The sequence below is a fragment of the Hevea brasiliensis genome, chromosome 15 (genome assembly GCF_030052815.1).
Source record: "Hevea brasiliensis isolate MT/VB/25A 57/8 chromosome 15, ASM3005281v1, whole genome shotgun sequence".
In the NCBI taxonomy this organism is placed as follows: Eukaryota; Viridiplantae; Streptophyta; class Magnoliopsida; order Malpighiales; family Euphorbiaceae; genus Hevea; species Hevea brasiliensis.
This window is the reverse complement of record NC_079507.1, coordinates 75,460,207-75,602,742: the sequence shown is the minus strand read 5'-3', so window position 1 is coordinate 75,602,742 and position 142,536 is coordinate 75,460,207. Positions and strand designations below refer to the sequence as shown.

At 35.6% G+C, this 142,536-nt stretch overlaps 14 protein-coding genes, 3 non-coding genes and 4 pseudogenes across 17 annotated transcripts; 14 read left to right on the top strand and 7 right to left on the bottom strand.

Annotated features, from left to right (window-relative positions):
• Positions 1-32,818: 32,818 nt before the first annotated feature.
• On the top strand, positions 32,819-33,397 carry LOC131173920 (major allergen Pru ar 1-like; annotated as a pseudogene).
• Positions 33,398-34,845: 1,448 nt separating this feature from the next.
• Positions 34,846-35,433, top strand: LOC131173921 (major allergen Pru ar 1-like; annotated as a pseudogene).
• A 1,187-nt stretch (positions 35,434-36,620) lies between these two features.
• On the bottom strand, positions 36,621-37,542 carry LOC131173835 (major allergen Pru ar 1-like). Its single transcript, XM_058136384.1, has 2 exons — positions 37,217-37,542; positions 36,621-37,098 (listed from the first exon to the last, which is right to left on the bottom strand). Exons 1-2 carry the CDS (start codon positions 37,398-37,400, stop codon positions 36,800-36,802), a joined length of 483 nt encoding a protein of 160 aa, XP_057992367.1. The 5' UTR covers positions 37,401-37,542; the 3' UTR covers positions 36,621-36,799.
• Positions 37,543-42,951: 5,409 nt separating this feature from the next.
• On the bottom strand, positions 42,952-43,059 carry LOC131174196 (small nucleolar RNA R71). The gene has a single exon (XR_009144444.1). It is a non-coding gene; the product is annotated as a small nucleolar RNA R71 (small nucleolar RNA).
• Positions 43,060-52,381: 9,322 nt separating this feature from the next.
• On the top strand, positions 52,382-53,793 carry LOC131174131 (proline-rich receptor-like protein kinase PERK10). The gene is made up of 4 exons (XM_058137210.1): positions 52,382-52,664; positions 52,758-52,873; positions 53,219-53,296; positions 53,689-53,793. Exons 1-4 carry the CDS (start codon positions 52,382-52,384, stop codon positions 53,791-53,793), a joined length of 582 nt encoding a protein of 193 aa, XP_057993193.1.
• Positions 53,794-59,357: 5,564 nt separating this feature from the next.
• LOC131173902 (major allergen Pru ar 1-like) lies at positions 59,358-59,945 on the top strand. The gene is made up of 2 exons (XM_058136596.1): positions 59,358-59,541; positions 59,650-59,945. The coding sequence occupies exons 1-2, from the start codon at positions 59,358-59,360 to the stop codon at positions 59,943-59,945; spliced, it is 480 nt and encodes a 159-aa protein (XP_057992579.1).
• Positions 59,946-61,028: 1,083 nt separating this feature from the next.
• LOC110660258 (major allergen Pru ar 1-like) lies at positions 61,029-62,003 on the bottom strand. Its single transcript, XM_021818491.2, has 2 exons — positions 61,704-62,003; positions 61,029-61,585 (listed from the first exon to the last, which is right to left on the bottom strand). Exons 1-2 carry the CDS (start codon positions 61,885-61,887, stop codon positions 61,287-61,289), a joined length of 483 nt encoding a protein of 160 aa, XP_021674183.2. The 5' UTR covers positions 61,888-62,003; the 3' UTR covers positions 61,029-61,286.
• Positions 62,004-75,126: 13,123 nt separating this feature from the next.
• LOC110660289 (major allergen Pru av 1-like) lies at positions 75,127-75,786 on the top strand (annotated as a pseudogene).
• Positions 75,787-89,641: 13,855 nt separating this feature from the next.
• On the top strand, positions 89,642-89,748 carry LOC131174320 (small nucleolar RNA R71). The gene has a single exon (XR_009144568.1). It is a non-coding gene; the product is annotated as a small nucleolar RNA R71 (small nucleolar RNA).
• Positions 89,749-94,399: 4,651 nt separating this feature from the next.
• Positions 94,400-94,987, top strand: LOC110660259 (major allergen Pru ar 1). The gene is made up of 2 exons (XM_021818493.2): positions 94,400-94,583; positions 94,692-94,987. Exons 1-2 carry the CDS (start codon positions 94,400-94,402, stop codon positions 94,985-94,987), a joined length of 480 nt encoding a protein of 159 aa, XP_021674185.2.
• A 1,012-nt stretch (positions 94,988-95,999) lies between these two features.
• On the bottom strand, positions 96,000-97,018 carry LOC110660262 (major allergen Pru ar 1). The gene is made up of 2 exons (XM_021818497.2): positions 96,726-97,018; positions 96,000-96,607 (listed from the first exon to the last, which is right to left on the bottom strand). The coding sequence occupies exons 1-2, from the start codon at positions 96,907-96,909 to the stop codon at positions 96,309-96,311; spliced, it is 483 nt and encodes a 160-aa protein (XP_021674189.1). The 5' UTR covers positions 96,910-97,018; the 3' UTR covers positions 96,000-96,308.
• A 4,311-nt stretch (positions 97,019-101,329) lies between these two features.
• Positions 101,330-102,314, bottom strand: LOC131173890 (major allergen Pru ar 1-like). The gene is made up of 2 exons (XM_058136549.1): positions 102,048-102,314; positions 101,330-101,790 (listed from the first exon to the last, which is right to left on the bottom strand). The coding sequence occupies exons 1-2, from the start codon at positions 102,229-102,231 to the stop codon at positions 101,492-101,494; spliced, it is 483 nt and encodes a 160-aa protein (XP_057992532.1). The 5' UTR covers positions 102,232-102,314; the 3' UTR covers positions 101,330-101,491.
• A 2,033-nt stretch (positions 102,315-104,347) lies between these two features.
• On the bottom strand, positions 104,348-105,229 carry LOC131173961 (major allergen Pru ar 1-like). Its single transcript, XM_058136881.1, has 2 exons — positions 104,966-105,229; positions 104,348-104,865 (listed from the first exon to the last, which is right to left on the bottom strand). Exons 1-2 carry the CDS (start codon positions 105,147-105,149, stop codon positions 104,567-104,569), a joined length of 483 nt encoding a protein of 160 aa, XP_057992864.1. The 5' UTR covers positions 105,150-105,229; the 3' UTR covers positions 104,348-104,566.
• A 2,023-nt stretch (positions 105,230-107,252) lies between these two features.
• Positions 107,253-108,809, top strand: LOC131173849 (probable E3 ubiquitin-protein ligase LOG2; annotated as a pseudogene).
• A 928-nt stretch (positions 108,810-109,737) lies between these two features.
• On the bottom strand, positions 109,738-110,792 carry LOC110660261 (major allergen Pru ar 1). The gene is made up of 2 exons (XM_021818495.2): positions 110,450-110,792; positions 109,738-110,330 (listed from the first exon to the last, which is right to left on the bottom strand). The coding sequence occupies exons 1-2, from the start codon at positions 110,631-110,633 to the stop codon at positions 110,032-110,034; spliced, it is 483 nt and encodes a 160-aa protein (XP_021674187.1). The 5' UTR covers positions 110,634-110,792; the 3' UTR covers positions 109,738-110,031.
• Positions 110,793-124,878: 14,086 nt separating this feature from the next.
• On the top strand, positions 124,879-124,985 carry LOC131174191 (small nucleolar RNA R71). Its single transcript, XR_009144439.1, has one exon. It is a non-coding gene; the product is annotated as a small nucleolar RNA R71 (small nucleolar RNA).
• A 3,040-nt stretch (positions 124,986-128,025) lies between these two features.
• LOC131173903 (major allergen Pru av 1-like) lies at positions 128,026-129,252 on the top strand. The gene is made up of 2 exons (XM_058136597.1): positions 128,026-128,858; positions 128,944-129,252. Exons 1-2 carry the CDS (start codon positions 128,702-128,704, stop codon positions 129,234-129,236), a joined length of 450 nt encoding a protein of 149 aa, XP_057992580.1. The 5' UTR covers positions 128,026-128,701; the 3' UTR covers positions 129,237-129,252.
• Positions 129,253-131,738: 2,486 nt separating this feature from the next.
• LOC131174007 (major allergen Pru ar 1-like) lies at positions 131,739-132,541 on the top strand. Its single transcript, XM_058137020.1, has 2 exons — positions 131,739-132,030; positions 132,114-132,541. Exons 1-2 carry the CDS (start codon positions 131,847-131,849, stop codon positions 132,416-132,418), a joined length of 489 nt encoding a protein of 162 aa, XP_057993003.1. The 5' UTR covers positions 131,739-131,846; the 3' UTR covers positions 132,419-132,541.
• Positions 132,542-133,156: 615 nt separating this feature from the next.
• LOC110660263 (major allergen Pru ar 1-like) lies at positions 133,157-134,326 on the top strand. Its single transcript, XM_021818498.2, has 2 exons — positions 133,157-133,783; positions 133,875-134,326. The coding sequence occupies exons 1-2, from the start codon at positions 133,600-133,602 to the stop codon at positions 134,171-134,173; spliced, it is 483 nt and encodes a 160-aa protein (XP_021674190.2). The 5' UTR covers positions 133,157-133,599; the 3' UTR covers positions 134,174-134,326.
• A 677-nt stretch (positions 134,327-135,003) lies between these two features.
• On the top strand, positions 135,004-135,792 carry LOC110660237 (major allergen Pru ar 1). Its single transcript, XM_021818469.2, has 2 exons — positions 135,004-135,276; positions 135,354-135,792. Exons 1-2 carry the CDS (start codon positions 135,093-135,095, stop codon positions 135,650-135,652), a joined length of 483 nt encoding a protein of 160 aa, XP_021674161.1. The 5' UTR covers positions 135,004-135,092; the 3' UTR covers positions 135,653-135,792.
• A 4,315-nt stretch (positions 135,793-140,107) lies between these two features.
• Positions 140,108-141,936, top strand: LOC110660266 (uncharacterized). The gene is made up of 3 exons (XM_021818501.2): positions 140,108-140,502; positions 140,615-140,699; positions 140,801-141,936. The coding sequence occupies exons 1-3, from the start codon at positions 140,485-140,487 to the stop codon at positions 141,706-141,708; spliced, it is 1,011 nt and encodes a 336-aa protein (XP_021674193.1). The 5' UTR covers positions 140,108-140,484; the 3' UTR covers positions 141,709-141,936.
• The last annotated feature ends 600 nt before the right edge of the window (positions 141,937-142,536 follow it).

Sequence of the window (142,536 nt, the reverse complement as noted above, 5' to 3'; positions counted from 1 at the left end):
GATCTTACAGAAGTAAGAGGTGAAAAGGATGAACCTTCCCTAGTGCCTTGTGGAAACAAAACACGCACCATAAACTTAGGCACTGAAGAAGTAAAAAGAGAGCTTAAGATAGTGGAGAGTGAAGAATCGGGAGACATGATCAGTTTGCTTAGAGAATTCCTGGACGTATTTTCCTGGAGCTATGATGATATGGTTGGTTTAGACCCCCAGATAGTGACGCACAAAATCCCCCTTATTCCGGGGACAATCCCTGTGAAGCAGAAACTAAGAAGAATGAATCCTGACACACTACTCAAAGTTTGGGATGAAGTCAAGAAACAGTATGATGCTGGGTTCCTGGAAGTAGTCAAATATCCCCAATGGATAGCTAACGTTGTCCCGTTAATGAAGAAGGACGGGAGAGTTAGGGTGTGCATTAATTACAGGGATCTTAATAGAGCAAGCTTGAAGGATGATTTCCCTCTCCCCCACATTGATGTGTTAGTAGACAATGCTGTGGGATTGGGCAGGTGTTCATGCATTGATGGGGCATCTGGGTACAGTCAAATCCCAATGGATGAGGAAGACAAAGAGAAAACTGCTTTTATCACTCAATGGGGAGTATTTTGCTATCGGGTCATGCCTTTCGGGTTGAAGAATGCCGGTGCTACCTATCAATGCGCTATGGTCACATTATTCCACGATATGATGCATAAAGAAGTAGAGGTGTACGTGGATGATATAATCATCAAATCTAGGGGAGAAGAGAGCCACGTGCAGGTGATGAGGAAAGTATTTGAGAGACTCAGGAAATATCAGTTGAAACTGAACCCTGCCAAATGCATATTCAGAGCTAGGTCAGGGAAATTGTTGGGATTCATAGTGAGCGAGAAGGGAATAGAGGTAGATCCAGACAAGGTTCGAGCTATTCCAGAAATGCCATCCCCAAGAACAGAAAGGGAGGTGCGCAGTTTCCTGGGAAAATTGAACTACATATCAAGGTTTATTTCCAATCTCACTGCTAAGGCCGAGCCTATTTTTAGACTGCTCCGAAAGAACGACACCACTCAATGGGATTCAGTTTGTCAAGAGGCTTTTGAGACAATCAAGCGATTCATCAAGCCCACCGTATTGGTTCCACAGTGGCGGGAGGCCTCCGATCTCGTATATGTGATCCAACAGAACTCGATGGGATGTGTTTTGGGACAAAATGATGATACTGGCCGAAAAGAGAGGGTTATTTATTATCTGAGCAAAAAGTTCAATGATTGCGAGTCGAGGTACTCTTTCCTAGAGAAAACTTGCTGCGCGTTAACCTGGACGGCAAATCGCCTCAAACACTACATGTTGAATCACAAGACATGGCTCATCTCCAGGATGGATCCTATCAAATATGTATTCGAAAGCTCATTCGTGCCAGGCAGGATAGCCAAGTGGCAGGTCATACTCTCCCAAATATGACATAGTTTATATGACCCGAAAGGCGGTGAAAGGTAGCGTGATCGCCGACCTCCTAGCAGAAAATCCTATCCAGGATTATGAAGCTCTGGATTTTGAGTTCCCTAATGAGCATATTAATGAAGTAGACTGCGAAGAAAAGGGGCCAGCCGATGTATGGGAAATGTATTTCGACGGAGTTGTCAATTTGTCCGGCAATGGAGTTGGGGCCGTATTGATATCCCCGGATGGAAAACACTTTCCGATAGCTGTCAAGTTGAGATTTGACTGCACCAACAACGTCACAAAATACGAAGCTTGTGTGATGGGTCTACAGGCTGCCATCGAAATGAAAATCAGGAAGTTAGAAGTATACGGAGACTCAGCCCTGATTATTTATCAGGTCAAGGGAGAATGGCAAACTAAGGATCCGAAGCTGATCCCTTATCAGAAATACTTACTGGAGCTGATTAAGAAATTCGAAGAAATCTCTTTCACTCATCTCAGCAGAGACAAGAATCAATTTACTGATGCCTTAGCTACTCTAGCTGTTATGGCTCAAATCGAAGAAGGGCAGATGACTCAGATATTAAAGATTAAGACAAGGAATGAGCCAGCTTATTGCTTCATGATTGAAGAAGAACCTGATGGTAAACCTTGGTATCATGACATCCTGTTTTACTGCAAAACCAGAGGATTCCCTTCGGGGGCGAGCAAAAACGAAAGGAGGATGATTCGGAGATTAGCATTGGAATACTTCCCCAGTGGAGAAACCCTATACAAGAGGAGCCCCAACGGCGAATTGTTGAGATGTGTGGATGCAAAAGAGGCGAAGAAGATCCTTTTTGAGACTCATGAGGGAAATTGTGCAACCCATGCCAATGGGCACATGATGGCTAAGCAAATCATGCGACGTGGGTATTTTTGGACTACAATGGAAAAGGATTGCATCGAGTATTTCCGAAAGTGCCATAAGTGTCAGATTTATGCAGATCCGATAAATGTGCCACCTCACAAGTTGTTCAACCTTATCTCACCATGGCCCTTCGCAATGTGGGGCATCGATGTGATTGGTCCCATCAACCCTAAGGCATCCAATGGGCACAGGTTTATCCTGGTAGCAATTGACTATTTTTCTAAATGGGTCGAAGCCACGTCATACGCCCATATTACACAGAACACGTTTCTTAAATTCCTCAGAAACAATATCATCTGCCGGCATGGTCTCCCCAATGAAATCGTCACTGACAACGCCAAGAATCTCAATGGTCCAAAGATTCAGAGATTGTGTGATCAATACAAAATCCGACATCTCAATTCCTCCCCATACCGTCCCCAGATGAATGGAGCGGTGGAAGCCGCAAACAAAAATCTCAAGAGGATAATCCGGAAAATGATGGTCACATATAGGGATTGGCATGATATGCTTCCCTACGCTCTTCACGCATACCGGACTTCTATAAGAACCTCAACCGGGGCAACTCCATACTCACTGGTTTACGGGATGGAAGCAGTATTACCTATTGAAGTTGAAATTCCTTCCCTAAGGATTCTGAAGGAATCCGGGATTGATGAGTCAGAATGGATCCAGTCAAGGTTGGATCAGTTAAACTTGCTGGATGAGAAAAGGTTAACAGCAGCATGTCATGGGCAATTATACCAGAGGAGAATGGCTAGGGCATTTGACAAAAGCGTTCGCCCACGCGAATTCCAACCCGGGGACCTGATTCTGAAGAAAGTGCTGTCGAATCAAAACGATCCCCGGGGCAAATGGTCACCAACCTACGAGGGACCCTATGTGGTTAAAAAGGCATTTTCTGGAGTAGCCTTGATCTTGACCCACATGGATGGTGAAGAATTGCCAAGACCTGTGAATGCTGACACCGTCAAGAGATACTATGCCCAAAAAAAAAAAGGGGGTAGAAGTGAAAACCCGAAAGGACGCTCCCAGCAAAATGTGTGAAAGAAGGCGAAAACCCCGAAGAGGCGCTTTCTGTAAAATGAGTGAAGGATGAAAACCCGAAAGGGCGTCCTCAAAGAGCGAGCCTAAAAAAAAAAAAAAAAAAAAAAAAAAGGGGGGGGGGCTAGGGGTGAAAACCCGAAAGGGAGTCCCAAGAACCAAAATGGAGAAATAAGGAATGGGGCATGAAACCGAGGATGGAGAAGAAACCGTCATGACATAAGGCTTCAGAGAACTTGAAATAATGGCAGTTAAGGGATTTCAAAGCCAGCCACAAGGAATATGTGAGATCTATCCTTGTACCCTTTTCCTTTGAAACTCTATCTTTGTTTTTATTAAAGCTATAATAAAGTCATACTTCGTTCCCTATGTTTTTATCTTCCCTTTATACTCACTCTTTAACATTATCTTTCTGCAATCTCGTTATTTAATGCGCTATTAATCTGTTAAAATTTTTTGCCATAAGATTAAGATTTGACAATTGATAACCTCACATACTTTACTATGAGATTTGCAGGAAATGACCTGGAAGAAAAAGGGGGGGTAGGAGTGAAAACCCGAAAGGGCGCTCCTAGCAAAATGTGTGAAAGAAGGCGAAAACCCCAAAGGGGCGCTTTCTGTAAAATGAGTGAAGGATGAAAACCCGGAAGGGCGTCCTGAAAAGAGCGAGCAAAAAAAAAAAAAAAAAAAAAAGAAGGAGAAAACTAGAGGTGAAAACCTGGAAGGGCGCTTCTAGTCATATAGACGAAGGGGAAGTGAAAACCCGCAAGGGCGCTTTTCGGGAGAAAGTCAAAAAAACAGAAATGGGGCATTTGAAGAAATGAGGCCATAGGTCAAGTCTTACAACTCGTCCTCCATTCATCATTGGCCTTCGGGATTCTGTTAAGTACACTTCATTGGGGAAGAACTTCTTGTGTCCGGATTAGGCTTGCTTTGTAAGTGCAATTTACATTTCCTGTTATCAACCTCTGGTTCCTTGATCTAAGTTGATTTTAATTTCCTGCAATTTACATTTCCTGTTATCAACCTCTGGTTCCTTGATCTAAGTTGATTTTAATTTCCTGCAATTTACATTTTCTGTTATCAACCTCTGGTTCCTTGATCTAAGTTGATTTTAATTTCCTGCAATTTACATTTCCTGTTATCAACCTCTGGTTCCTTGATCTAAGTTGATTTTAATTTCCTGCAATTTACATTTCCTGTTATCAACCTCTGGTTCCTTGATCTAAGTTGATTTTAATTTCCTGCATTTACATTTCCTGTTATCAACCTCTGGTTCCTTGATCTAAGTTGATTTTAATTTCATGCATTTACATTTCCCGTTATCAACCTCTGGTTCCTTGATCCAAGTTGATTTTAATTTAACTTATGTTGCCGATCTCTAGGTCACTAACTTAGGTATGCTTTAGTTCCCTAACTTCGAACACCTAATCGTCCAAAATATGGGTCTAAATCTTTACATAATTTCTACACGGGAAAATTTTTCCCTTTAATAGAAATTATGTGAAGAAGGGCAGCTGTCGACACCATATTTTGGCCGATCCCCAGAATTAATAAACTTTGAAACCGATCCCCAGTACTAAGTCTCCCTTTGACAGCTAACCACATTTCCGATCTCTCTTTGCTAGATAACCATATTTCCGATCTCTCCTCACAAGGAATTGAATCAATACTAAGTCCTCACATCAGTCAAAGCCTTACCGGTCTATTAAATCACTCACCGATCTCTCAAACCCATTGTCGAATCTCCTGACCAGTCAAGTATATTCCTGATCTCTGTTGACAAACGAAATTGAACTGACACTAGATCTTTGTTACCATTTTTGTTGCCGATCTCCCTTTCAAAAGTTTAAGAATAATCAAAGGTTCCGTTCCGGTTTAATGATGATCCCGATTTTAAATGTTCAAGCCAAAATTTTAATTTTAATCAAGTCTCGTTTAGCGTTGGTTCCCTACCGATCTCATGCTCATTGTGTTTTTCGATCTCTCACACTTAGGTTAATAATCATTTTCAGTTATTTCAACATACTCAAACAATCAAGTGTTTAAATAATTTAGAAATTTTCCGATCACAACCATTCATCGAATAAAAGAGGTATTCCATTTCATTTCATTTCAAAAATTTGTACAAGTTATTCAGCTGGAGGATCACCCCCAGCCTGATCTACATTTTGTCCGTCTCCCCCCTCACCCTCAGCCTCCTCACTCTCCTCGCCTTCATCCTCGGGAGCCAGGTTGGCCATCCAGGAGAAGTCCTCCTCAGGGTAACGCTTCTTGAGCTCAGCCAGGAGATCTCTGTGGGCATTTACATAAGCGCCGGCCACTCTAGTCACCATCTCTTCCTCTTTTGCCTTGAGCTCCTCAGTAAGGTGAGCAAGTTGAGCAGCTTCATCGGCCCGAAGCGCTTGCACTTCCTCAAGAGCATGATCCCGCTCAGCCAGAACATGAGCTTGCTCGGCCAGCTTGTCCTCGTAATACTTCGATCGCCCCTCAAGTTGAGATATGTAGTCCCGAGCGGATGATAGTTGGGATTGGAGGGAAGCTGCTTCATGACCTATCCTCTCGACCTCTTTACCCAGCCGATGCGCCTTCTCCCGGATCATATGCTGATTCACCAAACACTCAACGTTCAAGCTCATAGATCTGGTCAAGATATCATCAAGGCAATCTGGAGACAGCCTATCCCGATCTTCTCGAAGGCAGATAGAGGACGCCAGCACCTTGGCGAAACCAGGATTCTCCCGAACCGTGCGATTTTTCTCCAGTGAATGGACCAAGACCTGGGCACCGCGAGAAAGGGGCCTCACCTGTTGTTGGGAAGGACCCCCTTCCTCGCCCGGAATAACTGGAGGAGGTGGAGGCGGCTCTTCCCTCCGAAGAGGAGATCGGATCACTTCCACCTCGGAGATCGGTGGTCCTGAAGGTTGAAACGAGCCTTCTCGTATTTCCCCGGGCTTGTGATGAGGTGTCTGCATCTCCTCGGCCCGCTTCATCTCCCGTACCTTCAGGGAGATCTCCCTCTTTCGCTTCCGGCTCTCCTTGGAGGCTTCGTCGCTTGCCATACCTGCACAAAGAATAGGTCAGTGAGATCGCTAAGGTCTTGAGATTTGAGATGTAGAAAATACCGATGCCGAGGTCAGAGAGCTGAAGCCCGCGATCTTTGCCGGTGATTAATTCCATAGTCCAATGGTGCAGCTCGGCAGTCACCGCATCCAGGCAAGAGAACTTCTCTCTGCTCGCCTGCTCTTTCAAATCCATCACCATTGCGCCCTCTTCCCTATTCAGGGCAAGGTGCCTCGGAATTAATGGACCCTGGTGCAGGCAACTGCGTGGGAAACCCTCAAAACCGTTTGGGATTTTGCTTCTCAGGATAGAAAAGCGGTTCTTCCAATTCTTAAGGGAAGACGGCAGATCGGTAAAAAGCCCGCAGTGGGGTTTCGCATGGAAAAACCAATACTCGTCGTCCTTTCGACGAGTTAACCTATGAAGGTCGGCGAATACCTTGGCAGTAGGACTAATTCTCTTAGCTCGGCATAGGCCACGGAAGGCCACAAGGATCCGCCACGAGTTCGGGTGAACTTGGGCGATGCATACTTGGTGAAATTTCAGAACTTCTTTGAAGAAGTCGTCTAAAGGGAACCGCAGCTCGGCTTTTAACTGCTCTTCGTACACCATGATCATGTCATTCCCTTCAAAGAAGTGATCGGCTCGAAGATCGCCGTGACACTTAATGAGTTCGAATAAGTCAGGGTGAATGTTGTATTCTTGGTGAGCAGTGTAGTCGGTTTCTTTAAGAATGGACGGTAGCTCGTCCATGGGGAGGTTTTCTCTCCCTGAAGAATGTGTTCGTTTCGAAGATGTCGCTTGCCCCTGGTGGGCGAGGCCTGCGAGTTCAGTCCGAACGCTCGGTCCGACCACCTCTACCTCATCGGATGACCACGAGACCTGAACGGAAGGGGAGCTTGCCGCTCTCTGACCCTCGACACCGCTCATTTTCAAAGGAAATAAAGAAATTAAACTAAAAGAAAGATCAAAGCCCTTACCGGAGTCTGATCGGCGTCGGAAGAACTTGAGAAAACGAGAGAATTTTGAAGTTGTGAGCGAGAGACTGAAAATGACATATGGGAGCAATTGGCTAACCCCACCCCTATTTATACTCGTCCGAGCATTTAATGCTCACGATGTTCCAGGCACTGCATTGGTTAGCGGGACTCGCCAGCTATTCTGACACATCTCACGAATATTCTAAAATTCCATAAGGAGGGACCGGATAGTTAGGGATCGGCTAATTAAAAACGATGTTTGGAAGTATGGATCGGATAAAGACTGTTAAGTTGGGAACCAGATCGGACAAACACTTCAGAGATCAGAAGCAACAATAATAAAATGATAACTGTCAAAATAAAATTTTATTTCCAAAAGCCAGATTACATCATTTGGGCGATCCCAAGAGATCGGATTACATTTCCAAAAGTCAGATTACATCATTTGGGCGATTTCAAGAGATCGGATTACATTTAAGGACCTGACTACATCAAAAGCCGATCTCTAGCGATCAGCGGAACATCCCATCTAAAGGGCCTATGTCAAAGCCAGCCGTGGATCGATCCAAAGGATGTGTTCGACCAGAAGACCGGCCGACGACATCGGATATATGTACAGCTTAGATGGTGGTGACAACGACTCTCATGAGAATGAGAGAGATCGTCACCGGTATTACCGCTCGGAACCAAGCCACTGTCGGAACACCCAGTGTGGAGGAAAGTCGCTGTCGGAACACCCAATGCGGTGAGAAGCCGAATAAACTTGGAAGGGCAACCGCCAAGGGTCGGCGGAACATTAGCAGTTTTCTCGGCCAAAATCGGTTCGCCGGTTATACCGATTGAACAGCTCGAGATCGACACGATCAAGGTCCTCGACCCGGATCGGTTAGTTAGTCCAGTTCTCTCACCATCATCAGATAAGGTCATCATAATTCCTCGATCATCGGGATCGTAAATTTTCAGTCGGGGAATAAAGAGGTCCATCGAAAAAGGATCAAAAACCACAATCGTGGGTTTAACTTCACTGGAGCAATAGAATCGAAAGTAAGAAGGAAGAGAGGAAAATCGAATGAGGAAAGTCTCTTCCGTCAGGGGTATATATAGGGGAAAATCGAGCATTTATTGCTAAGCAGAAAATGAAGCGGACGCTTCAAGAATCGAGGGGAATTAATACTTTGACCGGATCGGGCTTGATTAAGGGAAATATTGAAATAATAGAGATCGGAAGAGGGGAGACCGGTATGAAAGATCGGAGAATCATCATGTTAAGAAGATCGGAAAGGAAGAGAGAGCAGAAAACAAAAAGAATAAGGCGCCTACCGCCGTCGCCATGATCAGAGACGAGGTAGTTAAAGCGTTGCAGGTAAAATCTTAACCGCACGCCCCAGAATCGCCCGCATTACTGACAGGTGCCAGAATATGTCATGACAGCGCTGTACCTTCCAATCTCCACCGTTGATCCAACTTGTAAGGACGAGCCCAGGGCCCTTGGATCAAAGAAGAATACGACAAAACCAGCGCCTTTCACTCCTAGCCCTTGGATCGCCCAAGACAAGAGAATTTGGGACCGTCAGATTAGAGGAGGAAAAAGACAAATATTCTGAAGTGGATCTCGGCCGTCTATTCTGATTCTCTTTAATTCTTGAGCTTAGGATTATGTCCTTTGAAATCTTGACCCTCCATCTCCCTCAAGATAGATCCTGACCCTTCAAGGGGAATACCCGATCCCTATAAATACCTGTATGAAAAACTGTTTAAAGGACGGACAAAAAAGGAGGAAGTTACTATAGCAGAAGAACTCTGAAATTTAATTCAGATCGTTACTCTGCTTTCATAAGAAGAACTTTTGGAACCAGTTTTCTGAAGTGTTTCCTTAAAAGATTTTGAACACTGAAACTCTCCATTTTCAGCTCGTTCATTATCCTGTAGCGTTCACATTTTTCAGTTCCTTGTTATCTTTATTTTCACTTCCATCGCCCATGCTCAATCTCATTTAAACTCGGGTATAATTCTGACTCGATTGCATTTAGTGAAGCACTCTTTTTTCCAAGGCGAACCTTAGTCTCCCGGCTATCAACTTGCAATCTTATTGCGTTTTGTGATTCTCGGTTAGTTCACTAGAATCGACTCCTTACAGGTTAGTATTCATGTTGCCATTTTATTAAGTTTAGTTCTTGTTTTACGCATTTCCATTCTTCTTTCTTTACGTATGTTATTTTCTTTAAGTTCATATCACACTAGAAAGATACAGGGAAAGGTTGTGCTCTAGTTTATTTCCGTGTCGATACCTTTGTTAATCTTTATTATTTCTGAGCGTAAGTCATTTAGTTCCAAGCGATACATAAGTGGTTGGATGAGATGTGGGTAACGGCAACTTAAGAGTCCTTTTGAAATAATGAAAGGTCTGAATAATAAGCCTGGAAAATGGTAAAGCTGAGTCACTAGAATGACTCAGTAGGTCATAGGGCAAGACGTCATAAGACAGAGTAAAACCAAACCCTAGATAACTAAATGGAATAGATCGGCTACCAAAAAATGCTGGTGAGGCGACCATATAGGAAGGTCGGAGGATTCGGTTTGGCATCCCCTACCCAGTCCTAAGGTACCAATAAGTTAAAGAAGTCTTACGCAGACCCCCTGACACCTTTGAACGTCAGAACCCTTAGCCTTAGGCCCTCTCGATAGGTAAAATTTAGAGAGATCGAAAAAATCCTTATCCGACTACCATTTAATTAAAAGAGGTCGGAGGAGGGTTCTTATCTGATTCTCAATCTAAAATTTTAACAAATATTTTAAAGGAGATCGGAGGAGAGTTCTTATCCGGTTCTCAAGCTTAAAAATTTTAATAAATATTAAAAGAGATCGGAGGAGGGTTCTTATCCGGTTCTCAAGCTAAAAAATTTTAATAAATATTAAAAGAGATCGGAGGAGCGTTCTTATCCGGTTCTCAAGCTTAAAAATTTTAATAAATATTAAAAGAGATCGGAGGAGGGTTCTTATCCGGTTCTCAAGCTTAAAAATTTTAATAAATATTAAAAGAGATCGGAGGAGGGTTCTTATCCGGTTCTCAAGCTTAAAAATTTTAATAAATATTAAAAGAGATTGGAGGAGAGTTCTTATTCGGTTCTCAAGCTTAAAAAATTTTAATAAATATTAAAAGAGATTGGAGGAGAGTTCTCATTCGATTCTCAATCCAAAAATTTTAATAAATATTAAAAGAGTTCGGAGGAGAGTTCTTATCCGGTTTTCAACCTAAAATTTAAATGAATATTAAAAGAGATCGGAGGAGAGTTCTTATCCGGTTCTCAACCTAAAATTAAAATGAATATTAAAAGAGATCAGAGGAGAGTTCTTATCCGGTTCTCAATCTAAAATTTAAATAAATATTTAAAAGAGATCGGAGGAGAGTTCTCATCCAATTTCAAAAATTGGATTCTAATAAAATAGCCCTTCAAACAAAACTAACATACAACAGTAACTCACTAAGGTTGTCTCATTTACTTATGTATCTGGGTAATCCGAATTAGTGAAAAATCAAATATTCCTTTTGTCAAAAGGATTAACATTTCCATTCAAGTCCTCTTAACTAATTTATAAAGAGTGCGAAGTTAAATCTACTTACCCTAATTAAGGGACGAGGTGGGGTGCCTAACACCTTCCCCACCCGTTTACGGACCCCGAACTTAGAATCTCTGTTTTGAAGTGGTTTTATTTCAATTTATCTTCACAAATGGTTTTCTTTAGTTTCCCTCAAAACTAAAGTGGCGACTCCTCCTCCTTTTCCACTTCGGTGAGGGTTCGTTCAGGTGACCGCAAAACACCTTGCGACAATGTTGTAAATTAAAATCAACTTAGATTAAGGAACCAGAGATTGATATCAAGAAATTAAAATGTTGAAAATTAAAATCAGCTTAGATCAAGGAACCAGAGGTTGATGACAGGAAATTAAGATGCTGAAAATTAAAATCAACTTAGATCAAGGAACTAGAGGTTGATAACAGGAAATTAAAATTCTAAAAATTAAAATCAACTTAGATTTTAGAACCAGAGGTTGATGATAGGAAATTAAAATGCTGAAAATTAAAATCAACTTAGATCAAAGAACCAGAGGTTGATGACAGGAAATTAAAATGCTGAAACTTAAAATCAACTTGGATCAAGGAACCAGAGATTGATGACAGGAAATTAAAATGCTGAAAATTAAAATCAACTTAGATCAAGGAACCAGAGGTTGATAGTAAGAAATTAAAATGCTGAAAATTAAAATCAACTTGGATCAAGGAACCAGAGGTTGATAGCAAAAAATTAAAATACTGAAAATTAAAATCAACTTAGATCAAGGAACCAGAGGTTGATGACAGAAAATTAAAATGCTGAAACTTAAGATAAACTTAGATCAAGGAACCAGAGGTTGATGATAGGAAATTAAAATGCTGAAAATTAAAATCAACTTGGATCAAGGAACCAGAGGTTGATAGCAAGAAATTAAAATCAACTTGGATCAAGGAACCAGAGGTTGGTAGCAAGAAATTAAAATGCTGAAAATTAAAATCAACTTGGATTAAGGAACCAGAGGTTGATGACAGGAAATTAAAATGCTGAAAAATAATGCTGACAAAGCAAGGCCAACCTGTCACAAGAAGTTCTTCGGCATCGAAGTGTACTTAACAAGATTTCGAAGATAAATGATTAATGGAGGACGAGTCCCAAGACTTGACCTATACTTTTGTTTCTCTTACTCACTTCCAGGATGCCCTTTCTATTCTCGACTCTTTTCTTATTTTGCGAAAAGCGCTCTTGTGGATTCCCACTTTCTCATCTGCATATTTTACTAGGAGCGCCCTTTCAGGTTTTCATCCCTAGTTTTTTTTTTGTTTTTTTGTTTTTTTTAGGCTCGCTTTTTTAGGATGCCTTTTCGGATTTTTATCCTTCACTCATTTTGCAGAAAGCGCCCTTGCGGGTTTTCGCCCTCTTTCGCACATTTGCTAGAAGCGCCATTTCGGGTTTTCACTCCTATTATTATTATTATTATTATTATTATTATTATTATTATTATTATTATTATTATTATTATTATTATTAGGCATAATATCTTTTGACAGCATCTCCATTCACGGGTCTTGGGAATTCTTCGCCGTCCATGCGAGTCAAGATTAGTGCACCACCAGAAAATGCCTTTTTAACTATATAGGGTTCCTCATAAGTTGACGACCATTTGCCCCGGGCATCATTTGATTTGGAAGAATCTTTTTCAAGACTAGATCTCCCGGTTGGAATTCGCGCGGGTGAACGCCTTTGTTAAATGCCTTAGCCATTCTCCTTTGGTATAATTGCCCATGACACGCTATTGCTAGCCTTTTTTCGTCCAGCAAGTTCAATTGGTCCAACATTGATTGGATCCATTCTGACTCATTGATTTCTGATTCTTTCAGAATTCTTAGGGAGGGAATTTCTACCTCGATAGGCAGAACAGCCTCCATTCTATAAACCAATGAATATAGAGTTGCCCCAGTTGATGTTCTTACGGAGGTCTAATACGCATGAAGAGCATAGGGAAGCATATCATACCAATCTCTATAGATGACAGTCATTTTCCGGATTATCCTCTTAAAGTTTTTGTTAGCGGCTTCTACTGCTCCATTCATCTGGGGACGTTATGGTGAAGGATTGAGATGCCGGATTTTGTACTGGTCACATAAGCTTCGGATCTTTGGACCATTCAAATTTTTGGTGTTGTCAGTGACGATTTCTCTGGGGAGGCTGTGTTGACAGATGACATTATTTCGGAGAAATTTGAGGAACGTATTCTACGTGATGTGGGCATATGACGTCGCTTCGACCCATTTGAAAAAGTAATCAATAGCTACCAAAATGAACCTATGCCCATTGGATGCCTTGGGATTAATGGGACCGATCACATCGATTCCCCACATTGCAAAAGGCCAAGGTGAGATAAGATTGAACAATTGATGAGGTGGGACATTTATCGAATCTGCATAGATTTGACATTCATGAAACTTTCGAAAGTACTCGATGCAGTCTTTTTCCATAGTAGTCCAGAAGTATACTCGTCTCATGATTTGCTTGGCCATCATATGCCCATTGGTGTGGGTTGAGCAATTTCCCTCATGAGTCTCAAAAAGGATTCTCCTTACTTCTTTTGCATCTACACACCTTAACAATTTGCCATTGGAGCTCCTTTTGTCTAGAATTTCACCGCTGGGGAAGTATCCCAAAGCTAATATTCTGATCATTCTCCTTTCGTTTCTGCTTGCCCCCGGAGGGTATTCCTTGGTTTTGATGTAGATCTGGATATCATGATACCAGGGTTTGCCATCGATTTCTTCCTTGACCATGAAACAATAAGCTGGCTCACCCCTTGCTTGGTTTTGCAATACCTGAGTCGTTCCATTTGAGCCATGATAGCCAGAGTGGCTAAGGCATCTGCGAATTGATTCTTGTCCCTGTTGAGGTGAGTGAAAGAAATCTCTTCAAATTTCTTAATCAATTCCAGTAGGTACTTCTGATATGGGATCAACTTCGGGTCCTTGGTTTGCCATTCTCCCTTGACTTGATAAATGATCAAGGCTGAATCTCCATATCAAATATTAACTTGACAGCTATCGGAAAGTGTTTTCCGTCAGGGGATACTAACATAGCTCCGATCCCATTACCAGACAAATTGACTACTCCGTCAAAATACATTTCTCATGCATCAGTCGATTCCTTATGCTCGCTGTTGACTTCATTAACATGCTCATCAGGGAATTTGAAATCCAAGGCTTCATAATCTTGGATCGGATCTTCTGCTAGGAGATCAATAATTACGCTCCCTTTTACTGCTTTTCTGGTCATATAGATAATGTCATATTGAGAAAGTATGACTTTCCATTTTGCTATCCTCCCTGGCACGAATAGGCTTTCAAATACATACTTGATGGGATCCATCCGGGAGATGAGCCATGTCTTATGATTCAACATGTAGTGTTTAAGCCGATTTGCCATCCAGGCCAATGTGCAACAAGTCTTCTCTAGGAATGAGTACCTTGACTCGCAATCATTGAATTTCTTGCTCAAGTAATAAATGGCCCTCTCCTTTCCTGTGTCATCATGCTGCCCCAGAACACACCCCATCGAGCTCTATTGAACTACCATGTACAGAATCAACGGCCTTCCTACCACTGAAGGGACCAATATTGGCGGATTTGACAGATACTGCTTAATTTTCTCGAAAGCCTCTTGACAAACTGGATCCCATTGAGTGGTGTTGTTCTTTCTGAGTAGCTTAAAGATGGGTTCAGCTTTAGCAGAGAGGTTGGAAAAGAATCTTGAGATATAGTTTAGTTTTCCCAGGAAACTGCGTACCTCCCTTTCTGTTTTTGGGGATGACATTTCTTGAATGGCTCGAACTTTGTCTGGTTCCACTTCTATTCCCTTCTCACTCACTATGAATCCCAATAGCTTTCCAGATATAGCCCCAAACACACACTTGGAAGGGTTCAATTTCAACTGATACTTCCTGAGCCTTTCGAATACTTTTCTCAACACTTGCACATGACTTTCACCCTTTCTGGACTTGATGATCATATCATCCACATACACCTTTACTTCTTTATGCATCATGTCATAGAATAATGTGATCATAGTGCGTTGATAAGTAGCCCCAGCATTCTTTAACCCAAATGGCATGACCCGATAACAGAATACCCCCCATTGAGTGATAAAAGCGGTCTTATCTTTGTCTTCTTCATCCATGGGGATTTGGTTGTACTCGAACGCTCCGTCAATGCACGAACATCTACCCAATCCTGTAGCGTTATCGACTAGCACGTCTATATGTGAGAGAGGGAAATCATCCTTCAAGTTCGCTTTATTAAGATCTCTGTAATCAACGCATACCCTGACTCTCCCTTCCTTCTTCATTACCGGGACAACATTAGCTATCCACTGAGGGTACTTGACTACTTCTAAAAATCCAGCATCGTACTGCTTTTTGACTTCATCCCTAACTTTGAGCAGGGTGTCGGGATTCATTCTTCTTAACTTCTGCTTTACTGGAATTGTCCTGGGAACTAGGGGAATCTTGTGTGTCACTATCTGAGGATCCAATCCAGGCATATCATCATATCTCCGTGAGAATACATCGATGAATTCCTTGAGCAAGCTGACCATACTCTCCAACTCTCTGCTTTCCACAACCCTAAGTTCCCTCTTTATTTCTTCAGTGCCTAGATTTATGGTGTGCGTTTCATCCCCATAGGGCACCAGGGAAGGTTCATCTCTTTCACCCCTTTCTTCTATAAGTTCTTCTTCAGAATCACTTAAAGTAATGGCAGTTATAGGAATTTCAAAATTAAGATGAGGAATTTTTGAGTCAATTGAATTATTAGGCATGAATTGGTGAATGGTCCTGAAGAAATGAAAGTGGAGTATATTATAAGAATGGATTTTTAAGGAAAAAATAAGTGGATGCAAAATGCGCTATTAATTCATTAATTAATTTATCATAAAAAAGGGTCCATTTACAGCACTACACTTGTCACCATGGACAAAATGATCAAGTGTAGATAACAAAATATACTTTACTCGAGATTGAGCACAGGAATGTCTTCTACTACCCAATTTTCCAGCTCTTGCCCCTCAGCAATTGGTAAGATCAGGGCCTTGGACAGGGAGTCCAGTTGTATGACATCAATAGAGGGTTCTAAAGGATACTCTTTGCTTTCATCCCCAGGCTCTATCATATTCACGCCAATGCCTGTACCATGATTGAGCAATGGGTTTGAAGTGACATTGGGGAGAGAACTGTTTCCTTCAATTTTTAACCAGCCGTTTCTGATAAGGGCCTGTACTCTTCCCCTAAGAGCTCCGCAGTTATTAGTCGAGTGCCCCAGTGCCCCTCCATGATATTCACATCGGGCATCGGCGTCATACCACCTGGGATATGGTGGCTGAATTGGGTCCAGAGGAATAGGCACTATCTTATTTATACCAAGGAAGTATCAGTATATTTCACTAAGTGGAAGGGGGAGAGGTGGATCAGGGTTTCTCTGTGGTCTAGGATTATTTTGGGGAGGAGGTGGTTTTGATGGAACTGGCTGGGCAAGCGGTCTGGGGTTGTAAGCTGTTTGAGGTGGATATTGTGGGCGAGGGTGAGGATAATTTGAAAAAGGAGATGGAACATTAGCTATTGTCGGACCTTGAGCAGGAGGGTATGACCGAAAATTATTCTGAGAGAATGGAGGTTGGTTTTGTCGGGTGATGGAGTGCACATCACCTTCTTTCTTCTTACCAAAACTGGCGGTCTTCTTTGCAGGATTCTCAGTCAACTCCAATAACCGTCCTAACCTTAATTTAGCTTCAATTCTTTCACCAGCTTAGATGATATCTGAAAAGTTGTTGGAGGTGTTTCCAATCATCAAATTGAAATACGGGGCTTTTAACATTTCAATAAACAGGGAGCAGAGTTCATTATCAGTAATTGGAGGATACACCTCCGCTGCTTTCTCTTTCCATCTCTGGGCATACTCCTTAAAGCTTTCCCTTTCTCTCTGTACCTGATTTTGGAGGTCTCTCCTAAGGAAGGCGTTGGCCAAATCTTTCCAGGAGCGCAGTTTTCTCCTATCTAATTGAATGCACCATTGTAAGGCTACCCCGGAGAGACTCTCGTGGAAGAAGTGGACCAGGAGTCTATCATCTTCTGTAAGGGTGGACATCTTGGCGATGTAAGTAGCCAGGTGAATACGAGGGTCTGAAGTTCTGGTGTATTTGTTAAAGTCCGAAACTTTGAATTTAGGTGGCACCACCACATCTGGCACAAATCTTAGTGATGACACATCTACCAAACCGTACATATTCAGGCCCTCTATTGCCCTTAATCTTTCTTCAAGAGCAGAAAGCTTCTCATTCTCTCTTGCTCTGCTCTCTCCTACTGCATGAGCTATTCCCCCTGTTGGGAGATAAGGGCCAGGGTGAACTAGAGGGATCGAGATAGAAGGGTGTAGCTCGACATTTGAGACAGCCGGGTAATAGGGGAAAGGTAAGTCATTATTTAGGAGGGTCGGATTGACAGTGATTATCTGATCCGTAATTGGTTGTTGAAAAGTAAAAAAGGCTGAAGCTTGGTGAGAATCAATCATTGTAGGAAGTGGGGGAGGTAATGGCAAATTTGGTTCTGATGCAGGCTTTTTTTGGGGTATCTCCTTCATCAGTTTCATGAGCTCTGAGACTTTATCTCTCAATTCGGAGACTTGTCCCTGTAGGTTCTGGACTTGCTCCTGATCTTCTATTATCTTCTTCGTTTATGATCTTGTTAAGTACACTCGTCTCTGTTGAACTGCTTGTTTGGTCAGGCTTGCTTTGCTTGGAGTAATGTTGTTGATTTCCTGTGGGAGAAATCATTAAATGAATTTCAAATTTTCTTAAAAAAAAAATCAAAGGTCCTAACTTGGACAAATGATACGGTGGCGTATGAAAGCCAAGAATGGAATCTATAAAAGGATAATTGCGTCAATTTTATCATGGCATCGCTCGATAGTCTAACGGTGAATGACTGGATTGAATGCATGTCTATGATACTTGTCCATATGGCACATTCGTCTTTTCATATAACCCTAACGAGGATAGTTCCTACGGGAGTCATACTATTCATTCACAATTTTGCTAAACAATGGCCCAAAGTGATTTTATTAATCGAATAGTTTATATATATGTTTTTTCACATTTGCCTTGGCTCAGGGAGACTTTTTAGAATGCAATGGCATCTTTTGAGGTATTCGTAAAGTTATTCTTCTTGTCAGGCGGAGTTGAATGTTTTCAAAGCGTATTCAGATTCTGGCAGGAGCTCTTATTTTCCTTGCGTAATCATTCTTTCTAGCTGGTCAACATTTTCTCTCAGCTCTTGATGGAGGGTAGCTTGTCTTTCTTTTTCTTTTCTTTCTTTAGCACACTCCTTCAAAATGTCATTGATAAGCTGTGCTTGCTCCTTTAGTTCAAGCTTCTTCTTTTTGCCCTCTTGTTTATACTCTTCCATGAGTATCTCCTGGTATTCCATTTTCTCTTGCAACTCATCATTCCGAACTCTTGCCTTCCTTATTGCGCCTTGGAGGGAGATCTTTTCCTTTTCCAACCGCTTTTCTTATTTTTCAAATTGCGCCTTTTCTGTCATTGCTTCTTTCCTGAGCCTTTTTACCTCCCTTTTGAGGATTGCTATTGGTCCTCCAACTGCCTTATTTGTTTTAGTAATTGCTGGTTCTCAGTATCCGATCTTTGTAGAGAGTTGACCAAATGAGCATTATCTTCTTCTGAAAGAATTTTTTGATGAGGGGAGCTACCTTCAGGTTCTGTTGGCTAGGTAGTTGGGTATCCTTGATCTCTGCTGGCCCTCCATCTAAGGTAATCTTCGGTGGCGCCCGGCCCTTTAGGTGATCTTTCAATCATACTGATGCTCTCCCAGGATTTGTGGAATACTTTCAATTCTTCCTCGTGGCCGAGCTCATGATAGAAATGAACTTGATGGTATTTTTCAACACCGAGCGAGGATTGGGTTGAACCGAACTGCCTCATTACCAAAGCTGGGGCATAACTCATGTATCCGGTCACTCCGATCAAAGATATCGAATGATTACTCCCTGTACTGAAAAAAATAGGCTGATCCAACGTCCACAATTTCCTCCAGCTGTAGTTGTAACTGTTGAAGCTTAGAATCTGCTCTTGCCACTGCAGCTCGTCCTTTGGACTAATTGCTAATTTAGCCATTTTCTCAATAAGCGGCTGATCAGGATACCACATTAACCCCATAGTCTCCAGAGGACACATGTGACTGAGGATCCAAAGATGTAGCAATTGAGAACAACACTTAATAGTTCCCCTGCCTTGTCATCGACAATAAGTAAGAGTCAATAGGGTCTCTGCAAGGATTGCCGGTATTGGGTTGACCTTTTGCTTTTCTACTGCCCAGAACATCTCCGTGACACTGTAGGTTATAATTCCCAAAGGCCCGGGGAATAAGATCAGGCCGTAGATCCCCAAAGCCAGCACCAACGAAGCTTGCTCCCATTGTTTGTTCTGGATTTACAGATCCAACTGCTTTTTGAGGTAGGTCCAATACCAACCATGTGTGTTCCCTTTGACAGTTTCTCTTGCCTTTGCTTCCTCTGCGGGGACCCTTAACACATGCGCAAACCGTTTCCAAGTCTGTCTATGCTCAAGGTATAGGTAGATCCGATTCTGTGCCACATAAGGAATCTCTAGCAGCGCCTAATATTCTTCCATAGTGGGGGTCATGTTGATGTTGTTGAAGGAGAACACCCCATATTTGGGATTTCAAATTGACAGCATGGCTTTTAGTGCCGGAACTTGGACTCTGACCCATATCAAGGTTGCAATCTTTCCATATTTTTCCTCGAACTTTGCCTTGATATGATCGGGAAGTGATTTCCAAATGCTAGATAGCTCCGCAAGACCGGTCATTTTGACTTCGACCCTACTCGGATCTAATAGAGGTAATAGGCCAGTGTCTGCCCCGGTGGCATTACTCTAAGGGGACTCTAAACTATAAAGCGGTTTGGACCATGGTCTAGCGTTCTGTTCTTGTCTAGGAACTTCTTCCGTCGACTGACTCGAGGATGCCATGTTAAAGTTTCTGTTTTACCCTTTTCAGACTCCAATTCACAACTCCTGTGGAGAAAATTGTTAACGGAATAAATTCAGGTAATTTTGAATTATACTGCTGATGTGGTAATATCTATACACCTATCAAAGTAGGAAGGTGTTTATATCATTCTGACAGTATGATTCAAAATTACCCCCTTTTTTTTTTTTAAAAAAAATACAAACAGAGTAAGGTAAAAGTATGTCCCTTTTTATCCTAAAATAAGGAGAGTCCTAGTACCGGGTAAATACTATCTAATTGGATAGTTCTATCTTACGAGGTAGTTTGCTATGGCTTTCAGCTAATGTGATAGTTTAGCTCAAGGTCTAATTTTCTAAAAGCCACAGGTCCCCAAATCGTCCCTACTGTAAACAGTAGAGCCCCATTCCACCACCATGATACTAACAGGAGAATTCCATTGGTATCACAGTAGATGGAACAAGTTCCAATCTAAGCAGAAGCCTTCACGGATACTAACGGGGTAAAAACCACGGGTACCACTACATGACTCCCTCCTATTTCCTAAGAGGGTGAGAAAGCCCGGGTATAGGGCTGAAGTGTGTGAGGTCATTGTGCGAGTGTTCAGTGTGTGAAGGGACACATTTACCTCTTCCCTGTACAGGGGAATTTTTTTCGACGAAAGTTACTGTGGGAAATAAGACAATCGAAATAAGCAAAAATGGTTAGAAAGAATAATAACAAATCAATATATCAAGATTTTTAATTTTTGCAAAATTAAACCCTCCCCTAATTACGATTTCAATTTATATGAGCATAAAACTAAATTTGTTCTTGGACCTCTAAACTAGGGTATTAAAAAAGATTTCCCAGTGGAGTCGCCAAGCTGTCGCAAAGGTTTTTGCGGTCGCCTGGACGAGTTCTCATAGAAGTGGGAAAAGTGAGGAGTCACCACTTTAATTTTGAGGGAAATTAAAGAAAACCATTTGTGAAGGTAAATTAAAAAGCAACCACTTCGAAAACAGAGATTCTAGATTTAGGGTCCGTATACGGGTGGGGAAGGTGTTAGGCACCCCACCTCGTCCCTCAACGAGGGTAAACAGATTTAATGTTATGCTCTTCGTAAGTTAAAAAGATAATTAAAGGGTCGGGATGACAATGTTAATCCTTTGTATGGATAAAAGGAATGTTTGATATTTCACTATTCAGGGCTGCCCAAGAACATGAGTGCATGAGATGACCCTTAGTGAGTAGGCATCAGGTAGCAGATATTTGTTTGGGGGTTACTTTGTATATTATGATATCTTAATTCGGGCTTTAGTTAAGAGAATTCGGGTAAGGACTTTCTCCCGATCTCTTAACATATTTCATTTAGAGTTTTTAAGCGAAGGATTTCGGATAAGAACTCTCTTCCGATCTCCACATATTTTATTAAAACTTTGGTTGAGAATCAGGTAAGAACTCTCCTCCGATCTCTTAAAGTATGTTCGTTAAAAATTTAAGCGAAGGATCTCGAATAAGAACTCTCCTCCGATCTCCACATATTTTGTTAAAAATTTTGGTTGAGAATCAGGTAAGAACTCTCCCCCGATCTCTTAAAGTATGTTCGTTAAAAATTTAAGCGAAGGATCTCGATTAAGAACTCTCCTCCGATCTTCACATATTTTGTTAAAAATTTTGGTTGAGAATCAGGCAAGAACTCTCCCCCGATCTCTTAAAGTATGTTCGTTAAAAATTTAAGTGAAGGATCTCGGATAAGAACTCTCCTCCGATCTCCACAAATTTTGTTAAAAATTTTGGTTGAGAATTAGATAAGAATTCTCCCCTCGATCTCTTAAAATATTTCATATCGTAAGGACTTTGAACTAAAGATTCTAGCCGAGCAGTGGCACAAGAAACCGGTGCAGAGCTTCTCCTAACCCACAGAGCCTTATAACTAGAGGGTGAATACAAGACCGAACTTCTCAATGATCTCCTATGTGATCGCTTTATCAGAACTCTTTGGTTGACAATATCTGATCTCTTTTAGGTACTAGACCGGGGCCCAATCCTATCTCGATTCCTGCTCTATTATGTTATCTCCTGGGCTCGTTTCATAGCCTGACCTCATAACTTATTCCTCTGATCTACTATTCAGCCTTTTGTTATTTTTATTTGTTTGAAAACTTTCACGTTAAGATACTTCTACCAATATATTTTTTAAGTTACCTAAAAGTTGCCTATAACCAGAACACCTATTTTCGAAGGAAATGAAAACTAAGAAGAAAAAAAATAAATAAAGCTTATGAATGAATAGAAGAAATAGACTTGGGAAATAACTATCGACCTGAATAATCTACATTGGGATTTTAGTGCGACTGAACATAATAGAATTTTCAAGAACAAGAACAGGTAAAATAAAACACTAACATTCGGTAAAATAACAGTCTAAACACTTACCTGTGGGAGGTTGAGGCTATTGAATTAACTCTGGAACCACAAATATTATAGAGTTGAAAGCTGATGGTCGAAGAACTAACGCTTACTTCGAAGTAGCGAGAAACAGGTCGGAATGTTGAGCCGAAGCGACTGTAACTGGGTCGGAATAGAGTCAAGCTTGGAGAATAATATGCTGACGTTAGGGCGATGAAGACGAAAATGAACAAAAAAAAAATGGTCTCTCAGAGTAATGAACCGACACTAAAAATGAAGAATTTTAGGGTCCAAAACTCCTTCAATGGAGATACTTAAGAAAACTAGTTTCTGAAGTTTCTCGATTCTATGAAAGCTTAGAATGGCAAAGTAGCAAGACTGAATCAAATTTCAGAGCCTTTCCACTATAATCACCGCCACCTTTTTTATCCGTCCCTTCTACAGTATTGCATGCAGGTATTTATAGGGAGCGGGTGCTCTTAATGAAGGGTCAGGATCTCCGCAGGGGAGACGAAGGGTTTAGATTCAAAGGGACATGATCCGATATCTGAGAATTAAAGAGAATCAAAATGGACGGCTAGGATACTATTCAGAATATCTGTCCTTTCTCTTCTTAATCTAATGGCTTAGGGTCTTGCCTTACAAGATGGATGCGAGGGCTGGGAATAAAAAGCGTCGTACCTGTTGTCTGCTTTTTAATCCAAGGGCTCTGGGTTCGTCCTTACAAGTATGATCAATGGTGGAGATCAAGGTACAGGACTGTCGTAACTTTTTTGGCGTCTGTCAGCTAGGTGGGCTTTTCTGCAGATAAGGTGTGCGGTGAAGATTTGATCCTCCTGCAACGCATTAACTAACTCGGCACTGATTATGAAGAGAGTTGATTGGAAGTCATTTTATCCTCTTCGTGCTTTCGGATCTCTATTCCTTCCGATCTCTCTATTATGACCCTCTCCCTTTCCGATCTTTCTCATATCGGGTCCCTCATCGCTTCCCGTTCTCTCCCATTCTAGATTTTTCCTCTTTATTCGACCTGCCTTAGTCAAAGCAATTAATTCTTTGGTTACCGATACATCCGCTTTGGTTTCTGTATGCAATAATTGCTTAGGCCCTATATATATGCACCAGCGAGAAAGCTCCTTCACACTTCACTTCTCCTCCTTCTGTTTCTCCATTTCTCCTATTCTAGCTTCTCCGGTAACAATTCTGACTATGGTGACTGCTTTTGATCTTTTTTCCATTGTTTTCTTTGCCTTTCGCCTGAAAATTTACGATCCCAGCGATCGGAGAACCATGAGGACAACATCTGATGACAGTGAGGGAACTAGACTAATTTATTGATCAAGATCAAAAGTGACGATAGTGCCGATCTCGAATCGGTCTACCAATATAATCGATGAACCGACCTCGGGCACGAGGACTGCTAATTTTAATCTTAATGTCGGTGACCACCTCTTGAAGTTTATTTGGCCCCTTACCACATCGGGCATCCCGACTGCAGCTCGGTTCTCGTCGATGACATCGACGATGACTTCGCTCACCATCATGAGAGTCATAGTCACCCTATCTGAAGTGCATATCTATCCAATACTTGTGGCTAGCTTTCTGATCAAACACATCTTTTGATTCAGCCATAAGACTAGGCTTTGACATAGGCCATTATTAGGCAAGATGTAGTGCTAATCTTTAGAGATAGCCCAAATGATGTAATCCGATATTTAAAGATTTCCCAAATGATGTAATCCGATCTCTTGAGATCGCCCAAATGATTTAATCCGATCTCTTGAGATCGCCCAAATGATGTAATCCGATCTTTTGAAAATGAAATGATATTTTATTTGAAGATTTTTGTTTTATTATTGTGTTAGTTACTTTTCCAATCTCTAATATACATATCCGATCTGATCCCTAAACGAATCGCCATTAACCAATCCGTGGTTTTGAAAGTTTGCTCAATCTGACAACCCTAGCTAACCGATCTCTTTAATTTGATTTTATTATTGCATTTCTGGAATCTTCCCTCGACGTGTCAGGAAAGCGAGCTGATTCAGCTAACCGATGCGTTGCTTGGGACTTCGTGAGCATTAAATGCTCAAACGGGTATAAATAGGGGGAGGGTAAGTCAATTGCGTCCTTATGTCATTTTTAGAACCTCTCTTAGCAATCCCAGCGTTTTCTCTCGTTTCTTCAAGTTTTTTGGTACCGATCAGATTCTGGTAAGGGTTTTGATTCTCTTATTGGTTAATTTCTTTTGTTTTCCCTGAAAATGAGCAGTGTTGAGGGTCAGAGAGCTGCTAGCCTTCCTTTCATTCACATCTCGTGGACATCAGACAAAGTTGAGGTAATTAGGCCAAGTGGATGACTTGAACCTTCTGCAACCTCAGTCCCAGCTCGTGGTCGGGTGGCTCAATCCAAATGGGCCTCTAGTTTGGGGAAAGAAAATCTTCCCATGGATGAGTTACCATCGGTCCTCAAAGAAATCGACCTGCAGTCCATTAGTTAAGAGTATAAACTCTGAACCAACTCTTTTGAGCTTATACGATGCAAAGGCGATCTCCGAACCGATCATTTCTTTGAAGAAAATGACGTGATCATGGTGTATGAGTAGCAATTGAAGGTCATACTTCGGTTTTGCTTGGACGATTTCTTTAAGGCAGTTCTGAAGCTTCATCATGCAAGCATAGCCCAAATGCACCCTAATTCATGGCAGATCCTGGTGGCTTTCAGAGGGTTATCCCGAGCAAAAAAACTCGAGCCTACAGCGAAGGTTTTTGCTGAGTTGCATAGGCTTACTCGCCAGAAGGACGACGAGTACTGGCTCTTCCAAGCCAAGCCGCACTATAGGCTTTTTACAGACCTTTGCTCTTCGCTGAAGAATTGGAAGAACTGGTTCTTTATATTGAGGAACAAGATCCCGAATGGCTTTGAAGGTTTCCCATGGAGTTGGCAGTACCTGGTCCCCTCGGCTCCAAAAAAGGTCACTTTGAATAGAGACGAGGACGCCATGGTAAAGGAATTGAAGGAGCAGGCGGCCCCCCAAAAGTATTCTTGCCCATATGCCGTAATGGTCGAACTGAAGTGGTGGCTTATGAGGGTGATCGTCAATGAAGATTATGAACTGCAGCTCTCTGACCTCGGACCCGGGATCGGTATACCCTAAACCTTTAGCCTCTTGACTCAGGTGATCTCACTAACTTGTTTTTCGTGTAGGAATGGCTGGAGGTGAAGGCGCAAAGGAGAGCCACAAGCGAAAAGAAAGGTCTCCCGGAAGGTGTGAGAAATGAAGATCATCGCGGCATCCCAGACGCCAGGTGAGATTCGGGTGAAGTGCCGGGCTCTTCATCCCGTGTAACACCCTCCCTGTAGCAACTTCGTATATTCTACTGTTTCGGTGACCAGTGTCGGTCTGGACAGCTAGAACATTCGAAAAAATATTTAAACTAAAGTGAGTAACCATAATTAACTCAAATATTAATAAGAAAAATTTAGAAAAAATTTTAGAAATAAAATACAACTAAGTTAAATGAGCCGGTGCCTTAGCGATGGGTAACCCAGTGGGAAGTTGCGGTTCTCGCAACTAGGAGACCTAGACCTAGGGGAAAATTCATAAAATAATTTTTGGGACTCCAGAGAAGAGTCATTGAGGTTTTTATAGCATTAGAATGCCAAGAAAAGGTTTAGAAAAATTTTTCAATCGGTATAGACAATTTTAGTCTGTTAAGCCAAACGGAGGGCATTTTGGTCATTTCGTCTTCAGAGATGATTTTTGGCCAACTTTTCCAGTTAAGTAAATAATTATTATGACATAAAATGTGAATAAATATTGCTAAAAATTAAATTGAAATTTAGTAGACAAGAAAAGGAAAGAAAATTAAAGAATTGGAATTATGACATCATTATGATGTCATTAAAAATCCTCCCACCCATTCAAACTTTGACACATGGCATTAACTTATTTAAAATGACTTAATGGGTAGAAAAAAAGAAAGAAAAATCAGTTGCTTCTTCAACCTTTGGGTCAGCAAAAAACGTGGAGAGAGAGAGAGAGGAAAGAAAACCTCCATGAAAGCTATCCCAAGCTCTCAACCTCACCAAATCTCACCCCAAAACCCTAGCCTTCTTCACAAAAAATTAACCTAGCAACTTGAACATCCTCAAGGCAGCCAAAAGAGGAAGAAAAAAAGAAGTTTGGGTAGCTTGAAATTCTTCTCCATTCAAGGTTAGTGTCCAATCCTTGTTCCTTTTGCTTTAATTCATGTTTAAGGGCATGAATTGTGTAGGAAATATAAGAAAATAAAACAAACAAGTGTGTGTGTGCACCCTACAATTTTGGCAGCTAGGGTTAGCTAGGGTTTGATGATTTTGCTTAGTAGAAAAAATGGTTATGAGCAGCCTTTGATAGTGGATGAGGGATTGAACATAATTGAGTAAATGAAATGCAAGAATTGTGCATGTGTGAAATGAAAAAAATTGGACACTTGAACAATTCTAGGGTTTGCTCATGTGATGGTTTATTAACCTTGTAATGGTTAATTAGTGACCATTTGAATGTGTGTGAGGAGGAAATGAAGTGAGTTGTAGCTTGGGATTTGAGTTTGGTGGGCTGCCTTGTGTGACCTGCAGGTCTGGATGTGAGTCCAGCCTGTTTGGGCAGCCATAACTTGGTTTGTGTAGGTTCAATTGGTGCAAGGCTAATTGGACATGAAAATAGACACATAATGGCACAACTTTAGTGAAGAAACCATGCCCAGAAAACCAAACCAAGTTGACTAAAAGTTTGCCCAAATCCGAGTGACCTGCAGTCTGCCTGGGCAAAATGACCAAATGAACAGTGTTTGGTCATTTGGCCATAACTTAGTGTAGAAAGGTCCAATTTACCTGAAATTTTACCAGAAACAAGCTGAGATATAGACCAACAACTTTTATGAAGAAACCTAACCCAAATTATGATCAGAACATATTCAAAAAGTGAGTTGCAGTCACTGTTCCTAACACTATAGATTTGGTCAGTCTAGAAATTCTGGAAAAATTTCAATCCGGCCAATTATGGTTTTTGGGCCATAACTTGAGCTAAAAAACTCCAAATGGAGTGATTCAAAAAAGGAAATTCAACTAGACAAAATAAGGAACAACTTTCATGTTAATCATTTTATCAAATTTTCACTGCAAAAATGACCAATAGAACAGTAAATACAAAGCATAAAAACTGAAAATTCTACCCAATTAACATTAAGCTTAGAAATGGTATTGGCAACCAATACCAACAAATTTTGAATGCAAAATATGGTATGTTGGGAGTATTAGAACCAATGTACCTATTGCCTAAGCAAAAGTCAACATTTTTGTTGACTAATGAATGGAATAGTAACACTAAAATTTAAATTTCAAAAATTGTGAAACTTAAAAATGTTAAATGCCCTAGTAGGCTTAATGTGATTGGTTTGGATAGGTTGGCATGCCAATAGGGTTCAATTAGCAGTACTGCACATGGCATTATGCCATTCTGTGATTTCATGGCTTTTAGCCATTCTGACATTGTGTTGATACTTGACCTTGTGCCTAATGTTATTACAGCTTATTAGCTGTTCTGTTGCACACCGGGAGATGTATATGTGACCGATGGTGTGACGGCCCGAGGTACTAGATACCCAGTGCCAGTTTACCCATTTATCCAGTCCAGTCATCCAGTACAGGTTACTTGGGCACCCAAAAATGAAAGTGAACAAATTTAATGAAATAATGAATAGAACAAGTACATAATAAATAAGATTACCAATAATGATAAAAAAAAAATTGTCTACATAAGACATCAAAACATGCACTGCATATTTACTTCCTGTTATTTCTTTTTATTTTATTATTGGCACCATTAAGCATTATTGCTTAGCGCATTGCTTTTGCCACGCGTGAGTTACGGAGATCTTGTGAGAGCCCAGTAGACCACGGTGGGTGAGACCTCCTGCAGCTCTGCATAGTGTCCGTGTCACCTCACCATCTTCAGTGCATTGGTAGGACACTAGGTTTCATTTTGGTATTTTATAACTAACTTTTATTTTCTCTTGTGTAATTGAGACTTATGTAATGTATTTTGATATTAATGTAAATAGTGAAAATTGTGTTTATGAATGGAAAATTGAGTATTTATTTATTGCTTATATATGAATACCATGAGAAATGAATGATTGAGAAATGGAAATGTTGTTGAAAAATATTGAGATTTTGATGATTATTGGAGTTTGAGAATGATTGGAAATGATTATTGGAAGTGTTTTTCACAAGTTCCGAAGAACTGTTTTCTCCATTTTTAGCCGGTACTCTGCCGAATTTTCTATAAAATTTTCAGAACCTCAAATAAATTATAATTTCAATAAATGACTTAAATGAATTATATTTCACAAATTATATTCAAAACTATGATAAAAATAAATTAAGGAAGAATAAAAATGATTGAGATAAAATAGAGTGTTTCGGTGCACTGTGTGACATATCTTACTCGGATATACTGTAGACGGGTAAGGGGTGTCACATCCCGTCCTTTGAAGCAACCAATCCCAGAGGTGGAGATTGCTCCTTCCCCTCCTCAATAGGAAGAACCGTCACCTCCGCCTGTTTCCTCAAGTGCCGAGGGAGGATCTTCTCAACCTGCTGTAAGGACCCTTTCTCGTAGTGCCTAGGTCCTCATTCACTCTCTCGAGAAGAACCGCTCAGTTCGGGGGAATCCGGGCTTGGCCAAAGTTCTGGGTGCCACCATATGCCTTCAGGATGATAGGAATAGGCTGGCCCCGAATAACCTTGATAATCTCTTGGCTTAGACGATGAGCTTGAGCGTAGAGAGCTTAGTGAACCAACACATAATCAGGGAAAAGGCTCATCTCCTGAGGCAAGAGATTCTGAAGGCAGTCCAGGACGCCGCTTCTGCCCGAGCCCAACTTTTGTCCGCTCAAGACTATATCACCGAGATTGAGGGTTGGACAAAATCTTATGAGGACAAGATAGCCGAACTGGAGCATGAACTAGAAGAAGCTCGGGCCTGCCAAACTGCCGATGTCGCTCGCCTCACTGAGGAGATCAGAGCGAAATAAGAGGAGGCCGTGACAAGGGAAGCTGTCACTTATGTGAATGCACATGGCGATCTTCTGGCCGAGCTTAAAAGGTGTTATCCTAGGGAAGACTTCTCCTGGATGGTTGATGTTGTTTAAAGAGATGAAGAGGGGAGCGAGGAGGAGCCCGAGAGAGAGAGAGAGAAAATGGGAGAATTGATAATGTATCAGGGGAGCAGGCTGGGGGGAGACCCTCCAGCCGAATGACTTATAAATTTTTATTTTGAAATGAAGTGAAGTCCTCTCTTTTTTTTCAATTTCTTGATGAGATCGGAAAGCGTCCCAATTGTATGAGTACTTGATTGTTTAAATGTATTAGAACATCAAACTTAAAAGCAACTATTAAGCTAAGTATAAGAGGTCAAAAAAACATTGTAAGCATGAGATCGGACTAAGCCATGACTAAACACCAGGTAAAACTTTAGAACATTAGAATTGGAAAGACTTGATTCGAATTCTTAAGATCGGAATCATCATTATACCGGACAGAAACCTTAACTTTATTTTAAGGAATATCTGGGACATACAAGTGAGGAACCCGATTCTATCATTAGCTAAATGACTTTCCACAATATTCGTAAAGAGAGATCGGGAGGCAAGACTTGATGGTCCAGAGACCTGACATTGGTTCGAACCCCTCTGATAAGAGATCGAAAAACAATTAACTAAGTGTGGGATCGGTTTATTTCATGATCGAGCAATCGATGTGTTCGAAAAAATCATTTGTGATCGAAGGACGTCGGCTGGGAGTCGATTTTAAAGTCCCTTGACTTCGATGATTGGCCAAAATATGGTGTCGATAGGCATGATTATTCTTGATGATTGATTGGTTTGGGCTTGATGATATGGATAATTTGACCCAAGGCTAAGTGGGTATAACTTTAGTAAGGATTGAATTCTTTGTATATTGAAAGTAGATATATGGTTTGTTGGTGGCTAAAGGTAAGCTTGAGAGCTTGGATAAGTAATTTTCATGAATTTAAGGAAAGGTACCCCAATTACATTAATTGTTTTTTATTTACTTGAGGACAAGCAAAGGTTTGAGATTGGGGGAATTTATTGCACTCATTTTATATAGGCATTTTATGATAGTTTTGCATTCATTTTGCCCTTATATTTTAGTATACTTTATGCTTTAAGCTTTATTTTAGCTTATTTGTTAACTTTAGTTACTTTATATTTGATTTTTGTAATTTTGTTATTTTTAATAGTTTTTTGTGGCAAATTGAAGGTCAATGAATGCATTAGGAAGTGATTTGAAGATATTTGGAGCCCTTTAAGTATGGAGGAAAGTTAAAGAAATCAAGCCTTGGAAGATTAAGTTGGCCTAATTTTGCTTGAGACTTTGCTTATGATATTGCTTAAGGTATGTCATATTGCTTAACCTTAAGCCTGGGTAAGCCGCAAGTCAAGCACAGCTTAAATCCAACACATTCAAGCTTTCGTCCCAAAGATTTTGCTTAGGGTCCTACTTGAGATCCTGCTTAGGATAAGCAGCAGTGCTTAAGGTGCAACTCAGGCCAAGCTGGAAGTTAAGCATAAGTAGAAAAACTCATTTTATTCTAAACCTGCCGAGATTTGCTGAGAGTCTGCTTAACCTTAAGCAGACAGTGCATGCAGAGGTTGAAAATTACTGAAGATGTTGCTTAGGATAAGCAGTACTCTAAGCAGATTACCCAGAACATGAATAACTTTGCTGACCTGGATATTTTTATACCTCATTTCCTATTCACTCCTTAGCTCTTATCTATTTTTAGGGCAACTTTTGTGAACCATATAAAAGCATCATTTTCTAGTTTTTGCCACAAGAGGTAACAATAAGAAACAAAAGAAAGAAAAAAAAAATACAAATATAGAAGGGAGGAGGACGCCATCAATTTTGAAGAAGAGGAGCTGCTAAAGCCATTTCTGGAGGCCCCAGAAATCAAAGTTTTTGGTTCTTCTACCTACGTTTTTCTATTCTTAGTCCTCTTATCATGTTTTTCTTTACTTTTTCATCCATCTCTTTTGTAAATACCAACATGAGTGAGTAAACTCTTTGGATTTCAGAGTTGAAAAATATATTTTAGATTAATTTGTGGATTTGGATTGGTTATTTCCATATTTTATGCAAATATAAGTTTTGATTCTTTCCTTGTGTGCCTAATTTACTTGCCTAATGTTGGTACCCATTGGGTATTGTGTTAATCTTTAATTGAATGATCCAAAGGTGAAGATTATTGATAGATAATTAAGGATTAGAAACTAAAATCACCTAGATTTAGAAATAAACTAGGGTTTTAAGAGGATTTAATGATTGGTTACAAAATTTAATGGGTTTTAAATTAATCAAATATTGTATGAAAGTAGGTTTGGCTATTTTAAAACACACTTTGGTTTGCTTGAAAAAGATATCAAAGGAATTTAAAATCAATCACCTTCAAACTCTATTTTCCTTTAAAATTGGAATAACTAAGACAAATCCCAATTAATTTATACATGAATCCCTAACTCTGGAATCATTTTTATCATAATTAGACTTTGATTTAAATTACGCGTTATTAATTTAGTTAAATTGCATCTAGATTTAGAATTTATTTACTTACTCTTTACTCATTCTAATTAGATTTATCAATTTACTTTGCTCATTTACATTCACCGTTTATCATCAATCATTAGCCCAAATAATCTCTTCATTCATAGTTTGGTACTTAAACGGTAAATCCTCGTAGAAACGATACTTAACTTATCACTTTATTACATGACACGACCCGTATACTTGCGGACACACGCATCAATATGTTTATAACTTATATTAATCAAAAAATTGTTAGTTGTTACTAAAAAGAAAGCTAAGCCCCCAAGTTGACAATTGTTTGAAATTTTAATTAGTTTTTAAACCACATTATTGTTTCCTAGCAAATTAGTTTTTAATCCATAAAATTGTTTCTTAGTAAATTAAAGAAAAGGACAGCATTTGGAGTCAGCTATGCATTAAGCATCTGTCTCAAAAGTTGCTTTCTTCTTCTGTTTCCAAGCCTTCATACGAACACCAATGAATTTTAAATCAGTGATATGAGAGTCATTTTCAAATATGTGACGTTTCATGTTTAAATCACAAATGAAACCAAATAAAAATAGAAAACAACAGACTCAATATCCCCAACAAACATCAATCTATAAATACATCTAATTACACACATTTTCTCACATCAGAACCGACTATTAATCAATCAATCCTCCTCCTCCCCCACCGGCCTGCTCCTTTCTGTGCTTCCTTTTCTTGCTATTTTCTAGGATCATGGGAGTGGTCACTTATGAACTGAAGGTTGCCTCACATGTCCCTCCAGCCAAGCTGTTCAAGGCTTTTGTCCTTGACACTGAAAATCTCATCCAAAAGGTTATTCCCCAGGCCATCAGCAACGTTGAAATCCTGGAAGGAGATGGAAGGCCTGGAACCGTCAGAAAGTCACTTTCGGGGAAGGCAAGTATATTACAAAAAGAATTAGAAGATATATATTTGACCCTCCAATTTGTGTAACAATAGTCAATATATGCATCTGAAGAATCCATCCTTTGCAGATAGCCAGTTCAAGTATGTGAAGCACAGGATTGAAGAAATTGACAAAGAAAATCTTATATACAAATATAGTGTGATTGAAGGCGATGCCTTGATGAATGTGCTTGAGAAAATCTCTAACGAGATCAAGTTTGAGGCATCTGCAGATGGAGGATCGATTTCAAGAACAACAGCACCTACTTTACTGTTGGAGACTTGGAGCTCGAGCAAGAGCAGATTAAGGCTGGCAAAGAAAAGTCCTTGGAAATTTTCAAGGCTGTTGAAGCCTACCTCTTGGAAAATCCCGATACCTATAACTAGATATTCTACTGTGCCTGTTGGAGCTGTAGCTTTGATGTTTTTGTTTTTGTCATCCTGCAGGAAACTACCTTTTCACTAGCTCCTAATAAATTTCTGTTGTAAGCGTCAGTTCAATTTTGGCTTCTTAGTTTCATTGGAAAGGAGTCAATTGGACCAGACTTTCAATAAATATACCTGAATTATCAGTTCCTGGCCAAATATGACTATATGATAATATTATTAGTATTATAGTAATACTTTTAGAATCATGGTTTCATTGTGTTGAAGTTGATAACAAGGACAATTTCTTTATAAAATAATTAAAAGGAAAAAAAAAAAAACACAAGGTTGAACTTTACATCTGGAAGTAATAAATGTCCAAAGTATTTCCATATGAAATTTCATTTTCCTGAATTTCCACTATGCAATCCCTGCTCCAGTTTGGGTGGGAATAAAATGTTGAACTTCTATTAAATATTTCATGGTCCTTACCATTGAAAACCATTTCACAATTTACAGGTAAATTTCACTTATTATTAATGCAAATCATCATTTGAAATTTAATTTATAACTTAAAACTAATTCACTATAGTCTTCTTTTTTTTTTTTTTCAAGTTACCACCACACATCTATATTTTTAAGCGGACCATTATTAGCATCTTTCTCATTATTTTTTTTATTATAAGTTAGAACCTATTAGCCACATCATCTGTCTGCAGCCATGTCTGCACCTGACTGCCACATCAGCCCCTCTCTCATAAGACCATCACCTGAAAATCATTAGCATAGCATCCTCTTCATTCCCCTGTTTATAGACGACCTTGAAATCTGGAGAATGACAGAGAGTTGAAGTCCTTGTGGAAACTAACGTATATAATGTGAAGATTTTCACAAAAAGGGTGAATTTTTTAAATTTCCTGGCACGTTAAAGCTCTTAGGACATCAAAACTTTGATGCTCCAACCTTATGAAGTGTGAGACTCTGACAATAAATGTGTGATTAAAAAAAGAAAAATTAATCAATGATATTTAATTGAATAATATTAGAGTTGTTTTCAGGACTATAAAGTTTTGAGTTCAAGTACTAAATAAATTAAAAAGAAGAATTAAGATAAATAAAATATTGATCCTAATTTTAGCCATGTAACACTAGAAGTTGCCATGAAGTTTTAATCATGAAAATACTGTTCAGTTTTTTTTTAATTACTTGGTAAGAATAGATGGAACCTTGATCCCAAAATTTGTTTCTTCAGGAAAAATATGGACTTCATAAAGAATCTATTGGGCAGCAAACAGCTGGAAATCCTGCAAAAGAAAACAAAGATAGTATGATACCACAGGATAGACAGTTGCACCAGTGTATATATATCACCCTTTAGTCACCCATACTTCTTCACTCAAGGGACAACTACAAAGCAACCAAATCCTAATCCTTTCTCCTATTGGATCATTTTCAACTCCTAAGGTAACATGGGTGTTGTTTCCTCCGAATTGATTGTCACCTCCCCCATCCGCCGGCTAAGCTGTACAAAGCCTTGGTCCTTGATTCCGATGTTCTCCTACCCATAGATTGTGCCACAGGCCATTAAGAGCGTTGAAATCCTTGAAGGAGATGGAGGCCCTGGAACCATAAAAAAAGTTACTTTTGGGGAAAGCATGATCATCGATTTATTAAACTTGCTTTCCTTTAGATATTATCATAGCCAATTCAAGTACTGAATGTTGAAACTAATTGTACTGAATGTTAAATATTTATGTGCAGGTAGCCAATTCAAGTACTCGAAGCATAAGATTGAAGCGATTGATAAAGAGAACTTAAAATTCAGCCATAGTGTGATTGAAGGCGACATGTTAATGAATGTGATTGAAAAAATAACTTACTATATCAAGTTCCAGCAATCCCCTGATGGAGGATGCATCTGCAAGGAGAGCAGCAATTACCATACCATTGGTGACTTTAAGCTCAACAAAGACCAACTTAAGGCTGGCAAAGAGAAGGCCTTAGGAATGTTCAAGGCTGTTGAAGCTTACCTTTTGGCTAATCCTGATGCCTGCTAAAACTGCTGCTGCTTTTCTGCTGCAATAGTCTCTTATATATGCTTGTGAGCAAAAAAATGCCATTGGTTTGCAAATAAAAGTTTGCAGTTGTACGGGTCAAGAGTTAAGAAACTTGTTATTTTCTACGTCGCAAAGAAAATGAATGATATGAATCCCTTGTTTCTTTCAATAAATGCACAAGAATTATCATATGATCAAGTTATATTAGTTGCTTTTTTTATGTAATTTGATCATTCTTTGTGTTGATGATATATATAATTGATCTCAAGACCCATACATATTTTTTTTAAAATTTCTAAATCCCACCTTTTAATATGTTCAAAAAATATTTTTCCCCACAAGAAGGGGGAAAAAAAACTTATCAATCAATTGATTATTTTTCCCTTTCATATTTTCTTTTTGATAATGTACTAATAGATTTTTCGGGTCTTTGTGTCCGATTATACTCGTCAAGCTACTCGCATATTAGGTTCTTTCTTTTGTCTTTCCTTTGTCAATACAAACATAAATAGGAATATTATAAGTATAATGTAAAATTACAAAATTAATATAAATTATATTTAAAATAGTTTCTACGTCAAAATCAGTTTTTCAATAATGAAAAAAAAATCAGTTTTTGAAATTGAAAAAGCAATATTTCAAGAGAAAAACTTTTAGATTTTGTATTAAAATTTTGTAAATGTATTATAAATCTAATAATGCAATATAAAATTTTTTTTATTAAATATAAAAATATATAATTACAATATATATAAAATATAAAATTTCCCGGCGGCCTTCCTCGCTTGACTCACCTCTCATGCGTTACGGCCATGAATATATTTTTTATGAATTCTGCCTTGAATTTTCCTCCTTCATTTTTAGTCAAATAAAATTGACATTAACAATGACTAATTATAGCCTCAATCAAAGCTATTGACGTTTGAATAATATTTTGAAAAGTCTGATTTGATGCTGTCAAAAAAGCAAGGCATCACTGTATTTGTCCAATGAAAAAAACTGAACAGGACAAAAGAATAACATAAGATAATTGTGCTAATGGTGATTACATAATATTGAATTTGAATGATGAACATTCAGAGCATTGCATTAAAAAGCGCGAGGGCCATCAGCATACATAACAGCCTTAAGTTCTGAAGGAATGCCTGTAAGCCAACAATGAAAATATGAAGAAGTACATTCCAACATTTCTGAAAGAAAATTCTTGTTTATTTATTATGAGCTTAATTAGGGATTAATTATAATCCTTAATCCACTGGTAGAGAAACCAAAGAACGCGATTACAATCTTTTATTATCGACCCGAAAGTGGCTTCGCCTGCCATCCAAATAATAACAAAGTGTAAACTAAACACAATTTTAATTAATTAGTTATAAGCATCAGGATTTGCCAAGAGATAAGCTTCAACAGCCTTGAACAATGCCAGGGCCTTCTCTGCTCCAATCTTGATCTGGTCTTCATTGATCTCACCGTTTGCCTTTGGGTAGTATTTAGTGGTGGTCTTGATAATGGATCCTCCATCAGAAGAAGACACCATTTTGATCTCATAGGAAACTTTCTCCAGTGCGTCCATCCATGGATCGCCTCCAATAGCGCTGTAGCAGTGCGTGAAATTGTCTTTGTCTGTTGCATCAATCTGGGTCTGAACATACTTCACTTCCCTACCTAAAAACATGCATAAAAACACAACATATTTTAGTTGATAATCATAATTTTATTATAATTTGAAACACTGATTAACCTTTTTATTGCAAAGGGTGTAATTCAACTAATTAATTGTTACCTTCTGCAAAGGAAGTCTTCTTAATGGTTCCAGGCCCTCCATTTCCTTCAATAATCTCCACATTCTTAACGACCTGAGGCAGAATCTTGGGGATAGCAGTGTCAGATTCAAGGACGAACACCTTGAACATCTTGGTTGGAGGGATAGTGGCAGCCATTTCCCTCTCAAAAGTCAAAACACCCATGATGGCCTTTGAAAAGATTAAATGGAAGGTAAATATATGAACAAGGAAGATGCTATATAGAGACTAGTAGGATAAATATGTATCTATTGGGTGGGGAAATGCAGGAGCAGAAGGAGGTATTTATCGAATAAGCTTCAAGGTTTTGCGTCAAAATATTCCTTGTAAAGACCAAGACGATTTTGCATTTAGGTCAGAAAGAGCATGTAATGAAAAAGGGCGTGCTGCTACATGTTGATGACTCCTAATCTATACTTCTATTAGATATTGTTCCTTTTGAAAATTTAATTGATCAAGTACGCACATATTGCTCTTTCTTTTTTTTTCCTCTAAAAAAAAATTAAGATTTTAAAGGGAATTTGGACTTAATTAACAAGGATTATCTTTTCTATAGTACTACGGAGAATTGTTTGATTTATCTTGAAATTCTTTTAGCTTCTGAGCTATTTTAATTTTCCATTCATATACCTTAAATATATAGTCAATATTCTACATGGCATTAATTGTCCTAATATGAAATATGATAGTTTTTTCCGTGGTCAATCTAGTGCAACAAAAATGCCTGCCTGCTTGGACGGGGTAGAAGACTTTTCATATTTTTAGTTCATCGAAAACAATATATATATATATATATATATATATATATATATATATATATATATATTACGAAAATTGAAAATAATACTGATAGAAACGACAAAGTCTTCAATGAGAAGGATACTTCAACTTTTGACTTGTGTGCCATTATTCTTCATCGTCTTTCTCTTTGGATGAAGGCACTCGACGCAAATTTTCTGTTCACAGCAACAGACTATTGATTACATCTGAATCCATAAGGTCTTGAACTAATCCTCCCAAGAACAGGCTTGTGTCTCCATCGGTTTCCCCTCCCCTATCTAGCTTCAAATGGAACGTTGATGGCTTTTCTCTAGGAAAGTCTGGTATTAGCGCGATTGGTGGAGTTCTTCGGGACTCAATAGGGGCTTTCAAGTGTATATTTTCTTGTCCAATTGGAATTATAGACTCTAATGCTACAGAACAATTAGCCATCCACAAGGCTCTGGAAGCTCACTTCAGTCATTAATGAAATTTCCAATCTCCTGAATGCTCTCCCTCCTGTAGTGATAAGTCATATTTTCCATGAGGCAAACTCTGTTGTAGACTCGTTGGCCAAGCAAGGTTTTACCTGAGATTTAGACCTTATCGCCACCTTTTGATCTCATTTCGGCTGTATCTTTGAGTTTTTTTGATGAATTGTGGCTTTCAAATTGGGAGATTTTTGTTGTTGCAGCTTCTTTGTTTTGGTTAGTTATAAATTAGGATATTCTTAGAACTTTGTTTTGTTGGTTCATGTCTTGCCTTGGCTGCTTTTGATGTGTAATCTAGATTTCCTTTGCCGTTTTCAGATTTTCTTGTTTTGGTAGTATCTTTTTTACGTTTTGTACCTGCTTTTTAAGTTTTTCCACTTAATATGCCATTATTTAGGTTTTAGGGTATCAAGAAGACCTATCGGCTTGGTATGACGATGACCATGTTAAATTTTTCATAGATTTTATTTAATTTTAATAAAATTTCATTATAAAAAAAAAGTTTGATTCATTTTGCCACACTAAGTAAGATGTATGTAAAATTATTGTATCTGGGTGCATCCATATAAGGAAATTTAATTAAAGATGACTAAAAATACTATTTTTAGTTCATAATATTTTTATTCATCATTAAAAGCCAATAGATGATTCAATCAAAAGTAATCTGATTAAGTTTTCAATGCGTAGTGAACAAGTCTCGAATTTTAATTTCACCATTTATCCATTCATAAATTTATCACCTTTTTAGAGATTTATCACTCTTATATGGAGAGAAATTAAAGGTAGAATGTAAGCATTGTTTCCAGGAAGTTACTTCCTTTACTTCTTAGGAAGCGGAATAGAAATGTTAATTAAACAAGCTGAATTTGTTAACTTTTTGATATGTTAAAATTTTTTAATGAACTTACCCCAGCTAAACAAGGCCATAACCTTTCATAGTAGCCTATCACTTCTTATTTCATCTTCATTTAAAAAAAAAAATGCATTACACATATGGATAACTCTAAAGGAAAAATCCAAAAAAGAGATTACTTGTAGGACCCAACATTAGGAGCCTTCAAGGGAGAATATGTTTATAACTTATATTAATCAAAAAATTGTTAGTTGTTACTAAAAAGAAAGCCAAGCCCCCAAGTTGACAATTGTTTGAAATTTTAATTAGTTTTTAAACCACATCATTGTTTCCTAGCAAATTAGTTTTTAATCCATAAAATTGTTTCTTAGTAAATTAAAGAAAAGGACAGCATTTGGAATCAGCTATGCATTAAGCATCTTTCTCAAAAGTTGCTTTCTTCTTCTGTTTCCAAGCCTTCATGCGAACACCAATGAGTTTTAAAACAGTGATATGAGAGTCATTTTCAAATATGTGACGTTTCATGTTTAAATCACAAACGAAACCAAATAAAAATAGAAAACAACAGACTCAATATCCCCAACAAAGTCAAGAAATTGCAGGTGATATTTCCTATAATCATTAGTTAGCATCAATCTATAAATACATCTAATTACACACATTTTCTCACATCAGAACCGACTATTAATCAGTCAATCCTCCTCCTCCGCCACCGGCCTGCTCCTTTCTGTGCTTCCTTTTCTTGCTATTTTCTAGGATCATGGGAGTGGTCACTTATGAACTGGAGGTTGCCTCCCCTGTCCCCCCAGCCAAGCTATTCTAGGCTTTTGTCCTTGACAGTGACAATCTCATCCAAAAGGTTATTCCCAAGGCCATCAGCAACGTTGAAATCCTGGAAGGAGATGGAAGGCCTGGAACCGTCAGAAAGTCACTTTCGGGGAAGGCAAGTATATTACAAAAAGAACTAGAAGATATATATTTGACCCTCCAATTTGTGTAACAGTAGTCAATTTATGCATCTGAACAATCCATCCTTTGCAGGTAGCCAATTCAAGTAAGTGAAGCACAGGATTGAAGAAATTGACAAACAAAATCTTATATACAAATAAAGTGTGATTGAAGGCGATGCCTTGATGAATGTGTTTGAGAAAATCTCTAACGAGATCAAGTTTGAAGCATCTGCAGCTGGAGGATCGTTTTTCAAGAAAACAGCACCTACTTTACTGTTGGAGACTTGGAGCTCGAGCAAGAGCAGATTAAGGCTGGCAAAGAAAAGTCCTTGGAAATTTTCAAGGCAATCCTGATACCTATAACTAGATATTCTACCGTGCGTGCTGTTACACTCATTTCATATAGGCATTTTAGGGTAGTTTTGCATCCATTTTGCCCTTATATTTTAGTATATTTTATGTTTTTAGCTTTATTTTAGCTTATTTGTTAAATTTAAATACTTTATATGTGATTTTTGTAATTTTGTTGTTTTTGATAGGATTTTGTGGCAAATCGAAGATCAATGAGTGCAATAGGAAGTGATTTGAAGAAATTTGGAGTTCTTTAAGCATGGAGGAAAGTTAAAGAAATCAAACCTTGAAAAAGCAAACCAGCCGAAATTTGCTTGAGGCTTTGCTTAAGATCATGCTTAGGGTAAAGCGGCAGTGCTTAAGGTGCAGCACAAGTCAAGCATGAGCAGAAAAGTCTATTTTACTCTAAGTCTGCCGAGATTTGCTGAAGGTCTGCTTAACCTTAAGCAGACAGTGCGACCAGAAGCTGAAATCTGCTAAAAAGCTGCTTAGGGTTAAGCCGAACCCTAAGCGGTGCCCTAACGTGAATAGTCTTTGACTTGGATAATTTTACACCTCATTTCCTATCCACTCCTTGTCTTTTATTTACTTTTAGGGCAACTTTTAGGGACCATATAAATTCATCATTTCCTTATTTTTGCCACAAGAGGAAGGGGAGGAAAAACAAAAAGGAAAGAAAATTATATAGAAAGAGGGAGAGAAGACGCCATTCTCTCTAGGAAGAGGAGCTGCTGCACAAGTTTGGAGCTCCAGAAACCAGAGACCTTGGTTCTTCCACCTGGGTTTTCCCATTTCAGTCCTTTTATCATGTTTTTCTATATTCTTCCATCAATATTTCTTGTAAATACCATCATGAGTGAGTAATTTCTTTAGATTTCAGAGTTGGGAAATATGTCTTAGATTAATTTGTGGATTTGGACTGGGTATTTCCTTATTTTATATGAATATGAGTTTTGATTCCTTCATTGTGTGCTTGATTTACTTGCCTAATGTTGGTACCCATTGGGTATTGTGTTAATCTTTGATTGAAGGACCGAAAGGTAAAAGTCATTGATGGGTAATCATGGATTGGAACTTAAAATCACCTAGATTTAGAAATAAACTAGGACTTTAAGAGGAATTAATTATTGGTTACAAAACTTAATGGGTTTTAAAATAATCAAATACATACGAAAGTAGGTTTGGTTATTTTAGAATACGCTTTGATTTGCTTGAAAAAGATATCAAAGGGATTTAGAATCAATTTCCTTCAAACTCTATTTTTCCCTAAAAATTGGAATGCCCAAGACAAATCCCAACTAATTTATGCATAAACCCCCAACTCTGGAATCACTTTTACCATAATTAGACTTTTGCTTAAATTACCCATTGTTAATTTTAGTTTAATTGCGAACTAGAATTAGAATTTATTTGTTTGCTCTTTACCCATTTCAATTGGATTAATCAATTTACCTTGCTCATTTACATTTACCATTTATTCATTAATCATTAGCCCAAATAATCGCTTCATTCATAGTTTAGTAATCAAACAGCAAATCCTCGTGGGAACGATACTTGATTCATCACTTTATTACTTGAGACGACCCGTATACTTGCGGATAAGTCACATCAAGTTTTTGGCGCCGTTGCCGGGGATTTGATTTTTTGTTTGATATTAAACAATTGTTTGTTTGGTTAATTTGGGCATTTTATTTTATTTCTTTTTATCATTTTACTTTGAGAATTTGTTTATTTTTGTTTTTCAGGTGCTTTATTTTATGAGAAGGATAAAAAGTGAAGAAATCAATTTATTCTTTGACCCAGAAATAGAGAAGACAGCAAAAGCTTTAAGAGCAGAATCTAAGAGGAGAAAAGCTGAAATTAAGGCTCAACAACAACAAGAAAGAGCACAAGAGCAAGAGGAATTACAAGAAGAAATGGCTAACAACAACAACAATAACAATAACAACTGCTCTGTGAAGGATCATGCCTATCCTAACATTGGAGATTTCATGCCAAGTATCACAAGACCAAGAGTAGAAGCCAATAATTTTGAACTGAAGCCTGCACTCTGTCAAATGGTACAACAAGCACAATTTGGAGGAAATCCAAGTGAAAGTCCACATGTGCATCTAGCACACTTTCTTGAGATCAGTGATATGTTGAAGATAAATGGAGTTTCTGATGATGCAATTCGACTCAGATTATTTCCTTTTTCTTTGAAGGACCGACCTAGAGAGTGGTTACATTCTTTGCCACCGGGTTCTATCACAACATGGGATGAACTTTCTCAAGCATTTTTAGCTCAATATTTTCCACCAAGCAAGACAGCTAAGCTGAGAAATGAGCTGACTTCTTTTAAACCTAGAGATGATGAGAGCTTGTATGAAGCATGGGAGAGGTACAAGGATTTGCAAAGGAGATGTCACACCTTACCCCTCTGTAAGGCATCACATGATCCCGTAGAATACCTAATGAACTACCGCACTTCACCTACCGATAACTCATTAAGTACCCTACAAGGGATTTTAAAACAATTTTCCTATTTTTGATAAGTGGTGAGCATTTCAAATAAGTATTTAAAACATTTAGTTGAAATTAAAACTAATTAATATTTTTGGCCATTTTAGTTTTCCGCAAATTTTATAAAAATTTTGACAGAGTTTCCTCTGTATTTTGAGAAAACCGTTCTTCGAATACCTGTAAAAAGCACTTCTAAAAGTTTTTCTCAACCACTACTTCAATTTCAAACTCAATCTCAATCATGCATTGTAAGGTTTTACATGTAAACCAAGTTCGTTTCAAAGTATCAAAACACATTTCATAAAACCCACAGCTAGATCATGCCATTCGAAACAAATAGAATCTCAATAGCCAGAGGCTAAAGAGAAATCACATGAATCTCAATAGCCAGAGGCTAAAGAGAAATCATATCACAAGGCTAGCTAGCTCAAATATATGGATATCCATTCACATCCTCTTCTACTGGCACACCTCAACACTTCTCCAGAGAAGGAATCAAAATTCGAAACTAATTACCCCTACTAGTCGTGCTAGTGAGGTGTTCAAATATATGGTCATGACACTGTGGTTTCAAAACTTATCTTAACAATTTGCTAAACATTGTCATTTCAAATATACACAATAACTTTCACAATTTAAATCAAACATCATAAGAATGCCATAATCCAATATTTCACATTATTCAAAACAATATGCAAAAGATGATTATAAAATTATACGTTGTGCACAAACCTCAAACGAGTCGTCCTTTAGCCTCGACTCGGTTCCTCGGGTTCCTTCCCGATATTCTTTTCAACTGAAACACATAATTTTACAATGTTTCAATACTAGAACTTAAAATAAATCCAAAATAAACTTAACTTCACATTTAGTTAGCTCTAACGTGTTAAATTCGACGTTCTCGAAATTTTGTGTTTCGGATTACTATTCACTGCACTATTCAAGTCAAATTATTGACTTTCTAAGGCTTAATAGGTATGGGAACTTCAACTTCACCCACATACCACATTTTGGTCACCAAACTTGTTGGTTTTGGTCATTTGTTTAAAGCTTAGGTCAAATTGGCAAAATTGCCAATTTTCGGTTTTGGTTCTCCGAAGTTGCACTATTCCATTGGTCTATCTACTGTTGGAATTTGACAAAACTTCCTTCATAGAAAATGTTCCTTATTGTCTTAAGTGTATTCTCATTTTTGGATCACCTCAATCGGAGTTTTGTAGCTCAAGTTATGGCCAAAATAAGTTTCTTGTTCACATGCAATCGTCATACCGCAATTTAGGTCTTTGGCAGATTTTTGGTCCAACTTTGGTCAATTGTTTGATCAAGTTAAGTTCATAATTTGGTCTCACTTTCTTCATATGAAATGTTGTACTATGTCTTAGGTTTCCATCGGTTCAAGAATCGCCTAAATCCGAGTTTTCTAGAGAGAGTTATAGCTATCCAAACATTGCTGCTCAACTAAAAATCTGCAAAATTTCAGTACATAAATTTTAACTTTGCTCAATGATTTGAATGAGTTAATGGCCTAATTTGGGTTGGTGTTCTTCATGAAAGTTTTAGGTCTATATCATATATAATTGCTGGTAAAATTTCAGGTCAATTTGACCTACCTAGCTCGAGTTATGACCAAATGAACAGTCTGTTCATTTGGTCAGTTTGGTGCAGGGCAGCCTGCTATCAACTCACTTTGGTCAATTGTTTCACCAAGTTTTAGTCAGTTTTTGGTCATGGTTCCTTAATGAAAGTTGTGCTCTTTTATGTCTATTTTCATCTCCAATTGGTGGCATATCCATTAGGCTTGTAAAATTTGAGTTTTGGTCCTTCAAAGTAGGTTTGGTCATGCTGCCAGCAGCATGACCATTGACCTACGAATTTAGCTAAATTTTCCACCATTCCCACACAATTCATTTGGTCATTATTGACCATTTTTCAGTCCACAATTGGTCAAAAATATCATTTATGCATTTCTCCAATTTTTTTGGTTCACAAACCCTAATATTCAAACGCTAACTACACTAAAATGTTGCATTTACTCCCATTTATGCATTTCCAACTTACTACCATTCTCATGCAAGCTTACTAACACATTTAATTCATTCAAAATACATCAAACTCTCCCACATCCATGGCTGGCTGAAATTCTAGTTTGTCCTTCCCCCATATTTTTATTTCATTTCCTTAATCCTAAGTTCATTTCAACCATTAATCATGCATTTAAGTGAAGAAATAAGAAGTTTAACATACTAACCTTAACTTTAAATGCCAATTCTTCACTTTCTCTCTTCCTTTCCTCTTTCTTTCTTGTTCCTAGGTTGAGATTGCAAGGTCTAATGAAGTTTCTAGGGGAGTGATGTTGATTGGATGAAGAAATTCAAGCTTAAAGTAAGCTTAAGTGGAAGAAGCTTTCATGGAGTTTCATGGAGGAGTGGGGCGGCACTTGATGGAAGAAGAAGAGCTTTCTAATAAATTTCTTTTTTCTTTTCTTTCCTTATACGTTTTTTGCTTTGGAAGACCATAAATATCAATTTTAATAAGTATTTAACAAATTTGTTTATGACATCATTAGTGATGTCTCAACTTTGACTTTTCCAACCTCTTTCCTTTTCTCTTTTTTTTTTTTTTTTTTCTATTAGTTATTTAATTTAATTATATATTACAAAATTTTCTTTTATACGATTTTATTTGTGATTAGGTCAGAGTCGACTCTGGTCAATTGACCAAATTGCCCCTCGCCGGTTCATCCCGGTTTGCAAATAATCTAATATTTCTTCCGGCTCCCTGACCTAATTATTTGACTGACTTAACAGTTCTTTTTCGTGATTTTCTCTTTTCCACTGTGTTCATAAGGGTCCTAAGGACCGCAGCGTCACTTTTTACGGTTCGAAATTTGAGTTTAAAAGCGACTTCATGATGCGTCCCGAGGAGGTCACTCATCGCTGTGACTCTCGGCTCGTTTAACCTCTTATGTTCTATTTTTCTTATTTATAGTTAACTAATTAAACATTACTAATTATTTGTGTTTATGGCTTCTCATGTTGTCTTAAGTGTGGCTCTAATCTCTTTATTTGTCCGGACCGACACCGGTCACCGGAACAGTGAAATATACCAGGCTATACAACGGGGGTGTTACAGGAGATGTCCACATCATGGGATTCCTAAGTGGATGCTTGTTCAACACTTTTACAATGGAGTTTCACCAGCTATTAGAAGTACAATTGATGCATCTTCTGGAGGTGACCTTATGGAGAAATCTGAAGATGAAGCTTTTTCCGCTCTTGATAAAATTGCTTATAACAACTACCAATGGAGTTGTGAGAGGAATGAGATCAAGAAACCAGCTGGTATGTTTGAGCTTGATGCCATGAATATGATTAATGCTAAGTTTGATGCTTTGACAAGGAAGATGGACAAGCTGAGCATGAAAGTAGATTCTTCAGCCGGAGGTTCTAGTAATTCAGTAGAAGTTGGAGCTGCAAATGTCAATTGTGCAGCAGATTTTTCTGCACTTAATCAAGATTTTTCAAGTGAGCAAGTGGATTATGTGGGGAACTACAATCAAAGGCCAGGTGGTAACCCATTTTCTGCGACTTATGATCCAGCATGGAGAAACCACCCCAATTTCTCTTGGGGAGGTAGACAAGGGCAAAATCAGAATTTTCAGCAACCTTCTGGATATCAACAAAATCAGAATTTTCAGCAGAATAGAGGCCCCCCTCCTGGAATTTCTAAACCTCAAAATGCACCTGCTCCACCTCTACCACAACAAGCACAACTAGACAAGACAGCTAGATTGGAATCTATGATTGAAACTCTACTTGTGAGCCATCAAAGTCAACAAGAAATGATTTCTCAATTAGCATCTAAAGTGGATCAAATGGCAACACACAACAAGATGTTAGAGAATCAAATAGCTCAACAAGCTAGCTCTTCAAGTAACAAAGCATTTGGGAAGCTTCCTAGCCAACCAGAAAATTCAAGGGAGCATTGCAAGGCTATTACATTGAGAAGTGGAAAAATATTGAAGAATGGAGATAAAAAGATTGAAGAGGAAGTTGAAGAAAAGAAAAGCAGAGAAGGAGATGAACAAACTGAAGTTGAAGTTAGAATTGAAGCTGAAAAAGAAAATTCAGTGGAAGAAAAGGAAGTAAGGAGAGGGAGAGCAAAGAGGAAGAACCTAAATATGTTGCACCTAAAGCCTACATGCCACCTTTACCATTCCCACAAAGGTTTCAGAAAGCGAAATTGGATAAACAATTTGGGAAGTTTTTGGAGGTATTGAAGTCTTTGCATGTGACTATTCCTTTCACTGATGCCTTAGCACAAATGCCTTCATATGCCAAATTTTTGAAGGAAATTTTATCTAACAAGAAGAAATTGGAGGAATTTGAGACTGTAGCTCTCACGGAAGAAAGCAGTGCTATTTTGCAAAATAAGCTTCCACCCAAGCGAAGGATCTGGAAGTTTCTCCATACCATGTCACATTGGGGATATCAGTATAGATAAGGCTTTATGCGATCTTGGAGCCAGTGTTAGTCTGATGCCATTGTCTATCTATGAGAAAATGAAGATTGGAGAAATGAAGTCTACTACCATATCACTACAGTTAGCAGATAGGTCTATTAAATTTCCAATTGGGATAGTTGAGAATGTTCCTCTGAAAGTTGGAAAATTTTTCATACCAGTGGATTTTGTGGTATTGGAGATGGAGGAGGATGTACACATTCCTATTATTCTTGGTAGACCTTTCCTTGCTCTTCTTTGCTGTGATTGATGTAAAAAATGGGAGACTTACATTAGAAGTTGGGGAAGAGAAAGTTGAATTTAATTTGTTTCAAGCAATGAAAAAGAAAGATGATTCAAACTCATGCTTGAGAGTTGATGTGATAGATGAAGAGGTTAGAGAAGTGCTTAAAAAGCAACATCCTAAAGATCCCTTAGAAGCTTGTTTGGTTCATAACATCAAAAAAGGGGATGAGATTGAGGAAGCTGCAGAATATGCTACAATTTTGGAAGGAAATCCACCATTGCCTATGGTTGATATTGAAAAAATTGGGGACTTGAAGCAAGAAACAACTTCATCATCAAAGCTTGAGAAAAGTGAAGCACCAAAGGTAGAGTTGAAACCTCTTCCAACAAATCTCAGGTATGCTTTTCTAGGTCAAAATTCTACATATCCTGTGATTGTTAGTGCTAAATTGACTGATTGTGAAGTTGAAAAATTATTGAGAGTTCTTAGGAAGCATAGAAGGATAATTGGTTATACCATTGATGATATTAAAGGAATACATCCTTCTGTGTGCATGCATAGAATTTTGTTGGAAAATGACCATAAAGCCTCTCGAGAATCACAAAGGAGATTGAATCCAAACATGAAAGAGGTTGTGAAAAAGGAGATCTTGAAATTGCTTGATGCAGGTATCATTTACCCTGTTTCTGACAGCAATTGGGTAAGTCCAGTTCATGTTGTACCTAAGAAAGGGGGCATCACAGTAGTGAAAAATGAAAATGATGAACTAATACCTACAAGAACTGTAACTGGATGGAGAATGTGTATAGACTATAGAAAATTGAATAAGGCAACTAGAAAGGACCATTTTCCATTACCATTTATAGATCAAATGCTTGAGAGACTAGCTCATCATTCTTATTTTTGCTATTTGGATGGCTATTCAGGGTTCTTTCAGATCCCTATTCACCCAGATGATCAGGATAAAACTACCTTCACATGTCCTTATGGTACCTTTGCATATCGAAGGATGCCATTTGGACTATGTAATGCCCCTGCTACATTTCAACGATGTATGATGTCCATATTTTCTGACATGATTGAGGATATTATGGAAGTGTTCATGGATGATTTTTCTGTGTATGGTAAATCTTTTGATGAATGCTTATCTAATTTGTCTAAGGTTTTGCAGAGATGTGAAGAGTTCAATTTAGTTTTGAATTGGGAAAAGTGCCATTTTATGGTGCAAGAAGGAATTGTTTTGGGACATCTTGTGTCAAACAGGGGTATTGAGGTGGACAAAGCAAAGGTAGAAATTATTGAGAAAATGCCACCCCCAACATCTGTGAAGGGAGTGAGGAGTTTCTTGGGGCATCTTTGGATTTTACAGGAGATTTATCAAGGATTTCTCTAAGATTTCTAAACCTCTTACCAATTTATTGAGTAAAGATGTGGAATTTAATTTTGATACTAATTGTATGAATGCTTTTTGCAGGATAAAGGAAGCTTTGATATCTGCTCCTATTATGCAGCCACCCGATTGGTCATTACCTTTTGAGTTAATGTGCGATGCTAGTGATTATGCCATTGGGGCTGTTTTGGGACAAAGGAAAGATAAGAAAGTGTATGCAATATAGTATGCAAGTAGGACCTTAGATGATGCTCAAATAAATTACTCTACTACAGAGAAAGAGTTTTTGGCAGTAGTATTTGCAGTAGACAAATTCAGGTCCTATCTTGTGGGATCTAAGGTCATAGTATACACAGATCATGCAGCTATCAAGTATCTCCTTCAGAAAAAAGAGGCTAAACCTAGATTGATAAGGTGGGTGTTACTCCTTCAAGAGTTTGACTTGGAAATTAAAGATAAGAAAGGAGTAGAAAATGTGGTAGCGGATCATCTATCTAGATTGAGGCAAGAACAAGGAGACAATTTGGGAAAAGAGCCCCCAATAGATGATTATTTTCCTGATGAGCAACTGTTAGTAATCATGAATGCAAAAACACCTTGGTATGCAGATTTTGTGAACTATCTAGTGTGTGGAATCCTTCCACCTGATTTAACATGGCAGCAAAAGAAGAAATTTCTTTTTGATGTGAAGGATTATGATTGGGAGGAACCATTTTTGTTCAAGAGATGTGGAGATGGGCTGATTAGAAGATGTTTAGCTGATGAGGAGATAGGGAATGTTATCAAAGATTGCCATTCTTCACTTTATGGGGGTCATATGAGTGTGACAAAGACTGCAGAAAAAGTTCTTCAAGCAGGGTTCTTTTGGCCACACATGTTTAAGGATGTGAGGAAGTTTGTAAATGCATGTGATAGGTGTCAAAGGATGGGTAATATCTCAAAGAGAGATGAAATGCCCCTCCAAAATATATTGGAAGTGGAATTATTTGATGTGTGGGGCATTGATTTCATGGGATCTTTTCCATCGTCTTTGGGACACAAATACATTTTAGTTGGAGTAGATTATGTGAGCAAATGGGTTGAAGCTATACCATCTCCAACTAATGATGTAAGAGTTGTGATTAAATTCCTTAAAAAGTTCATTTTTACAAGATTTGGAACTCCACGTGCCATTATAAGTGATGGAGGTTCTCATTTTTGCAACCATCAATTTGAAAGATTATTGCAAAAATATGGAGTGAAGCATAAGGTTGCAACACCATACCATCCACAAACTAGTGGTCAAGTGGAGATCTCCAATAGAGAGCTGAAAAGAATTCTTGAGAAAACAGTGAATTGTTCAAGGAAAGATTGGTCACTAAAGTTAGATGATGCTCTTTGGGCCTATAGAACAGCTTTTAAAACTCCTATCGGAACTACCCCATTTAGATTGGTTTATGGGAAAGCTTGTCATTTACCTTTGGAGTTGGAGCATAGAGCATATTGGGCCATAAGGATACTGAACTTTGACTTAAAAACTGCAGGAGAAAAAAGAATGCTGCAACTAAATGAACTTGAGGAGCTTAGATTGGATGCTTATGAAAATGCCAAGCTTTACAAGGAAAGAACTAAGAGATGGCATGATAAGCATATTAGGAGGAAAGAATTTCAAGAAGGTGATGTTGTTCTCCTATATAACTCTAGGTTAAGGTTATTTCCAGGAAAATTGAAGACAAGATGGTCAGGGCCCTACACTGTTATAAAAGTATACCCCTATGGAGCTGTTGAGTTAGGCAATGAGACCTCAGGGACTTTCAAAGTTAATGGGCAGAGATTAAAACACTATATTGTTGGAGAACCCACGCAAAAGTTTGTAGAGGTTTCATGGCTTGGTTCTCCAGTCAGGGATACTTAGGAGAATTGGAGTGGAAGGTCAAGCTTAAGACCTTAAACAAGCGCTTCTTGGGAGGCAACCCAAGCGTATCCTTTTATAGTAATTAATTTCCATTTAATTTCATTTCAGTTTTCACCCCCATTAATCTCAAAAGTGACATTTGTTTATCTTTTGTAGGTCATTCATGAAGATGGGGCAAGTTTACACTTGTGGCAAAAACAAAGAATTGAAGGGAAGCAAGTATAAGCAAAATTCTGCACTTTATGCAGTGCCTGTGAACAGTAACACCTTTAAACTTGTGCTAAATTGCTGATATTGCAATCTACTTGATAGCACATGTTTGATTTTGTGTTTTGTGTAAATTCTGTGAAATGCAACTTGAATGAGGATCAATTTTGATATTTAGGACTGATGAGAGCTTTATTGAAGTGCAAAAATAATGTTTGTTAAGTTTCACCTTTTAGTGTATATATAATTTTGTAGTCTGATAGGAATTTGCATGCTTTTGTTTGGAATTGCTGCTAATTTTTGAATTCTGCAGATTTTGGTTATCGTATACGCTACTGTTCATGCTGCTAAAAAGGTCAATTTCTACATCTTTTCTGCAATTCTTGATTGATTGGAACTTATCCAAAATGCTGCTGAAAATGTGCTTTTGGTATAAGTAAAGAAATGAGACCATTTCATTAAATGTGTACAAAGGTAGTTAAAATAGATGCCTAAATTGAAAAAAAAGCTTGCATGAGGTAAATGAAAATATATGGTGTTTGATGAGTTTTAAGAGATTATGAATTTAAATCCCTCAATTTTATGGTGTTTGTGTGTATTTGGTAATTGCTGAGAGTCAAAATAGCATTCCATAGCTCTTGGACTGATTTTGGTAAGCAAAACCACGATTTTTCCCAAAACCTGCCGAAACTTGCTAATGACATTGCTTGTCAAGCAGAGTCTTAAGCAAATTCTACTGAACCTTATACCTAACCCTAAGCATGGCCCAGAATACCACATGTCTACCCCACATTTTAAAAGGCCCAGCACTTCCGCCAATTTTCCAAAAGCTTCACCCACACTCCCGATAACCTCATCGACTCCTTTCTCACGCCATTTTCTTCCGGCAATTTTTACAGAAAGCCGAAAGGTTTCTTCCTTTTCATTAAAATGGTAAGAACTAAAATGTGGTCTTCCCACAAACCCAAACTCAGTGGACTTCGACATTCTGTCAAATCAAAAATGGGTATTCCATCCTCATTACCCACAAACCCTAACCCCAGCCCCAGTCCGCCGCTCCCTCAGTCACCGCCACCACAAACGCCGCCATTACCTCAATCGCCACCACCTCAGTCACCGCCACCACCCCCAAGCCAAATACCACCTTTCATTCCACCGACTCCCCTCTCGCCGCAATCCGAGCCACAAAATGAAACACCAATTCCCGACACCCATTCCCCAGAACCAGCGCCTGAACCTGTGCCTACTCAAACGAGAACCCAAGGCAAAACAAAAAAAGCTGCAAGTAAACTTAAGAAAACCCCTGTCAGAAAACGGAAATGAGTACCCTCTGTTCCTTTCGACCTGAATTCTCCACCTCAGCCATCCTCTGAACCAGTTAGCAAAAGGACCAGGTCTTCCTCACAAACTCCAGCACCAGTGACCCAAACACCAGTATCTCAGTCTTCCTTGCAAACTCCAGCACCTGCGTCATCTGCAGATACTATAGAGGAGGTAATTTCTCCATTACCTTGGGCTTTTAGGGATATGGATATGAAAAAGGCCTATGAGAAATTAGTTTCTAAAACTATTTTGGCAAAAAAGTATATGGATGAGCAAATTTTGAAAGAATTAGGCATTTATGACTCTGTATTTGCCTATTTGAATGCTGTTAGCTGGACTGACTTTGCTAAAATTAGGGAACCAGTGTACAAGGATCTAACCCTCGAATTTTTGAGTTCCCTAAGGTTGAGTTTCAAACCAACAGTGCCTGAACATAAAGATATGATATATTTTGATGTCTTTGGAATTGATAGGGAATTAGACATGGTTGCTATGAATGCAATTTTTGGTTTTCAGGATTCGGGATATAAAAACATTGAGTGGCGACAAGCTGTTTATGACTGTTCAGTGCGGAAGGATATTGCACCTTTTGGGGTTATTATACACAGGACTGCAAAAGCCTCTAGGATAGTTGACCATGTATTGAAATACCTCCATAGGTTCATTACTTACACTTTGTTTTAGGAAGGGGACACGATATGATATTGTGGGTCTTTGAGGATTTGTTTCTCTTGTGGTGCATGAAGGAGAGAAAACAAGTAAGCACAGCCCATTTCATAGCTACTCATTGGCACCAAATTGTCACAAAGCATACTAAAGGTAGTATTGTTTTTGGGGGGTATATAACTGCTATAGCAAACTCATTTAGCTTTGATGCTAGTTTATATAAATTGCTGCCAGTTTCTGGGGAATCATATATAGACAGCACAATGTTGCTGCATATGGATGTTTGTGAGAAAGTAGGCCATACCTATACTCTGTTATAGCAGCATCCTGATACCACTGGTACTGCAGACCCCACCACTTTTGCACCAGCAGAACCACAACCAACCTTTACCCCCACGGTTTTGTGGACATTTTATCCCTCTTAAGATCCTTGGAATCCAGAATAGCAAGTTTCACTGTCCAATCATCTGTTCCCTCACCTGACACCACAGAAATTCTTGCTACCTTGAAGAGCTTAGAAATCAAACATGGGTCAGGAGCAGGTTAACCAAAAGAAGAAGCTAGAAAAGAAACTTAAAAAGAGACTTTTATCTCTTAAAAAGAAACAGAAGCAACATCAACTTCAAATGCTAGAGCTTTACAACAAACTGGCCCAATCCTACAACAATTTATATCATTGGGGCCAAGCCATGTTTCAAGAAATGAAAGACTTAACAGAAAACTTGGAACCGCTCAAGCTTGGATCACAATGAACCTCTTGCAGAACATGAAGCACACCACAGTGCGTGCAAAGAAGAAAGCCTTGACAAAGAAAGCTTGATCAGTAGCAATAGTACTAATTTCTGTTTTAGGTTTATTTTGTAATCTGTTTATTTTAATTTTCAAACTTTGGTCATGGTTGTAATACTTTGGTAATTAGTTTTTAAGATTATACCTGCACTTCCTTCTTTTCGTTTACTCTATTTTATTTTCTGCTATGGACATAGATACTCTGTAAATGCTTTTTGGTTTAATTTTTGATTTAACTATTAGATTTTATTTCTTTACACTTTTCCATTTTCTTGCACATTATTTTTGCACTTTATCTTTTCTTCAATCCTAATTTTGTTGACATTGATGAGTTGCACAAATTTTCTTTGAGCAGCAACTGTTCCACATCAGTTGGAGGTAACAGCTTCCCTTACACCAGTTAAGCCTATGGTATGTTGCCAATGCTTATGCTTTCGCTTTACCCTACGCAACAGGTTAAGCAACATCTTAAGCAATGTAAATTCATACATTTGGGATACTTTTTCACATTTTTCTCTCTAAAGCTTCATTGTTAATATCATTTTGAGCTAATTTTGAAATACTTGAGCTTACATTGATTTAATCCCCAATTATATATATTTCATTAATTGATTAGTTCACACAATTTTGCCCATCTTTGCATTCATTTTAGACATTGAGGACAATGTTTCATTTGAGTTTGGGGGTGAGGGCAAAATTTTTGCAAAATTTTTAAATTTTTCATTCATTCATTTATTGCATTTCATTCATCCATATATAGATAATCCATACACTTTTACATATACCACACACATGTCTATACCCATATACAAACATTTGCATATAGTTTTCATATAGATTACACTTAGTTTTAATTCAATTTATGCATTCATTTTAGGATCATGCATATCATAAAAATAAATTTTTACCTTGTCCTTAAAGGATTGAGAGTTGCTTTGAAGAGCAATTAAGCTTATTTTTAGAAAGGTTTGATGGATTGAAAGTTCTGGATAGGTGCAAAGTTATTAGATTCTTGCTTTAGTTTATATCTTCTTAGCCAAGGGCCACCCAATCAATTGCATTGACTTTGAGTGCTTAGAGAAAACTCTAAGGTGAGAAGTAGCTAATTGATGTCTCACCAATCCTAGAACAATCTTCCTAAACCTTTCAAGGCGAAATCATAGCATACACTTGAAAAAGAAATGATCTAGGCATTCTTTGAATTTTAAACCCATATTTTAGCCTTAGCCAACCTCACTTAAAAATTTCCCTTTGGAACCAATTTGAGCCTACATTTATCCTTCTTATTCCTTTGGAATCCACATTACTACCTAGCCATAAACCCAAACACTTACCTACCCTCCATGAGAATAATCCTTTAAGTGATAGATACACATAAAAAAAAAGAAAAAGAAAAAAAATATATGTATAACAATTAGTTGGGAGAAGTGACTAAAGTAAAAAGGCTAGCAAATTCAATTATGGTATGTAAAGTAATTCACCACTCAAGCATACAAAGAAATGAGTTTGGGGGTGAATTGAAAGGGACAATTGTAATTCAAAGTCAATATTATTTATATAGTCCCTCTAAAAGCTTCAAAATTATATGCTAGCATTGGTGAATAGTTGTAAAGTTCCTTCTTCCAAATGATTCAAAAAAAAAAAGAAAAAAAAAATTTGTGTGTCTTGATCTTTTAATAATTTGATTATTCTCATATTTTGTTACCCTTATCCCTTTCTTGTTAGCCACATTATCACCCCCTTAGCCCCATTACGACCCTTGAAAGTCCTTTTGATCTTTTGATGGTGTTTTGCTACATTAGTGGAGATTGGAATAGGAGAATTGCCTATGGGATTGGGATATCATTAAATCCATCCATTTACTTCCATCATTATTTGAGACACTTTAGTTTATGGATTACCCTATAGTCTATTTAGGCATGATTATTCTTTGTGATTGATTGGTTTGGGCTTGATGATATGGATAATTGACCCAAGGCTAAGCGGTGATAACTTTGGTAAGGATTGAATTCTTTGCATCTTGAAAGTGGGTATATGGTTTGTTGGTGGCTAAAAGTAAGCTTGAGAGTTTGGATAAGTAATTTTCATAAATTTAAGGTAAGGTACCCCAAATTGCATTAATTGTTTTAAATTTGCTTGAGGACAAGCAAAGGTTTGAGTTTGGGGGAATTTGTTACACTCATTTCATATAGGCATTTTAGGGTAGTTGTGCATCCATTTTGCCCTTATATTTTGGTATATTTTATGTTTTTAGCTTTATTTTAGCTTATTTGTTAAATTTAAATACTTTATATGTGATTTTTGTAATTTTGTTGTTTTTGATAGGATTTTGTGGCAAATCGAAGATCAATGAGTGCAATAGGAAGTGATTTGAAGAAATTTGGAGTTCTTTAAGCATGGAGGAAAGTTAAAGAAATCAAACCTTGAAAAAGCAAACCAGCCGAAATTTGCTTGAGGCTTTGCATAAGATCATGCTTAGGGTAAAGCGGCAGTGCTTAAGGTGCAGCACAAGTCAAGCATGAGCAGAAAAGTCTATTTTACTCTAAGTCTGCCGAGATTTGCTGAAGGTCTGCTTAACCTTAAGTAGACAGTGCGACCAGAAGCTGAAATCTGCTAAAAAGCTGCTTAGAGTTAAGCCGAACCCTAAGCAGACTGCCCAGAACGTGAATAGTGCTGCTGACTTGGATAATTTTACACCTCATTTCCTATCAACTCCTTGTCTTTTATTTACTTTTAGGGCAACTTTTAGGGACCATATAAATTCATCATTTCCTTATTTTTGCCACAAGAGGAAGGGGAGGAAAAACAAAAAGGAAAGAAAATTATATAGAAAGAGGAAGAGAAGACGCCATTCTCTCTAGGAAGAGGAGCTGCTGCACGAGTTTGGAGCTCCAGAAACCAGAGACCTTGGTTCTTCCACCTGGGTTTTCCCATTTCAGTCCTTTTATCATGTTTTTCTATATTTTTCCATCAATATTTCTTGTAAATACCATCATGAGTGAGTAATTTCTTTAGATTTCAGAGTTGGGAAATATGTCTTAGATTAATTTGTGGATTTGGACTGGGTATTTCCTTATTTTATATGAATATGAGTTTTGATTCCTTCCTTGTGTGCTTGATTTACTTGCCTAATGTTGGTACCCATTGGGTATTGTGTTAATCTTTGATTGAAGGACCGAAAGGTGAAAGTCATTAATGGGTAATCATGGATTGGAACTTAAAATCACCTAGATTTAGAAATAAACTAGGACTTTAAGAGGAATTAATTATTGGTTACAAAACTTAATGAGTTTTAAAATAATCAAATACATACGAAAGTAGGTTTGGTTATTTTAGAATACGCTTTGATTTGCTTGAAAAAGATATCAAAGGGATTTAGAATCAATTTCCTTCAAACTCTATTTTTCCCTAAAAATTGGAATGCCCAAGACAAATCCCAACTAATTTATTCATAAACCCCCAACTCTGGAATCACTTTTACCATAATTAGACTTTTGCTTAAATTACCTATTGTTAATTTTAGTTTAATTGCGAACTAAAATTAGAATTTATTTGTTTGCTCTTTACCCATTTCAATTGGATTAATCAATTTACCTTGCTCATTTACATTTACCATTTATTCATTAATCATTAGCCCAAATAATCGCTTCATTCATAGTTTAGTAATCAAACAGCAAATCCTCGTGGGAACGATACTTGATTCATCACTTTATTACTTGAGACGACCCGTATACTTGCGGATAAGTCACATCACGTGCTGGAGCTGTGGCTTTGATGTTTTTGTTTTTCTCATCCTGCGGGATACTACCTTTTCACTTGCTCCTAATAAATTTCTGTTGTGAGCGTCAGTTCAATTGTGGCTTGATATTTTCATTGGAAAGGAGTCAATTGGACCAGACTTTGAATAAATATACCTGAATTATCAGTTCCTGGCCACATATGACTATATGATAATATTACTAGTATTATAGTAATGCTTTCAGAATCATGGTTTCATTGTGTTGACGTTGATAACAAGGACAATTTCTTTATAAAATAATTAAAAGGAAAAAAAAACCCAAGGTCGAACTTTACATCTGGAAGTAATAAATGTCCAAAGTATTTCCATATGAAATTTCATTTTCCTGAATTTCCACCCTGCAATGCCTGCTCCAGTTTGGGTGGGAAACAAATGTAGAACTTCTATTAAATATTTCATGGTCCTTACCATTGCAAACCATTGCACAATTTACAGGAAAATTTCACTTATTATTAATGCAAATCATCATTTGAAATTTTAATTTATAACTTAAAACTAATTCACTGTACGTCTTCTTTTTTTTTTTTTAAAGTTACCACCACACATCTATATTTTTAAGCGGACTACAATTCCTTTAGCATTATTAGCATCTTTCTCATTAATTTTTTTTAATATAAGTTAGAACCTATTAGCCACATCATCTGTCTGCAGCCATGTCAGCACCTGACTGCCACAGCAGCCCCTCTCTCATAAGACCATCACCTGAAAATCATTAGCATAGCATCCTCTTCATTCCCCTGTTTATAGACCACTTTGAAATCTGGAGAATGACAGAGAGTTGAAGTCCTTGTGGAAACTAACCTATATAATGTGAAGATTTTCACAAAAAGGGTGAATTTTTTAAATTTCCTGGCACGTTAAAGCTCTTAGGACATTAAAACTTTGATGCTGCAACCTTCTGAAGTGTGAGACTCTGACAATAAATGCGTGATTAAAAAAAGAAAAATTAATCAATGATATTCAATTGAATAGTATTAGAGTTGTTTACAGGACTATAAAGTTTCAAGTTCAAGTACTAAATAAATTAAAAAGAAAAATTAAGACAAATAAAATATTGATCCTAATTTTAGCCAAGTAACACTAGAAGTTCCCATGAAGTTTTAATCATGAAAATACTGTTCAGTTTTTTTTTAATGACTTGCTAAGAATAGATGGAACCTTGATCCCAAAATTTGTTTCTTCAGGAAAAATATGGACGCCATAAAGAATCTATTGGGCAGCAAACAGCCGGAAATCCTGCAAAAGAAAACAAAGATAGTATGATACCACAGGATAGACAGTTGCACCAGTGTATACATATCACCCTTTAGTCACCCATACTTCTTCACTCAAGGGACAACTACAAAGCAACCAAATCCTAATCCTTTCTCCTATTGGATCATTTTCAACTCCTAAGGTAACATGGGTGTTGTTTCCTACGAATTGATTGTCACCTCCCCCATCCCGCCTGCTAAGCTGTACAAAGCCTTGGTCCTTGATTCCGATATTCTCCTACCAAAGATTGTGCCACAGGCCATTAAGAGTGTTGAAATCCTTGAAGGAGATGGAGGCCCTGGAACCATCAAAAAAGTTACTTTTGGAGAAGGCATGATCATCGATTTATTAAACTTGCTTTCCTTTAGATATTATCATAGCCAATTCAAGTACTAAATGTTGAAACTAATTGCACTGAATGTTAAATATTTATGTGCAGGTAGCCAATTCAAGTACTCGAAGCATAAGATCGAAGCGATTGATAAAGAGAACTTAAAATTCAGCCATAGTGTGATTGAAGGCGACATGTTAATGAATGTGATTGAAAAAATCACTTACGATATCAAGTTCCAGCAATCCCCTGATGGAGGATGCATCTGCAAGGAGAGCAGCAATTACCATACCATTGGTGACTTTGAGCTTAACAAAGACCAACTTAAGGCTGGCAAAGAGAAGGCCTTAGGAATGTTCAAGGCTGTTGAAGCTTACCTTTTGGCTAATCCAGATGCCTGCTAAAACTGCTGCTGCTTTTCTGCTGAAATAGTCTCTTATATATGCTTGTGAGCAAAAAACTGCCTTTGGTTTGCAAATAAAAGTTTGCAGTTGTACGGGTCAAGAGTTAAGAAACTTGTTATTTTCTACGTCGCAAAGAAAATGAATGATATGAATCCCTTGTTTCTTTCAATAAATGCACAAGAATTATCATATGATCAAGTTATATTAGTTGCTTTTTTTATGTAATTTGATCATTCTTTGTGTTGATGATATATATAATTGATCTCAAGACCCATACATATTTTTTTTTAAATTTCTAAATCCCACCTTTTAATATGTTCAAAAAATATTTTTCCCCACAAGAAGGGGAAAAAAAAACTTATCAATCAATTGATTATTTTTCCCTTTCATATTTTCTTTTTGATAATGTACTAATAGATTTTTCGGGTCTTTGTGTCCGATTATACTCGTCAAACTACTCGCATATTAGGTTCTTTCTTTTGTCTTTCCTTTCTCAATACAAACATAAATAGGAATATTATAAGTATAATGTAAAATTATAAAATTAATATAAATTATATTTAAAATAGTTTCTATGTCAACATCAGTTTTTGAAATTGAAAAAGCAATATTTCAAGAGAACAACTTTTAGATTTTGTTTTAAAATTTTGTAAATGTATTATAAATCTAATAATGCAATATAAAATTATTTTTATCAAATATAAAAATATATAATTACAATAGATATAAAATATAAAATTTCCCGGCGGCCTTCCTTGCTTGACTCACATCTCATTCGTTACGGCCATGAATATATTTTTTATGAATTCTGCCTTGAATTTTCCTCCTTCATTTTTAGTCAAATAAAATTGACATTAACAATGACTAATTATAGCCTCAATCAAAGCTATTGACGCTTGAATAATATTTTGAAAAGTCTGATTTGATGCTGTCAAAAAAAGCAAGGCATCACTGCATTTGTCCAATGAAAAAAACTGAACAAGACAAAAGAATAACATAAGATAATTGTGCTAATGGTGATTACATAATATTGAATTTGAATGATGAACATTCAGAGCATTGCATTAAAAAGCGCGATGGCCATCAGCATACAAAACAGCCATAAGTTCTGAAGGAATGCCTGCAAGCCAACAATGAAAATATGAAGAAGTACATTCCAACATTTCTGAAAGAAAATTCTTGTTTATTTATTATGAGCTTTATTAGGGATTAATTATAATCCTTAATCCACTGGTAGAGAAACCAAAGAACGCGATTACAATCTTTTATTATCGACCCAAAAGTGGCTTCGCCAGCCATCCAAATAATAACAAAGTGTAAACTGAACACAATTTTAATTAATTAGTTATAAGCATCAGGATTTGCCAAGAGATAAGCTTCAACAGCCTTGAACAATGCCAGGGCCTTCTCTGCTCCAATCTTGATCTGGTCTTCATTGATCTCACCGTTTTCCTTTGGGTAGTATTTGGTGGTGGTCTTGATAATGGATCCTCCATCAGAAGAAGACACCATTTTGATCTCATAGGAAACTTTCTCCAGTGCGTCCATCCATGGATCGCCTCCAATAGCGCTGTAGCAGTGCGTGAAATTGTCTTTGTCTGTTGCATCAATCTGGGTCTGAACATACTTCACTTCCCTACCTAAAAACATGCATAAAAACACAACATATTTTAGTTGATAATCATAATTTTATTATAATTTGAAACACTGATTAACCTTTTTATTGCAAAGGGTGTAATTCAACTAATTAATTGTTACCTTCTGCAAAGGAAGTCTTCTTAATGGTTCCAGGCCCTCCATTTCCTTCAAGAATCTCCACATTCTTAACGACCTGAGGCAGAATCTTAGGGATAGCAGTGTCAGCTTCAAGGACGAAGACCTTGAACATCTTGGTTGGGGGGATAGTGGTAGCCATTTCCCTCTCAAAAGTCAAAACACCCATGATGGCCTTTGAAAAAGATTAAATGGAAGGTAAATATATGAACAAGGAAGATGCTATATAGAGACTAGTAGGATAAATATGTATCTATTGGGTGGGGAAATGCAGGAGCAGAAGGAGGTATTTATAGAATAAGCTTCAAGGTTTTGCGTCAAAATATTCCTTGTAAAGACCAAGACGATTTTGCATTTAGGTCAGAAAGAGCATGCAATGAAAAAGGGCGTGCTGCTACATGTTGATGACTCCTAATGTATACTTCTATTAGATATTGTTCCTTTTGAAAATTTAATTGATCAAGTACGCACATACCAATCTCTTTCTTTTTTTTTTTCTCTAAAAAAAAAAATAGGATTTTAAAGGGAATTTGGACTTAATTAACAAGGATTATCTTTTCTATAATACTACGGAGAATTGTTTGATTTATCTTGAAATTCTTTTAGCTTCTGAGCTATTTTAATTTTCCATTCATATACCTTAAATATATAGTCAATATTCTACATGGCATTAATTGTCCTAACATGAAATATGATAGTTTTTTCCATGGTCAATCTAGTGCAACAAAGATGCCTGCCTGCTCGGACGGGGTAGAAGACTTTTCATATTTTAAGTTCATTGAAAACAATATATATATATATATATTACGAAAATTGAAAATAATACTTGAATAATACTGATAGAAACGACAAAGTCTTCAATGAGAAGGATACTTCAACTTTTGACTTGTGTGCCATTATTCTTCATCGTCTTTCTCTTTGGATGATGGCACTCGACGCAAATTTTCTGTTCACAGCAACAGACTATTGATTACATCTGAATCCAAAAGGTCTTGAACTAATCCTCCCAAGAACAGGCTTGTGTCTCCATGGGTTGCCCCTCCCCTATCTAGCTTCAAATGGAACGTTGATGGCTTTTCTCAATAATGTTTTAGTTTGTGTTTGGTGGATTGATAGATTTTAATTGTTCTTAGCAATTAATTGGGTTTCAATTGAATTTTGAGTGAAATTTCTGTGCAAATTGTGTTTTGGGTTTGGTTTTAGTGTGTTTTGGATCACATTTCTAGGATTTTCATCAAGTCATTTAACACTAGGTTCAACATGATGTATGCTGGGGTAGTGTCACCACCAGAACCTGTTCTGAGCACTTTAAACTGCTGAAAATGTAAAACCTGCTGAGAGTTTCAAGGGGTCCAACATGCCTCATGTAGCACTTCATGTAAAATCACACGGGGCATGTCATTTTTCCCTTTTATTCCAACATGCCTCATGTTATTCATCTTACACCAATCACACAGGGCATGTCACCCTTCACTATTCTCACTATTCTCAACATGCCTCATGTTAGACACTAGGTATAACATCACTTAAACCTTCACCCTAGCCATTTTATCATATTTCACCTCATCAGCCGCACAACCTAAGCCTTCACTGTTTCTTCCATGGTGTGCACCAAACAGCCATCCACTCACATACCCAAGCTGTGAGCCATGAAAATGGCTGTCAATAGTAACTCTTCAAACCCAACACCAAACCCTGCACCTCCTAATGCTCAACCCAAAACACCCATTTCGTCCCCAAATCCCCAAATTCCTGATACGAACCCTAGCTCTCCACCTCGCCAATCCTCTCAACCCACCCCTAATCCTGACAATGCCACCCAATACGCCACACCTCCCTTCCAACAACCCAACAAAGACACCTCTTCAGCAGTATATGAAATGCGAAAAAGAAAGAAATCAACTCTTCCCTCATCTGCTCCACCGAAACAACCTAAAGTTGACTCCCCAAGAACAGTTAGCGCCAGAACCCGCTCTACTGCCCAAAATCCTGTCTCACCGCAAGGTTCTTCTGCTCTAATTAGGGTCCAATCACCCCCGCATCATTCACCAACAATGTCTCAAACCGCTCTAGCTATCCCTCCATCTGGAAATCAGGTAACCTCATCTTACCCATGGACTTTTAGGGATTTTAAAATGAGGAAAAATTATGAGGCCCTTGCTAAAAAGAAAATTTTAGCCACTAAGTACATTGATGCACACAGCCTCAGGGAGATAGGACTCTATGAATCTGTTAGTGAATATTTGGAAAATATAGGTTGGAGTGATTTTGCTAGGATTCAAGAACCTACTTATAGGGAATTGACAATTGAATTTTTAAGCTCATTGCAATTGGACTTCCAGCCTATGCAAAGTAACCATAGGGACACCATTTTCTTTAGGTGTTTGGGTCAGGATAGAGAACTTGACACTGTTCAAGTAAATACTCTATTTGGTTTTTGTAATGATGGAGAAAAAGTGATAGAGTGGCAACGAACCATCTATGATCCCCCTACGTTTTGGAAGTCCATTGCACCATATGGGAGATACTACAACCCTAGTTCTGCTAAGGCCTTAGCTATTCAAGACCCTGCCTTGAGATACTTGCAAAGATTTATATCTTACACTATACTAGGTAGAGGGCACAGTAATGGGGTTGTAGGAAAGAATGATTTATTCTTTTTATGGTGCATGAAAGAGAAGAAAAAAATAAATGGTGCTTATTTTCTTTGCTCTCATATGGAACATATAGTCTCAAAGCATTCAGCTGGCAGTATAGTTATTGGAGGGATGGTGACTGTAATTGCAAAATCATTTGGTTTTAACCCTGACCAATATGCTAGGGTGTCTATAGTTGGTCAGTCTTTTCTAGATAGAATTATTATGACTCAAATGAAAATTTGTGTAAAGAGGGGTGATGTTTATGTGCTGGTAAATGGGGAACATGAGGGTACAGAGCAACAGCAGCCATAGTGTATAGGACAGCATACTGATGCTAATCCTTCTAGCTCACATCCACCTACTACTGGACAATCAGACTTACTTGTTTTTTTCAAGGATTTGGAAGCAAAAATTGATAGAATGAGTGCAGCACAGCAGCCTGTTTCTGATGCTAATTCTGATATTGTGGTTGCTTTAAAAGCTTTAGAAGTTAAGATTGATACCCTTGGTCAGAAGCAAGCCAAGCTTGAGAAAAAGATTAAAAAGAAGTTTTCTGCATTCAGGAAAAAGCAGAAAATCCATGACAAAGAAATGATTCACATTTACAACAAGCTGGCAGCCTCTTTTAACTAGCTGTACAATTGAGGCCAAGACATTTTTAAAGAAATGAAGGCTATGGTAGAAAACCTGGATACTGCTTCTGAGAAATCTACTGAGCAAGTACCACCAACAGCAAATGAGCAAGGGTTATCCACTGATGAAGAAGACCAACCAGCTATCTAGTTTTAGAATTTGTTTTTGTTAATTTCAGTTAGTTTCTGCAACTTTAGTTTTTAATTGCGCACATTGGTCAGTTTGCTTTATTTTTCCAACTGTTAATTTCCCTGGTTATTGGAACTTTTATATGTTTTATATATTTGTAAAGGATTTAATTTTTGTTTCTTTTAATTCTGTTTGTTTCATGAATTTTACATTGACTTGTTCATTGTTGCTGGCTGCTTTGGTTTCTTCTGCTGTGATACTAGCACTATCTTTGTTATCCAGATTCCTATTGAATTGATCACTCTCTTTAATTTCAGTTTCACTTGGGTATTGTAATAGCATTAGTGATATTGCTTTTTAATAGTCATATGATTGAATTATTGACAATACAACAGCTGCTCTTCCCTTAGCCTTCTCAATTCTGCCTCTAAGGTAACTTCTCGACATTCATATGCCACATGCTGATACTGCTTTACTTCAACATGCCTCATGCTAAAGACCATGCTCTCCTATGAGCTATTTGCACTGGTTCAAATTTTCAAAATTTTTGAACCCACCGAAATTTTCATAGAGCATGACATGCCCCATGTTGATACCCCATATCAGTTCCTTAGCAGTTGGCACAGGGCATGCTAATTTACCTTTACTTCAACATGCCTTATGCTTTTTTATTAACATGCCTCATGCTCCCAATACTTATAATTCACATGCCTCATGTACATATTCTGATCATTCAGCACTAGGCTTGTATGTTCTACATGGTAACTCTGTTCCACTCCTTCTTAGTTTATATCTCTCCAAGTTATCATTTATTGATTTCATTGATATTTCTGCCACTTCGATTAAGCCAATGAGGACATTGTCTAATTTGAGTTTGGGGGAGGGAAAAATTTTTGCAAAATTTTTCTTTTTATTGACATTACTTAAATTGCATTTCATTTATACTTAGTTACTTAGTTCACATACACCATACACCTACACCATGTAAATATATACACTTGCATACAGATATCATATAGATCATGTATAGTTTTTATTTCAATTTTTTTCTATTTAATTTTTGCATTCATTTTAGGAATCATGCATACATAAAAAAAATATAAATAAATAAATAAATTTTTATCATGCATACATAAAAAAAAATATAAATAAATAAATTTTTACCTAATTCTTAGAAGATTGAGAATCATTTTGAAAAGCAATTGAGCTTGCCTCTAGATAGGTTTGATGGATTGAAAGTTCCGGATTGGTATGAGGTTATGAGATTCTTATCTAGGTTTATATCTTCTTAACCAAGGGCCACCCAATTAATTACATTGAGTTTTGAGTGCTTAGAGAAAACTCTAGAATAAGAAATAACTAATTGTATCTCACAAATCCTAGAATAAGCCTTCTAGACCTTTCGAGGTGAAATTTTAGCATTCACTTGAAAAGAGAAATGATTAAGGCAATCTTCGAATTTTAAACCCATATTTTTAGCCTTAACCAACCTCACTTTAAAAATTTCCCTTTAAAACCAATTTGAGCCTTCATTTATACCCTTTATTTCTTTGGTACCCATAATCTACCTAGCCATAAACCTAAACACTTGCCTACTATTTATGAGAATAATTTGTTTAAGTGATAGATACTTAAAAAAAAAAAAAAAAAAAAAAAAAGAGGATAAAAAGTATAATAATTAAATGGGAGAAGTATTAATGTAAAATTGGCTAGCAATCATATCATGTTACGAAAAACAAATTATTTACCACCCAAGTATATAAAGAAATAAGTTTGGGGGTGGATTAAAAAGGGACAATTGCAATGCAAAATTTAATGTTATTTATGTAGTCCCTAAAAGGGTTGCAAAAATTTTATGATAGCATTGGTGATTTATTGTAAAGTTCTTCCTCTCATTTGATTTTTTAATAAAAAATAAAAAATAATAATAAAAAAAAGAAAAGAAAAGTGTATCTTGATCTTTTTAATAATTTAATTATTTTCATGTTTTGCTTCCCTTTTGCATTTTCTTTGTTAGCCACATTATTACTTCTTAGCCCCATTACAACCATTAAAAGTCATTTTGATCTCTTGATTGTGTTTTGCTTCATTAGTGGAGATTGGATTAGTTGGTTTGCCTATGGGATTGGCACATTATTCATCCATTTAAACTATTTCCATCATCATTTGAGACGCTTTAGTTTATGGATTGTTTTAGAGCCTATTTTAGCATGATTTCTCTATGTAATTGATTGGTTTGGGTTTGATGGAATGAATAATTAACCCAAGGCTAAGCGGTGATAACTTTGGTGAGAATTGAATTCCTTATACCTTGAAGGTGGGTACATGGTTTGTTGGTGGCTAGAGGTAAGTTTGAAAGCTTGAATGAGTGATTTTCATGAATTTAAGAAAAAGGTACCCCAATTGCATATAATCATTTTTAATTTGCTTGAGGACAAGCAAAGATTTGAGTTTGGGAAAATTTGATAAACCCATTTTATATAGATATTTTAGGGTAATTTTGCATCCATTTTGCCTTTCTAGTTTAGTAATTTTATGCTTTTAATGCTTATTTTATTTAATTTGTTAATTTTAGTTTCATTATATTTTGATTTTCAGAATTTTAATGTTTTTTATAAGTTTTAACAAGGTTTAAAGGTAAAAAGGTCCATATAGAAGAAATTCAAAGTGATTTGGAAGCTTAAAGTAGAGTGAAAAGTGAAGAAAATTTGCTTAAAGGAGAAGACCAGCCGAGACTTTCAAGGACCTCCACATGCCCCGTGTTGAAGGTCATGTGAAAATAAGAGTTACCCAGTAAAAATCAACATAAGGTATGTAAAATTCACACTGGGTCATGTAAACAGAGACTTCGGAACAAAACACGCTGAAAGTTTCATGGGCCTCCACATGCCCCATGTGCCCGGTCGTGTAAACAGACATTTTGGAGAAAACACGCCAAGACTTTCAGGGACTCCCACATGCCCCGTGTAGCTGGTCATGCAGAATCTAAAGGCTCCTCCTCCGAATCAACATGAGGCATGTGGAAAATAGCCTAAATCAACATGAGGCATGTGGGATGGCACTGGCAGATTTGCTGACATACAAAAATTTTCTCTTTTCACACCTTTTGTTCTTATCCCTTTAGAGACCATTTTTAGGGCAATCCTTGAGGGGATATAAAAGCATCATATTCTCATTTTTACCATAAGGAGAAAGAGAGAGAAAAATCAATAGAGAAAGGAAAGAGGGAATACGCCATTTCTAGGAGGAAGAACACCTGCAGAGTGACGTTTTCCAGCTTCCATTTTTAGAGATTTGGATCTTCTTCTTCTGGGTTCTTTTATTTTTAGTTTTATTTTCATGTTTTCTTGCTCTATTTCATATTTTCTACTTGTAAATACAAGCATGAGTGAGTAGATACTTAAAATTTCAAAGTTGGGTGCAATGATTTAAGTTTTATTTGCGGATTTGGACTGGTTTTAACCAGATTTTAGAATATATAAGCTTTGATTATTATCTTGTGTGCTTATTTACATACCCATTATTGGTACCCTTTGGATTTTGTTCTTAATCTTAGATTGAAGGACCGAGAGGTAAAAATCTATGATAGATAATCAAGATAATGAACTTAATCACCTAGTGTTAGAAATAAACTAGTAGGTTAAGAGGAATTTTAAGTTGATTAAAATGCTTAAAAGGTTTTTGGGTAATTAAACATCGCATGAGAATGGGGTTTAGTTTCCTTTAAAACACTCTTTAGTTTGCTTGAAAGAGAAATTAAAGAAAATCAAAATCAACTTCCTTCAAACTTATATTTTCCTTAATCTTGGCTTTGCCTATCCAAGTCCCAATAAAATTTACTTCATGAACCTCAACTCTGGAATCAATTTTTACCATTAATTAATTAAATTTTTTGTTACTTCCTGAAATTTTAGTAAATTAGTATAGTGCTTAGAATTTTAATTGCTTAATTCATTATAATTTCCTTATTTTCCAATTTAATTTGCTGCATCTCTTACTCTATTTTTGGCACAAATTATCGATAGCCCAAATAATCATAACTTTTATAGTTTGGTACTCAAACAATAAATATCTATGGGACGATATCTTTTCTTTACTACTTGAACGACCCGTATACTTAAGAAGTTCACAAACAGTGTTCCAGCATCAAACCTCAAGGAGTTTCAGAGCATCAAATCAAGCTTTGAGCTTTCCCTTTCTCACTAGAAGACACAACTAAGGATTGGTTGTATTACCTTCCTTCTGGATCTGTCAACTCATGGAATGGGATAAAGCAGATATTTCTGGAGAAGTATTTTCCTACTTCCTGTGCTGCCAATATAAGAAAAGAAATTTGTGGCATCCGGTAGTACAATGAAGAGAGCTTGTATGAGTATTGGAAGCGATTTAAGAAGCTGTGTGCAAGCTATTCCCATCATCAAATAAGTGAGCAGCTATTGATTCAGTATTTCTATGAGGGATTTCTACCAATGGACCGTAGTATGATAGATGCTGCCAGTGGAGGAGCTTTGGTTGATAAGGCACCAGAAGAAGCAAGGAGGCTGATTACTAACATGGCAGCAAACTCTCAGCAGTTTGGAATGAGAATGGATTACACACCCATGAAGGTTAATGAGGTAAGTACATCTAACCTTGAGAAACAGATTTCTAATTTAACTTCTTTGATGAGGCAATTGGCTATAGAGAACATGCAGACTATTAAGGTATGTGGGATTTATTCAGGTTCGGGTCATGCTACTGACATGTGTTCTGCATTACAAGAGGATGAATCAGTGCAACATGTTAATGTAGTAGGAAATTATGGACAACCACAACACAGGTATGATCCCTTTTCCAATACTTATAATCCAGGATGGCGAGATCATCCCAATCTAAGTTATGGGAATCAACCTGTGCAAAACCGACACCAGCAGCAGAGACAAGTGAATCAACCACCTCCACCTCCCTCAAATCAAGGTATGTCACTTGATGAAATTGTTAAGGCTTTGGCTAACAATACACAACAGTTTCAATAAGAGACCAGAAATAGCATTCAAAACATAGAGAGGCAGATTGGTCAGTTAGCTTCATTTGTGAGCAAACTGGAAGCTCAAGGTTCTGGAAAGCTCCCATCACAAACAGTCATGAATCCTAGAGAAAATGAAAGTACTATACTGTTGCGGAGTGGGAAAGAAGTTGATAACCAAACTCCACATGAGTCAATAAGAAAGGAGAAGCAAGGAGAAATAGAGTCTGAAGTTCTTAAAGTTGAGGTAAATACTGAACCTAAATTGAATAAGGTTAATAATTCTGTTCTTCCTCCATTCCCCTACAGGTTGGCCAAGATGAAGAAAGAAGAACAAGAGAAAGAAATTTTGGAGACTTTCAGGAAGGTAGAGGTTAATATATCTTTACTTGATGCGATCAAACAAATTCCCAGGTATGCTAAATTTCTTAAGGAATTATGCACTACAAAGCGCAAGTTGAGGAATAGTGAGAGGATCAGTGTGGGGGAAAATGTGTCGGCATTAATTCAGCAGAAATTACCCCCTAAGTGTAAGGATCCAGTTTCATTTTCTATTCCCTGCAGAATAGGTGATTCTAAATTTGAATGTGCAATGGCAGATTAGGAGCATCTATTAATGTCATGTCATATTCAGTTTTTCAAACTTTGAATTTGGGTCCTTTGAAAGAAACCAGTGTCATTATTCAGTTAGCTGATTTTTCTAATGCTTACCCATTGGGAGTTGTTGAGGATGTGTTGGTGTAGGTTGGAGGATTGATTTTTCCTGCAGATTTTTACATTCTGGATATGGAGGATGATAGTGCTCTCTCATCAAATTCAGCTTTGATTTTTTTTGGAAGACCTTTCCTAAAAACTACCAAGACAAAAATTGATGTGGATGAGGGTCCTTAACCATGGAGTTTGATGGAGAGACTGTCAAATTTAATATCTTTGATTCCATGAAGTATCCTACTAATGATCATTCCATCTTTTCTGTCTTTTATATTGATGTTGTTGATACATTTGTGCAGGATATTTTTGAGTTAAGCATGGAGGATGAGTTAGAAAGAAAATCACAATTGCATAAATTAGAGGAAATTCGCCTTAAGGCTTATGAGAATTCTAGGATCTGTAAAGAAAAGAAAAAGGCATTCCATGACAAACTAAGGAAGTAGTTTGTGGTTGGACAAAAAGTTTTATTGTATAATTGCATATTGAAGCTGATACCCACTAAGTTGCGTTCTCGTTGGATTGGACCCTTTGTTGTTACTAATGTATTTCTTTATGGTGCAGTTAAAATTCAAAGTTTAGGAACTAACAAAGTGTTTAAGGTCAACGGTCATGAACTCAAGCCATTTTATGTGGGGTTTCAGGAGCATTCAATGGATTAAGGAGCTTTGCCATTTCGAGCTAACGATGATAAACAAAAGCGCTTCTTGGGAGGGAATCCATGAGTGGCTTGTTAGCCACAATCAAATTTGTTTTCTTTCCTTTATTTTATTTTATTTTCAAGCATTTTTTTTTCTTTTCTTTTCTTTTTCATTTGGGCTTTACATTAGGGACAATGTAAGTTTTAAGTGTGGGAGATGAGAAATTTGTTGCTGCAATCTTTTTTATTGATTAAAAAAAATAATAATAAATAAATAAATAATAAATAAATAAATAAATAATAAAAAAAAAATTTGTTCTTATAAGCTTTATTCATGATTCTATATTAACTCTCGGAGAGAAGTGCTTTGTCCTTGAAATGACTTTTCTATTTTAGATTGAATTTTTGAGATTTTAGGCAAGGTAATAGTAACTTTAATGATGGATTTTCCTTCTTCTCCATACCATAGAGCAATTTTTTTTTTCCTGCATAAATCATTTAGGCTTGATTTAATGGTGAAATGATTAGTTATGTGTGCTTTAAACTAGCGTCATGCATATTTCATAACTTTATTTAATCTATCAGGGTACTTTATAATATGTAGATGCATAAATTGGGGGAAATAAAAGATTGAACTTGAAAATTATTCTGCTATTTTAGTTAAGCAAACTAACCAGGGGTCTTCATGAACCCCATGTCGATTCTCAGGCCAAAAGCTAGCTAGGATATGAGCAAGGTACTTTTCTGAAGGTGACGGTTGAAATTAAAAAAAAAAAAAACTGTGACAAGAGAGAAGTACTAATTTCAAATATAAAAAAAAGGCATTTCTATCTCTCCTAAGATTTGCAAAGAGCTATAATTGTTGTACCTTGATAAATTAGCCTTGTGTTTTGGTGTGTATTAATTTAAATTTTTATGAAATTTTAATTGTGTGAGCTTAATTGATTTCAAGCCTTTTGTTTTGTATTGAAAAATTATTGATATATTGGTATGGTGTTGATGGAATTTGTTGTGATGGTTATTACCTTACTTGCCTCTTCTTTCAAGCTTTTAATCTTTTGTTAGAGAATGTTGTGATAGGGTGAAGTTAAGGAATTTCTAAGTGGAGTTCATTGAGAGTTTAAGTCATGCTTGAGGACAAGCATGGAATAAGTGTGGGGAAATTTGATAAGTGCATAATTTATTAATTTTACTCTCATCACATTTAGTGTTTTTAGTGTGTTAAATGGAATAACTGTGTTAAATGGATAAATTTTCAGCATTTGACCTTTGCTGTATTTTTTAGGTGTTTCTAAAGTTGTGGGTCTCCAGATTGAGTGCCGTTTAATCCATTGAAAAGCTAAGATAGAGCACCACAAATAATAAAGAGGGACCAAAGCCCAAATCAGTCTTTAAGGTTGACAAAATGAGCTATGGATCTATTGCAAAAGCCCAGACTTGATGTGTCACGACCAGTTTCAGTATTTATTTTGTCTCTGGAGTTCTAGACGTCAAAATGAAGCAAGCCTAAGCCCAATTGAACCTTAAGAGCTACCTCTATAACTTTTATAAAGGGCTGGACAAGAGATGAGGCCATTTTAATTGTGAAAAATGGCAATGAAGTCGTCACTATGGGCTGGACAATCTGTCTGAACCAGTCCCGATTTTTGAGCCATAACTTGGGCTGTAGACCTCGGATTTGGGCAATTGAGTACCCGTTGGAAAGCTAAGAAATAAGGCTACAACGTTCCTGAAGAGAGCAGAGGCAGATTCGGAAAGAAAGTCACTTAAAATTGGTCTTGATTTTAGAGACGCGAAAGCAGGCTGAAAATCTATCTTTTGAATTTCAAAACTTTTCCTAGTTTGGTTTCTATCTTTGGGATTAGGTTTTTTATTATAAATGCATCTTTGGGCAGTAGCTAAAACACCATTCAGCAGCCTCTCAATCTCAAAATACCTTCATTCTCCATTCCTTTTTTTTTTAGATTTCTTCTTCAATTTTCTATAAGCCATGAACATGAGTGGCAAAGTTTTTAATTCAGTTTAAGGGATTCAAGTTCTTTTGCTTGATTTGTGAGATCAGGTTTTTAATTTAATTTATGTCTTTTTGAATATCTATTGTTTTCTGATTTCATTATCTTTGATCTATTGAATGATTTGCTAAAAATGCCTATTAGTTAATTGTTTGATGTGATCAATTGCTAGTTCATCTTCATAATCTATAATTATTGTGTAAGATTGAACATGGGTAGCAATTAGGTTTTATTGATTATGATCCCAGTTTTCGACAATAACCTAAGGAAACAATAGGGTGAATTAAATGATTTATGCTTTATAAATTGTTGTTCAGTTTAACTACTTCCTATTCTTAAAGCAGTTATTAATTTGATGAGAATTGCTTAATACTAATTCAGTTAATAATTAGAGTCAACAAGAGTGCTGGGCTCGAATTGATGAGTATAGAAAAGTCAAGGGTTTACCTCACTGTTTGGTAAATCTACGTTAAGTATTCAATGAGAAATAATTGTATTTCTTTTGTCTATGATCGAATCAATGCATTGAAATGAGAATTACCTTGGACTGAAGTTTGTTTAATTTGAGAGTTTCATATTTAATTTTAGTTCTTAATTTTTTATTTCTGATTTCTTTTTTAGACTGCGAATTACACACAACCCCCCCCCCCCCCCCCCGCTCCCAACCTTTGTTTCTTTCTTTTTCTATTATACAAGTGCATGAAATTTTAATAATTCAGTCTCTAGGGTTCGACATAGATTTATAACTTGCTGCAGAAAATATTTTATAGCTGATAATTTTAGTTAATTTAAATTTTAGTGGATTCGACAACCATCAGCTATTAAAGGCATAATGTAACCCTTGTTTCCAGCAAGTTACTTCCTAGGAAGCGGAATCAAAATGTCAACTAAATAAGTTGGATTTGTTAACTTTTTGATAAGTCGAAATTTTTTAATGAACTTACCCCAGCTAAACAAGGCCATAACCTTTCATAGTAGCCTATCACTTCTTTTTTGATCTTCATTAAAAAGGCACTACACATATGGATAACTCTTAACGGAAAAATCCAAAAAAGAGAATATTTGTAGGACCCAACATTAGGAGCCTTCAAGGGAGAATATGTTTATAACTTATATTAATAAAAAAATTGTTAGTTGTTACTAAAAAGAAAGCGAAGCCCCCACGTTGACAATTGTTTGAAATTTTAATTAGTTTTTAAACCACATCATTGTTTCCTAGCAAATTAGTTTTTAATCCATAAAATTATTTCTTAGTAAATTAAAGAACAGTACAGCATTTGGAATCAGCTATGCATTAAGCATCTGTCTCAAAAGTTGCTTTCTTCTTCTGTTTCCAAGTCTTCATACGAACACCAATGAATTTTAAATCAGTGATATGAGAGTCATTTTCAAATATGTGATGTTTCATGTTTAAATCACAAACGAAACCAAATAAAAATAGAAAACAACAGACTCAATATCCCCAACAAGTCAAGAAATTGCAGGTGATATTTCCCATAATCATTAGTTAGCATCAACCTATAAATACATCTAATTACACACATTTTCTCACATCAGAACCAACTATTAATCAGTCAATCCTCCTCATCCGCCACCGGCCTGCTCCTTTCTGTGCTTCCTTTTCTTGCTATTTTCTAGGATCATGGGAGTGGTCACTTATGAACTGGAGGTTGCCTCCCCTGTCCCTCCAGCCAAGCTGTTCAAGGCTTTTGTCCTTGACAGTGACAATCTCATCCAAAAGGTTGTTCCCAAGGCCATCAGCAACGTTGAAATCCTGGAAGGAGATGGAAGGCCTGGAACCGTCAGAAAGTCACTTTCGAGGAAGGCAAGTATATTACAAAAAGAACAAGAAGATATATATTTTACCCTCCAATTTGTGTAACAGTAGTCAATATATGCATCTGAACAATCCATCCTTTGCAGGTAGCCAATTCAAGTAAGTGAAGCACAGGATTGAAGAAATTGACAAAGAAAATCTTATATACAAATACAGTGTGATTGAAGGCGATGCCTTGATGAATGTGCTTGAGCAAATCTCTAACGAGACCAAGTTTGAGGCATCTGCAGCTGGAGGATCGATTTTCAAGAACAACAGCACCTACTTTACTGTTGGAGACTTGGAGCTCGAGCAAGAGCAGATTAAGGCTGGCAAAGAAAAGTCCTTGGAAATTTTCAAGGCAATCCTGATACCTATAACTAGATATTCTACTGTGCATGTTGGAGCTGTGGCTTTGATGTTTTTGTTTTTCTCATCCTGCAGGAAACTACCTTTTCACTTGCTCCTAATAAATTTCTGTTGTAAGCGTCAGTTCAATTGTGGCTTGTTATTTTCATTGGAAAGGAGTCAATTGGACCAGACTTTGAATAAATATACCTGAATTATCAGTTCCTGGCCACATATGACTATATGATAATATTACTAGTATTATAGTAATGCTTTCAGAATCATGGTTTCATTGTGTTGAAGTTGATAACAAGGACAATTTCTTTATAAAATAATTAAAAGGAAAAAAAAAACACAAGGTCGAACTTTACATCTGGAAGTAATAAATGTCCAAAGTATTTCCATATGAAATTTCATTTTCCTGAATTTCCACTATGCAATGCCTGCTCCAGTTTGGGTGGGAATAAAATGTTGAACTTCTATTAAATATTTCATGGTCCTTACCATTGCAAACCATTTCACAATTTACAGGTAAATTTCACTTATTATTAATGCAAATCATCATTTGAAATTTTAATATATAACTTAAAACTCTTTTTTTTTTTTTTTCAAGTTACCACCTCAACTCAACTCAACTCAACTCAACTCAACTAAGCCTTTATCCCAAAAATTTGGGGTCGGCTATATGGATTCGCTTTTTCCACTCTGAACGATTTTGGGTTAAATCCTCAGAAATGTGTAATGCTTCTAAGTCATGCTGTACTACTCTCCTCCAAGTCAATTTAGGTCTACCCCTTTTTTTCTTTCTATCATCTAGCCTAATGTGTTCTACTTGTCTAACTGGAGCCTCCGTATGTCTACGCTTCACATGACCAAACCACCTCAATCTCCCTTCTCTCAACTTATCTTCAATTGGCACCACTCATACCTTTTCTCTAATACTTTCATTACGGACTTTATCTAGTCTAGTATGACCACTCATCCACCTTAACATTCTCATCTCTGCAACTCTTATCTTAGATGCATACGACTCTTTCAGTGCCCAACACTCACTACCATATAGCATAGCCGTCGTATGGTCATGCGGTAAAATTTCCCTTTTAATTTATTGGGAATCTTACGATCACATAAAACTCCCGTGGCACGTCTCCACTTCAACCATCCGGCTTTAATCCTATGACTAACATCCTCCTCACATCCCCCATCTACTTGAAGGACTGAGCCTAGATATTTAAAGTGATTACTTTGGGACAGTGCCACTCCATTCAAACTAACTCCTTCCCTATCACCAGTTTGGCCTTCACTGAACTTGCAATGCATGTATTCTGTCTTCGTTCTACTTAACTTAAAACCCTTTGACTCTAGAGTACTTTTCCAAAGTTCTAGCTTCCTATTGACTCCTTCTCGTGTCTCATCTATCAGAACAATATCATCCGCAAACATCATGCACCAAGGAATACTCTCTTGTATATGTTTCGTCAATTCATCTAAAACTAATGTAAAAAGGTAAGGGCTTATGGCTGATCCTTGGTGTAATCCAATTGAGATCGGAAAATCTCTTGTGTCCCCTCCCACTGTGCGCACAATAGTAGTTGCTTCTTCATACATATCTTTCAATACTTGTATATACCTAATAGATACCCTCTTTTATTCTAACGCATTCCATAAGACCTCTCTTGGAACACTATCATAAGCCTTCTCCAAATCAATAAAAACCATGTGTAGATCTTTCTTCCCATCTCTATATTTCTCCATCAAGCTTCTAATGAGAAAGATCGCTTCCATAGTTGAACGACCAGGCATGAAACCAAATTGATTGAGAGAGATAGAAGTATCATGACGTAGTCGATGCTCCACAACTCTCTCCCACAACTTCATAGTATGGCTCATGAGTTTAATTCCCCTATAGTTTGAGCAACTCTGTATGTCTCCCTTATTTTTAAAAATAGGTACTAAAATACTCTTCCTCCGTTCATCAGGCATTTTCTTTGAGTTTAGAATCTTATTAAATAATTTAGTTAACCATGCCACTCCCATATCTCCCAAATACTTCCACACTTCAATTGGTATTTCATCGGGTCCACAGGCTTTACCTACTTTCATTCTCTTAAGTGCTTCCTTTACTTCTAAAGATCTAATCCTTCTAGTATAATTTACATTCTTTTCTATTGTTCTATAATATATATTCACGCTATTTCCATTTTGACTATTATTAAAGAGATCATTAAAATAATTTCTCCATCTTTCTTTAATGTCCTCATCTTTCACCAACACTTTTCCTTCTTTATCCTTAATGCACCTAACTTGATTGAGATCTTGACATTTCCTTTCTCTACTTCTTGCTAATCTATAAATATCTTTCTCCCCTTCTTTAGTTCCAAGTTTCTCATATAACTTTTGATGTGACTAATCCGCAAGTATACGGGTCGTCTCAAGTAATAAAGTGATGAATCAAGTATCGTTCCCACGAGGATTTGCTGTTTGATTACTAAATTATGAATGAAGCGATTATTTGGGCTAATGATTAATGAATAAATGGTAAATGTGAATGAGCAAGGTAAATTGATTAATCTAGTTGAAATGGGTAAAGAGTAAACAAATAAATTCTAATTCTAGTTTGCAATTAAACTGAAGTTGACAATGGGTAATTTAAACGAAAGTCTAATTATGGTAAAAGTGATCCCAGAGTTGGGGGTTTATGCATAAATCAATTGGGATTTGTCTTGGGCATTCCAATTTTTAGGGAAAAATAGAGTTTGAAGGAAATTGATTCTAAATCCCTTTAATATCTTTTTCAAGCATATCAAAGTGTATTCTAAAATAACCAAACCTACTTTCGTATGTATTTGATTACTTTAAAACCCATTAAGTTTTGTAACCAATAATTAATTCCTCTTAAAGTCCTAGTTTATTTCTAAATCTAGGTGATTTTAAGTTCCAATCCTTGATTAACTATCAATGACTTTCACCTTTCGGTCCTTCAATCAAAGATTAACACAATACCCAATGGGTACCAACATTAGGCAAGTAAATCAAGCACACAAGGAAGGAATCAAAACTCATATTCATATAAAATAAGGAAATACCCAATCCAAATCCACTAATTAATCTAAAACATATTTCCCAACTCTGAAATCTAAGGAAATTACTCACTCATTATGGTATTTACAAGAAATATAGATGGAAGAATAAGGAAAAACATGATAAAAGGACTGAAATAGGAAAACCCAGGTGGAAGAACCAAGGTCTCTGGTTTCTGGAGCTCCAAATGCGTGCTGCAGCTCCTCTTCCCAGAGAAAAATGGCGCCTCCTCTTCTTTCTATTTAATTTTCTTTCCTTTTTTGTTTTTCTTCTCCTTCCTCTTGTGGCAAAAATAAGGAAAATGATGAATTTATATGGTCCCTAAAAGTTACCCTAAAAGTAAATAAAAGACAAGGAGTGGATAGGAAATGAGGTGTAAAATTATCCAAGTCAGCAGCACTTTCACGTTCTGGGCATTCTGCTTATGGTTCGGCTTAACCCTAAGCGGCTTCTTAGCAAATTTAGCCTCTGACGCACCGTCGCTTAAGGTTGCTGCACCTTCAGAAATCTCGGCAGACTTATAGTAAAATGGACTTTTCTGCTCATGCTTGACTTGTGTTGCACCTTAAGCATTGCCGCTTTACCCTGAGCATGACCTTAAGCAAGGTCTCAAGCAAATTTCGGCTGGTTTGCTCTTTCAAGGCTTGATTTCTTCAACTTTCCTCTGTGCTTAAAGAACTCCAAATTTCTTCAAATCACTTCCTAATGCACTCATTGGTCTTCGATTTGCCACAAAATCCTATCAAAAATAACAAAATTACAAAAATCAAATATAAAGTATCTAAAGTTAACAAATAAGCTAAAATAAAGCTAAAAACATAAAATATACTAAAATATAAGGGCAAAATGGATGCAAAACTACCCTAAAATGCCTATATGAAATGAGTGTAACAAATTCCCCCAAACTCAAACCTTTGCTTGTCCTCAAGCAAATTAAAAAAAAACAATTAATGCAATTTGGGGTACCTTACCTTAAATTTATGAAAATTACTTATCCGAACTCTCAAACTTACCTTTAGCCACCAACACACCATATACCCACTTTCAAGGTGCCAAGAATTTAATCCTTACCAAAGTTATCACCGCTTAGCCTTGGGTCAATTATCCATATTATCAAGCCCAAACCAATCAATCACAAAGAATAATTATGCCTAAATAGACTATAGGGTAATCCATAAGCTAAAGTATCTCAAATAATGATGGAAGTAAATGAATGGATTAATGATATCACAATCCCATAGGCAATTTTCCTATTCCAATCTCCACTAATGTAGCAAAACACCATCAAAAGATCAAAAGGACTTTCAAGGGTTGTAATGGGGCTAAGGGGGTAGTAATGTGGCTAACAAGAAAAGGATAAAGGTAACAAAATATGAGAATAATCAAATTATTAAAAGATCAAGACACACAATTTTTTTTTTTTTTTTTTTTTTTTATATATCAAATGGGAGAAGGAACTTTACAACTATTCACCAATGCTAGCATATAATTTTGAAGCTTTTAGAGGGACTACATAAAAACATTGACTTTGAATTATAATTGTCCCTTTCAATTCACCCCCAAACTCATTTCTTTGTGTATTTGAGTGGTGAATTACTTTACATACCATAATTGAATTTGCTAGCTTTTTTACTTTAGCCACTTCTCCCAACTAATTGTTATTATTATTATTATTTATTATTTTTTTATATTTATTTTTTTTATGTGTATCTATCACTCAAAGAATTATTCTCATGGAGGGTAGGTAAGTGTTTGAGTTTATGGCTAGGTAGTAATGTGGGTTCCAAAGGAATAAGAGGGATAAATGTAGGCTCAAATTGGTTCCAAAGGGAAATTTTTAAGTGAGGTTGGCTAAGGCTAAAATATGGGTTTAAAATTCAAAGAATGCCTAGATCATTTCTTTTTCAAGTGTATGCTATGATTTCGCCTTGAAAGGTTTAGGAAGATTGTTCTAGGATTGGTGAGACATCAATTAGCTACTTCTCACCCTAGAGTTTTCTCTAAGCACTCAAAGTCAATGCAATAGATTGGGTGGCCCTTGGCTAAGAAGATATAAACTCAAGCAAGAATTTAATAACTTTGCACCTATCCAGGACTTTCAATCCATCAAACCCTTCTAAAAGTAAGCTTAATTGCTCTTCAAAGCAACTCTCAATCCTCTAAGGACAAGGTAAAAATTTGTTTTTATGATATGCATGATCCTAAAATGAATGCATAAATCAGATTAAAACTAAGTGTAATCTATATGAAGACTATATGCAAATGTATGTATATGGGTATAGACATGTGTGTGGTATATGTATAAGTGTATGGATTATCTATATATGAATGAATGAAATGCAATAAATGAATGAAAAAAAATTTTAAAAATTTTGCAAAAATTTTGCCCTCACCCCCAAACTCAAATGAAACATTGTCCTCAATGTCTAAAATGAATGCAAAGATGGGCAAAATTATGTGAACTTATCAATTAATGAAATATATACAATTGGGGATTAAATCAATATAAGCTCAAGTATTTCAAAATTAGCTCAAAATGATATTAACAATGAAGCTTTAGAGAGAAAAATGTGAAAAAGTATCCCAAATGTATGAATTTACACTGCTTAAGATGTTGCTTAACCTGTTGCGTAGGGTAAAGCGAAAGCATAAGCATTGGCAACATACCATGAGCATAAATGGTAAAAGGGAAACTGTTACCTCCAACTGATGTGAAACAATTGTGGCTCAAAGAAAATTATGCAACTCATCAATGTCAGCAAAATTAGGATTGAAGAAAAGATAAAGTGCAAAAATAATGGTCAAGAAAATGAAATAGTGAAAAGAAATAAAATGTAACAGTTAAATCAAAAAATTAAACTAAGAAACATTCACAGAGTATTTATGTCTATATCAGAAGATAAAATAAAATAAAGTAAACTAAAGGAAAAAAAAAAAAAAAGTGCAGAGATAATAATAAAAACTAAGTACCAAAATATTACAACCATGACCAAAGTTTGAAAATTAAAATAAACAGATTACAAAATAAACCTAAAACAGAAACTAAAACTGCTGCTACTGATCAAGTTCTGCTATCAAGCCTTTGTTGTCGCATCGTGGTCCGTGAGGTTCCGCAAAGAGGTTCATTATGATCCAAGCTTCGTAAGGCCTTCAAGTTTTCTGTTAAGTCTTTCATTTCTTGAAACATGGCTTGGCCCCAATGATATAAATTGTTGTAGGATTGGGCCAATTTGTTGTAAAGCTCCAGCATTTGAAGTTGATGTTGCTTCTGTTTCTTTTTAAGAGATAAAAATCTCTTTTTAAGTTTCTTTTCTAGCTTCTTCTTTTGGTTAACCTGCTCTTGACCCATGGCTTCAATTTTGATTTCTAAGTTTTTCAAGGAAGCAAGAATTTCTGTGGTATCAGGTGAGGGAGCAGATGGTTGGACAGTGAAATTTGTTATCCTGGATTCCAAGGATTTTAAGATGGATAACATGTCTGCTGAGAAGTGTGGGGTAGAGGTTGGTTGTGGTTCAGCAGTTGCAAAAGTGGTGGGGTGTTCAGTGAGTGGGGTATCAGTCTTGAATGTAGAGTATATGTATGGCCTATTTTCTCACAAACATCCATATGCAAAGAACATGGTGCAGTCTATGTATGATTCCCTAAACTGGCAAAGAATTTATATAGACTAGCATCAAAGCTAAATGATTTTGCTATGGCTTATATACCCCCAAAAACAATACTACCTTTAGTATGCTTGGTGACAATTTGGTGCCAATGAGTAGCTATGAAATGGGTCAGACTTACTTGTTTTCTCTCCTTCATGCACCACAATAGGAACAAATCCTCAAAGACCCACAATATCATATCGTGTCCCCTTCCTAAAACAAAGGTAAGTAATGAATCTATGGAGGTATTTCAATACATGGTCAACTATCCTAGAGGCTTTGCAAATCCTGCCTATAATAACCTCCAAATGGTGCAATATCTTTCCGCACTGAACAGGTCATAAACAGCTTGTCGCCACTCAATGTTTCTATACCTAACTCAAAACCAAAAATGGCATTCAAAGCACCTATATCTAACTCCTCACAATTCCAAAGACATCGAAAATAAATCATATCTCTATGGTCAGGCACTGTTGGTTTGAAACTCAACTTTAGGGAACTCAAAAATTCGAGGGTTAGATCCTTGTATACTGGTTCCCTAATTTTAGCAAAATCAGTCCAGCTAACAACATCCAAATAGGCAAAGACAGAATTATAAATACCTAATTCTTTCAAAATCTGCTCATCCATATACTTGTTTGCCAAAATGGTTTTAGAAAGTAATTTCTCATAGGCCTTTTTCATATCCATATCCCTAAAAGCCCAAGGCAATGGAGAAATTACCTCCTCTATAGTATCCGCAGATGACGCAGGTGCTGGAGAATGTAAGGGAGACTGGGTTACTGGTGTTTGCACCGCTGGTGCTGGGGTTTGCGAAGAGGACCTGGTCCTTTTGCTAACTGGCTCAGAGGACTGAGGTGGAGAGTTTAAGTCGAAAGGGACAGAGGGTACTCGTTTCCTTTTTCCGACAAGGGTTTCTTTGAGTCTACCAATGCCCTTTTTGTTTTCCCTTTTGTTTTTGTTTGGGTAGGAACAGGTCGCGTTGGTTCTGGGAATGGGTGTCGAATTGGTGTTTCATTTGGCGGCTCGGATTGCGGCGAGAGGAGTCGGCGGGATGAGAGGTGGTATTTGGCTTGGAGGCGGGGCGGTGGACCGAGGTGGTGGTGATTGTGGTAATGGCGGCGTTTGTGGCGGTGGGGACCGAGGTAATGGCGACTGGGTCAAGTTAGGGTTTGTGGGTAATGAGGATGGAGTGCCCATTTTAGATTTGGATGTAATGTCAAGTCCTCTGAGTTTAGGTTTGTGAGATAACCACATATTGTTTCTTTTCATTTTAATGAAAAGGATGAAACCTTTCGCTTCTGTAAAAATTTTGCCGGAAAAAATGGCGTGAGGAAGGAAGTCGACGAGGTTTATCGGAGTGTTGGCGAGGTTTTTGGAAAATTGGCGAAATGTCGGGCCTTTTAAAATGTGGGGTAGACATGTGGTAATTTGGGTCATGCTTAGGTTAGGCATAAGGTTCAGCAGGTTGCTTAAGACTTTGCTTGACAAGCAATGTCATCAAGAAGTTTCGGTGTTCTGGGCAAAATTGTGGTTTTGCTTACCAAAATCAGTCCAAAAGTTATGGAATGCCATTGCAACCCTCAGCAGTTACCAAATACACACAAACACCATAAAATTTAGGGATTTCAGTTCATCTCTCTCAGAACTTACTAAGCATAGCACATGTTCATTTAGCTTTTGCAATCATTGTCCATTTTAGGCACCAATTGTGATTATCATTTTTGCACATTTAAATGAAATGGTCTCCTTCCTAAACTTACACCAAAAGCATATTTTCAAAAGATTTCATAAGTTCCAATCAACCAAGAATTTCTAAAAATGTAGAAATTGACCTTTTTAGCAAAGATGAACAAGAGCATGAACAAGAGCAAAAATCATAGATTGCAGAAATTAGCAGCAATTCCAACAAAAGCATGCAAATTCCTATCAGACTACAAAATTATATATACACTAAAAGGTAAAACTTAACAAACACTATTTTTGCACTTCAATAAAGCTCTCATCAGTCCTAAATATCAAAATTGATCCTCATTCAAGTTGCATTTCACAGAATTTACACAAAACACAAAATCAAACATGTGCTATCAAGTAGACTGCAATTTGAGCAATTTAGCACAAGTTTAAAGGTGTTACTGTTCACAGGTACTGCATAAAGTGCAGAATGTTGCTTATACTTGCTTCCCTTTAATTCTTTGTTTTTGCAACAAGTGTAAACTTGCCCAATCTTCATGAATTACCTACAAAAGATAAACAAATGTCACTTTTGAGATTAATGAGGGTGAAAACTGAAAGTGAAATGAAATGGAAAATTAATGAACTATAAAAGGATACGCTTGGGTTGCCTCCCAAGAAGCGCTTGTTTAAGGTCTTAAGCTTGACCTTCCACTCCAATTCTCCTAAGTATCCTCGATCGAGAACCAAGCCATGAAACCTCTACAAACTTTTGCGTGGGTTCTCCTACAATATATTGTTTTAATCTCTGCACTTTAACTTTGAAAGTCCCTGAGGTCTGATTGCTTATCTCAACAGCTCCAGAGGGGTTTACTTTTATAACAGGGTAGGGCCCGGACCATCTTGACTTCAATTTTCCTGGAAATAACCTTAACCTAGAATTGTATAGGAGAACAACATCACCTTCTTGAAATTCTTTCCTCCTAATATGCTTATCATGCCATCTCTTAGTTCTTTCCTTGTAAAGCTTGGCATTTTCATAAGCATCCAATCTAAGCTCCTCAAGTTCATTTAGTTGCAGCATTCTTTTTCTCCCGCAGCTTTTAAGTCAAAGTTCAGTGTCCTTATGGCCCAATATGCTCTATGCTCCAACTCCAAAGGTAAATGACAAGCCTTCCCATAAACCAATCTAAATGGGGTAGTTCCGATAGGGGTTTTAAAGGCTGTTCTATAGGCCCAAAGAGCATCATCTAACTTTAGTGACCAATCTTTCCTCGAACAATTCACTGTTTTCTCAAGAATTCTTTTCAGCTCTCTATTGGAAATCTCCACTTGACCACTAGTTTGTGGATGGTAGGGTGTTGCAACCTTATGTTTCACACCATATTTTTGCAATAATCTTTCAAATTGATGGTTGCAAAAATGAGATCCTCCATCACTTATAATGGCACGTGGAGTTCCAAATCTTGTAAAAATGAACTTTTTAAGGAATTTAATCACAACTCTTACATCATTAGTTGGAGATGGTATAGCTTCAACCCATTTGCTCACATAATCTACTCCAACTAAAATGTATTTGTGTCCCAAGGATGATGGAAAGGGTCCCATGAAATCAATGCCCCACACATCAAATAATTCCACTTCCAATATAGTTTGGAGGGGCATTTCATCTCTCTTTGAGATATTACCCATCCTTTGACACCTATCACATGCATTTACAAACTTCCTCACATCCTTAAACATGTGTGGCCAAAAGAACCCTGCTTGAAGAACTTTTTCTGCAGTCTTTGTCACACTCATATGACCCCCATAAAGTGAAGAATGGCAATCTTTGATAACATTCCCTATCTCCTCATCAGCTAAACATCTTCTAATCAGCCCATCTCCACATTTCTTGAACAAAAATGGTTCTTCCCAATCATAATCCTTCACATCAAAGAGAAATTTCTTCTTTTGCTGCCATGTTAAATCAGGTGGAAGGATTCCACACACTAGATAGTTCACAAAATCTGCATACCAAGGGGTTTTTGCATTCATGATTACTAACAATTGCTCATCAGGAAAATAATCATCTATTGGGGGCTCTTTTCCCAGATTGTCTCCTTGTTCTTGCCTCAATCTAGACAGGTGATCCGCTACCACATTTTCTACTCCTTTCTTATCTTTAATTTCCAAGTCAAACTCTTGAAGGAGTAACACCCACCTTATCAATCTAGGTTTAGCCTCTTTTTTCTGAAGGAGATACTTGATAGCTGCATGATCCGTGTACACTATTACCTTAGACCCCACAAGATAGGACTGAATTTGTCATCGCAAATACTACTGCCAAAAACTCTTTCTCTGTAGTAGAGTAATTTATTTGAGCATCATCTAAGGTCCTACTTGCATAGTATATTGCATACACCTTCTTATCTTTCCTTTGTCCCAAAACAGCCCCAATGGCATAATCACTAGCATCGCACATTAACTCAAAAGGTAATGACCAATCGGGTGGCTGCATAATAGGAGCAGATATCAAAGCTTCCTTTATCCTGCAAAAAGCATTCATACAATTAGTATCAAAATTAAATTCCACATCTTTACTCAATAAATTGGTAAGAGGTTTAGAAATCTTAGAAAAATCCTTGATGAATCTCCTATAAAATCCAGCATGCCCCAAGAAACTCCTCACTCCCTTCACAGATGTTGGGGGTGGCATTTTCTCAATAACTTCTACCTTTGATTTATCCACCTCAATACCCCTGTTTGACACAAGATGTCCCAAAACAATTCCTTCTTGTACCATAAAATGGCACTTTTCCCAATTCAAAACTAAATTGAACTCTTCACATCTCTGCAAAACCTTAGACAAGTTAGATAAGCATTCATCAAAAGATTTACCATACACAGAAAAATCATCCATGAACACTTCCATAATACCCTCAATCATGTCAGAAAATATGGACATCATACATCGTTGAAATGTAGCAGGGGCATTACATAGTCCAAATGGCATCCTTCGATATGCAAAGGTACCATAAGGACATGTGAAGGTAGTTTTATCCTGATCATCTGGGTGAATAGGGATCTGAAAGAACCCTGAATAGCCATCCAAGTAGCAAAAATAAGAATGATGAGCTAGTCTCTCAAGCATTTGATCTATAAATGGTAATGGAAAATGGTCCTTTCTAGTTGCCTTATTCAATTTCCTATAATCTATACACATTCTCCATCCAGTTACAGTTCTTGTAGGTATTAGTTCATCATTTTCATTTTTAACTACTGTGATGCCCCCTTTCTTAGGTACAACATGAACTGGACTTACCCAATTGCTGTCAGAAACAGGGTAAATGATACCTGCATCAAGCAATTTCAAGATCTCCTTTTTCACAACCTCTTTCATGTTCGGATTCAGTCTCCTTTGTGATTCTCGAGAGGCTTTATGGTCATTTTCCAACAAAATTCTATGCATGCACACGTATGATGTATTCCTTTAATATCATCAATGGTATAACCAATTATCCTTCTATGCTTCCTAAGAACTCTCAATAATTTCTCAACCTCACAATCAGTCAATTTAGCACTAACAATCACAGGATATGTAGAATATTGCCCTAGAAAAGCATACCTGAGATTTGTTGGAAGAGGCTTCAACTCTACCTTAGGTGTTTCACCTTTTTCAAACTTTGATGATGAAGTCGTTTCTCGCTTCAAGTCCCCAATCTTTTCAATATCAGCCATAGGCAATGGTGGATTTCCTTCCAAAATTGTAACATATTCTGCAGCTTCCTCAATTTCATCCCCTTTTTTGATGTTATGAACCAAACAAGCTTCTAAGGGGTCTTTAGGATGTTGCTTTTTAAGCACTTCTCTAACCTCTTCATCTATCACATCTACTCTCAAGCATGAGTTTGAATCATCTTTCTTTTTCATTGCTTGAAACAAATTAAATTCAACTTTCTCTTCCCCAACTTCTAATGTAAGCCTCCCATTTTTTACATCAATCACAGCTCCAGAAGTAGCAAGGAAAGGTCTACCAAGAATAATAGGAATGTGTACATCCTCCTCCATCTCCAATACCACAAAATCCACTGGTATGAAAAATTTCCCAACTTTCAGAGGAACATTCTCAACTATCCCAATTGGAAATTTAATAGATCTATCTGCTAACTGCAGTGATATGGTAGTAGGCTTCATTTCTCCAATCTTCATTTTCTCATAGATAGACAATGGCATCAGACTAACACTGGCTCCAAGATCGCATAAAGCCTTATCTATACTAATATCCCCAATGTGACATGGTATGGAGAAACTCCCAGGATCTTTCAGTTTGGGTGGAAGCTTATTTTGCAAAATGGCACTGCTTTCTTCCGTGAGAGCTACAGTCTCAAATTCCTCCAATTTCTTCTTGTTAGATAAAATCTCCTTCAAAAATTTGGCATATGAAGGCATTTGTGCTAAGGCGTCAGTGAAAGGAATAGTCACATGCAAAGACTTCAATACCTCCAAAAACTTCCCAAATTGTTTATCCAATTTTGCTTTCTGAAACCTTTGTGGGAATGGTAAAGGTGGCATGTAGGCTTTAGGTGCAACATATTTGGGCTCCTCTTCTTTGCTCTCCCTCTCCTTACTTCCTTTTTCTTCCACTGAATTTTCTTTCTCAGCTTCAATTCTAACTTCAACTTCAGTTTGTTCATCTCCTTCTCTCGCTTTTCTTTTCTTCAACTTTCCTTCAATATTTTTATCCCCATTCTCCAATATTTTTCCACTTCTCAATGTAATAGCCTTGCAATGCTCCCTTGAATTTTCTCGGTTGGCTAGGAAGCTTCCCAAATGCTTTGTTACTTGAAGAGCTAGCTTGTTGAGCTATTTGATTCTCTAATATCTTGTTGTGTGTTGCCATTTGATCCACTTTAGATGCTAATTGAGAAATCATTTCTTGTTGACCTTGATGGCTCACAAGTAGAGTTTCAATCATAGATTCCAATCTAGCTGTCTTGTCTAGTTGTGCTTGTTGTGGTAGAGGTGGAGCAGGTGCATTTTGTGGTTTAGAAATTCCAGAGGAGGCCCTCTATTCTCACTGAAAATTCGATGTTGTTGATATCCGTAAGGTTGCCGAAAATTCGATTTTGCCCTTGTCTACCTCCCCAAGAGAAATTTGGGTGGTTTCTCCATGCGGATCATAAGTTGCGTAAAATGGGTTACCACCGATCTTTGATTGTAGTTCCCACATAATCCACTTGCTCACTTGAAAATCTTGATTAAGTGCAGAAAAATCACGCACAATTGACATTTGCAGCCCAATTTCTAGTGTATTACCGTAACCTCCTATCAAGAATCTACTTTCATACTTAACTTGTCCATCTTCTTTGTCAAAGCATCAAACTTAGCATTGATCATATTCATGGCGTCAAGCTCAAACATACCAGCTGGTTTCTTGATCTCATTCCTCTCACAACTCCATTGGTAGTTGTTATAAGCAATTTTATCAAGAGCGTAAAAGCTTCATCTTCGATTTCTCCATAAGGTCACCTCCAGAAGATGCATCAATTGTACTCCTAATAGCTGGTGAAACTCCATTATAAAAGTGTTGAACAAGCATCCACTTAGGAATCCCATGATGTGGACATCTCCTTTGCAAATCCTTGTACCTCTCCCATGCTTCATACAAGCTCTCATCATCTCTAGGTTTAAAAGAAGTCAGCTCATTTCTCAGCTTAGCTGTCTTGCTTGGTGGAAAATATTGAGCCAAAAATGCTTGAGAAAGTTCATCCCATGTTGTGATAGAACCCGGTGGCAAAGAATGTAGCCACTCTCTAGCTCGGTCCTTCAGAGAAAAAGGAAATAATCTGAGTCGAATTGCATCATCAGAAACTCCATTTATCTTCAACATATCACTGATCTCAAGAAAGTGTGCCAGATGCACATGTGGACTTTCACTTGGATTTCCTCCAAATTGTGCTTGTTGTACCATTTGACAAAGTGCAGGCTTCAATTCAAAATTATTAGCTTCTACCCTTGGTCTTGTGATACTTGGCATGAAATCTCCAATGTTAGGATAGGCATGATCCTTCACAGAGCGGTTGTTATTATTGTTGTTATTGTCAGCCATTTCTTCTTGTACTTGCTCTTGCTCTTGTGCTCTTTCTTGTTGTTGTTGAGCTTTAATTTCAGCTTTTCTCCTTTTAGATTCTGCTCTTAAAGCCTTTCTTTGTCTTCTCTATTTCTGGGTCAAAGAATAGATTGATTTCTTCACTTTTTGACCTTCTCATAAAATAAAGCACCTGAAAAACAAAAATAAACAAACTCTCAAAGTAAAATGGTAAAAAGAAAATAAAATAAAATGCCCAAATTAACCAAACAAACAATCGTTTAATATCAAACAAAAATCAAATCCCCGGCAACGGCGCCAAAAACTTGATGTGACTAATCCGCAAGTATACGGGTCGTCTCAAGTAATAAAGTGATGAATCAAGTATCGTTCCCACGAGGATTTGCTGTTTGATTACTAAATTATGAATGAAGCGATTATTTGGGCTAATGATTAATGAATAAATGGTAAATGTGAATGAGCAAGGTAAATTGATTAATCTAGTTGAAATGGGTAAAGAGTAAACAAATAAATTCTAATTCTAGTTTGCAATTAAACTGAAGTTGACAATGGGTAATTTAAACGAAAGTCTAATTATGGTAAAAGTGATCCCAGAGTTGGGGGTTTATGCATAAATCAATTGGGATTTGTCTTGGGCATTCCAATTTTTAGGGAAAAATAGAGTTTGAAGGAAATTGATTCTAAATCCCTTTAATATCTTTTTCAAGCATATCAAAGTGTATTCTAAAATAACCAAACCTACTTTCGTATGTATTTGATTACTTTAAAACCCATTAAGTTTTGTAACCAATAATTAATTCCTCTTAAAGTCCTAGTTTATTTCTAAATCTAGGTGATTTTAAGTTCCAATCCTTGATTAACTATCAATGACTTTCACCTTTCGGTCCTTCAATCAAAGATTAACACAATACCCAATGGGTACCAACATTAGGCAAGTAAATCAAGCACACAAGGAAGGAATCAAAACTCATATTCATATAAAATAAGGAAATACCCAATCCAAATCCACTAATTAATCTAAAACATATTTCCCAACTCAAATCTAAGGAAATTACTCACTCATTATGGTATTTACAAGAAATATAGATGGAAGAATAAGGAAAAACATGATAAAAGGACTGAAATAGGAAAACCCAGGTGGAAGAACCAAGGTCTCTGGTTTCTGGAGCTCCAAATGCGTGCTGCAGCTCCTCTTCCCAGAGAAAAATGGCGCCTCCTCTTCTTTCTATTTAATTTTCTTTCCTTTTTGTTTTTCCTCCCTTCCTCTTGTGGCAAAAATAAGGAAAATGATGAATTTATATGGTCTCTAAAAGTTACCCTAAAAGTAAATAAAAGACAAGGAGTGGATAGGAAATGAGGTGTAAAATTATCCAAGTCAGCAGCACTTTCACGTTCTGGGCATTCTGCTTAGGGTTCGGCTTAACCCTAAGCGGCTTCTTAGCAAATTTAGCCTCTGACGACCGTCGCTTAAGGTTGCTGCACCTTCAGAAATCTCGCAGACTTATAGTAAAATGGACTTTTCTGCTCATGCTTGACTTGTGTTGCACCTTAAGCATTGCCGCTTTACCCTGAGCATGACCTTAAGCAAGGTCTCAAGCAAATTTCGGCTGGTTTGCTCTTTCAAGGCTTGATTTCTTCAACTTTCCTCTGTGCTTAAAGAACTCCAAATTTCTTCAAATCACTTCCTAATGCACTCATTGGTCTTCGATTTGCCACAAAATCCTATCAAAAATAACAAAATTACAAAAATCAAATATAAAGTATCTAAAGTTAACAAATAAGCTAAAATAAAGCTAAAAACATAAAATATACTAAAATATAAGGGCAAAATGGATGCAAAACTACCCTAAAATGCCTATATGAAATGAGTGTAACAACTTTTCAAAGGCCTGTGCTCTTGCTTGGCTAACTGCCTTTTTTGCCTCTTTCTTTGCTATCTTGTACTGTTCATATGCCTCATTATTATCACATTTAGGTAATTTCTTATACCATTCCCTTTTTCTCTTCACTGCCTTTTGTACTTCCTCATTCCACCACCATCTCTCTTTTGAGGGTGGTCCATGTCCTTTAGACTCCCCAAGTACTTTTCTAGCTACTTCTCTAATCTTTGATGCCATCTGTATCCACATATCATTGGCCTCCATATCTAGCTTCCATACTTCAGACTCAAGAAGCTCATTTTTGAACTTCACTTGCTTTACTCCTTTGAACTCCCACCACTTTGTTCGAGCTACACTATTTCTTCTGACCTTACTTGAATTGTTCCTAAACTTGACATCCAAGACCACCAACCTATGTTGACTTGTTAAAGCCTCTCCTGGAATGACCTTGCAATCCTTGCATAGAGCTCTATTTGTCTTCCTGGTTAAGAGGAAGTCGATTTGGCTTCTATGTTGCCCACTTTTGAAAGTCACTAAATGTGACTCTCTTTTTATAAAGTAGGTATTTGCTAGTATTAGGTCGTATGCCATAGCAAAATCCAGGATGCTTTTTCCCTCCTCATTTCGACTGCCAAAACCAAAACCTCCATGAACATTCTCATAACCTTGCCTATCACTTCCTACATGTCCATTCAAATCTCCACCAATGAAAACATTCTCTTCATTCGGTATGCTTTGCATTAAATCATCCATATCTTTCCAAAATCTTTGTTTACTCTCACTGTCTAGTCCTATTTGTGGGGCATAAGCACTAACTATATTTATTGTTTCTCTGTCTAGTACTAGCTTTACTAGTATAATTCTATCTCCTACTCTTTTCACAGCTACTACTGCGTCTTTCAATGTCCTGTCTATGATTATACCCACTCCGTTCTTGTTTCTCTCCTTTCCGGTAAACCACAATTTATACCCCGAATTACCCACTTCCTTACTTTTCTCTCCTACCCATTTAGTCTCCTGAATGCAAGCAATATTCACCCTTCTCCTTTCCAAGGTATCCACAAGCTCCATTAATTTTCCTGTAAGTGATCCAACATTCCAAGTACCAACCCTGATCCTCCTCCTATCCTGCTCCTTCCTAATTGGTCTCCTTCTATGATATCTTCTATTATTTTCTATGTCTATCTTGTGTTCTGTTCCACTATTTGTTCTATTATCTGTCTTATGGACTAACTTCTTTACCCACACCCGTCCATGATGTGGGAACCCTTGCTCACTTAACACCACACCCGGGCGCGGCATGGCGTCGCTTTCGGTGAACGCCCTACACCCTTGCATATTTATCACTACACCCGGGCTCCGATGTAGCGCGTCGTTAGTAGAGGACGCCCCAACGTTTATATCATTTGAATCCATATCATAGGGTGTGACGAAATTTTTACGCTGGTTGTCACCTACCGCAACCCTCCTCCTTTATCCGGGCATGGGACCGGCTAAGCACAAACTACTTAGGCTAAGCACAAACTATATTTTTAAGCGGACTACAGTTCCTTTAGCATTATTAGCATCTTTCTCATTATTTTTTTTAATATAAGTTAGAACCTATTAGCCACATCATCTGTCTGTAGCCATGTCAGCACCTGACTGCCACATCAGCCCCTCTCTCATAAGACCATCGCCTGAAAATCATTAGTATAGCATCCTCTTCATTCCCCTGTTTATAGACGACCTTGCAATCTGGAGAATAACAGAGAGTTGAAGTCCTTATGGAAACTAAGGTATATAATGTGAAGATTTTCGCAAAAAGGGTGAATTTTTTAAATTTCCTGGCACGTTAAAGCTCTTAGGACATTAAAACTTTGATGCTGCAACCTTCTGAAGTGTGAGACTCTGACAATAAATGTGTGATTTAAAAAAGAAAAATTAATCAATGATATTCAACTGAATAGTATTAGAGTTGTTTTCATAACTATAATGTTTGGAGTTCAAGTACAAAATAAATTAAAAAGAAGAATTGAGACAAATAAAATATTGATCCTAATTTTAGCCATGTAACACTAGAAGTTCCCATGAAGTTTTAATCATGAAAATACTGTTCAGTTTTTTTTTAATTACTTGGTAAGAATAGATGGAACCTTGATCCGAAAATTTGTTTCTTCAGGAAAAATATGGACGCCATAAAGAATCTATTGGGCAGCAAACAGCGGGAAATCCTGCAAAAGAAAACAAAGATAGTATGATACCACAGGATAGACAGTTGCACCAGTGTATATATATCACCCTTTAGTCACCCATACTTCTTCACTCAAGGGACAACTACAAAGCAACCAAATCCTAATCCTTTCTCCTATTGGATCATTTTCTACTCCTAAGGTAACATGGGTGTTGTTTCCTACGAATTGATTGTCACCTCCCCCATCCCGCCGGCTAAGCTGTACAAAGCCTTGGTCCTTGATTCCGATATTCTCCTACCAAAGATTGTGCCACAGGCCATTAAGAGCGTTGAAATCCTTGAAGGAGATGGAGGCCCTGGAACCGTAAAAAAAGTTACTTTTGGAGAAGGCATGATCATCGATTTATTAAACTTGCTTTCCTTTAGATAGTATCATAGCCAATTCAAGTACTGAATGTTGAAACTAATTGCACTGAATGTTAAATATTTATGTGCAGGTAGCCAATTCAAGTACTCGAAGCATAAGATCGAAGCGATTGATAAAAAGAACTTAAAATTCAGCCATAGTGTGATTGAAGGCGACATGTTAATGAATGTGATTGAAAAAATAACTTACTATATCAAGTTCCAGCAATCCCCTGATGGAGGATGCATCTGCAAGGAGAGCAGCAATTACCATACCATTGGTGACTTTAAGCTTAACAAAGACCAACTTAAGGCTGGCAAAGAGAAGGCCTTAGGAATGTTCAAGGCTGTTGAAGCTTACCTTTTGGCTAATCCTGATGCCTGCTAAAACTGCTGCTGCTTTTCTGCTGCAATAGTCTCTTATATATGCTTGTGAGCAAAAAAATGCCACTGGTTTGCAAATAAAAGTTTGCAGTTGTACGGGTCAAGAGTTAAGAAACTTGTTATTTTCTACGTCGCAAAGAAAATGAATGATATGAATCCCTTGTTTCTTTCAATAAATGCACAAGAATTATCACATGATCAAGTTATATTAGTTGCTTTTTTTTATGTAATTTGATCATTCTTTGTGTTGATGATATATATAATTGATATCGAGACCCATATATATATTTTTTTAAATTTCTAAATCCCACCTTTTAATATGATTTTCAAGAAATATTTTTCCCCACAAGAAGGGGAAAAATAACTTATCAATCAATTGATTATTTTTCCCTTTCATATTTTCTTTTTGATAATGTACTAATAGTTTTTTCGGGTCTTTGTGTCCGATTATACTCGTCAAGCTACTCGCATATTAGGTTCTTTCTTTTGTCTTTCCTTTGTCAATACAAACATAAATAGGAATATTATAAGTATAATGTAAAATTACAAAATTAATATAAATTATATTTAAAATAGTTTCTATGTCAAGATCAGTTTTTCAATAATGAAAAAAAAATCAGTTTTTGAAATTGAAAAAGCAATATTTCAAGAGAAAAACTTTTAGATTTTGTATTAAAATTTTGTAAATGTATTATAAATCTAATAATGCAATATAAAATTATTTTTATTAAATATAAAAATATATAATTACAATATGTATAAAATATAAAATTTCCCGGAGGCCTTCCTCGCTTGACTCACCTCTCATTCGTAACGGCCATGAATATATTTTTTGTGAACTCTGCCTTGAATTTTCCTCCTTCATTTTTAGTCAAATAAAATTGACATTAACAATGACTAATATTTTGAAAAATCTGATTTGATACTGTCAAAAAAACAAAGGCATCACTGCATTTGTCCAATTAAAAAACTGAACAGGACAAAAGAATAACATAAGATAATTGTGCTAATGGTGATTACATAATATTGAATTTGAATGATGAACATTCAGAGCATTGCATTAAAAAGCCCGAGGGCCATCAGCATACAAAACAGCCATAACTTCTGAAGGCATGGCTGTAAGCCAACAATGAAAATATGAAGAAGTACATTCCAACATTTCTGAAAGAAAATTCTTGTTTATTTATTATGAGCTTAATTAATTAGGGATTAATTATACTCCTTAATCCACTGGTAGAGAAACCAAAGAACACGATTACAATCTTTTATTATCGACCCAAAAGTGGCTTCGCCAGCCATCCAAATAATAACACAATTTTAATTAATTAGTTATAAGCATCAGGATTTGCCAAGAGATAAGCTTCAACAGCCTTAAACAATGCCAGGCCCTTCTCTGCTCCAATCTTGATCTGGTCTTCATTGATCTCACCGTTTTCCTTTGGGTAGTATTTGGTGGTGGTCTTGATAATGGATCCTCCATCAGAAGAAGACACCATTTTGATCTCATAGGAAACTTTCTCCAGTGCGTCCATCCATGGATCGCCTCCGATAGCACTGTAGCAGTGCGTGAAATTGTCTTTGTCTGTTGCATCAATCTGGGTCTTAATATACTTCACTTCCCTACCTAAAAACATGCATAAAAACACAACATATTTTAGTTGATAATCATAATTTTATTATAATTTGATACACTCATTAACCTTTTTATTGCAAAGGGTGTAATTCAACTAATTAATTATTACCTTCTGCAAAGGAAGTCTTCTTAATGGTTCCAGGCCCTCCATTTCCTTCAATAATCTCCACATTCTTAACGACCTGAGGCAGAATCTTAGGGATAGCAGTGTCAGCTTCAAGGACAAAGACCTTGAACATCTTGGTTGGGGGGATAGCGGCAGCCATTTCCCTCTCAAAAGTCAAAACACCCATGATGGCCTTTGAAAAAGATTAAATGGAAGGTAAATATATGAACAAGGAAGATGCTATATAGAAAGTAATAGGATAAATATGTATCTATTGTGTGGCGAAATACAGGAGCAGAAGGAGGTATTTATAGAATAAGCTTCAAGGTTTTGCGTCAAAATATTCCTTGTTAAGACCAAAACGATTTGCATTTAGGTCTGAAAGAGCATGCAATGAAAAAGGGTGTGCCGCTACATATTGATGACTCCTAATTTGTACTTCTACTAGATATTGTTCCTTCTGAAAGTAACTGTTGCCCATGAAACATTAGTTAATCAAATACCTACATATATACCGATCTCTTTCCCTTTTTTAATTTCCCACCATAAAATATATTTATAGTCATATTCTATATGGCATTAATTGTCCTAATGTACGAATATGATAGTTTTTTCCACGGTCAATCCAGTGCAACAAAGACGCTGCCTTAGTGGACGGGGTAGAAGTAGCGATGGAGACGGATGGGGTATCCGAGAAAACCACTGTATTTGAATTCGAACCCAATTAATATTATTAAAATCTGAACATATCATCTTAATTATCCAAACCTGTCTCGAACCCGATTATTATTACTCGAAAAAATTTAGACCCATTTAATTTTATATATTTTAATTAATATTTTACATTAAAAATTATTTTGATTAATAATTTATAACAGATACTCAATATATAAAATTCGAACTCGACCTGAACTCATTATGGGTATTATTTTTTAAATCAAAATCCGTCTCAAACCTGTCCTATTAAAATTTGATCGGATCAAGTACTCACAAAAATCTGACCGTTGTCATCCCTTGACAGAAGGCTTCTCATATTTTTAGTTAATTGAAAATAATACTAATTGAATAATTTATGTTAGGAAAACATAAATTATATTGTTTACTATTATTTTGATGAGGTGATCAGTTAATGAAATTATTAATGTTTTTTTACACTACAAGAAAAGTTAAAAATAACTACGAAAATTACCGACTACAAAATTTCGTGGGTAATTTACCGACGAATTACCGACGCTTTACCGATGAAAAGAGAAATAAAATTTAAATTAATTTTTACCGACGAAATTACCGACTAATTACCGACTAAAAGTTTACCGACGATGTAATTTCGTAGGTAAAAGTGGTGTCTAACATTAGCGGCAAAAGTAGCGACCAAATAATAAAAATAACGACCAAATGTTTCGTCGGTAATTACCAACGAAATGCTTTTCGTAGGTAATAGTAAGAAAAAAATAGAAAATAAAATTTAAAAAAAAATACCTACGAAAAATTTTTCGTCGGTAATTACCAACGAAAAGTTTTTCGTAGGTAATATTAAGAACAAAATAGAGAAGAAAATTTTTAAAAAGCTAAAAAATTTTACCTACGAATTTTTTTTGTCGGTAATTACCAACGAAATGTTTTTCGTAGGTAATATTAAGGAGAAAATAGAGAAGAAAAAAATCTAAAAAGCTTGAAAAAATTTTAGCTACGAATTTTTTTCGTCGGTAATTACCAACGAAACGCTTTTCGTAGGTAATATTAAGGAGAAAATAGAAAATAATTTTTTTTAAAAAAATACCTATGAAAAATTTGTCGTCGGTAATTACCAACGAAAAAATTTTCGTAGGTAATATTAAGACAAAATAGAGAAGAAAATTTCTTAAAAACTAAAAAAAATACCTACGAAAAATTTTTCATCAGTAATTACCAACAAAAAGCTTTTCGTAGGTAATATTAAGGAGAAAATAGGAAAAAAAATTTACCTACGAAAAAATTTTAGTCTGTAATTACCAACGAAAAGCTTTTCGTAGGTAATATTTAGGAGAAAATAGAGAAAAAAAAAATTCTAAAAAACTAAAAAAATTTTACCTACGAAAGGTATTTAGTCGGTAATTACCAACGAAATACTTTTCGTAGGTAATATTAAGGAGAAAATAGGAAAAAAATTCTAAAAAACTAAAAAAATTTTACCTACGAAAAAATTTTAGTCGGTAATTACTAACGAAAAGCTTTTCGTAGGTAATATTTAGGAGAAAATAGAGAAAAAAAATTCTAAAAAACAAAAAAAATTTTACTTACGAAAAGTATTTAGTCGGCAATTACCAACGAAATACTTTTCGTAGGTAATATTAAGGAGAAAATAGGAAAAAAATTCTAAAAAACTTAAAAAATTTTAGTACGAATTGTTTTCGTCGGTAATTACCAACGAAACGATTTTCGTAGGTAATATTAATGAGAAATTGAAAATAAAATTTTAAAAAAATACCTACGAAATATATTTAGTCGGTAATTCGTCGGTAAATCACAAAAAATGTGAAATTCCCACATCGTTTGAGAATAGATTTGAGGGTAGTGAGTTTGTCTATAAAAGGAGAACTACCCTCCAACATAGAGCAATTGTGGCATAGTCACATATATGGGGTCTATGTTGGGCTCCACTAGTAATTTTTTTCAAGTCAATTAAATCTTAAAAAATTATAAATTAAAATAATTAATAATTAATATTTAATTTAAAAATTAAAAAATTAAAAAATTAATTTGAAAATTTTAAATTAAATTAAATTAAATTAAATTAAAATTTAAATTACATTTTAAATTAAATTAAATTTAAAAGTTAATTTAAATTAAAAAAAATAAAAATTAAATTAAATTAAAAATTAATGATTAAATTAAAAAATATTAAATAAAAATTAGCTACGAAAATTTGTTTTCGTCGGTAATTACCAACGAAAAATTTTGTCGGTAAATTGTCGGTAATTTATAAGAGCAAAATCTCCTACGAAATTACCTACAAAAAAATTTAAATTTACCTACTAAATAATTTGTCGGTAAATTTAGCGACAACATTTTTTTCGTCGGTAAAAATTACCTACGCTAGTATTTGTGGACGAAAAAATTTCGTCGGTAATTTGTCGGTAATCACTGATTACCTACGAAATTTCAATATATTTGATCGGTAATTTTTGTAGCTATTTTTTTAATTTCTTGTAGTGTTTAACAATGAAATGTTAATCAATAAAAGTTAATTAAGTCATAAATTTTTTTTGAAAATTTTTTCATTATTTAATTAAATAATAGCTTTTTTTTATTAATAATAGTCAAGTCTCTTTTGAGACTTTAAACCAAAATGTACCCTGAAAGAAAAAGAAAATGCAACAAAAGCCTCAATCAATGACTGATGACTGCGCATTCGATTCCTTTATGTTATCCCGTAATGGCCGTCATCACAATATATATAAAACTCAATTAATTACAATATAAAACTCAACTAATAATATAATAATAGACTCGGTAATTAAGATGTTCCATCTCTATAATATAAATTATAATGTTTGTCCGACGGTGACATGTAGTATTTCTATATGGTCATAAATGGATAATTATATGTTAATGAAAATTTAAATATTAATTGTTTGGCTTGTTCTAATAGATTACTAACTATATGCTTAAATGTAAGAGAGGCTTCAACGGCCTTTAAAAATTCCAATGCCTTCTCTGATCCACCGTTGACTTGATATCTTCAATGATGTCATAATTTTATTTGTGGGGCAGTACCTGCTGCTAGCTAGTCTTCATGATGCATCCTCATTAGTAGAAGGAGAAATTATATACCATGATAAATAATCCATGTAGCACGGTTTATATAAATAATAAATTAATGATAAATAAATAAGTATATGGATAAATTTCAAAAAATTATAATTATTAAATAATTTTTTTAAATTTATAAATATATTTATATATGTGTTAATTTATTATTGACTTGTTATCTCATATCACATGTAGGCACCTCTCTGGTATTGTATAAAACTTTCTCAAGCACGTCCATCCATTGATGGCCTCCAACAACACTATATTGCAATGCCTCAAATTATCTTTGTCCATTGCTTTAATGACTTTGGTCTTAATATACTTGAATTCGCTACCTGCTTCATGTATATATGTACTTCTTAATCTACGTGACAAAAACATTTATTTGGGACTTTGGAACAGTTAATTAATCTCATATTAATTAATTGATTATTAATTAAGCGTGTAAATCTTATTACTAACCTCCTACCGGCAAATTAATAATTTGCCCCTCCTGCCAAGTTGATCTTCCTGATGGTTTTTAGGCCTTCCATTTCATTTCAGGCTTGCAACCACACTCAACTACCATCTCATTCAAAATCAAAACTGAATTGATCTAATCTGAAATTAAAATCAGTCAAAATTAAATTAATGAAAATGGATCATGAATCGGGTTTGAATCCATTGATTTGGTTCTTTGGGACCGCGTTATCAGCTTCCAGCACAAAAAACTTGTTTCGCAGTAGTAATTTCCTGTCGAAAGTTACAACACCCATAATGGCTAACAGTCAAGAAATGCATCTATATATCATATATTAGTAAAGAATATAGCAGTATACTAAATACAACATTATATTTATTATGATATTGGAAAATACTAGAACACTAGCAATCTTTACAGTACAAGCTAAGCACAAACTCTTATTGTAAGGCCAAAACTAGTCTGGCCTTTCACACCCTTATTAAAAAGATAACTAATTTTTAACTTCTGGCGATACTTAGTTATAGGCATCAGGATTTGCCAAGAGATAGGCTTCCACAGCCTTAAAGATCTGCCAGGTCTTCTCTGCTCTAGCCTTGGCTTTTTCTTTATCCAGTTCAGCGTTTCCCTTTGGGAAGAACTTGCTGGTGCACTTGATAATTGATCCTCCATCAGGAGAAGCCACTATTTTGTTCTCATACGAAATTTTTTCTAGCAAATCTGACCATGGATCACCTCCAATAACACTGTAGCACTGTGTCAAAGTATCTTTGTCCACAACCTCAACCTTGGATTTCATATACTTGAAATCGCCACCTACAAATAATGAGCTTTAGTTTAATGCTATTAAATCATCCTAAAAACAATATATTTATATATTAAGATTTTTCTTATCTAAATATAATTTATTATAAACTCAAGATACAAGATATATATCAATAATATAAATTTCACATGTTTATATAACGAGTTTAGAATGGACCAATTTAGGCAAAAATTTCTATTTTATTTACTTTCTCAAGCTGTTTGCAATGCATGTTTGTTAATTAATTAAGAGGCCCTTTAAAACAAACCTTCTCCAAAGGTAACCTTCTTAATGGTTCCAGGCCCTCCATTTCCTTCAATGATTTCCACAGTCTTGACAGCCTGAGGCAGAATACTAGGGATAGCAGTGTCAGATTCAAGTACAAAGACCTTGAACGTCTTGGCTGGAGGGATTGCAACAGTAATTTCCTTCTCAAGAGTCACAACACCCATGATGGCCTTGAAAAAATATCAGATGGAAGCTAGACTAGAGAGTATATGTATAGATGAAAGTGGTGATGTTAAATGAAGAAGCAAAGGGAGGTATTTATAGGAGGAGCTTTCCCAGAATTTAGGATTTAATTATTTGCATTTGTGTCGAGAAGGCATTGCTTGAGACCTCGAAAATAATTAATCTCATATAATTAAAATGAATGTCCAATTATATATTAATTCGTTTTATTTAATAATATCAAATTCGTTTTTAAAATTATGTTTATAAATTCATAAATCAAGCTTTTATTTTTCAAATAGCGTCCTATATATATAGTCATTCTATAAAATATAATGATTCATACATCTTCTAGATATGGACTCCGCTGACAATAATTCATATGGCAGTATTGTAAATAATATATATATATATATATATATATATATATATATATATATATATATATATATATAATTATTTGATGATTATAAATTTAACACACAAAATAATTTATGAATTTCATCAAAGATTTTACATCTTAAATTTATAGTGTTTAAACAAAAAATTTTCCAATTAATTATATAATTTTTTTCACCCTAATTATATAAATTTATAGAGTCAACAATGCTTGCTATTGGATAAGGTTTAAGATTTTCCCGTTTGTTTTTAGAATGGCAAGATTTTCAATTATTTAATTAAATAGAAATGAATAATTACAATAGTCAAGTCTTGTGTTTGGGAAAAACCCACAAGCAACCATGGCAGCTGACATTAATTGTTATTGAATTTGAAGGAGTAGATTATTATTATTATTATTATTATTATTATTATTATTATTATTATTATTATTATTATTATTATTATTGATTTTGTTTTTATAAAAATGGAAGAAAATTCCATTAATTAGAAATAATAAAAAGTAAGAAAAAATACAAATAAATATATTATATATTTTTACATAAATAAAACTAATTGATTGTACAAAAAATAATATAAACAATTTAAAAATTTTGATAATATTAATAGAGCATATAAATTAACTAATAGACAGATTATGCATTACAATCTTTGATTCCATAATTTGTTTATGAGTCCTATTAAATAACTTTCAAATTTAGATCTCTTATTAAAAGAATGATTTGTATCTCGTAGAGTACTCTTTTAATAAAAAAAGAAAATATTTCAAAAAATAAAATATATAAAAATTTCATTAAATGAGAGAAAAAAAAAACATTATAAAAGTTCAAGATTTATTAATAAGAATAGATCTAAGATTTATTTATTTAAAATCTATTAATAATAATAAATTTAAAGTGATATTTTTAAAACTTTTCTCAAATGAATAGAGATATGAGACTTATATTAAAAAAATAACAAAAAAGAAAGTGAGGGGTTGCTAAGGAAAAATATTTATTAATGGCCATCCAAATAAGAGATAAAAGAAAGAAAAAAAATAAGAAAAATAAAAAAAAATTAAAGAGAAAGCAGAACCCATATAATAAGATCCAACAGCTATTAATTAATGTTATAGCCTAAATTAATATGTTTGGTCAACTGCGGAAAAATATTGTCTATGACATTATAATTAATCAACATTGATGATGATTTATATAGCAATTGGTATATAATATTATTTAATTAATTATGATAAAATTTAAGATATTTTATAAAATGTCTTAAGTGGATTGGCAAAACTATGGACATGTTCTCATTTTTAATTTAGATAATAATTTGATCATTCAATAATTAATAATTTAATTTTCAAATTCATCAATAATTATATATTTTATTTAAATTATATATACAAAAATTATCCTTAATGACAAAAAATAAAATGTAGAAGATAATTTTAAATAAATAAATGATTTAGTTTATAAGATTTGTCAACAATAATAAATTAAGTCCATCCAGCAAACAATTGTTTCTAACATTTGGAAAAGCATACAATAATCAAGAAATGTATGCAGCATATAATTATGAAGAAAATTATAGTATATTTATTATGATAATCTTTGGAAAGAAGTTTTTATTTAGACTCGCTCTATTATAGATTTAAACTATAAATATATAAAATTCATATATTTAATATGTAAGTTACATCTTGCATTTTATATATTGAATCCATGATGAACTGAATTAATATAAGAAAAATCCCTTAATTTAGTTCATTATAAAGTGCAAGCCATCTTCTCAATACAAATACAAACTTTTTTTTTTATAAGCAACAACTACAAACTTTTATTGCCAGGGCCAGGGCCAGAAGTAGAATGGCCTTCCAAACTCAAAAAAGAAAAGTAAAAGAGAAAGCACGATATATAGCCATGCACTTTTTTAAACTTCGGGGACGATCGATATTTAGTTATAAGCATCAGGATTTGCCAAGAGATAGGCTTCAACAGCTTTAAACAATCCCAAGGCCTTCTCTGCTCCAGTCTTGACTTGTTCTTCATTGATCTGACTGTTTCCCTTTGGGAAGTACTTGCTGGTGCTCTTAATAATGGATCCTCCATCAGGAGAAGCCACTATTTCGATCTCATATGAAATTTTCTCTATCACATCCAACTTTGGCTCAGCTTCAATGATACTGTAGCTGTTCTTGAAATTATCTTTGTCCACCGCCTCAACCTTGGTCTTAATATACTTGTATTCTTTACCTGCATGTGCAATATAAACATTTATTAATTATGACTTAGGAACAATTAATAATAAACGTCCTTTGTGTTAGCAATTAAGGGTCTAATTAAATTAACAAACCTTCTGCAAAGGTAGTTTTCTTAATGGTTCCAGGTCCTCCATTTCCTTCAATAATCTCCACGCTCTTAACAGCCTGAGGCACAATGCTAGGGATAGCAGTGTCAGCTTCAAGGACAAAGACCTTGAACATCTTGGCTGGGGGGATTGCAGTAGCTGTTTCCTTCTGAAAAGTTAAAACACCCATGATGGCTTTTGGAAAATATATATCAAAATGGGAAGCTAGAGAGTGTACAGATGAGTGTGGTGTGATGAAATGAAGTAGCAAAGAGAGGTATTTATATACTTCACAGAATAAGCTACCAAGTTTTCGTGTCAAATTTTTGTAGAGATGAAGTTGAACGCAATTGCATTTGAGTCAGAGAAGTCATGCTTGATAATGGAAATAATTCTCAGTGTCCTACTAAATTCTAATGACTTGTCCTTCTAGATGTGGTCACTTGTTTGACAGTAAGCTATACGGCAGCATTCTAATACAGGAATTGCCGCCCAAGAATGACTAGAAAAATAATATAATCATGAAGATAATATAAATTATTTTATTTATATTATCTTCATCATTATATAATTTTGAAAATAATTAATGATCTATGTTTTTGTATTTAATATTTAGTCAATGAATTGTAATTTAATAATATTATAATTATTTTTAAACTTCAAGTTGGATTTTTAATAAAGCTCAAAGAAAAAACTCTATATATATTTAGTCAATTGTTTAGTCAATGTTCTGCGTAGCATCCCTTATAATTTTCTCGCCCGAATATGAAATATGATAGCTTGATGAAAGAGACTTGCTTGCTCCTATGGTTGAAGATTTTTCAATAATCTATATTAATAAAATAAATAATTATAATAGTTAATTCTTATTTTTTTTAACAAATTAAGAAACATTCTTTTTATATTTTAAAATTTGTTTATAAAAAAAATTATTAAAATTTTTTAATCCCTAATCTCATAGTTTTACATATTATAAAATAAACATTTAATCATTAAACTATCAATTAATATTTTTTGTATAAAAAATTAAATATTTCATTTATTAATAAAATTATATTTGATTTATAAATTATAAAAAAAAACTTTATTTTTAACAACAAATTGAAATTCACAAATAACTTTGTAAAATATTTTCTTGGAGAAATTACGTTTAGAGTTGAAATTGAAAATATAAAAAAAAAATAGAAAAATATTATTCTAAATGTTGAAGAAATTATTCAATAATTTTATAATTAAAATTAATTTAAAATTTTAATTTTAAATTAATATTAAATATTTTTTAATTTATATATATTTTTCAATAATAATAATAATAATAATAATAATAATATAAATCCCTTAAAATCCAACAAAAAGAGTAGTCTAGAAGGAAAGCAACATTTAACAATGGGTAATTGGCTTAGAATTCCGATGAAGTCAAAAAAATTTTATTTAGTCAATCAACCGACCAACCGAAAAAATACCCTTTTATTTTCTATTTAGAATTTGTCTTCTCACGCACATGAGAAATCAAAGGGAGCAACGCCAGCCAATAAAGACTACAAGGTTTTCTCCGGATTTGGAGAAATTATATGGCATATTAAAAGATTCCTTGTTTAATTTATAATATAGTTAAATCGATTTATAAATTTTAAAAGTAAATTAATTTATTTATTTTTAATAATTAAAAAAAATCAATTGAGAGAATTTAATTTTTTTTATTTTAGTGTTTATAAATTATGTATTTATAAATTAATTTAATTAAATATTTTATTATATTATTTTTATTTAATTTTTAAAATTTTATTATAAATCTCATTTTATATATTTTAATTATTTTATAATAAATATATTTATAAATTAATTTTTATTAAATATATTAATTATTTATCAATTATTAATAAGTGATTTAACAAAATATATATTGGGCTGTTGGACCCGGGTCCCACACTGGTCTAGCTGGAGTTCACCGGTTCTCAAACGCAGGCTAAAATTCAATTTTAAAAAAATCATTTTTTTTAATTCTAAAGTCTAAAATAATGCATTTTCTTTTAAAAAAATTGTTTTAAGCTTTACCCATATCAATTATCGCTGTTGAATTTTTTTTTATTTGATATTAGTTTGATATTAGTCTAAAATAAATTTTATATTTTCTATTAATTATATATATATATATTATATAGTTATTTAATATTTTTTTATGTTATCTCTCTCTGTATATATAAATATATATATATATATATATATATGTATATTAAATGAGAAATTAACATATATATATATTAAATGAGAAATTAACTAAGTATGGGCCAGAAGTTGAGGCTGCCTTGTGGCTTCTGGAAATGGGTGAGGTGGATGTCTATAGCAGTGAAAGCAGAGGTTTTCCTTGAACACAAATCAGATGGAGCCACTCATTCTCAGAAAACACAGGTAGTGTTTGTGAAGGAGAAATTAAGTTGTTCTTGGAGATAAATGGGATAGGATACTCGGTTGATGCAAATGAAACTGGAAATCTAGCAGGCACCATTTAGCTACCAGCTGAATTCCTTTGTCTCCTTTCTCTGTTTCTATTTCCTCTTCCTCGTTTGACCCGCCTCTCATTTGTCCTGTAAATGCAAAATAAGACACAATCTCCACCTTGATTTTCCCTCTCCTTTTTTTCCCGGAAAGCAGAACTTTGCCTTCATTTCTTTGTTGTTACTGTAAATTGTTTACTATAAAATAAAGAGGAATTCTACTAAATGTAAAGCAGCAAACTAAGACAGGAAAACCGTCATGGGTAATATCAATTGCTGCATTCTAAACAAGCCTCGTAGGTATTGGAGCCGGCGCAGTCTCCACGCAGTCTGGATACACCGCGACTCCTGAACCTGTGCCTTACGGCCTGTACTTGGGGGTTTATCCACTACCTTCGCTAGTCCCACAAGGTGAGCATAAGCCCCTTAATCCCTTGCCTTTACCTGGATGCAGCAACCTCTATGGACCTAGGAAGTTGCTGAAGGAGCCTTGCATAGAACACCGGAAAGTTTCCACGTTGAGAAATTTTATTAATTTAAGAAAGAAAACTTTAAGACTGGAATTGGATGAGGAGCATCCAGAGATGTTTCTTGTGTCGTTTAAATTTGATGCTTCTGCGGATGGAAGCATCACTATCATTTTCTTCGCAAAAGAAGGCAAGGATGGCCCCCTGACAGCAATGGAGGAGAAGCTCCTTCCTTCAGTGACAGTAAATTTCCAGCAAGGTATGAGCAAGAAGTTCAGACAGCCTTCTGGAACAGGAATTAACCTTACAATGTTTGAGAAGACAGAGTTGCTGAAAGTAACTCGTACCTATGGCTACCCTCTAGCAGTGAAGGCAAAGACATTTCCTAATAAACAAAGTGGATCATGTGGGAGAACCAGCGATTTTCAGGTGATGCTGGCCGTGTCACTTTGACTTTGACGAGAACAAAAGTGAGTACCGGACAAGGATAGTGAGTCGAGCACTGTGGAAGAACGGAGTGAAGCGTGACCTGCAAGAGATATATCAGATTGAAAATTCTGTTGAAGAAGATGTGGTTGTGCATAAAAATGGACATTTATGCGTCATTTGCCTATCAGAACCACAGGACACAGTTGTTCTCGCTTGCCGACACGTGTTTATGTAGCAGATGTGCACAGGTTCTTAGGTTTCAAACCAATCGGTGCCCAATTTGCAGTCAACCTGCTGAGATGCTTTTGGAGATGATCAAGGACTAAAAGGGATTTGACAAATGAGGAATTCGAGAAGAGTATATATGCTTCTGCTTTTCTCTTGCTTAGTAGTTTATGTTCTTTTTTTGGGTTTCAGCCACTAATTTACAGCATTTCCAGCGTCCTCCTCTTTTACTAATCAAACAGGATAGTATGATATGATCAATTACAGCATGTCAAGGATAATATGCTACCTAAAATTTAGAAAGAAAGGAAAAAAAAAAAAAAAAAAGAAGAAAGAAAAAAAGAGAACCGGACTAAATTAATTTTATAAAGAATTTTAACCAAAAAAAAAACAAAAGAAAAGGAGGTTGAGTACCTAATAATAATATGGCTCATGAACAGATGGCCGACTCGCTCACTGTTCTTAGTCTTTATAAATATTCAAATGGACATCAGTTTTTGATAAACTTTTGCAAACTTCTGCCTTAATGATCTAGTCAAATTGAAGTTTTCTTGTCCGGCCATGACATGATAACTTGGACAATCTATCCCCACCTTTTGCATAGACAACGACATTTCAAGAAATTATTAGATGTACTCAATGTATATACATTATCTCTTACAATTATTTAGGATTCACTTTCCATACTATACAGAGTGCTCACTTTTCTATGAGAGAAGAAATACTATTTTTTAGTGCTCTCAGTGTATCTTATAATCAGTCTGACATTTCTTAAGAAAATATACAGATAGTGGTGTAATTTTTTTTTAAAATAATAGTGATGTATTTAATCGCAGCTGCAATAAATAATTATAGATTTGAGAAATTTTTAATTAGAATAATTCTTATTTACTCCGACTATAAATGTCCTTTAATTCTAATTTTAATTAAAATCATAATGAGTCTCGTTAATTAAGCATTTAAAAATTTCCTTTTAATTATATGTTGTTTAGCTGCATATTGTCTGAAACTTACAAGCTCTTAGGATTTGAAAAAATAATATGCAAAAAAAATAATGAATGCATCCATCAATTATGAAGGAAAAGAAGTTTTAGTATTATAAATTTATTTATTTTGAGTTCATCATAGCATTACTCACTAATGGTACAATACAAGCCATCCATTCAACACACAACTTCAAACTTTTATTACCAAGCCAAATGCAATTTTGGCCGCGAAAAGAAAATAAAAGCGAAAACATGATAGCCAGTTTAAGTTGTAGCAAAAGTAGGAAACAACAAAACTATCTTAGCAAGTTATAGGCATCAGGATTCGCCAAGACGTGGGCTTCAATAGCCTTGAACAATCCACTGGCTTTCTGTTGCCCTGAAAAGAAAATAAAAGAGAAAACATGATAGCCAGTTTTAAGTAGTTGCAAAAGTAGGAAACAAGAAAACTATCTTAGCACACTGATAATTTAGTTATAGGCATCAGGATTCGCCAAGACGTGGGCTTCAACAGCCTTGAACAATCCACTGGCTTTCAGTTCGCCCTCCTTGATTTTGTCTACATCGATCTTGCTATCGCCCTTTGGGTAGTACTTGGTGGTGCACTTGCTGATGGAACCCCCATCAGGAGAAGGAACTATCTGGGTCTCATAAGAAACTTTCTCTAGTCCTTCCAACCATGGATCAGCTTCAATAGCAGTGTAGTTGTAAATGAAGTTGTCTTTATCTACGAAATCAACCTTGTGCTTTATATATTTGATATCTTTCCCTGCAGCGTGTGCAAAAAAACACATAAAAATTCATCCAAAATCTTTATATATATATATATATATATATATATATATATATATGTTTAATAAGGTGCAAAAGTGAAACTAAACTGATCACCTTCAGCAAATGTTGTCTTCTTAATACTTCCAGACCCTCCATCTCCTTCAATGATCTCAATACTTTTAATGGCCTGAGGCACAATCTTAGGGATAGTTTTGTGGGCATCAAGGAGAAAGACCTTGAACAACTTGGCTGGGGGAATTGCAGAAGGAAACTCGGTCTGATTAGTAACAACGCCCATGATATAGCCTTTGGAAAAGATGAAGGAAGAAGATATAAATGAAGATTAGTAGAAGATGTGTATATATCTTTTGGTGTGGCGAAATGCAAGAGCTAAGGGGGTTACTTATAGATACAACGAGCTAGAAGGTTTTGTGTGAAAGTGGAAGTGAGAGTATTCCTGTTAGAGAGAGATCATTTAAGGTCAAAGAATGCAAGCACTGAATTTATTTATATATAATAATTCCAGCCTTATCACAAATGGTGTCCTATTTCCTTGATTTCTTCCTAGTTTTATCAAAAGATGCTTGTAGCTAGTCACACAAGTGCTAATTACACTACATCAGGATTGCTTCCGACAGTTGAATTAAAATGAAAAATCGTGCCATAAATTAATATATCTCCGCATTTTTCTAATTGCAACTTTTTTACTTTCTGGTTTCATGTTTGGCAGAAAGAGAAATCGGGAAATTCATACGGCTTCTAGATGGTCCATTTTGACGGTAATTAAACAATATATATTGTGTGGTGTAAGATGGTATTCACTTGTTCTAACGGACGGAGATGATGGTGATCGTAGCATCTATGTTGTAAGCACTTGAGCTGAGAATGAATCCTTCAACTTGCAAAATGGCAAAGAAGTGACGTTGGTCTTGGTCGTGGCACTTCCCAGTTTGATAGTTTCCACCAACTTGTTTATTCACTACTGAACCATGTCTCCAACGGGTCATTGATTAAACTATCTATTACAACAAACTGGGGCTAAAGTCACACTATTAGCCTCTCTAAATCAAAATGTGGCCAACCTAGACCGATATCTAATGAGAGAAAGCCCCATAACAGATGAGAGAAAGCCCTTTATTGATTAAAGAAAACAACTTCTCCAATCTCATATATTCTTTTTTTTTTTTTTTTCATAAAAGATAGAAAAGGGAACTCAAATTTGAGATCAATCCAAACATGAAAGATGTATTTACGATAAGCTAAGCTTGTGGTGTTCAGAATCTGATATTCATGTAGATTGGACTATATATGCAACATTTCTATAGGATGAAGAATTATAATCTCCTCTTCTAACTCTCAAGGCACTTCACTAAAATACATTTCTAAAATCGTTTTTCTTGTGATCTAACTTTGAGGAGTCCAGTCTTTCATTCCTAGAATAATAATAAGTTGATGGTACCAATTAAGAACAATATCTTTAGGCATTAATCAAGCTACGCTATTGGTTAAGAATTTCATTGGTATGTTAAACATTCCTATGCGCAAGCATATACTAATTGAGCCAAACTCCAATTGGTCTCATAAATTTAAGAAAAAAAAAATGTCAACCTTTGCAAAATGATTTTTTTTTTAAATTAAATTTAAAATTTTATAATTTTAAAAATGACTTTAGTATTATTTAACATAAATATTTCTCATCAAAAAGAGAACATCTAAATAGGGGGAAAAAAAAAGCAAATAGATTTTTATGGTTTTCACCATTAGCCTCTCTAAATCAAAATGTGGCCAACCTAGACCGATATCTAATGAGAGAAAGCCCCATAACAAATGAGAGAAAGCCCTTTATTGATTAAAGAAAACAACTTCTCCAATCTCATATATTCTTTTTTTTTTTTTCATAAAAGATAGAAAAGGGAACTCGAATTTGAGATCAATCCAAACTTGAAAGATGTATTTACGATAAGCTAAGCTTGTGGTATTCAGAATCTGATATTCATGTAGATTGGACTATATGCAACATTTCTATAGGATGAAGAATTATAATCTCCTCTTCTAACTCTCAAGGCACTTCACTAAAATACATTTCTAAAATCGTTTTTCTTGTGATCTAACTTTGAGGAGTCCAGTCTTTCATTCCTAGAATAATAATAAGTTGATGAAACCAATTAAGAACAATATCTTTAGGCATTAATCAAGCTACGCTATTGGTTAAGAATTTCATTGGTATGTTAAACATTCCTATGCGCAAGCATATACTAATTGAGACAAGCTCCAATTGGTCTCATAAATTTAAGAAAAAAAATGTCAACCTTTGCAAAATGATTTTTTTTAAAAAAATTAAATTTAAATTTTTATAATTTTAAAAATGACTTTAGTATTATTTAACATAAATATTTCTCATCAAAAAGAGAACATCTAAATAGGAAAAAAAAAAACAAATAAATTTTTATGGTTTTCATTTCTACCATGAAACAGAAAAATCTTGAGTGAGATTATTCCAAGATTTTTTTTTTTTTAGAAGGAATTACTATTAGACAAATGATTTATATATAAGTTCTCTTTAGGATTTTTCTTATTTAAATTCGATTCATCATAAACGCAAAACATAAAATATATAATAAGATACACATATTAAATATATGAGTCTCATATATTTTTATATTTTAATTTTATGATGGATTAAGTTTGGACAAAAATCTTCAATTTTTCTAATTATTTTATTACCAATATTTTCATGTACTTGTAGTGAGTTGTAAATAAGGATTTCTTTAAAAAAATTTATTAATAAACTATAGATCTTAATTAGCATATAAATAGCTATAATCAATTAGGAGTTTTGCATATTTTTCAATCATTGGCTGGAATGGCTGAATGGCGACTCCCAATTTCCTCTCAAGGGTGTTTTGCTTTTGAGGTTTTAGCCTTTCATCTTTGCTGTCAACTACAGTTGCCCCTACTCCCTCCAAGCAGGGGTCGCTTTCCCCCTCTTCAAAGTGTGGTTTTTCCCTCCCTATCTGCAGGCAGGGTTGTAAATAATTTTTAGTTTGTTTTGTGGCCAATCAAGCTTATCGAAGATGTTTTTTTTTCCAAGAGGAGAACCACTTTCTATCTTTAGCTTGTTTGTTGATGCAAGCCAGCTATAAGTGGATCTGCATGTTCTCATTTGAAGAGTTTGAGTGGTCTTTCTAGGGGTTAGCTGTTGGCTTTTCCCACAGCAAATTCACAAAGAAAACAGAGGTTCTCTACCTCACACAACAGAAGGATAAAATTGCAAAATTCACACACACACATTTCATTAAATTAGGTTTCTTATATAGCAGCAAAAGTAGTACAAAAAGCAAGATTCATAGCCACTACAACAAGTTTCAACTTCTTTCTAATCAATCTCCTTAAATCAAGGAAAGACATATACTTACACCTAATAAGTTTGACAACAGAATTTGAGGATTACAAAATGCAAAGAAAAAGATCTTCATATCTTCTAGAAAAATCTCAATACCGCAACACTCTTTCTTCTTGAGATTTTTCTTGAAGAATCTAAACTTTACTTTTAACTCTTTAAATTTGAATTCAGATCAACCAGCTCCACAAAAATAATTCTTCTTAGCTTCTTTGATTAGATGAAACTTCTCTTGCTTGATTCTCCCATGCTTTGTATGAATTCCTGCAACTGAAACAAAATAATTTTTGCTGCTAGAAGTATAACAAATTTCAGTTTGCTTTGCTAAATTCTTCTTGGACTAAATAACTTGATTTGTTTTTGAGGCAGCAACCATTCTTCTACCCTTGTCATTTGGAAATTTTGCAGCTGGTTTAATCTTCTTAGACTCCTTCTTGATTTATCAAAAATTCTAATTTTGAGCCTTTAATATCAAAAATTGCATCAGAAACAGCTACTTTGCATTGCCCTTCTTTTGTTTCAACACCCATAGAATCACTTTTCTTTACTAAAGTTTTCTTTTTATTTTCACCATTATAACAATTAGATATTTCATTAGCTTCAGCACTAAATGCATCAGATTTCAAATTTAAAACAAAGCTATTGTTCTCCAATCTTGCTTCAGCAACCTTGTAATCGTGTGAATCATAAATGGAACACAAATCCCTTTTAAATACCACGTAGTATCCCTTCTTTATCATTTGTGCAACACTAAGAAGATTTTGATCAAGCTTTGAATAAACAATACATCAGAAATGAGCTTCATATCTTTCTTTGTCTGAAGTGAAATTGAACATCTTCCTTCAGCTTCTACAATTTCTGCATTTCCCATTCTCACTTTAGTCTTGACAGATCTATCCAAAAAGTTGAAAAAACTTGCATCATTGGCCATGTGATTTGTACAGCCACTGTCAACATTCCAAATATACTTCTCTGGTGACTCACAAACTTGAGATGCAAAAAATAAGAATTCTTCAGCCTCTTGTTGATCTTCACTGAAATTTGCTTGTTGAGCAGGTTGCTATTGAGATTGATTTTGCTTTGCTTTAAAAAATCTTTCAATGTGACCTTGCTTTTTGCAAAAATTGCATTGAACCCTTTTCCAGCATCTATCTTCACTATGAATTGTCTTCCCACAAGTGCCACAAGGTGGAAATTTTCTTTTCTCACTACCATCTCTATTTTTAGCTTCATTTTCCTTTGTGCTTGATGAAGCTTTTCCTTTATTCTTGGCTTAGAAAGCTTGGAAGGCTCCTTCAATAATTTCTTCATTTCTTATTGAAGTTCTTTGCTCTTGAGCCTGAAGTTTGCTAATTAACTCTGCAATTATGAGTCTCTTCAAGTCACATGACTCTTTAGTTGCAGAAATTTTTGCTTCAAACTTATCTGCAAAGAAATCATGATCTTCTCCATAACTTTTCCATCTGGAAAATCTTCTCCAAAAAGCCTCATTTGATTCACAATCTCCATTAGTTTGGTAGAGTAATTTTTTACTGATTCACCATCCTTCATTTTGACCATCTCGAATTCCCTTTTAAGAGTGAGCAACCTGACTGATCTCACCCTCTCACTCCCTTAGAACTCTTCTTTGAGCTTGTCCCAAGCTTCCTTGGCTATTTGGGCACCAACTATTCTTAGAAAAATTGAATCTGAAACAGCTTGATGAATGAAAGTTAAAGCCTTGTTGATGTGCTAGCTGTGAAGTAGCTTCCGCAAGTGCACGAGTCACAGTAGTATAGTTTTAAAAATAATATCGTTCCCATAGGGAATTATGCTTAAATTGGAAATAAAGGATAAGCTAATTAGAATGGTAAAATTTAAAGATATCAAAAATGAAATTTAAAATTAAAATTGGTATTTGAGGAATTTAAACTAAATCGAACAATTAACTAAATTAATTAAACTAGATTATCAAAATTTAAATTGAAATTGCTAATTATGAAATTGGGAGGAATTAAATCTAAATTCAATAAAAATTAAAGTGATTACAGAGATAGGGTTTTCAATATTGTTTGCATGTGGTTTATCCCTAATTTAGCCAAACACATGAGAATTGCAATTTTGAGGGAAATCAATTCTTAGTTCTTTGAAACCTTTTTCAAGCATTTCAAAGTTGGTATTCATTAAATCAAACCCTGTTTTCACGGTATTTCAAACCTAACAAAAACCCAATTAAAGCTCTAATTGATTTTAGAAAGTCCCCTTAATCCTCTTAGCTTATCTCTAACACTAAGAAAACTAAGTTTATTGCAAGGTTATCTATCCCAAACACTCACTTTTCAGTCCATCTGTCAAAGATTAAAACTTAACTTAATGAGGGCCCATTCATCAAGCAAGGCAACAAGCTCACAAGAAATAAATTAAAATGCAGCAAATCTCATTTAAATGACTAAATCAGTTCAAAAACCACAATACAAGGCCCATTCATCAAGCAAGGCAACAAGCTCACAAGAAATAAATTAAAATGCAGCAAATCTCATTTAAATGACTAAATCAGTTCAAAAACCACAATACAAAGCAATATTTACAAACCCATCTCTAGAATCTCAAAGATCTACTCACAAATCATGGTTTCAAGACAAACCCAAGTATAGAAATGAAGAAATAATGAAAATCTAAGCTAAGGAACAGAAAAACCCAGTAAAATGATGAAGAATCTGCCGCTGAAGAGTTGCAGAAAATGTCCTCTGCTGCTGCTGCAAAATTGTCTCACGTGCTTCTCTTCCTCTCTCCCTTTCTTGCCAAAAATCTCTCCCTCTTTCTCCTTGTGGAAAGAAAGATAAAAAGAAGCTTTTATATGGTTCAGAGGTCTGCCTTAGAATGGGTAAAAAGGTAGAAGATTCTGAAGAAAGTGATGTATTAAATCAGAGGAACGAAAGTGCCACATCAGCCATTTTCAGTAAAATGACACAAGCTGAATCGGTTGTGTCACGCCTTGTGTCGCAGGTTATGAAACAGTCTACCCGAGAAAAACTGCATATTTGACAGTCGACACAACCTATGACACAAGCTGTGTCACAGGTTGTGTAACTTTCGGCCCCTTTAACTCAACTTCAAAATTTTGCAATTCAACTCTAATTTCTTCCAAATGGATGCTCTGATCAAAATATACCAAAATTCTCCAAATTTAACCTATAAAACAAATAAATTCCAAAAATTAAACTAAGAAGTGTAAAAAGGCAAAATTGACTAAATATATGCTAATATCTATGGTAATAGCTATGAACAATGGTAAATTATGTGCAAAAATTATACTTAAATGATGATATAAAATGCATGCATCAAATTCCCCCATACTCAAACTATTGCTTGTCCCCAAGCAAAATTTCATTAAAACTTATTTGGAAGGGAATAGAATCAGTCTTTGAAAACACAAAAATCATTAATCTAAACCAACAATTTACCCTAAGCCACCAACATTCCAAATTCCCACCAGCAAAGCACAAAGAATGAAGCAATCACTCTCAATAATTACATAATAGCTAAGAATTAACTAATCAAACCAAGCAACAAATACCAACCAGCTACAAGAGTCAATTGTGCCTAAACAAATCTAAATGAAATAGATAACCAATGTGTCTCAAATAGATGGTGAGTAATGTATGGAAGATTATATTGCTAAACCCATATGCAAGCATAAAAGATCTAACTCCACTAATGTAACAAGCATTTTTCAAAAAATCATTAGGTCTTTAAAAGGGTTGTAATTGGGTCAAATAGGGTAAAATTATAGTTAACAAAGAAAGGGAATAAGGTAAACAAAATATGAGAATAATATTAATCATGAAACTCAAAGTGCATCCAATATTCTCTTTTTTTTTCATTTTTTTTAATTTTTTTTTATAATAATTTTTTTTTCTATCAAGAGGAAAGAAATTCACAATGAATCTCAAGTGCTATCACAATGATTATATAAAGGAACTACTTTTTATACTCTTTTGATTTTGTGCTTGTCCCTATTTCATGTCACACCCAAAATTACCTTTGGGATATTTTGGTGACTCTTTTTTTTATTATTATTATTTTTTTTATCAGCTTTTTACAATTACTCTAGCACTTTTCAAGATGTTTCAATCCTCCAAGTTTTTTTTTTCTTTTTTATTTTATTTTATTATTATTATTATTTATGCACTTAATTGCTAAAATATTATTCTCATAAATAGGTGGTAGTGTTTAGGTTTTACGGCTAGGTAGATGATTTGGGTTCCAAAGAAATTAGAGAATTAAGGTTCAAGGGGGGTTTGCAATGGTTGAAATGAAATTAAGGTAGGTTAAGGCTAAATATGAGGTTTAAAATATGAAGGAATGCCTAAATCATATTCTTATCAAATGCAAGTTAAAAATTTCGCTTTGAAAGATCTAATATACTTGTTCTAGGAATGGTGAGACGATAATGACCATTTTCTTCCTTAAAGGCTTATCCAAACACTCAAAAACTCAAAATAACTAATCAAAATCTGCATCCCTGGATGAATATATTAATTTTCAGCTATTAAGTAAGAGAAAGAATAATGCTTAAGACTTTATACCCAACTGGAAACTTTCATTCCACTAACCATCTAAAGGCAAATTAGATTACTTGAATAAGCAACTTCTGGAATTCAAAGACTGGTTTAAAAATCCAAAAATTTTAAATGAATAAATGAAACGCATGAATGTATAAATGTATAATCAACCTATATGTAACTAAGTATGCATAACTAAGTGTATGAAGCTATATGCAGTGTATATAAGTGAATATGTACAAGTATGAAGTAATGAATGAGTATGTCACTATATGCAAATGAAAAGGAAAAATAATTTTTGCAAAAAAATTTACCCTCTCCCCCATACTCAGATTGGACATTGTCCTCAATGTTAAAAGATTGCAAGGAATGGGATAATTTGGCTATAAATTCAATGGGTTCTCTCAAATACTATGCAAAAAATAAGTGGCTAATATGTGCATAAAGAATGGATATGTAAGCCTAAAGTGGATAAGGGATACCCTGTTTCATAAGTGGTAGCACAACTTGTGCTGAAAATGACACAAGCTGAGATAAGAATTGTTACCTCATTGAAGGTGCAGCCAATTTAATTAAATAAAATTTGGACAGCTGCTGCACTCATTGCAAAAGAAACAGTGGAATGGAATCCATTAAAGCAATTAAATTCAAAAAGTTGAAATAGGGAGGTTAAGCTCAAAAATATAACCATGAGATATCCACTCATCAAGTGAAATTCTGAAGTAGCATATAAAAGCAAGTGAGCAAAGCATTAAAGATTCAAAAGAAAAATGTGCTTATGAGTAACTAAAAAAAAAATACTGAATAAGCAAAAGTTTCAAGTAAAAGAAAAGCAACACAAGCAAAATATTAACTAAACAAGTCGCTAAAAGCACTAATTAATGAAGCAACTAAAATAAAAACGTGAAATATGTAAACTGAAACTAAAAGCTGGTCAATCACGAAAGATAACTCCTTTACCTTTGCCATCTGGTGGAGGTGGTGGTGCTTTTGGAATGGGTTTGGTTTAGTTAGTTAGTGGTTTTTTTTTTTATATATATATATATCATGGGTTAGTGGGCTTTTTAGCATGGGGCTAGTCGCGGGCCCATTTTGGTGGATTGGGTTGTTTACCTACAAAATCAAATAAACGACACAAGTTAGAACACAGGGATAGAAGTTGTGTCGTAGGTTGTGAAATATTCTGCCCAAATTGCGCCCAGTGAACACAAGCTACGACACAACCAAAATCGATTGTGCCGCAGGTTGTGAAATCTGCTGCCCAAATTTGATAAAATTACACAATACTTGAAAAATTGAAACAAATTAGATTTTAAGTGATTAGACCTTCATAACATGAATTCTAATTGCTAAACCTGCTATGTTCATCAAATACTCATTAATTTTTTTTTTCAAAGCACCAATTCACACATCCACATTCAAATAATTTTCTTTTTAAATCAAGATGACAGAGTTTGAAAAAACTTCCTCTTAAAATTAACAAAAAGAGCAAGGAGTCCTGCAAGATCCACCAGCAAATATTCAACAATAGAAAGATGAAAAGCATAAGTGAACAAATTTAAAACTAGAATTTAAAGTTAAAATTTAAAACTAGAACTAAAACAGAATTTTTAATGCTTATTTGCTTGCAATGAATTGTATCCCATCTGCATAAGAAAATTAGAACAATGTCAAACTCTGAATAAAGAGTATAAAAAAAATTAAAACAAATATATGAAAGAAATAAAGAATCAATGAAAAATTGTGAGTTATGCCCAAAAATGCTAAGTTTAGGTCTTTAGCTTGACCTTACTCAATCAAAATTTTATGGAGAATGAGAGATAGAGCAGGTTGCTATCTTCTCAATTGGCTCACCAATTGAATAATGCCTCAATCTTTACCCATTTACCTTGAAATTATCAGATTTTTGACCAAAGATTCCCACAGCACCATGAGGGAAAACTGTCACAACTTTAAATGGACCTGACTACCTTGATTTTAATTTTCCTGGGAAAAATTTCAACCTTGAATTGAATAAGAGCACCAAATCTCCTTCTTTAAAGTCCTTTTTCTTGATATGCCATTATTTAGTTCTTTCTTTATAGATCCTAGCATTCTCATAAGCATCAAGTCTCAATTCTTCTAACTCATCAAGTTGCAAAAATCTTTTGTGTCCAGCAGCTTGTAAATCAAAATTGATTACTCTTATAGCCCAATAAGCTTTATGTTCTAACTCTACGCGCAAATGGCATGATTTCCCAAAAACTAACCTATAAGGTGTAGTTCCTATGGGGGTTTTAAAGGCTGTTCTATATGCCCAAAGAGTGTCTCTAATTTAAGGGACCAACCTTTTCTAGACTTGTTGACAGTTTTCTCCAAGATTTGCTTAATTTTCTATTTGTGATTTCTACTTAGCCATTTGTTTGAGAGTGATATGGTGCGGCAATCCTATGCTTTACCCCATATTTTCTCATCAATTTTTCAAATTGGTGATTACAAAAATGGCTACCACCATCACTGATTATGGCACGTGGGGCACCAAATCTGGTCAAAACAAATTTTTTCAGAAATTTCACCACAACTTTTGCATCATTGGTAGGTGTAGCAATAGCTTCTACCCATTTAGATACATAGTCCACCCCTACCAAGATATATTTATTCCCATAAGAGGATGGAAATGGCCTCATGAAATCAATTCCCCACACATCAAACAATTCAACTTCTAATATGGACTATTGGGGCATCTCATCTCTCTTGAAAATATTGCCTACCCTTTGACACCTATCACACTTGCTTACAAAGTTTCTCACATGTTTAGACATATTAGGCCAATAGAAACCTGATGTCAAGACTTTTTCAACAGTTTTTGAGACACTACAATGACCACCATATTTAGAGGAATGACAATGGTAAATAACATCATTTATTTCTTCCTCTGGTATACATCTCCTAATTATTCCATCATTACATCTCCTAAATAAAAGAGGCTCTTCCCAAGAATAAAATTTAACATCATGCAAGAATCTTTTCTTTTGCTGCCAAGATAAATCAGGTGGCAAGACACCACAAGACAAATAATTCACAATATCAGCAAACCATGGAAGTGCAGATTTCAGCACATACAACTGCTCATTCATATCATCATCTTTATTTTCAGTTTTTATCCTAGAAAGGTGATCAGCCACCACATTCTCAACACCTTTTTTTATCTCTTATTTCTAAATCAAATTCTTGAAGTAACAAAATCCATCTAATCAACCTAGATTTAGCTTCTTTCTTGCTCATTAAATACCTTATTGCTGTATGATCAGTGAAAACTATTACCTTTGAGTTGACCAAAAGAACGGAATTTATTGAGTGCAAATACTACCGCAAGGAACTCCTTTTCAATTGTAGCATAATTAACTTGAGCTTCATCAAGGGTTCGGCTTGCATAGTAAATGGCATAAGGTTTTCTATCTTTTCGCTGGCCAAGGACAGCTCCAACAGCAAACTCGCTTGCATCACACATGATTTCGAATGGCAAAGTCCAATCCAGGGGTTGCATGATAGGAGCTGTTGTTAATGCCATCTTTAACCTGCAAAAAGCAACTATACAATCCTAATTAAAATCAAATTTAACATCATGATTCAAAAGATTTGTTAAGGGTTTAGCAAGTTTAGAAAAATCCTGAATAAATCGCCGGTAAAATCCGGCATGTCCAAGAAAACTCCGCACTCCTTTGACAGTGGTTGGAGGGGGCATTTTTTCAATAATTTCTATTTTGGCTCTATCTACTTCTATTCCTCTGTTTGAGATCAAATGCCCTAAAATGATCCCCTCTTGGACTATAAAGTGGCATTTCTCCCAATTCAACACCAGATCATTATCAGCACACCTCTGCAAGATTTTAGACAAATTAGTCAAGCATGAATCAAAGTTAGTACCATATACTGAAAAGTCATCCATAAAGACCTCCATAATTTCTTCAATAAAATCAGAAAAAATGGCCATCATGCACCGTTGAAAGGTGGCAGGCGCGTTACACAATCCGAATGGCATCCTTCGATAGGCAAAGGTGCCATAGGGATAGGTAAAGGTAGTTTTTTCTTGGTCATCAGAATGGATTGGAATTTGAAAGAAACCAGAATATCCATCTAAGTAACAAAAGTAAGAATGCTTGGCTAATCTCTCTAACTTTTGATCCATGAAAGGAAGGGGAAAATGGTCTTTTCTTGTAGCATTGTTTAACTTCCTATAGTCTATGCACATTCTCCAGCCTGTAACAATTCTAGTGGGTATCAATTCATTATTCTCATTTTTAACAACTGTCACCCCACCTTTTTTTGGTACAACATGCACAGGACTCACCTACTCACTGTCAGAAATGAGATAAATAATTCTAGCAGCTAGTAATTTCAAGATTTCCTTTTTCACAACATCCTTCATTGTAGGATTCAATCTTCTTTGGTGTTCAATGGAAGGTTTACTATTTGGCTTTAGGAAAATCCTATGCATACAGACTGTTGGACTAATTCCCTTTATATCATCAATTGCATAACCCAAAACTCTCTTGTATTCTCTGAAAACTCTCAACAATTTTTCATTCTCAATATTAGTCAAAGATGCATTAATTATAACAGGATATATTCCATTGGGTCTAAGAAAAGCATACTTGAGGTTGGAAGGAAGAGGTTTAAGATCTACCTTTGGGGCATCCTCTACCTTTAATGATGGTGGTTTAATCTCTAAAGTTTGAACTTCTTCAAGCTGAAAAATTGTGGCTTCAAGAAGTGGTGGAGAGCTCTCCAAGTGTTGTGCGAAAGCAGCTATGTTGTGATTGTCATCATCAATGCTCCCACCATGGGCTAAGCAATTTTCAAGTGGGTCTTGTGGATAGCTTTTTCTGAAATGCTCTTGAACAATCTCATCAATAATGTCTACCCGTAAACAAGACTCAACTTCTTCATGTTTCCTTTTCATGGCTGGATTGATGTTGAATATCATTTGATCATCTCCCACTCTAAGTGTCAATTTCTCACCCTTTATATCAATTAATGTACCAGCTGTTGCCAAAAAGGGTCTTCCCAATAAGATAGGAATTTTTGTGTCTTCTTCCATATCTAAAATGACAAAGTCCACCGGAATGTAGAATTTCCCAACCTTGATAGGCACATTTTCTAGAATGCCTTCTGAATACTTAATTGAATGGTCAGCCAATGAAAGATACATGTTTGTGGGCTTCAACTCTCCCATATTCAACTTCTCATATATTGAAAGTGGCATTAGGCTGAAACTAGCTCCAAGGTCACATAAGGCATTTGCCACACAATTATCACCTATATGACAAGGGATGGAAAACACACCCGGATCTTTGAGTTTGGGAGGTAACTTCTTCTGAATTATAGCACTGCATCGCTCTCCCAAGTTGATGGTGTCATAATCTTCTAGCCTTCTCTTGTTAGTAAGAATCTCCTTCAAAAACTTGGCATAACTTGGCATTTGGGATAGTGCCTCAGTGAATGGCACATTGATATACAACTTCTTTAGCACTTCAAAGAATTTGCCAAATTTTTTATCTAGCTTATGCTTGATGAATCTTTGAGGGTGGGGAAGGGTGGGCTTGTAAGGCTTAGGTGGGATGTATGGTTTCTCTCCCTCATCTTGCTCACTTTTGCTTTCTTCTTCTTTTTCATTTTTCTTGCTCTCAATTGAATTTTCTTCTTTTGTGCTCTCTTTTTCTTCTCTCTTGTTTTCACTCTCTTGACCATCTTTCTTATCACTTCTCAAGGTCACAACCTTACATTGTTCATGAGGGTTTTATGGTTGGCTAGGTAGTTTGCCATAGGATTTACTTCCTGATGAGCTTGCTTATTGAGCCAATTGAGTCTCCAACAAACAATTGTGGGTTTGTACTAGATCCATGGTTTGTCTCATGTGTTGCATTTCTTCCTCCAATTTGCTATTCATCTTGCTTTGTTCAGAAAAAAATTTCTCCATCATGCTTTTCAAGGTTGGCTTTGGTTCATGAGGTGGAAGAGATTGTTGTGCTCTTGCTTGATATCCAGGTTGTGGCTACCTTGTGGGGTAAAATTGAGACTGAAATTGAGGCCTATTCTGCTGCATATACTGCTGGTTATGAGCATAATTTGAGCTTTGACCTTGTTGAGCAAAAGTTGCTTGTGGTCTCCATGTTGAGTTGTTCACATTAGAGTAAGAATTTCCCATAGGTTTTTGTTGATAACCTCCTGCATAAGTAGCTTGTTCTTGCAAATAATCATCACCATAAGAAGAGTAATCAACTCCACAACTTTGGGTTCCATCTGTATAGGCAACTTGTTGCATAGTTATAGGAGTTGAGGTTGTTACCTTTGTGCAAAAATCACTAAAAAGCTGAGTTAACTGATCAAATCTTGCATTCATGTAGCTAATTGAGTCAAGTTCATAAATCCCAGCCTTCTTTGGCTCAATTATTCTTGGATTTCCCCACAAATGGGTATTATGAGCAATCTTCTCTAATAAATCATAGCATTCTTCACTTGTCATTCTCATGAAATCTCCTCCTGCTTGTGAATCAATTGTGTTTCTTATGACTGGAGTAACTCTGGTGTAGAAATTCTGAACAATCATCCATTTGGGTATTTCATGATGAGGACATTGCCTTTCAAGCTCCTTAAATCTCATCCAAGATTCATACAAAGTTTCATCATCCTTTGGCTTAAAAGCTACCATCAAATTCCTCAAATGAGTGGTCTTCCCAGGTGGGAAAAATTGAGATAGAAAAGCTTGAGATAGCTGCTCCCAAGTAGCTATAATAGCTTGTGGAAGTGAGTCATACCACTCTAATGCTGAATCCCGAAGAGAGAATGGAAATAAGGTGAGCCGAATCACTTCATCTGAAACTCTAGGTTGTCTTTATGTACCACATATCATCAAAAATTTCTTCAAATGAGAATGAGGATTTTCAAGTGGACTACCTCCAAATTGTGAATTCTGAACCATTTGAATAAGACCAGTCTTTAACTCAAATTAATTAGCTCCAATAATAGGTCTGTTATCTCTCACGTCTGCACATCTAGGAAAAGCATAATCTAACATGGATCTTCTCTGAGGATCATTTTGATTAACAACTTCATTTTGCATGTTTTGCTCATTTCCTCCATTGTCTCCACCAATAGCTCTATTTTGATTCTCCATATTTTCAGTTGTCTCCTCTTGCTCAAATCTTTGTTATTCTTCTTTTCTGCTTCCTTTCTTCTCTTGTATTCCTTTTTATTGGCTCGACAGAATTTTTCAATTTTAGGGTTGAACAACAATTCAGTATCACTTGTGCTTTTCGATCGTCTCATAAACAAGAAAAGTACCTGAAAAACACAAAGAACAGCAGTGAAAATAAAAGAAAATAAAAATTCTAATCAGCTTAAAACAATTAAAATCCAACTTAAAAACAAATAATTCCCCAGCAATGGCGCCAAAAAACTTGATGTGCTAGCTGTGAAGTAGCTTCCGCAAGTACACAGGTCACAGTAGTATAGTTTTAAAAATAATATCATTTCCACAGGGAATTATGCTTAAATTGGAAATAAAATGATAAGCTAATTAGAATGGTAAAATTTAAAGATATTAAAAATGAAATTTAAAGTTAAAATTGGTATTTGAGGAATTTAAACTAAATCAAACAATTAACTAAATTAATTAAACTAGATAACCAAAATTTAAATTGAAATTGCTAATTATGAAATTGGGAGGAATTAAATCTAAATTCAATAAAAATTAGAGTGATTCTAGAGATAGGGTTTTCAATATTGTTTGCATGTGTTTATCCCTAATTTAGCCAAACACATGAGAATTGCAATTTTGAGGGAAATCAATTCTTAGTTCTTTGAAACCTTTTTCAAGCATTTCAAAGTTGGTATTCATTAAATCAAACTTTGTTTTCACGGTATTTCAAACCTAACAAAAACCCAATTAAAGCTCTAATTGATTTTGGAAAGTCCCCTTAATCCTCTTAGCTTATCTCTAACACTAAGAAAACTAAGTTTATTGCAAGGTTATCTATCCCAAACATTCACTTTTTAGTCCATCTGTCAAGGATTAAAACTTAACTTAATGAGGGCCCATTCATCAAGCAAGGCAACAAGCTCACAAGCAATAAATCAAAATGCAACAAATCTCATTTAAATGACTAAATCAGTTCAAAAACCACAATACAAAGCAATATTTACAAACCCATCTCTAGAATCTCAAAGTTCTCTTCACAAATCATGGTTTCAAGACAAACCCAAGTATAGAAATGAAGAATTAATGAAAATCTAAGCTAAGGAACAAAAAAACCTAGTAAAATGATGAAGAATCTGCTGCTGGAGAGTTGCAGAAAATGTCTTCTGTTGCTGCTGCAAAATGGTCTCACGTGCTCCTCTTCCTCTCTCCCTTTCTTGCCAAAAATCTCTCCCTCTTTCTCCTTGTGGAAAGAAAGATAAAAAGAAGTTTTTATATGGTTCAAAGGTCTGCCCTAGAATGGGTAAAAAGGTAGAAGATTCTGGAGAAAGTGATGTATTAAATCAGAGGAACGAAAATGCCAGGTCAGCCATTTTTAGTAAAATGACACAAGCTGAATCGGTTGTGTCACGCCTTGTGTCGCAGGTTGTGAAACAGTCTGCCCGAGAAAAACTGCATATTTGACAGTCGACACAACCTGTGACACAAGCTATGTTGCAAGTTGTGTAACTTTCGGCCCATTTAACTCAACTTCAAAATTTTGCAATTCAACTCTAATTTCTTCCAAATGGCTGCTCTGATCAAAATACACCAAAATTCTCCAAATTTAACCTACAAAACAAATAAATTCCAAAAATTAAACTAAGAAGTGTAAAAAGGCAAAATTGACTAAATATATGCTAATATCTATGGTAATAGCTATGAACAAGGGTAAATTATGCGCAAAAATTATACCTAAATGTTGATATAAAATGCATGCATCACTTGTATTTCTTAGCACATTCATCACTATGATATTTGATTTGTGCCAAGGTTGGATTTGGTGGCAAAGGTGCTGGATCTCTTCAAATATCTACTACATCCCACAAGTCATGAGCTCTAAAAAATGCTGTCATTTTTACACTGCAAAAATAGGTGGAGCAGGAAATGAACCACTGCTGAAAGACATTTTGTAGATAACTTCTCAAATTTTTTAAGAAACAACTCTTAAATCTCTCTTAAAACTCACAAGGCCCCTTAAGATGAAAGCTTTGATACCATTTGTTGGCTTTTCCCACAGCAAATTCACAAAGAAAACAGAGGTTCTCTACCTCACACAACACAAGGATAAAATTGTAAAATTCACACACACACATTTCATTAAATTAGGCTGCTTATATAGCAGCAGAAGTAGTATAAAAAGCATGGTTCATAGCCACTACAACAAGTTTCAACTTATTTCTAATCAATCTCCTTAAATCAAGGAAAGACATACACTTACACCTAATAAGTTTGACAGCGGAATTTGAGGATTACAAAATGCAAAGAAAAAGATCATCATATCTTCTAAAAAAATCTCAATACTGCAACATTAGCAAAACTTTGTTCAGATATGGCTATGGAAAGGCGAGAGGGAGTAGAAGTCAAGTGGGTGGTACCTCTTGGGATTGTGCCGATAGTCCAAATGGCTGGCCGGAAGGCACGAGTGAGTCACCAAAGAGCTCTGCCATCTCCTCCTTCTACCAGTTAATGCCATGATTTGTTGCCCTACCAACCTAAGGTTTTGTGTGCTTTCTTTTTGGGTGCCTGATATAGCCTTCTTCTCTTCCTAGGGTTGATATAGTAGATGACTCTTTTATCTGACCTGTGGCTTGTATGTTCCTCTTGTACTTCTTTATGTGTTGGACTCCTCATAGGCTATTATTGGAGATGCCAATAAAATTTGTGGCCTGTTATAGTGCTGATGGCGGCATTCTTGCTGCTTTGGCAGTCTCTTCCAACCTAGTTTAGGATTTTCTTATTCCTTGGCTTGGGCTTAGCATTCATCTTCTAGTGGCTAGGTTTGGTTGTATTTGAATTAGGATCTTTTTTAATCCTTAAGCTTGGTTTGCTCTATCTGCTTGTAATGGGCTCTTTGCCTTCTATTTAATTCTCAGCAATATAGTTGACCTTTGAAGAAAATAAAATATATTGACTGCAATGAGGGAAGAGAGAGAACTATAGGTAATGGTTACCTAATCATGAATCAAATATGAAAAGTGGAAACTAGGAGTTCATGCAACAAAACTACTGGCCAAATAAAAAAGAGTCTGATATCCATTCACATGTGAATCATTCAGAGGAGGTAGTCTTTATAGTCTGAGCCTATAAATACTAGCTCTACTTCTCACATCTCCTCACCCAAAACCATTCTACAAATCAACAATTTCTCCTTCTTGTCATTCAAAATCCTATGCTAAAATGGTGTTTTTGCTTATGAAGAGGAAATGACTAGCACTGTACCTGCTCATAGGCTGTTTAAGGCTATAGCCCTTGAATCTGACATCATTATCCCTAAAGCTGCACCACATGCCATCAAGAGCTCTGAGATTATTGAAGGAGATGGTGGTCCAGGAAGTATCAAGAAGATTACATTCGTTGAAGGTCAGTATATATATATATGTGTGTGTGTGTGTGTGTATAAAGAAGAGAGGGGTAGATATATTTTGAAATTTGAATATTCCTGCAGGCAGCCAATTCAAGTTTGTGAAACACAAGATTGAAGTACTTGACAAAGAGAACTTCACCTACGGCTACACCATAATTGAAGGCTGTGCTTTGATGCACACACTTGAGAAGATCAGCTATCACACCAAGTTTGTGCCAACTCCTGATGGAGGATGTATCTTCAAGGCCATCCGTAAATATTACACAAAGGGTGATATTGAGATCAAGAAAGACGACCTCAAGACTGGCAAAGAAAAGGCCAGGGGAATTTTCAAGGCTATTGAAGCCTACCTGTTGGCAAATCCTGATGCCTAAAAATGGTCATCATCAGTTAAAAAGGTGTGATTTTCATATATAGTTTTTTTTTTTTTTTTTTTTTGGGGGGGGGGGGGGGGAGGTGGGGGGCTTGCGGCGCGTCTAGCCCTTTGCTTGATAATGAGTGCTTGTGGGATGATGATCATTTGTTCCTTTGCGTTGCTGCTCGAATTGGAAAGTGAAAGTTGCCTTGTTATCAGTATCTATATGATAATAAAATTACTTCGGATATTACAGCATAGACAAATTAATTTGTTCTTGTAAGCTTTGCATCTAATCAAAATCTTAATATCGACACTATCTCCAAAATTATCTAGAAATCCTGAGTTTTGCATTTTATTTACTATTTCCCAGTGCAGTAGCAAGTAGCAAATTGGGTAGAATAGTTTAATTAGAACAAAGCTATCTCAGCTATCCACATCAAAATTATATAATTACCAAGTGTCAATAATAATAAAGAAGCACTTGTTAAAAATTTTTTAAAAATCAGTTTTATTATATTTATATAGATTATTGATTTATCAAAATTTTATCACTTTCTTACTCTATGAACTAACTTGTCCAAATTTCATAGAATTTTGATTAAGTTTTTTTAAAATTTAAGAAGTAAAAAGGTCTCCTATCCTATGCCAGTAAGCTTTGGCGGTGATACTGTAGAAGTATCTTCCGTTTGCTTTAAACACATCCCAACAGCAAAGGTCTGGAATTTTTATCAAGATGCATCAAATTCAAATTTTGTTGAATGGAATGACATACATATATATATATATATATATATATATATATATATATATATATATATATATATATATATATATATATATATATATATATATATATATATATATATATATATATATATATATATATATATTCTTAAAGAAGCAAAACTTCCTTGATCGTATATTAGTTGACTCAAGCTATCTTCAGGAAAAAAAAAAAAAAAATCTTTACGTAGTTATTTTATGGAGTTTGTTAAAATGTCCATGGTATACATGAAATGAAAATGACTAATTAAATATGAAAGTAATGAGGACGGAAGACCAAGTCCTTTAAGCCAATAATATATGGGATTTTTTTTTTTTTTTAAAAGTCATTTTATTAATTAAAAAAATAAATAAAAACTTAACATCATAAGCCAAATTAAAACGATAGTCAGATAGACCATCCCAAAAACTCAACTCTGTGGCTTAGAATGTTAAGTAAAAAAAAAATCTAAAAATTAAACTAAGTCAGAGAAACATCATATAATCAATGAGATCACAACCAGATCAGCTAAAAGAAAACCCAGGCTGCACACTATGATCCAAAACAAAAACCCATCCAAAAGGAGAAACAAAAAGAGAGAAACAGAGCTCATTGGTCTCCAACTCAAACAATTAGCTATCCACAATATCCCTTCAGCCACAGTATCCGTGCACAATCAGATGGAGTTTGCTCACATTCACCAATCATAGCCAACCAAATAATATATGGGAATTGATAAGTAAAAATGGAAATTTAATTATCTGATTTGAAAATTAAAAAAAAAAAAAAAAAGCTAGCTAACCCATCCTATTCATCGATTTATAAATCTTTAAATTAATTAGTTTCATGTATCAAATTTTACCATCCAACCTCTCCGATTAATTATCTATTTCGTAAGCCACAGTTTTGACGTATAAGCCATCACTCTACGCATGATTTTCATGCATATTTTAAATTCAAGAAAAATGCAAATGTCAATAAATCAATTTTCTAAGAAAACCCTTTTCTCCTTTTACCTAAAATAAACACATTTTCTAACTTTTTTTTTTTTTTTGAAATTCTTCACTGGTATGCATACACTAGAGGTTTTCGATTCTCAAAGACTTGGCTGGCTCTTTAAATATTCCACCGCATATGAACCTCCGGTGACTTCAAGCATCTTTAATGTGCCGGCCAAACCTAAGCTTGAAAGGCTCTTCAATGAATCAAGATTAGCGATCGCCAACTATTTCGGCTATTAAAGAAAGGAAGTTATGCCATGTTTTCGGCAATAAAAGAATTACGAGTTCGTCCAAGCTAATTAGAAGATACCTGCAACTGAAACCACACACTAACATGCCACGACAAGTTTGAGCAAGATTGGCCAATCCATATTCTATATAAATTGATCTCTTTTTCTACGGGACTGAATTTTGGCACCGACTATTTATGATCATCTTATTAATTAAAGTGGAGCAATAGCATAGGGCAAACCAAGACATGGTCCAGTTCGGATCAGAATTGATGTCTGGATTGACAAAAGAATTTTGGTGTATTTATACATGAGTCACAGGACATATAATTTTGTTGGTGCAGGAAGAGACTTTTGATGTTGAATTAATATAGCCGTCCTAGTAGGAGAAAAATAACAATGCTGTTAGTTTTTATTATGCCATTATTAGTTACCTATGTAGTTGAAGCAATAAGATTATTAGGAATCACTACCATTATCCTCAACTTATATATATATATATATATATATATATATATATATATATATATTGTCTCACCACCACCAACAGCAAAACTATTACGATTTTCAATTGTTCTGTATTCATCTCTTCACTTTTAGATTGGGAAAAAAGAAACAGTAGAAAAATAATTATGGCTGTTGTCACATTCACTGATGAGTTCACTAGCTCTGTCCCTGCCAAAAAACTATTCACAGCCTTGATACTTGATGCTGACAATCTGATTCCCAAGCTGATGCCTCAGGCTTTTAAGAGCATCGAAACCATCCAGGGCAATGGAGGTCCTGGGAGCATCAAGAAAATGACCTTTGCTGAAGGTCAGTGTACTTAATTTCACTAGCACAATTTTTTTTTTTAATTTGAAAATTAATTTGCAGAAATGTTATTTATTATTATGCAGGTGCTGGGCCTGGATTGACGCATGTGAAGCATAGGATTGATGCATTAGACGAAGAGAAAATGACATACAGCTACACGTTGATTGAGGGTGATGTGTTGATGGATAAAATTGAATCCATAGCTTATGAGATTAAGTTTGAGGCCACACCTGATGGAGGCTGTAAGGGGATCAGTGTTAGCAAATTCCATCCAAAGGCAGGTGTTGAGATCGAGGAAGAGCAAGTTCAGGAAGGCAAGCAAAAGGCTATGGCTGTTTTCAAGGTTGTGGAAGCCTACCTCATTGCTAATCCTCAGGCTTATGCTTAATCACTACACTAGACTACCTTACTTACACACTGTTAGGCCTGCTACTTCATTATCTAGCTTCTGTATTTGCCCATCTGTGGCCTCGTAGTCAATAAAATTAATAAAGTTTCTATCTCTTTTCCATTCTCGTAAAACAAATATGAAATGAAATTTATAATATATCAAATTGAAGATAGAATTCTTCCTGAGTTCCTGTCATATATTTCCCTGGGTCCTAATTTTCAATGAAAATTTATAAAATCTGCCCATTTCTATAGAAAGTGGATAAAGCATAGAAGGAACAGCAGATTGCACAAGAAAATGAGGGAGGCACAATATCAATGGAATCAAAAGGGATCTGGAAAATAGCATCAGGGAATATACCAAATACCACAGAGGTGGAATTGGCCTGTTTCATCTTTCCAAAAGTTCAATCAGATAGAGACAAGTTAATAATCCTTGAATTCTCCGACCAAAATACATATAAAACAGCTTTTTTTTTTTAATACCATTAAAAATAAAAGAACTCTTATCATTCTCTATAATTTCTAGGTCCTATGCAGTTATTATGGAAAAATTATATAGTACCTCTGTGATTCCAATTAACACTATAGGAATAACAAACTAATTAAATATTAGCATTTGGAGAGAGAATTAAGATATGTTGAATTATGGGTAGTTATAGGTAATTTTAGAGAGAGAAAATAATTTTTGTATAGAGAGAAAAAATATTAAACACAATTAACTAAAGAATGGAATAACAATTTTTCTGTATAATTGCTCGTTATTATCACCTATGTAACCGACTCTGCAGTTTCTCTTTTTTGTTTCTATTGGCATGGTTGTGGCATTTGTCATCAGAGTCTGATTAGTTTTGGGACTTTGATACCCAGAATTTTGTTTTTCTCGTTTGTACTAACAAACTTAGGAATAATGGATGTGATCAATAAGACCCTTTAAAAACCTAATGGATTTTGTTCCATTACTCCATAGCTCTCTATTCATTGGAGATACAATCTTATAAAATGAAATAATGATTTCAGGACAAAGCCCAACTTCTTGCTATTAGGAGACAAATTTTCAGATAAATTAACGTCCTTCCTCCCACCTATAAATATTACCCCTAATCCTCTCCACCACCAAGTTCAAATTCGTCCTCACTGGTTAATTAGTCTCTTCTCCTCTACATTGTGTAGGAAATCATGGGTGTGTTCATTTACAGTGATGAGTACACTTCTCCAATTTCCCCTGCAAGACTGTTCAAGGCTTTGGTTCTTGACTCTAATAACCTTATCCCAAAACTCATGCCACAGGTTGTTAAAAGCGTTGAATTTGTTCAAGGTGATGGAGGGGTTGGCAGCATCAGGCAGATTAATTTCCAAGAAGGCACATTGTCTACATATATAAATCCACTACTGTATACACATACATGCTTTTATACTCGATAATTATCCACTAAACAATATTATTTTTGCAGGTCACCAAGTGAAGCACGTTAAAAATCGCATAGATGCAATTGACCCAGAGAATTTCTCATACACATACAGCTTGGTTGATGGTCATGGATTGCTGGATAAGCTTGAGACTGTTCTGTACGAGGTACAGTTCTTGCCTGGTCCTGATGGTGGCAGCATAAATAAAATGAAGAGTACCTACCACACCAAGGGTGATATTGTGCTCAGCGACGAGGAAATTAAGGCTGGCAAAGAAAAGGCTCTGGGAATGTACAAAGCTGTAGAAGGCTATCTCCGGCAAAACCCTGATGCCTATGCTTAATCGCCTTTAATTGTTATTAATGGCTTTTTGCATGTCTGTCCTGGCTATATGCTCATCCTTGGCTTTGTTAAATAAGGATGGATTTTCTTCCATTGTGGTTGTGGATTGATTGTAATGTTTTTCCTTATATTGACATGTTTTTGTTTTCCTCAATTTCAGTTTAACCCTTTATTACTAAATTGTTGTCGTCAATTATAATGTCTACACCTGGCTAGAGTACGATTTAGGCTATGAATTGAATTAGGCCCGACTCATATTCTGAATTCTACAAGTTTGATTCTGGTCAACGTTTCATGAACTTGAGCTGGCCTTAAACTTTATCAGGAGTCTATTTCGATTCTCTCCTAGCTCTGAACTGAAATTAATCAGAATCAATTTAATTCAATTTGAACCGTATGTGAATCGAATAAAACCAAATTGCTCAAAAATTGAAAATGTAAATCACCTCAAACTGGAATCGTCATTGTATCAGACTGAACTTAACTGTGAACCGTCTTGAATCGACATCAATTAGAACCATCTAGATCTGTCCGATTTCAGTTTGTTCTCTTTTTCATTCCTGAATAGTCATTCTGATCAAAATCAGACCAGTGGCCAAGGGCCCATGGCGTTTGAATCTTTGATAGGGATGAAGCCCATGGTCTAGAAAGGTCCAAGGTAGTTAGCGCCGCCTATGTGTACGCCGGCATGCTTTTTGATATTCTCTGCAACGTGTAAAATCTTTGAAGTTTGAAACAAGACAAGTCTGTCTAGCAGCCAGCGCAGGTTGAGGACTTTGAAATTTTGTAATTTCGCCGTTGGAATTCTAATTGTTCAGTTTTACTATCTCCCTTATTATGTATAAAGATATAAAAGCAGCCTTTGCTTCTTACAAATCTACAAAACCCAATTTCTAATCAAGTTGTAAGGATCATAAGCCATGGTTGTCTCTACCTTCACACAAGAATACACTTCTCCAGTTGCCCCATCACGTATGTTCAAGGCCTTAATTCTCGACTCCAACATTTTGATTCCAAAGCTCTTACCCCAATTCATCAAAAGCGTGGATGTAATCCAAGGTAGTGAAGGGACTGGGACCATTGAACAAGTCAACTTCACTGAAGGTTAGCAATTTCACTCACGTATTTACCCTCTTTTTTTATTTTTTATAGTTTGTCTGACATTGTTGTTGGAGATGCAGCAAGCGACTTGAAATATGTGAAGAATCGGATTGAAGAGCTAGATAAAGACAATCTTGTGTGCAAGTATACTCTGATTGAGGGAGATCCTCTGGGGGACAAGCTTGATTCTATTGCTTATGAGGTCAAGTTTGAGGCAGCAAGTGATGGAGGCTCAATTTGCAAGATCACAAGCAATTATATTACTATCGGAGATTTTACCATAGAAGAAGAAGCCATTAAGGATGGCAAGGACAAAGCTCTAGGAATATACAAAGTTGTTGAAGCCTACCTCTTGGAGAATCCTCATGTCTATGCTTAATACTTTCTTTTACCATGTGATTCATTATATTTATACATTCCCCTCAACTTTTGCCAGGGCAAAAATATAACTTTACATCCATATGGTTGTAATTGTGACGAAAAATAAGAAATTATTCCATTAAAAATCATTATATTAAACCATCTACGCATTCATTACATATTGCCATTTTATTCCAATCAAAATAATTATGGTACAAATTGCATTTATCAGTAATTAATAAGATTAATAACTAAACTAGAACTCGTTGAGGATAAACTTATAATGAAATTGAATTTCTTGATCATGCCAAGTAGGGTGTGATCACTGGTTTTGGATAGACTGATTGCTGGGATTACGATTTAAGTTTTGGAGAATCAAAACTGAACTATAAGATTTTTTTTCAGTTTTAATTTTAATTTTGATCCCAATTTCTTTTTAGTTCAGTTTTAATTTAAACCGATTTCCAGTTTTTTTTTTTTTTTCTCGAAGATATTAGTAATTCATTGAAGCTGCCTTAAGGAGGCAGAGAGTGATCTACAAAGTTCACTTGAGAATACAAATTAAATCTGAAAAGAAGTATATAAAGGAACTTTGACTGATGGGTTTAAAAGAGCGCATTTGCTTTACAAAGAGGCTATAAATATGAATAATAAATCTTACTTGCACTCGGGTGTATACATGTTTATTTAAAATTATGATGGTCTTATCTAAAATTATGGTAGGATCTATCTAAAATTATAATTTATTAAATTTCTATTCATTTGTCGTATGGTGCATATAAAAATTTTCTAAATATGAATAGTCTGTTTCATATTATAATAGTCTGTTTCATATTATAATTTCAATTCATTTTTTGAAAATATACAATTTTAGGTGTCATTAATAAAAGAAATTTAAAATTAACTACTATTTTAGACTTTATATGATTAAATTATGTTAAATTTATCTTGAAACTAAATTTCAATAAACTTTAAATAATTTATTTAAAAGTAATGAGGAGCTCAAACAATAACCAGAAATGAACTCAAAAAGGGTACACAGGAAGGCGGCAGGCAGATTTTGCAATGGGCCAGAATAAAATTGGAGAAGTGCTCTCCTTCATTTTCAGATTGTTTTGTCAAGAGATGCCTGTGTGGACCATATCCATGACCAAAACAAAGGAAAGCAAATCATGCGTACCCAATTAGCTATCAGCCAGGCTGTATATTCCTCAGCACACTTACATGACGTCCCAAGAAATTGAGATCATGCCCAGTTTTATTTGCCCTCATTTGACAGGTATGCTTGAGCTATATAAGGGCAGGAACCCAATCAGACCATTAGATTGATGCTTCAATCATTGGTGAATTTTCGTTTTAGAAATAATCTCAAGTGACATTATGGAAATTTACCTTGTTTTGGTCTTGAGGATAGAAAAGATTGCAGGCACAGTGACAGTAGCATTCATTATTATCACATCCTACTTTCAGACCAAAACTTCTCTTTAGCTCAGTAAAGATGCAAATGGCAATGACATATATTCCCCTTTAACTCTTCCAGGATTGAAGAGGATAGGGTTATTAACTTATTATCATTGGTGAGAATGAGATCCAGAGTGCAAGCAAACTCAAGCAGACTTCAAGAAGTTCAATATTTATATAGCTTGATTCCTCTAGAATTTGCCTTCTAACATATAAATAAATGGAGTATAGAAGATAATTTAGTCTTTAAATGTTCAAAGGATATTTGGCTGGTGCTTGATGGTTACGACTAGTCAGCCTGGTCCTGCCTAAAGGGCTTGCCCACATTAAAGAACTTCTGCCCTTGATTTAATAGGCAATACTATTTTTTCCGTTTGGCATGATGTTACCCTTAATCAGTAATTAACAACTGAATAAGTAAATTTTAGCCGCCAAGTATTATGCTTAACAATACACTGTCGTAAGAGTTTAACCCAACTCTTCCACCCTGTCACGACCCAAAATTTTGTGTCATGACCGGCGCATAATTTAAGTATTTTTAAATCATGCAAACCTTATCAAAGTATCTTGAATAAATATATTGTCATTTACTAACCTAAAAAAATAGATAAAATCCAAATAAACAAAACACTGAATAAATAATCTAAATATCCCATAAGTAAACTGTGGAGTCTCTATAGATTTCAAATAAAATCTTAAACTGTTCAATAAACTAAACTAATTATTAGTCTGAGGAAACATGAATTCGGGCATACCATGAGAACAAATCAAAGATTTTCCGTCTCCAGAAAATGGACTGAATATTTAGATTAGCTACAGAATTCTACTGATCTAAAATAGATAACAAATAGAGAAAACGTTGTTTGAGTTAATGTTCAGTGAATGATAATTATAGCACACAACGGAATAGGAACAGGCAGACGCTTGATCAATTTTATAATAAATTTTCTATTCAATAAAATCATACTCATGCTGTCAAAATCATTAATAAAATAATTTCATAAAACATATATATAAAAGAAATTCATTCAATAAAAATTTTATGATACATTGCACCAGGGCGATGATACCCTACATCACCAAAGGCCAGATGGTAAGCGCACTACCAGATATTAAATACATTTCTCCTCTTTCACAGATATCAATGCATATGATACTAATGCAAACCATAAACTACAATGATGCATGACTCGATAATACAACCTAATACCGTGATAGTCCACACGGTGAGGCCAAATAACAGAAACAGATACTGGGCATAGGTACAAATTCAAAACAGAAAATCAATTTGTACAAATCAATCAAAATCAACAAAAAATTTCAGATAGCAAAAATAATAACTAATAGTGCAATTCCAATAGTTCATTTCAATAATTTCAGAAAGTCAATAAAATCAAATCAATCTCAAATAAATTCAGTGTAACACATCAGTAAATTTTATAGTCAAATATCAATCAATATAAAGACACTAAAGGCCTGTTTCCGGAATCCTAATGGTTCTAATGCAGAGATAATTGACAAAATTAATTATTTAATCAAAATCAAAATAAAATTCAATAATAAAATAAAACTCTAGAAATTCACATGTAAAATAATCGTTAAATTATTGATTTAAAATTTCATTTAATAAAAAATTTTAAAATGAACTAAAATGGTGCCATGTACTATAACTACCACTCACCTGGAACCTTCAAGAAAATAGTTATTTTCAATGGAAGGGAGACAATTTCAATTGACAGATTGAATATATAAATCTCCTACACACTCAAAATATTAAAGAAAAATATCAAATAATAATAAAATAAAATAACTTATATATATAAGTATGAGGAAATCTTTTGTACATTTTCCTCTTTTTTTTTATAAAAATCAGCTATTGTCCAATAGTAATTATGATCAACCAAATTCAATACCAATGATCAAAGAAAAAAAAATGAATTTCTATAGTAGTTGTAACAAATCAAAGAAAGAAAATAAAATCAGATTCACCCATTATCGAACAAAGAACGATAATTTTTACCTTGAAAACAGAATTAAAGGTGATGAATAGATAAGTAAAAATTTAGGGATTCTCTGAGCACATCAGATTATAAATCGTATATATATATATATATAACAATAAATAAAAGATGATGAAAAATACATATTGAGAGTATTTGGTATACAAGGAGATAATAAATAGGCTTTTAGAGTAAAGTTTAGCAGAAATAGATGATTAGAGTATATATATTTCAAGAATTCTATTAGGTATAGAGTGAGATAAGAGTTATTATTGTACTGGATTGTTTAAATTATATATATATATATATATTTTTTAATTTTAAAAATAATATATATATATATAAATAAATAAACAGGCCATCAAATAAAATATTCTTTCTTTATTTTATTTTTTTTTCTAGATAAATATTGTAAATTATTGTTAGATAATTAAAATAAATAAATAATTAAATAGATAATTATTAGATTTCCACACACCCACTCCCATCAAATGTAAATGAAGTAATTAAACTACTCTAATCTCATTATTTACGATAAAAAATTGATTGATAGGTCTCTCGATTTTAGTTCAGTCTGATTTTAATTTGATATTAAATTGGTTGATTTCAATTAAATTCAAAGTTAATTTCACTCAAATCAATTCAGACGGTTTCAATTGGATCGTGGATTCAAATCGGACCAAGGCTAGGCATAGATTGGAAGGAATTGTCAAGGTGCAATCAGAGAATTATATATTGCCACATTAAGTCTTAAGCACCTCTAAGACAAAGAAGAGAATCTTTTCTCAATCTCCATCAACCTTTATGACAAAAATTAAAGGCAGGTTTGTGCTTTCCAACTCTAATAAACAACTCACACGGCAAATAAACGCCACCCCATTGTCATTTTTGTTTGCTGTTAATCATCTTTTCTTGTGACTAAAGGATTCCTTGATAGTGGATATCCTTCCACCTTAAAAAAGCTACTTTGATAATTTTGACCAATCGATGAACCCATTAAAAGAAAATCTACCGCTCTCACTTCAATTCTTTTCTATGGCCGGTTTTGGATATCCTAACTGCACACACACACCTCCCCAATTGCAGAGATGGACATCCATCCTAAAGCAAATTCTCTTTGGCTCACCATTTTCAATCCAAAGGTTCTTGAAAGAAAACCGACCCTTTTCTTGAACCCACCACCTACTCCTTGAAGTTTAATCAAAACAGCAACATCATATCAAACATCCTCCGTTCTCTTTCAGAAGGGAAAAAGAGATTCCTTCCATGCCCTACACCTTTTGCCTTTCAAATATTCCCTCATTGTGTACAAATAAATGCCACCTATTGATTCTTCTTTTATGCTCTCACCCTCTCCATCCCTTGGCGTCTCATCTCCTTCCTCTCGACAATGGTTCCAGAGTTAGAGGTACAGCTCCAACCAGAGCTCATCTCCTGTGTTTTTATATCAAGAATAACTAATATTATAGTGATTATTTCAGGGCATTTAGCATCTAACCACGTTTTCTCCTCAAATGCAGAAACCTCGAGTTACAGAGATACAAGTCCGAATGGATTGTAATGGATGCGTGCAGAAGATCAAGAAGGCACTGCATGGAATTAATGGTAAGCAATTAGCAAGTGACTTAATGGTATTCCCCATCGTTCTAACATTATCATCCTGAAAATTTAACATATTCTGATATCTAAATTCTCCTTTTCAACAGGTATATATGATCTCTATATTGACATCTCCCAACAGAAGTTGACAGTAATTGGGTGGGCAGATCCAGAAAAAATAGTGAAAGCCATTAGGAAAACTAGAAAGATTGCCACTATATGTTCCCACACAGAGCCACCAGATCAGACGGCTGCTCAGCCAACGGAACCACCACAACAACAACCTGAAGGTGGTGCACCACCACCACCAAACAACGAAGCAGCAAACCCTTCCCTAGCAGCTCCACCGGCTGAATCATCACAGCCAGCAGAGCCACCAAAAGACCCACCACCACCTGAGAATCCACCACCAGAAGAGAAACCATCACCGTCACCGTCACCTGTTGCTACAGAATCCAATGCAAACCAGCCTGCAGGCCCCGCACAAGCCCCTGGACCAAAAGATGTAGGAGAGGTTCACGTCATATACCATCACCCACCTGACTATGGGTACAGATATAGCTATGGTCATAGTTATGGTGGTCCGTGGAACAGATACCCAAGCAGCCATGAACTTCCACCAGAGCCCAGATACCCTACTAGCCATGGACTTCCACCAGAGCCTAGATACCCAACTAGCCATGGACTTCCATCAGAGCCCAGATACCCTACTAGCCATGGACTTCCGCCAGAGCCTAGATACCCAACTAGCCATGGGCTTCCACCAGAGCCAAGATACCCTAATGGCCATGGACTACCACGAGGACCACCACAGCCAATCTACGTGACTCACAGCTACAACACATACAGGCCATCAGCATATGTCACAGAATATGAGTACATCCGCTCTCCACCTCGCCACACAATTTACAGTAGGATGGATCATTACAGTGAGGATTATCATGAAAATACTCGCAATGGAAACATCACATCCATCTTCAGTGATGAAAATCCAAATGCGTGTAGGATAATGTGAAACTTTCAGGAAGATTGCAAGAGAAATGGGGCACTGTCTTACGCCTCTGGAAAAGATCAGAGAACGTGATGGAGAATAAAAAAAAAAAAATCTGGCGGCACTAAGATTTCCAAATAAGAATGAAAATGTTTGAGGGAAGAATGAGATTCTAAGCTTGTAATTGCCGGAAGAATTGATTCTGTATTCCACTTCTGATTGGGCTGATAATACATACTGCCTGCTATTAAATTCTTGTAGAAGAATCCGATGAAAGAATTAATTATATTCTAAAACTATGCTTCCCAAACTTCCATTTTTGACAAACCAACCCGCCTGTTTTTTACATTATATATAGAATTCTGTTCCTAAACATCGACCCTAGAAAGTTGAAATGAGTTTTCTTCAAAAGCCTTTGCCAATACAAAGTAGCCAAGAAAGTATGCTTTTCTACAATGAATATTAGTTTCTTTAGTGCTCGCCTAATTAACTTCGAAGTGAGGAAGGCTCTCAAAAGTTTCTCTCTATCTATCGTGTAGAGAGAGATTGTCCTCTCGTCCAATTCCTTCCCTTTGAGGCACCTGATTTCAAGACTCTTCTCCTTTGTCCTAGAAATGGGTGTGCCTCCCTACTTATGGTCAGGGTTGTGTGCATAAATAAGTTTTATGTTTTCTTTTATGGTGGATTGGTGCAGATGAGGGAGGATTTGGGTAAATCCACTGTCGATGGTTCTCTTGGTTTGTTTGGAGTGTTACATGCAATCTGTGTCTTCAAAAGGGAATAATTTTACTCGAATCGGTTTGCAGTTTGTGCTGAGTGAAAAAGTATTTGTTGATGGCTAGCATTTGTGTT

Bases quoted from the DNA above. Each gene is read 5' to 3' on its own strand.
- LOC131173835 (XM_058136384.1), bottom strand. From the start codon at position 37,400: ATGGGTGTTTTGACTTTTGAGAGGGAAATGGCTGCCACTATCCCTCCA. The intron at 37,099-37,216 runs GTAACAATTAAT...GCATGTTTTTAG, and splicing joins GAAGACTTCCTTTGCAGAAG to GTAGGGAAGTGAAGTATGTT.
- LOC131174131 (XM_058137210.1), top strand. From the start codon at position 52,382: ATGGGTATTCCATCCTCATTACCCACAAACCCTAACCCCAGCCCCAGT. The intron at 52,665-52,757 runs GTAAACTTAAGA...CCTCTGAACCAG, and splicing joins CAAAACAAAAAAAGCTGCAA to TTAGCAAAAGGACCAGGTCT. The intron at 53,297-53,688 runs GTTATTATACAC...ACTCTGTTATAG, and splicing joins AGGATATTGCACCTTTTGGG to CAGCATCCTGATACCACTGG.
- LOC131173902 (XM_058136596.1), top strand. From the start codon at position 59,358: ATGGGTGTTGTTTCCTACGAATTGATTGTCACCTCCCCCATCCCGCCT. The intron at 59,542-59,649 runs GCATGATCATCG...ATTTATGTGCAG, and splicing joins AAAAGTTACTTTTGGAGAAG to GTAGCCAATTCAAGTACTCG.
- LOC110660258 (XM_021818491.2), bottom strand. From the start codon at position 61,887: ATGGGTGTTTTGACTTTTGAGAGGGAAATGGCTACCACTATCCCCCCA. The intron at 61,586-61,703 runs GTAACAATTAAT...GCATGTTTTTAG, and splicing joins GAAGACTTCCTTTGCAGAAG to GTAGGGAAGTGAAGTATGTT.
- LOC110660259 (XM_021818493.2), top strand. From the start codon at position 94,400: ATGGGTGTTGTTTCCTACGAATTGATTGTCACCTCCCCCATCCCGCCG. The intron at 94,584-94,691 runs GCATGATCATCG...ATTTATGTGCAG, and splicing joins AAAAGTTACTTTTGGAGAAG to GTAGCCAATTCAAGTACTCG.
- LOC110660262 (XM_021818497.2), bottom strand. From the start codon at position 96,909: ATGGGTGTTTTGACTTTTGAGAGGGAAATGGCTGCCGCTATCCCCCCA. The intron at 96,608-96,725 runs GTAATAATTAAT...GCATGTTTTTAG, and splicing joins GAAGACTTCCTTTGCAGAAG to GTAGGGAAGTGAAGTATATT.
- LOC131173890 (XM_058136549.1), bottom strand. From the start codon at position 102,231: ATGGGTGTTGTGACTCTTGAGAAGGAAATTACTGTTGCAATCCCTCCA. The intron at 101,791-102,047 runs GTTTGTTTTAAA...CATTATTTGTAG, and splicing joins GAAGGTTACCTTTGGAGAAG to GTGGCGATTTCAAGTATATG.
- LOC131173961 (XM_058136881.1), bottom strand. From the start codon at position 105,149: ATGGGTGTTTTAACTTTTCAGAAGGAAACAGCTACTGCAATCCCCCCA. The intron at 104,866-104,965 runs GTTTGTTAATTT...TTGCACATGCAG, and splicing joins GAAAACTACCTTTGCAGAAG to GTAAAGAATACAAGTATATT.
- LOC110660261 (XM_021818495.2), bottom strand. From the start codon at position 110,633: ATGGGCGTTGTTACTAATCAGACCGAGTTTCCTTCTGCAATTCCCCCA. The intron at 110,331-110,449 runs GTGATCAGTTTA...CACACGCTGCAG, and splicing joins GAAGACAACATTTGCTGAAG to GGAAAGATATCAAATATATA.
- LOC131173903 (XM_058136597.1), top strand. From the start codon at position 128,702: ATGACTAGCACTGTACCTGCTCATAGGCTGTTTAAGGCTATAGCCCTT. The intron at 128,859-128,943 runs GTCAGTATATAT...ATATTCCTGCAG, and splicing joins GAAGATTACATTCGTTGAAG to GCAGCCAATTCAAGTTTGTG.
- LOC131174007 (XM_058137020.1), top strand. From the start codon at position 131,847: ATGGCTGTTGTCACATTCACTGATGAGTTCACTAGCTCTGTCCCTGCC. The intron at 132,031-132,113 runs GTCAGTGTACTT...ATTATTATGCAG, and splicing joins GAAAATGACCTTTGCTGAAG to GTGCTGGGCCTGGATTGACG.
- LOC110660263 (XM_021818498.2), top strand. From the start codon at position 133,600: ATGGGTGTGTTCATTTACAGTGATGAGTACACTTCTCCAATTTCCCCT. The intron at 133,784-133,874 runs GCACATTGTCTA...TTATTTTTGCAG, and splicing joins GCAGATTAATTTCCAAGAAG to GTCACCAAGTGAAGCACGTT.
- LOC110660237 (XM_021818469.2), top strand. From the start codon at position 135,093: ATGGTTGTCTCTACCTTCACACAAGAATACACTTCTCCAGTTGCCCCA. The intron at 135,277-135,353 runs GTTAGCAATTTC...TTGGAGATGCAG, and splicing joins ACAAGTCAACTTCACTGAAG to CAAGCGACTTGAAATATGTG.
- LOC110660266 (XM_021818501.2), top strand. The intron at 140,700-140,800 runs GTAAGCAATTAG...CCTTTTCAACAG, and splicing joins GGCACTGCATGGAATTAATG to GTATATATGATCTCTATATT.